Here is a 144179-nt window from a genome sequence, read left to right on the forward strand (position 1 = left end):
CCCTTGCACAACAAAAGAAGTAAACATCATATTCACTAAAGAAATTGTTCGTCTCTATGGTTACCCTTGTTTAATTGTGTCCGATTGAGACAGTTTATTTATGAGTCAATTTTGGGTTGAGCTATTTCATTTTGTGGATACCACTTTAAAATTCAGCAGTACTTACCATCCATAGACCGATGGTCAAACTGAGATTATGAATAGGACCCTCGAGACTTATCTTCGCTGTTTCTGTGTTCAATAGCCTCGTGGGTGAATTAAGTGGCTGTCGTGGGCAGAATACTGGTACAACACCATGTTTCATAACTCTATTGGTATGACCCCATTTAAGGTTGTTTATGGGTATGACCTTTCTACTTTACTCTGATGGGACTCTGCTACTTCAAAAATTGATAATGTGAATAACTACCTTCAACAGCATGATGTTATTCTAACTGAATTGAAGAAAAAATTGAATATCACACAAGAGCGCATGAAAAGGCAAGCTAATTTAAAAAGGCGAAAAGTGCACTTTGAAGTAGGAGATAAAGTATTTCTTAAATTACAGCCTTACCGTTTCAAGAATTTGGCTAAAAGACCCAATGAGAAACTGAGTCCATGGTTCTATGGACCTTACGAAATTACAGAAAAAATTGGCTCAGTTGCTTATCACTTGGCATTACCTCATGGAGTTAAAATCCACTTAGTGTTTCACGTTTCCCAGTTTAAAAGGGTTATAGGTGCCTCAGTTCAGTCATAGCCTTTGCCTTAATGCCTATCTGATGAGCTAGAATTACAACTACAACCAAAGTCATTGTTGGATACTTGTTATTCTAAAAATGGCCACTTAAAAGTTCTTATTAAATGGCATAACTTACCTAATTGCGAAAATTCTTGGGAGGAATTTATAGAATTAAATGAGCAATTCCTATCTTTTCACCTTGAGGACAAGGTGAAAGTCCATTTGGGGGGGGGGGGGGGGGGGGGGTATTGATAGAAGCCTTATTTCCAGAGTTTATTTTCGCAGGCCAAAAACTAAAATCCAAAAGGGTAGCCCACAAGATGATCCAGCTGGAAGTGTCATGAGATGCAGGGTTGATGAGGATATTCTGGAAAATTCGAAGCAAATGCTAGAAGTGGAGAAAGTGTAACAAGTAACTGGAAGTGGCCTGATCATTTGGAAGGAAATGGATTAGTGGGAAAGAGGCCAACGTGGGCAGAAGATTAAGTAAGAAATTAAACAACCATGAGGAAAGTGGAAGAGAAAGACTGCCTATAAATACGAGAAGAGACGACAGAGGACTTTCTAGAATCGATTTGTTACTAATTTGCTTTAAAGTTGTTGCTATGTCATTTTAATTGTTGTTTTTCTATTGCTTTGATTAATTAGATTGTTATTGCATTGGTTATGTTAATTTCTGTAATTAGATGCTGCGATTACTACTAAAATTGAACCTTTTATTTCTCTTTTCATTCAATATTGAATTAAAATTTGTTTGTTGAATTTACATTTTGAAGGTTGTGAATTTTACTTGAATATTTTTTTCTTGTGAGAGATCCACAATCTTAAGTAATCTGGAGCTTTCTTCGTCTGGAATTTTTTGTCTACAGGTCTGACTCTTCTGCTCTACAAGTTTGAATTTGTTATTCTTCAGGTCTGCAATAAACCAACGATTGCTGGTCTTCGACAAAGGTCCTAGCTACTAAAAAATCATCCCAAAATTCCATATAGTTTGCTACACCTGTAGATTTTAGTGGAGAAATTAGTTATCAAGCATATGCAAGAATTAAAGGAAAAAAATTAATAAAATGAAGCTTTGATTAATGAAAAAAAGAAGATTTACTAGAACCACACATTGACTTTCCCTTTATTACAATCTCATGACCATACTCATTAAACCATTGCCTTATAAGAGCAATTTGTTCCGGCTACAATCCATATTGTTGTGGAGCTTCATGTGGCACATGATAAACACGTGTCAAAGCAAAAAAGTGGCGAAATTGCCAAGCTCCAATATTTTTGCCTCTCCAAATGCACTGGTAAAAAGGCTTGAGGCAATCGGTCATAAGGGGAAAAAGAAATATCCTGCAAAAACAAAAATGTATTATTTCATATTAAAATAACTTATAATATGTTCAAATTATTTATTATATCTATATAAAATATATGTTAGCTTATCTTAAAAAAAAATTTAAAAAGTATTACCTTTTCCATTATTGTCTAAAATAATGCTAACACGGTATCTTTACTTTTCAAAGTTGACCGTGTATTCTTCATCGGTTTTTCTAATTGGGGAGACCACCCCACAAACAAAGGAAACTCCTCTGATAACTCCACTGAAACATTCTTAAAAATTTCAGTTCGAAGAATGTTTAAATAAATTTCTTTGTTATAACTTACAAAAATAAGACTATAAACAATCTGGGTCTTTAAGCATATCTTGTTGAGTTCTCAGTTTCTTTCTGCACGCGCAGGGAAACAGGAGTTGCTGGATTTGCTTTTCAGCAGCAACTTCAGATGTCACCTGCAAAAATGGTTACGCTAATCATTAATCGATCAAGCAATGCAAACTAAACCAATTCTCTACAAAAAAGTTGTTACTTAATGGATGATCCGTTTAGAAATACAAGACCAGTATCGATACGACCATCTGAATATTTCAGCAGGCTGAATAAACCCGTCTATATAATGTCACAAGCTATCATCTCAGTCTATCAGATTAATTGCATTGATAGGTATTAGATGGCCTGAAAACTTAAGAATGCATTTGGATGAATTTCTTATTTAAGAGAAATATTAAAATGGTAAGGGCTTTCGATCGAATAATATCAACTGCAATAAAAGTTGCTTATTCGGGCTTTAAAAGGGAAGCGATGAGTTTGTACTGCTACCCCACGGAAAACTCTGACATCCATGCCGATATTATCAACTCCAATCAAATTTGCTCTCTACAGAAGCAAATCAATTGGTCAGAACTTCATAGTGGTCAAATATATTTAGAAATATTTCCCATTAAAAAAAAAATTAAGAAATGTTAAATATGATGGAATCTTTAGCTAATGTGTTATCTGAGGCTATACAGAAGTTACAGGAGGTGGAAGATACAAAGCAAAAACCTCACTTTTGCAACAAATACAAACATTTCTGGGTTAAAATAAGAACAGCATCCATAAAAACATCAGATTGATGATACACAATCATTTCATTTACATCACAAAATTTAAGCACCATGCTTGATATACTTTTATAACATGCCTTGTAGCTGAAAAAACACATCCAATGTATCAAATTGAACAATAAAAAGGTTCCTGGTAAGGTCCTAGTTGCTTGAGACTTGTATACCATAAGTTTCATGACAATTTGAAAATATAGGTAGGTACCAGAATTAGTTGCATTTGGGCTTTTGTTCTCAATTGATTATATTTCATTAGTAAATGCGTAGTCATTAAATACAAACTGTTAATTATCTGACAGACAATACTTCTCATATCTTCAGCATAAATAATTACAGTGGTCATGTTGATCAACCCCATAGGACCAAGTAAAGCTATTTTGCAAGAAATCTTGCCTTATACTGGTGTATACTCACATATACCTTGTGTTTGTGGTGAAAATCCATTTTCAGACAGCTGCTTTCTTTCCATTCTGTTGGTTAGTCAACTCCCAAGTTCCATTTTTTTCTCAGAAGCTCTAATTTCTTCTTCAACTATGACTTCTCATTTTGGGTGTTTAGAGCCTTAAGAGTTGTTGGAATTTGAATAATAGCCAGTTTAAAAATAAATGCCTGAAAATTAGGACACAATCCCTTATAAGAAACAAAGTTAGAGATAAGATGATAAGGGTGACAAGTGCAAGACATCATACCCTTCTTTAGAGCTATCAGTCATTCAAGATCATTATCATTAGACATTCTAGAAGGCATCTAGTTCTTGAACCATATCACTGTTACCTTGAGTCTCTTGAACTTTAGAATTCAATTCAGATAATTAGGTCTACATGGAGTGTGTGTAGTTCCGAATCTTCTTGTGGAGATGAAGAATTTAGGGGAACATTTGGATTTGTGAGAATTGCAACATCTAGATTTTGAGAATTTAACATGGTGAAGGTGTAATATGTTCATCAAATGGGTTTGAAGATGGAGACAAACCTGGTTAGACTGGACGACTTTGGTATGATGGACTCCTTGTATGAATAGAATTTGAATTTAGGCTCATTTTCTCATTAATGATATTCTTATATAAACTTACTCTCCTCCTAAATATTAGATTTGGGGTAAAATGCTGGATTTTCAAAGAAGGCTATATCCATGGAGGTGAAAAACAATTTGTTTTTATTAGGAGAATAATATTTGTACCTTTTGTGAGTAAAAGAGTAACCAATAAAGACACATTTTTCTGATTTTGGATGAAGTTTGCTTAAATGGGAATGACTAATATGCATAAATGTTGAACATCCAAATATTTGCATGGGAATAGTGAAAACCAAATGAGAACTCAGAAAGGAATCAAGAAGTATTTGACATTTGTACCCTTTACGAGTATAGGAGCAGTAATTTTTTCCAGTGTAAGTTCAAAAAAATTGATAGGCAAAGCAAACATTGCAAATATGTCTATACTGTCCCAACTCCCACCAGTAAACTAACTTTAACTAAGCCAAACCAGAGCAGTCCATAACACGCAATTATTCAATAAGCGGTTCACCCATCTTCCCTTTTTGGTTTAAGCCAAAGTTGTAACTACAATTTCATATAATGATCTCTTCTCTAGCTTATTTTTTCCCTGAAGTGAAGTTGTTTAACAGTTGAACTCTCTCAAATAGTGCTTGTGTTTCAAGTAGTGCAACAAATGAATGATTATGTCTAGTTAGAGGTAATAAAAAAAATACTAAGATATTATTTTATTTAAATTTTTTTGGTATAATTATTTTAGAATATATTTCATATTATTTGTTATATTAATTAAAAGTGAAGGTATATTAGTTCTAAAAAATTAATAAATAAAAATAAAATTATAACTTGATAAACTTTTAATATCTAAGGTAGAGACGGTAATCAGTTTACCACTTATGTTATCTGTTAAATCACCATTAGCAATATAAGATTATTATAATCTTTTATTGTTAAAAAACTAGATAAGATAATATAAATAATAAAAGATAAATTATCAAAATAATCTTTCTATAGCACAAATCAAACGGCCCAAAGCTCTTCCTCATGAAGATCAACAGTTTTATGAGTCAATCCAAAGGCAGGGACGCTAGTGTGATGGACGCCCAATTACTAGAACCTATCAAAGAAAGGGTAAAATATGATTTGCACCTCCAACAACTCATATTGCAACAATTGGAAATTCAAAAGCTGAAATATATCTAGATAACTCAAGCACAAGCACTGGTTCAAATTCAAATGTGATGGCTCAGCAGGATAACTCAAGGGATCATGATCAAGCATATCTTCAACAGGGCAACTTTGCTTTAAAAGGACGGCAAAGCTGTGAAGAAAAGGCATCAGGGAAATACACACGGAATTGGGAAGGGAAATATGGGGCTTAGGCCTAGGGACTTTGGGAAGCTGTTTAGTGCAACTTCAGGGTATTGGTTTACATTTGGTCATTCAATAATCTGTGATTCTGAACATTTACTCCATTCAATAAAAGCAGCCTTGATTCAACTCTTTCATACATTCAATTACATTATCCATTATCCATACAATTACATTATTCAGCATCCATACATAGTTACACCGCAATTCACAATTACATCATACAGCACCAAACTCATTTCCAGGCAAAGGACAACTGAAGCAGACTTGAGCAGTAGAGAATCCCAGCAGCGCACAGTTCCAGCACTCCAGGTACGCATCAGAGTGCCTCCACTATCAAGAACATTCCACTCAAGAAAAAATAGTAGGGTATTTCCGTATAAAAGTAGGTAGCTTAAGATCTTGAGGTAAATTAAGTTGGCAATGGTGCCTGGAGGGATGGTAAATAGGGACAAAGTGATGTGAAACAGAGGAAATTACAGAAAGAAGGATGCAGGCTGTTCTAAGATCCCTCTCACCACCCACAACAGCATCCAATGACTTATCCTTCACCCATTTTAGCTTCACATTCACCAGACCAAACTTTTGCCGGTAATTAAATTCTTTCTGGCATTCACACAAAAATCTAGACGATGCAGTTCTGCCAAAAAAAACCTTTGAACTATCTCATTGTTCTAAAGCAAGATTATAGCAGGATCAACAATTAACCAGTCCAAGTCCGTGATTGAGTGTTCTCTAGCAGCAACATTTTAAGCAGCAATAAGCAACTATACAGTTAATAGAATCCCCTGTCCTAAAAGCAAAACAGAATGCAATAGAATTAGTTATCTCCAGCTTAGGAATCATTATTATACTGTCTTATCAAATAAAAAGTCAAGTAAAATGTAAAAACAAGAACACCAATAGAAATTTTTCTTGCCCACTCTAACATTGTTTTTATCATAAAATTTATATTATTTATTTTGAACATGCCCCCTTTCATATCTGATTACAAGAACTCTAAAAGAAAACATAATGATACAACCCTTGCTGATTGATTTAACAAGAACTATAACAATCTATTGGAATCTTGCCCAAAGATCTATCTAGCATAAACCAAAAGAATTAGAACCCTCTTGTTATCTAACAACAAGGAACTCTAATTATCAAAGAAAGAATTCACAACTTTCTCAAGAAATGAATTCAAAGAAAACTCTCACAAGAACTTTGGAGAAATTCGGAATTTTTTATTATAATCAAGCTGCCCATAATCTTGAGTTTAATACATATATATATGTTGCTTCTAACCCTAAAAAACGAAATAAATCCTTTAAAAAAAAGGAAAATAACAACTCATGACAACTAAACACTCTCCTAATTAAACTAGGTTAACAATTAGATAATAACTAAACAAGCTTTCCTAATTAAACTAGGATAACAACTAGATAATAACTAATCACAAAAAGGGCTAGCTGAATTGATGTGACTTGGGCTTCCATATGCATATTCGACTAAGCCCAACATGTGATCCTTGCTGCCTTTAGCCCAATTCATGTATTTGGGCTCCTTGTGTTAATGTAAGCTCTTTTAATTCTTCAAATTGAATTAAATGCACAAGTCTTGAACTAAACTCCATGCTTGTCATGTCGTTGACCATGAGTTGCCCTTCGACTTCGCTCGGACTCTTTCCCATAAGCTCCAAATGACTTTGAACGAGCCCAATGATTGCCGCTTTCATCTTTTTGGCTCTTGCTCGTGTAATTGGGCCTCCGTCATAGCTCAATGGATCCAAATTCTTTGTCTTTGTTGAAGTAGAATGCTTCCCCATGTGTGAATTTGGTGAAGTTATCCCTTGATCATTTGCATCACTCCACCTTTCCTCGAAAGGATTCGACCTCGAATCTCCACCTGCATAATCAAAAGGAAGAAGGTCAAAAACATTAAAGGTTGCACTAACATTATACTCACTAGGGAGATCTAATTTATATGCATTGTCATTAATCCTTGCAACAACTTGAAAAGGTCCATCTCCTCGTGGGTGAAGTTTAGATCGCCTTCGCAAAGGGAATCGTTCTTTGCACAAACGTAGCCAAACCCAATCACTAGGCTCAAAAACTAACTTCTTACGTCCTTGATTCCTTTTGTTCGCCACTTGTTGGTTCCTTTTATTTATGTTTTGCCTTACTTTCTCATGGAAATTGCACACAAATTCTGCTTTCTTAGCACCATCGAAATTAACACACTCTTCCAAAGGTAAAGGAGATAAATCTAATGGTGTTAAAGGATTAAAACCATACACAATTTCAAAAGGTGAATAATGCGTGGATGAATGCATAATCCTATTATATGCAAACTCTACATGGGGTAAACTTTTATCCCAAGACTTCACATTCTTTTTTATGATAGCACGCAATAATTGCCCTAAAGTTCTATTCATAACTTCAGTTTGACCATCAGTTTGTGGATGACAGGTAGTACTAAATAATTCAAAAGGTGAATAATGCGTGGATGAATGCATAATCCTATTATATGCAAACTCTACATGGGGTAAACTTTTATCCCAAGACTTCACATTCTTTTTTATGATAGCACGCAATAATTGCCCTAAAGTTCTATTCATAACTTCAGTTTGACCATCAGTTTGTGGATGACAGGTAGTACTAAATAATAACTTAGTTTCTAATTTCGCCCATAAGGTCTTCCAAAAGTAAGACAAAAATTTTGCATCCCTATCACTAACAATAGTTCTCGGCATACCATGCAAACGTACTACCTCTTTAAAGAACAAATCAACAACATGTGAAGCATCATCAGTTTTATGACATGAAATAAAGTGTGCCATCTTAGAAAACCGATCAACTACCACATAGATGCTGTCATTACCACGTCTAGTCCTAGATAGTCCAAGTACAAAGTCCATAGAAACATCTACCTAAGGTGAATGTGGGACAGGCAATGGCGTGTACAAACCATGTGGATGCACTTTAGACTTAGCTTGCAAACATGTGATACAATTAGTGCAATACTTAGAAACATCAGATTTCATGTTAGGCCAAAAAAAATGTTCTTGTAAAATATCTAAAGTTTTAGTTATGCCAAAGTGACCCATCAAACCTCCTTTGTGCGCCTCACGAATTAACAACAAACGCAAAGAACACTTAGGCACACAAAGCTTATTCAAACAAAACAAGTAGTCATTATGCTTATAAAAGTTTTCAAAGGCAGCTTTCTCACATGCGTTATACACATTGCTAAAATCATGATCATGTGCATACAACTCTTTAATATGCTCAAAACCAAGCAATTTAGCATCTAAAGTAGTAAGAAGTGCGTACCTTCTTGACAATGCATCAGCCATAACGTTTTCCTTACCTTGCTTATATTTGATTACGTATGGGAAGGATTCAAGAAATTCACTCCACTTTGCATGTTGCTTATTGAGTTTGTTTTGACCCTTCAAATACTTCAAACTTTCATGGTCAGTATGGATGACAAACTCTTTAGGCACAAGGTAGTGTTGCCACGTCTCTAATGCCTTCACTAATGCATACATTTCCTTGTCATATGTTGAGTAGTTCAATGTTGCGCCATTCAATTTTTCACTAAAGTATGCAATTGGCTTGCCCTCTTGCATAAGAACAGCACCAATTCCTACTCCCGAAGCATCACATTCAATCTCAAAAGTTTTATCAAAGTTAGGCAAGGCAAGAATAGGAGTAGAAATTAACTTAGATTTAAGCATATTAAACGCCCTATCTTGGTCATCACCCCACTTAAAACCAACAATCCTTTTAATAACTTCTGTCAAAGGGGTGGCTATGCTAGAGAAATCACGCACAAAACGCCTATAAAAACTAGCTAAGCCATGGAAACTTCGAACATCCCCAACGTTTTTAGATGTAGGCCAAGATTCAATAGCCTTAGCCTTTTCATTATGAACCTCAATACCATGCTCGCTAATAACATAACCTAAAAATATAACCTTAGGCACACAAAACATACATTTAGCAAGTTTAACATGCAACTTTTGTGCACACAAAACACAAAAAATAGATCTCATATGCAAAATGTGGTCTTCAAGTGATTTGCTATACACAAGTATATCATCAAAATAGACAACAACAAATTTGCCAATAAATTCATGCAAAACATGGTTCATCAAGCGCATGAACGTACTAGGAGCATTAGTTAACCCAAAAGGCATCACTAACCATTCATATAAACCATATTTTGTTTTAAAGGCAGTTTTCCATTCATCTCCTACTTTCATTCTAATTTGATGATAACCAGCCATTAAATCAATTTTAGAAAATATACGTGCACCATGCAATTCATCTAACATATCATCTAAACGAGGAATAGGATGGCGATACTTTACAGTGATTTTGTTGATGGCACGACAATCAACACACATATGCCATGATCCACCCTTTTTTGGAACCAATAGAACAGGAACGACACATGGGCTCATGCTTTCTTTAATAAACCCTTTTGACAACAACTCATCCACTTGACGTTGTAACTCCTTTGTTTCTTCGGGATTGCTCCTATAAGCTGGGCGATTTGGAATTTGTTCTCCAGGAATGAAGTCAATTTGATGTTCTATCCCCCTCAATGGTGGCAAACCATCAGACATGGATTCGGGAAACAAATCTTCAAATTCCTATAACAAAGCTTGAAAAGAACTAGGGAGAGAAGAGAGAATTGAGTTAGATTCAAAAGATAAACACGCATCCTTGAATACCAATAGTATCAAAGGCTGCCTTGTTAAATAAGTCTTTTGAACCTCACTCCCTCTTGCATAAAAATTGCCTTTTACCTCTTTTTTTGCCACTCTTTGCACACTATTCTCTCCTTTTGCATGCGCACTCTCATGAATTTTTTTCTCACTGCACATCCTTTCTACTTGCTCTCCTTTTTCCTCTCTATTTGCACACCTCTCTTGGCTTTTCTCATAGCTCTCTTTTTGCTTGTGCATCTTTTCTTTTCCATGTGCACTTTTACATTCACTCAAAGTTTTTTGATCTTTGTATAATTCTTTAGGCGTCATAGGTAACAAGTTGACATGTCTACCATTCATGTTAAATGAATATCGGTTAGAATACCCATCATGTATAACACGCCTATCATATTGCCAAGGGCGTCCTAATAATATGTGACTAGCATGCATAGGTACTACATCACATAAAACCTCATCATGATAACGCCCAATAGAGAATGAAATTAATGCTTGCCTCGTGACCTTAAGATCCCCACTATTATTCAACCATTGCAACCTATAAGGTCTAGGATGTTTAGTTGTTTTCAACCCTACTTTATCAACTAAACCAACATTAACAACATTAGTGCAACTACCACTATCAATAATCATACTACACAATTTATTATCTATCATGCATCTAGTATATAAGATATTTTCGCGTTGTACCTCATCCTCCTTAGCTTGCATGTTTAGAGCATGCCTTGCAACCAACGTGAAAATTGGTCCTTTAGGGGTTGGTTCATCGCCTTCTTCTTCTGAAACATCCTCCAATGGTGTTATATCACTCAAGTCATCATCGTCCTTACTCTCATCTTCACTCACCACCTCCCCATTGCGAAAGGTCATTACCTTTGCATTTGGACATTGTGCAGCTCTATGTCCGTATCCTAAACACCTAAAGCATTGTTTATCACGTGATTTACCCTTGGATTTGTCATCCTTTGGTTGCATTTTTGGTGTAGTGAGCTCTTTATTTTTGCTTTGATCAGATCTTCCCTTATTTGTATTCGCATCACCTCCCTTGTTCCCTTTCTAATTCGGCTTCTATGATGTTGGGGTCGAAATAGCCTTGGTTTTTGCTCTTAGTTGTTTTTCAATCTTGGTTGCCATGTGTACCATATCCTCCAAATCTACATAATGATGCAACTCAACAAGGTTAGCAATATCACAGTTCAAACCTGAAAGAAAACGTGCCATAATAGCTTCCCTATCCTCCTCAATGTTGGCTCGAATCATGGTCATCTCTATTTCTTAGTGATATTCTTCAACACTATTGGATCCTTGATTCAACCTTTGTAATCGATTGTATAGCTCCCTATAGTAGTGTTGTGGTACGAATATCTTCCTTATGATTGTTTTCATCTCAAACCATAAAGAAACAAGACCTTCTCCACTTTTGTGCCTAGTAAAGGTAAATTGATCCCACCATACACTAGCATAGTCGGTGAATTCAACGGCTGCCAATTTCACCTTCTTCTCTTCGGTGTAGTTATGGCACTCAAATACACGCTCTACCTTTTTCTCCCACTCTAAATATACATCTGGATCACTTTTACCACGGAAAGCTAGAATCTTCATTTTGATTGAACCTAAATTCCCATCTTTTGATTTGCCTTTGTTGGAACGTGTAGATCCTTCTTCTTCAACCTCCCTTTCTAAATCATCAAAGAGGCTACGTTTTGTGTCTCTTGTCTTGCCACGGCTAGGGGTATCTTGTTCCAACCTTTCCAACCTTTCTTGGACATTACGGTTTTCACTCCTCATGTCCTCTTGTTATGCCATCATCTTCTGTAACATTCCTTGTATTGCTTCTAAGGTAACTTTCTCCTGAGGGTCCATGATGTAAACCTGCAAGAAAAACATTAGAAAACACCTATTTTAACACTCCCTCACATGTTTCGCTCAAATGTGTTTGCAACACTCTAATATGCTCACCAAAACAATCACACACAGAATTTCCCCTTAGAGTTCTTATTTGAGTTGACCTTTACTACTCACTTTCTAAAAAGAATTACAAATTAAAGTCCCTTGACAATTAGAGCTAACCAAAAAAATTAAATTATGGCCTTTGAATTTTTTTTTTGCTTTTTTTTCGTTTTTTTTGTTCTTTTTTTTTTTTGACTAATTAACACTAAAACTCTTAGCTAAACAGATCTGGAAGCCTTCAAACACCTCTTGAAGCTTGGATCATGATATGTGATTTTGGTGATACTTGATGCAAATCGGCAAGGAATGGAACTTTGGCGCTTTTACGGCTCCTCTTGATTTGATGTTGCCCAAACCACTTGTATGAAGAATTTTGATGTTGAATTTGCTGCTGTCGAATCACTTGATGATGAATAATGCAATTTTTTTTTCGTTTTTTTTATATTGATGCACGAACACAAGACTAAAGGTTACGTAGCTTATACTAGACCCAATGCTCTGATACCAAACTGATACAACCCTTGCTGATTGATTTAACAAGAACTATAACAATCTATTGAAATCTTGCCCAAAGATCTATCTAGCATAAACCAAAAGAATTAGAACCCTCTTGTTATCTAACAACAAGGAACTCTAATTATCAAAGAAAGAATTCACAACTTTCTTAAGAAATGAATTCAAAGAAAACTCTCACAAGAACTTTGGAGAAATTCGGAATTTTTTATTATAATCAAGCTGCCCATAATCTTGAGTTTAATACATATATATATATATTGCTTCTAACCCTAAAAAATGAAATAAATCCTTTAAAAAAAAGGAAAATAACAACTCATGACAACTAAACACTCTCCTAATTAAACTAGGATAACAATTAGATAATAACTAAACAAGCTTTCCTAATTAAACTAGGATAACAACTAGATAATAACTAATCACAAAAAGGGCTAGCTGAATTGATGTGACTTGGGCTTCCATATGCATATTCGACTAAGCCCAACATGTGCTCCTTGTTGCCTTTAGCCCAATTCATGTATTTGGGCTCCTTGTGTTAATGTAAGCTCTTTTAATTCTTCAAATTGAATTAAATGCACAAGTCTTGAACTAAACTCCATGCTTGTCATGTCGTTGACCATGAGTTGCCCTTCGACTTCGCTCGGACTCTTTCCCATAAGCTCCAAATGACTTTGAACGAGCCCAATGATTGCCGCTTTCATCTTCTTGGCTCTTGCTCGTGTAATTGGGCCTCTGTTATAGCTCAATGGATCCAAATTCTTTGTGTTTGTTGAAGTAGAATGCTTCCCCATGTGTGAATTTGGTGAAGTTATCCCTTGATCATTTGCATCACATAACTCAGGAGTCAACAAATCAAATGAAATAACATAAAGAACTCATAGACCTTTCTAAGGATTATGATTTCTTCAAGTTGCTTCTCTTTCAGACATTTTAACAAAGATGTGAGGTGGAATTTCAACTAATGTTGGCACGTTTTACAACCAAGCTTAACGTAAAGTGATTTTATCAGTAGCTCTTGGAAAATTTCAAATAACCCAGTAACTGATAACCTCTCAAGTTGCCACTGTTACGATTTTTGTACATGAAACTGCGATTTTCATCGTCATTTTGAATCAGCCGACCGAATTTTGTCCTCCCGAAAATTTTTCTGTTAAAAGAAATGTTCTAAATTCAAATCGAAGTAGTCCAACGAACCAAAAACGAAAATTTAGAGATAATTGGTGCTCTTTGGAACTAATTTCAAACCAACATGAAACGTATTTGAGGTAAACAGTTTAAAGGACTATTATACCTCCATGAGCAATGTGATGTAAAGGTGGTCTTTCAACTCTGAGGACAAGTTAGGGAAATGTTACGATTTCCCAGTTGGCCCAACGACTTTAATTTTCATATTAGGAAAATTATCTTAAAAGATTAGGAAAGTTGAATTAGTGTTTTATTAGGATTCATTGGGAAATTAGGGCTATATAAACCCTGGAAAATTCAATAAAGAGGCAGCTAATCAAATTTCTAGGAGTACAATTGCAGTGATACAGTGTTTCTATGGAGGGTTTTACAATTTCTAGTACAGAAAGGGCAGCGCCAGTGCCATTCTTTCCGGATGATATCATACAGCAAATCCTTCTCAGACTACCCACAAAATCTCTCTTGCGATTCAAGTCTGTTTGCAAATCTTGGCGTGACTTAATCTCAACTCACGAATTTGCCATAAAACATCTCACTGAAACATCTGAAAGGTTCCGCAGATTTGGAGTCTTCGAATCAGAAAAATTAAGGGAAGGTCGTATTTCTCTATACAGTCTTGCCGCTCAAACCTCATCGCGTGCTGAAGAAGCAGAAGAGGAAACAATTTTTCTTCCTTTATGGGGAAAAGATTGTTATCTGGCTCCTGCAGCTAATGAATACATTATCAACAGATTCATCCACACAAGGGTACTGGGGTCCTGTAATGGTATATTATTGATACGATTGGAAAATGTTGAGGAATCCAGTGGACACCCAAGGACATTCCTGCTATGGAATCCAACAATTAGGGAATTCAAGATGATTCCGCCATGCTATTTCAAAAGTTCTTTATGTTCTCTGGTTTCGGGGCTTGGTTACAATTCATCTATTGATAATTACAAAGTGGTAGTAGTATTTTCTGAAAGAAATAGTGATTTGGCTTGTGGTTATGTTTATAATCTCAAGACAAATTCATGGAAACGACTTAAAAACTTTTACTTCCCTTACAAGAACTCTAGGCAAGTTAACAATTTTGGAAATCTTTTCTTATCCGATGAAACCTGTTTAGGCTATCTACCTGAGGAAACAGGCTATTTACTCGAGGAAACAGGAACGACAATAGTGAATGGAGCTCCACATTGGGTAACATTGAGTTCAAGCAGAGGTGGGGTTAATAAAATCATTTACTTTGATTTAGAAGAGGAGAAGTTCAAGGAGTTTCTATCTCCTCCACCTTCTGCCGGCACTTTCAAGACTTATTTGAGTATTTATGAAGACTGCCTTTGTGAAACTCGACTTCGACGGAAAAAAGGTTTTATTGAATATATGTTTGAGGTTTGGATTATGAAGGAATATGGAGTGAAAGAGTCATGGATTAGATTGTTGAACTTGCCATTTGATTTGAGGTTTTCTTTAATGAGTGACATAAGGCCATTGTTTGTTTCAAAGAATGGTGATGAAGTGGTCATGGTTACAGACTGGAGTGACATGATTTCATTCAACACTAGAACAGGAGAAGTGAAGAAAGTTTCAATGCGTGTTGATAGGGGTCATGTGGTAGGTTCTTATGAGGAGAGTCTTGTTTCACCAAATCAATTCAGTATGTCATGCTCAGAAGATGGTAAATACTAATATTTCTTACTCTATAATTATTATTATTATGGGGTTTTATTGGTATGCAATAGCTAGACATGTATAGTTCTATATTTTAGAGATGCCTCAAATGTTGGCACTCACGGGTTTGATCCAAGTTATTCTGGAAATAAATTTCTTATTATTGCTTTCAACTAGAGCACTAAAAACAATCTGGGTGTTTAAGCATATCTTGTTGAGTTCTGAATTTCTTTCTGCAAGCACGGGGAAACCGGAGTTGCTGGATCTGTTTTTCAGCAGCAACTTCAGATGTCACCTGCAAAAGTAAGCCAAATTTTTACAAAGCCAAAGTTGTTAGTTAATGGATGATTCATATAGAAACACAACACAAGACCAGTATCAATACCAATTATATGATCCGACAAACTGATTCTCAAGGTGCATCATGTGATTATTATGTTGAGAAATGTTCTGTAATCTTATCTAGAGAATCATAAAACTTAATTATCATCATGATTCTTCAAACTTGTACATGTAAAGGACAGACTATGCAAACAGACATAAACTCCTCTATATAATGTCATAAGGTATTATCTCAGACAGTCAGATTAATTGCATTGATAGGTACCAGATGGTCTAAAAACTTAAGAATTGTAGGTAAAGAATGCATTTGGATGAATTTCCTTTTTAAGAGAAATTTTAAAATGGTAAACAGTTTTGATCCAATAACCAATATGAACTGCAATAAAAGTTGCTTACCCGGACTTTGAAAGGGAAGCGAAGAGTTCATACTTCTACCCCAGAGAAAACGCTCACATCCATATGTTTATACCATGACAAAAGTTAAACACCGTGATTGATATACTTTCATATCATGCCTTGTAGCTGCCAAAACACCTCCATTGTATAAAATTGAACAATAAAAAGATCCAGGTAAGGTCCTACTAAAATAGTTGGTTGAGAGGTTTGCTTCATGATACTGTGTTGCTTGAGATTTATATACCATAAGTTTCATGGCAATTTGTAAACATAGGTAGGTGATAAAATTAGTTGCATTCAGTTTTTTCTTCAAATCTGATGAAGCTAAGTGAAGTATGCAGTTGCTGGGTTTTTTTGATATATTGAAGATGTGCTTGGGTGCTTTGAAACAAAGCCAATATAAGTTTGTTTTTGTTGTTTAATATGCTGACAAACTTTCTTTTCTATTTTGAGTTGTTCTAGTTTGTATTTGGTTGGAATGTAATCAATGTAGCTTGGAGTTGTTAGAGTAGGTAAGCTTTTGGTTACTTTTGGTTTGCTTTGTAAGAAATTATATGGTTTAGCTTAATTTGAACTGCTATGTACATGTTTTAAGTAAAATAGGAAGTACATATAAATGTTTTATTGATATAATGAAAAGCAGGATGATCATCACAACTATCAGAACTTTCTTCTCTCTTCTCTGCTTTTCCTGTTTTTTCTTTCCATTTCTCTATCTTTGCATATAATCTTCCCATTCAAAAAACTTACAAAATCTTCACACCGAACATATAAAAATGCAAATTTTTTATTTCAAAACTTACTCTATACAGTAATAGAAACATATAATGAATAGCATTTTTGAATAATTGCTGAATTGTATTGCACCTAATTCCCTTTTCACTGAAGTGATCAATAATTGCTGAAGTAGTGCACAAGGGCATCAGGCTCAGCATCTTCATTGCAAGCTAATCGGATAGTGCACATAACAAAATGAGGCAGTTTTTGAATGCCAGGTTCAAAATCTGAAACTCCCGAAAAAGAATGCAATACTAAATCTGCTGTGAACTTGATGAAACTAGAAATAACAAGCAATAATACAAACAACAGAAAGCTTCAGATTTGCCAGTGACACAAAAAGAAGCCTTCCTGTACGCAAGACAACATACTGCGGGACAAGACATCACTGATACAAAAACAAGGCTTTCCCCTATGACAAGCAACTGCAACATCACACCAATGATAGGGACTAGGGAGAATATATAAATAGATTAAACAGTTTAATTTGAAGGAGGTGGAGAGAAGAATGGCAATGGAATAGAGGGAATCGTAGTTGGAATTGAAGGTATGCTTGGCAATGGTGGGAGAGTGAGCTTTGGGACAGAAGGAATGGTGGGCAAAGCCGTAGGAAGTGGTGGCAAAGTGGGGTTTGGAAAAGATGGTTGCGCGGTCGTTGGCAGTGTAGGCACCGAAGGCAAAGGCGGCAATGCGGACGGTTTAGGCAAATTTGGCAAAGTGGGTAACGGTGGCAATTGCAGTAGACGGCGAGATGCTAACCCAACATCCATGGAAGAAAATATTGTCAAAGCAACAAAGAAAGCTGAGATCAAACACTTGTTGCTCGAAGCCATTGTTAGATGTCGTGTGGGATTAATATTCTTAAATGGCTATTGCTATTGAGTTTTGAGTGGTGAAAACAACAAGTAATGTTGGGTTTTTATAGCTAGCAAATCCACAGGTTGCAGGCAGGGTGTCAATCAAGTTGATGAACTGGCCATCAATACATGTGTATGGTTGAGAAAATTTTGCATGGTTTTTTTCTGAGCTGATTGTTAGTTCACCGTCTCCTAGCTACATTACAGATTTATTTAATCAAGTCAAAATTCACACAGCCGGGTGGATTACTGTGTAAACCCTTAATTTGCTCCGTAAGTTTAGGAAGATTAACTTTTGGTATTACATCTCAAGTTTCAATGCAATAATTGAAATCATCAACTCATATCTATGCGAGTTGCGAAATTGATCACCTACCTTCCAAACCTCTTGTTCTTGGTGTTATGTGTCCTTACAGGAAAACCATTGTAGTATGACATGCTCTTGCTTTTACATTAAGTAATTGGACCGAATTGCAGGACCGGAACGTTATCAACAAATGGTAAAAGTACCTACTTATTAACCAAACAGGATAGTAGAATTTACACTGTTTATTAATTTCAAACGAATAACATCATTGTAAAATTTAATGATTATATCTCTGTAAATCAGGTTGGTTAGGATAATTCAAGTCAAACTCACAAAAAGGGCAATTCCATACACACAGAATAGCTCTATTCTCATAAACTCCAACCTGTAGAGAGTTGAGGTAGTGCTACTTCTATCACTTTTCGAACTAAAACTCAGAATTTCACCCTCTAAACAAAACAGAAAGGTAAGTCAAATTGAGATACCAGTACATATGTATTTATATGACCAAACTTTTGACTTGGAAGAACTAATTTATTAAAAAGAAATAAGAAAGATTTCTGTTTAAAATCTTTTTTCTTTTTGCAGAAAATATTACATACAAATATACAGATGGTAATAGTTTGATCAATCGTTGGACTACGGTAGTACAGTAGCTACTTACATCTTTGCACAATAAACAAAGAATAATCTGTTATGGAAAATTGTATAAATTGAAAAGTGAGGCTTTCGCCTTCTCAAGAAGAAATCAGATTCCAAAATGTTTCCTATGTTTGAGTTTACATTTTGCGTTTGAGATTTGAGTTTTGTACAAAGCTACATTGAGTAATCCAGATTGCTGAGATTCTTCTTTGAGTTTGATAACTTCTTTCATTGATTCCACTGTGGTTTCTGTGATAAATTGCAGGCCTAGAGATGTTTGAGGCATGTTTGCTTAAGACCTAATTTCTGTTGTAAAGAGAGAAAGTGTGAAAAGGAGAAGATATATTAGCCTTACACTCCTCTTTACAATATACAGAGACAGTATATGAGAAAGTATATAGATAACCAATGCGGGACAAAAGTTTAAAAGTTTAACACCCCCTCTCAAGTTAGAGCATGCACATATCAATCATATCCAACTTGTTACTCATATTATGAAATATTTTAGGACTTAAAGTTCTAATAAAAATATTAGTAATCTACTAAGAGAAAGGTGTAAAAAGAAGTGCATAGCTTATTGTTGATCACAATTTCCTGTAAAAAGGTTTGACATTCACTATTAATGAATTTTATTAAAATATTACTTATTTTTCTTTAATACTTCTTGTAATAAGGATAATTAGGTCAAAATAAGATTTTTTTCTTTTTTGTGATTACACATATATTAAGTTATAATCTCCCCAAAATAATAAAATTACCATAGAGTGGTTTTACTATATAAGGTGATCTAAGGTTAAAGAACATTTTTCCACCGAAGATTTGCCTTGTTAATTTTCAACCCATGAAGTTTGACAAAGACGTCTTTCCACCCATCACTCAGTTCTTTTAGTAAGATTTGTTATTTGGCATCGTACAGACACTTAAAAGACGAAAATACTATTTATTGACTTTGTAATTTTTACTCAAGCTGAGTAAAAGCTTCAACCGTAAAACTTTATCAAATATATTTTCAACCCAATTTATATGAATTTTAGAATTAATAACTATAAAATTAAATTAAAAATTAAAAAAGTTACTGACAACATTCGCGACTAGAGAACTAATCAAATACAAACCGAATCAAATTCGAGATGGTGAAATCGAGATAGATCATAGTCGGTATAGTGCAATTTTAGCAGAATTTTGGTAGATTGCTTTATAGCACAACAAATAAATCATCTAACAATAAATTTAATACACTATTACCTGTGTATAGATTAAAACTTTTTTTTTACTTAGGTTTTGGATGGGGTTTATTTGCAATTATATCAAACTTTATTTGTGTTCAACATTATCTAAATTTTAGGAATTTGTATGAAAGATCAACGGCTAATATTCGAGTGATTAACATCTTCTCAGCCAAGATTTTTAAACTAGAAATAATTTTTTATCTCAAAACCCAACACTATTAGCCAAAAAGTGCTCTAAAACAAACAAGTGCATAAATTTTAATTAGTATATTACCAATAATTGCTTCATTTTGTTGTAATCCAACATATTACCCCTAATTAAGTGTAATTAACATATTGAACATATAACTTCTTTAACAAATCAAAAAACAAAGCTCCAGCTTTAGTACAATCACACACACAACATAATCCACTTTAAAACTTCTCCACAAAACTTCCCTCAAATATCTTCTATCTTCATTATGCTCAACCAAGTTATGTTGTATAACAATCTTCGTTCTTGCTTAATGGAGCAACGGGGTGACTTATCATATATTTAAAAGTTGACAACTTTGAGAACATGATCATCTAGAACTCCTTCTGTGATGTCGTTAATACTAGATGGTATCCATTAGATTTTACTACAAACACCATGACGATTGTAAAAGTTGAGCCCAAAAAAGGTGTTGAGCTTGAGTGGGAGCCAGTAACTCTAAATTAAATTATTGAAAGTATTCATAAGGAGGAAAATAATATCAAGGGGGACATTACAAGGAATGAGGCAAAGGTTGTGAGGGAAGTTCATGATAGAGATACAAGTCTTGATTAAGAATGGCTCCAACTTTGAACGTATGAAACAACTTGAAGAAGTAGCTTTGGCTTATGATAGAGTTGTTTATAGGATCCATGGTCTAAGGGCATTCCTAAATTTTTTGCACCGGGGTGGTTCTAATGAGTTGAAGATAAGTTCTTAATTACTGGTTTGCAGGTTCGTGGTGGCGATTGTGGCAAGGTTATGTGTGTTAACTGTGTTGCTGGAGTTTCACGACTATTGGATTAGAGGCTAGGTAGTGCAGCGAGTTGTGATTTTGGAAGTTGATGAGTTTCCCTTGGCTGGCACCACACTAATAGATCTAGAAGAAGTTGATTCAAAATCAAAGAGGTGGGTCACAATTAGACAAGGTGCGTTGTCAACCACAATAATGCTTGGGTTTGGTGAACCTAGTGGGAAAGGAAGAGATCAAGCCAGACACAAGGGTGACATAAAGGAGGAGTAGGGACGAGGGCTGTGATGATGATAATGATATCATGAAGATGAGGACAGACTGACCATTGAAAATGGGTGGAGTTTTGAGCTTGGATGGTGAGGCAAGGAATAAAAAAATGTAAAAAAGAAAGAAAATTAAAAAAAAAAAAGAAATCTTTTTCGTTTTCGGTATATTAAATTTGGAAATGAATATGAAAATTATACTCTTTAATAAGTCAATTAGTATGAAAAAGATTACGTTTTGGGTGGAATATTATGATCTATATACTCAAGAGGTAAAAAAGTATTTTTAGATAGAATATTAAATGGGAAGGTGTTAATCATTGCCAATATTTAAATAAGGTGTATATAACTTAATTTGACGAGATGAATTTAATTTAATGTAAAGTTTAGAAAGAGATTTTGTTAGGAATGTGCAACAACCAATGAAGTCTTCTTGAAGGATTCAAAAATCTCCCATCTGGTCCAAGGACTATATTGTCATATTCTAGGAAAATCACATTGAGAGTGTTATATTTAATTCAATAATTATATTTAAGCCATTTAGTATTATGTAATTAAAAAAGTTGGGTTAGTCTTCTATTATTATTCTACAATCAGGATTCAATAGGAATTTGAAATTCATGTTATGGGGTTATATAAAACTTGCAAAATTAATGAGGGCAGCTAATAAAATACAAAAAAAAAAAAAAAGGACACCATTCTCTTCTTTCTTAGTCTTCTTGGAAGTAAATATTTTGTACTCTTCTTTTTTCAGGATGAGTTCTCTTCCATGACTGCAAGAGAAGCTGATGGTTCTTCAGTGGATATGGGCTCTCAGCGTGCGAATACATACGGTGAAACTTCTTGTCAAACATTTCCAATAAGAAGTGCTTCATTTTGATGGTATAGAGCTTGTAGGGGGGCAATTCAACGCGTCACTGAAGCTGTGTGATCATCTCTACCTTTCACATGGATGGTTTGAACAAACTTCAATCTCAATGTTTGTCAAGATTATATTAACCTATAAGTGTAGAGATTGAAACTCTTATTATACAAAACTAATTGGTTTATATTTAGATTCAATCCACCACACGTATATGTCATTCACTTTACTCACTTTTATTGTATATGAGACTTTTTTTTTTTGTCTCCAACACATTTTCTTAAGTGCAATTACCATAAACTGTTAGGTTAGCCATTTAGCTGAGTCCATTTTGGATGAGTGCATTGTTACTTGTATATAGTAATACTTTAGGGCCTTAGGCTCCCCTTCTAGCTCGAACTTTGATACTATATCAGAAATATAGTGAGTTTATAAGTGTGGAGATTAAAACTCATATTACACAAAATCAATTGACTTATGTTAATGTTCAATCCACCATAATTATATATAACAGTCTAAAGTATTCTTGGATACAAATGACAATGAACCCATCCAAAAACGGACTCAACCAAACGGTGAGTCTAACAGCTTATGGTGATTGTACTTGAAGGAGGGTATTGGAGACTAAATTCTCATATATAATAAATATAATATAAGTGAACGGTATATAAGTGTGAGAGATTGGATTTTAACGTAGGCTGGTACGTGCTGTCGTTGACACCCAAATTAAATCCTAAATCCCTGCAACAAAAATGTAGTAAAGGAAAGTAGGGGTCGTTCCCTCGAAGAGCTTTGATTAGTATGTCGTCACAAATAATTCGAAACAACTAAATAAAAAGGGGGGTTTTGAAGTGAATGCAAATTATAATGAAAAACACTAAGTAAAAATTCAGTAAAATAATCTAAAAGGAATAAATCGATTTAACAAATCTTGGTCTTCGGTCACATCCACCATTGGAACTACGATTGATCATCGAAACCAAAAATATCAAATTAATCATTCAAAAATTCGTTGTGGTATTAAATTTACCTGTCATTCCTTACGATTAGTTAACCAAAAACATGTATTCCAATTAACCCTTATTGATTAACAATTCGGATACGATCTCGAATTTAATTAAACAATAGCATTACGAATTAGAAAGACCGACGAAGCAAGACAACACAAACGTACGACGTTGCATTTAATCTAGTTGATTATTTCCCTAGGATTATCGCTTCTGACGCAGCAAACGATAAACCTAGTTGCCACTTCAATTAGATGGATTGAACAATTACGGATTCAACACCTAAACTAGCTGTAGATTATATTAATTGATAAACTAATCGCGCGCCTTAGAAATCAACCAACACAATCATAAACAAATAATTCAGAAAGATAATCAATACTCGAATAATTAAAATATGCATTAAAGAACAAAAATAAATCTCACAATCATTGTAGTTCCATGGTTTCAGATCCCTTCAACCAAGAGAAATTATTCAGCCACTGTAAACCATATTTTGCTCTCTAATTCTCTAAGTACAATGGTTGATAATTCTCAAATAAAAATAAGAGTATATATATTCTCTTCCTACTTAAAATCTGGAAATTTTAAAGTAAATCTTAATCTCTTAATCCAATCAAGCAAAGTGGTACATATCTTCCCAAAAAGAAAGGAAAAGATATGTATCTTTAATGTATATCCTTCCTCCAAAAATATCCTTCCTTATCTAGCTCAATTAATCCTCTTTTCCAGCTGGTGATTATCCTCTTCCTAGGAAGCAAATCTTTATATTTTATGGACTCTTGCAGCTGATCTGGGCGTTCAGATCTGTTTTCCGGATTCTGCTCTCATCTTGCACGTGCCCACGCCTAGTCTGCATTACGAAAATTCCAGATTAATAGATCTGCTCCAGTTTTTCATCTTTTTGGCCTTATTTATTCCAAAATTGCTCAAAGCTTCCTAAAAGCAAAAAGATAAGTAATTCTATTAGATTGAATCAAATTTCCACACAACACAAGGGAATTATAAATCAAAATAGTAACAATTAATGGCCTTATCATAGGCCAATTAGTTTTGTGTAGAGTTTCGATCTTTACATTTATAAACCCAATATATTTTCTACTTTATAGGCTTTTCTTCATGAGATCACCATGGCCAAACCTCTCAATTCAGAGAACTTCAAGTTGCAACATAAATTTTCACCAGCAAGAACATATTGAGGAAGGGAGGTTCTTTAACTCGGTAGATTTTGGCTTCAACAGATTACTTTCTCATTGATTGAAGATCAATATTTATACAGGTGATGGTTACAACAATATAACCGATCCTATCACATGTTTAAATATATAACAAGACTTTGAATTAAAATCACAATTTGAATCTTACTACTTGACGGTAAAATAAAATATTTAAATACAAATAAAAATAATAAAAGTAATTATAATTATATAAAGGTGTAACTATATACAATTGTAAAGATTTCAACTTTGTTGATATTGACTTTCAACATTTTTATAATTTATCTTTATCAAATTCTATTAAAATAATATTTCTCCAAAACATTCATTCGGGTCATGCGGATACTTTCGTGTGAAACCTAAAACTATCCAATTTAATTTTGAATTGTATTGGTTGACCCGAAATAAAATTTGTGTTAGAAAAACTTAACTATACATAATTTTTTTTGTGTCATGTCATGTCGGGTTAACAAGTCGTGTTGAAAATCGTCAACTCTAATAACAAATCGTGTTATTTCTTGAAATTTGATAAAATGTGTTATTTCATAAGAAATCATATCATTACATGTTTTATTTTGACATGAGTTCATTTGTTATATAGTTTGGGTTAATTTAAGTCAAGTCAGGTCAATACGAAAACATTTCAGTTTAGTTTATTGAGAAATTTTGATATGATTTTAGTTGGGTCGGTTAGATTTGAAATCTGAATTGACCTGATACGAACACGATCTGGTGATACGAAGAACCAGGTCTACAACTTTATATACTATAATAAAAACCGTTAAACTCAATTACAATGTTAACAAAAACAGTAAAACTATGTATACAATTTTATATATAAACGATCAAATATCATCATGTGATTGAATATTAGTTTACTTTTAATTTGTAACGATCCAATTATATAATAATATGTTACTGTTAATATATAAAATTGGGCACAAAAATTATACATATAGCATTCCTCTAACAGAAAATGCAACTTATAAATAGAAAACGCTTGGTCAACTTGGTCAACATCTCAAATGTCGTCAATTGGTCAACTTCTACACGGCATCTCCCCTTAAGCCAAAGTCCATCACCTTCTGGGGCTCTTCTTCAACATCTTCACAAGATCGCAAATTAAACGCTGCTCATCCAAATGCGACAACAACGTCACGAATAAAATAATCTGCAGCTAGATCATCAATAATACACCATTGCATAAAAGACTTCAACACGTTTATTACTCCTCCACAAAACTACTCATGATCAAAATTTAACCGCAGCTCTACATCAGCAGAATTTCCCATCCCAAATACTACTACGACATTGCAACTACAATGATACTCTGCAGTTATATCATTAATAATACACCACTGCGTAACGGACTTCAACACACTACTGCATAACAAACTCTAATATAGAAGACTTAATGCTTCTCTATCTCAGATGAATTGTCCCTGAAAGTTTCAAGACTACAGAGATTCAGAACCATAAACCTCGAGGACAAGGTTGTGCTATAAAGAAAGGGAACTGTTAGGCATGTACAAGAACAAAGGAAGTCTTTTTCAAGGATTTGACAACTTCCCATTTGGTCAAGTACTATAATTGTTAGATTAGGAATGTAATACTGGTGTAGTTATATTAATTTAAGTCACTAATTATAGTTAAATAATTTACTATAACGTAATTAGGAAAGTTGGGTTAGTCTTTTCTTATTATAGTACCATTATGACTCCTTAGGAAATTGGGATCCTTTCAGAATTAAATAAAGAAAATAATTATACTAATCCCATACAGAGTAGATTAAATTAGGAAATCCTAATCGTAGTTGATTATGATTAGTCAGAATTATATACGGGAGAGAATATGAAGGTCTTTACAATTTCCAGTAGACAAAAGATGGAAGCGCCAATGCCATTCTTTCCGCATGATATTATAGAGGAAATCCTTCTCAAACTACTCAGAAAATCTCTCTTGCGATTCAAGTGTGTTTGCAAATCTTGGCGTGACTTCATCTCGACTCATAAGTTTGTCATAAATCATCTCACTGAAACATCTGAAAAGTTTCGTAGAGTTGGAGTCATAGAAAACACATCTCACTGTATTTTCCTATGCAGTCCTGCCGCTCAAGGTGCATCGCGTGCTGGAGAAGCAAAACAAGAAACAATTTTTCTTCCTTCAACGGGAGAAGACTGTTATCTCATTCCAGCAGCCAACAAATTCGATCTTACCAGGATATGGCCTTATTGTACCAACAGAATCATCGACGCCATGATATCGGGGTCCTGTAATGGTATGTTACTAATACAATTGGAAAATGCTGAGAGATCCAAAAGGATCTCCTGGACATTCCTACTATGGAATCCAACAATTAGGGAATTCAAGATGATTCCAGGATGGCATTTTATAAGTTCTTTTAGGTCTCTGGTTTCGGGGCTTTGTTACAATTCATCTGCTGATAATTACAATGTGGTATTGGTTTTTTCTGAAAGAAAGAGTGATTCGGTGTGTGGTTATATTTATAATCTCAAGACAAATTCATGGAAACAACTTGAAAATCTTAACGATGCAACCTTTTTAGACTATTTTCCTGATGAAACAGGAAAAACACTGGTGAATGGAGCCCCACCTTGGGCAATGTTGAGCTGAAACAGTGGTGGGGTTAATAAAATAACTTATTTTGATTTAGTAGAGGAGAAGGTCAGGGAGTTTCTGTCTGCTCCTCCTTCTACCGGCACTATCATGACTTCATTGAGTATTTATGAAGGATGCCTTTGTGAAAATTGACTTCGAAAGGAAGAAAATTATATCGAATGCACATTAGAGATTTGGATGATGAAGGAATATGGGGAGAAATAATCATGGATTAAGTTGATGAATTTGTCAGTGGCTCCAACCTATGTAGCACGGAAATGGGGAAACGGGAAAACTTAGAAATGGAAACGTATTTTTTTAAAAATATGGGAAACGGAAACGAGAGAAAACTTATAAATATAAAAAATACAAGGGTTTTTTTTTATAAATACCAAATTTTTTATAACAAAAATACATAAACTTGTATAGTATAAAAATAAATGATAAAAAAAGAATGAAGAGAAAGAATACTATAAAATAGAATTATAGAACCTCTTACAAATTGTTCTTGAGCAAACACATATAGATATTTAAGAAAAAAACAATAATACACACCAATCTATATAACATGTCAAAAGGAGATGAGTAACACATCAAAAAGTATAGAGAAGATGAATTCAATATGAGATTTAAAGACATTTCAGATTTGAAAATACAAAAAATGTGTGTTTAATCCATTTCACGAATTTTCTTTTAAAATAAATGTGTTTCAAAATTTTTCAAAAATTTTGAAACAATCCGAACATTTCTGAAACATGGAAACGCACCCCATTGTGAGTTTCCATGCTACTTTGGCTCCAACGTTATGGGATGTCAGTGACATGACGCCTTTGGTTGCCTCAAAGAATGTTGATGAAGTGGTTATTGTTACATGTTGTAATAACATGATTTCATTTAACCCTAGAACAGGAGAAGTGAAGGATACTTTGTTCTATCAGGAAAAAATGAAGGAAGTTTTGTTGTTTGGTATTGCGGGTGATCTGGTAGCTTCTTGCAAGGAGAGTCTTGTTTCACCAAATCTATTTAGTATGGTATGCTAAGAAGATGGTACATACTAATATTTCTTACTGTATTATTATGTTGTTGCTTGTTTCTATGGGAAAGAAAAAATATATTTGAGGGTTTTATTGGTATGCCATAGCTAGACATCTAGAGTTTTAAATTTTCGAGATGCCTCAAATGTTGGAACTCATGTGTTTGATCCAAGTTATTCTGAAAATAAATTTCTTATTATTACTTACAACTAATTCTCAAGGCTCTTTATGTGATTATAATGTTTATTCTCAAATGCTTGAATTTTATTAGTAATTCTGCTCTACATATAAACAAAGTTGATTACTTGACATACAAGATTAAGCCATTTATGTACTCAAGCTATAACAGATGTTTTCAAAACTAAGATATTTAGCTGTGTCAACATAAAGTGTCATTTTGTGTTGAATGTCAACTTGGTAAAACATTACAAGCATTATGTTCACCTTATATTTTTAGGATTACTTGGATATCCCTTTTAGAGACAAAATTTGAAGTGAAAGATAGGTTTTTGCAATTTCACAAACAATTCAGAGTGATCAAGAAGGTGAGTATAGAAGTTTCTTGTCATATTTACAAGATCAGAGAATAAGCTTTGGACACTCTGCCCACATATACACCAACATAATGGTAAAGTTAAGAGAAAGCATACGCATATTGTTTTAAGAAGCCTAGTTTTTCTTTCTCAAGTTGGTATGCCATTCACCTATTGATGGACAACTTTTAAAACAACCACCATTCTTATTAACAGAATATCATTATCACTTTTAGGCCACATCTCACGATATCATAAACAACTTGATTTCCTCTTTCTCTTGTATTGGCACTACTTATGTGAAGGGGGAGTTTTCGAGTCTTTGTGTTTGGTCCTTCAACCATTACTTAGGGTATACCCCTTGTACTTTGAATTTTTTCATATATATATATATATATATATATATATATATAACTAACTTTTTCCAAAAAAAATAATAATGAAAGTTACATTGTTCAATCTGTTAAACTAAAAATGTAGTTGAGTCTCCTTGAAGCCCATTTCTACTGATGTTCGAAAGCCCAACTAGAAGTGAGCAAAAGCTGTTGAGGTGTAGCAGTCCAAATGTAAAGTTGTAGCCCATATTAACTTTTAACAAATGATGTGCGTTTTGGTTTAAATTCTTTAAACCAAAAGTGCATTGTATGGGCAGAGAATGAAGCTTCTTCTGGACACTTGGTTTCTTCTTTTTTCTACTTCTTCTCACTTTAAAGTGTCTTTGTTCTAATAAAGATCAAACGGTGTTCCAAAGTTTAGGTCTCGTTAGTTAAAGCAGTTATGTTTCAATGGTACTGATTTAAATAGGCAGCCCGACAGTTGATTTGTTGTATAAATTCTGTGTAAATACCTAAATTGAATAAATGAAAAAGTGTGGAGGAATATTCAATAATTGCTCTATTTTTTTTCTTGTTTGGTTTGATTTCTACTAATTCTTGAAATCTTTCTTGGTATCAAAGCTACTGACTAGCGTCGATATGGCTTATGATTCTAGTATTCTTGGCTTAGACAATTCTTAGACACTAGAACAAAGATCGATTGGGATAGATTTTGGAAAAGTAGCTTCAATTAATCTCAACTCCTTTCCTGTTTCAAGTCTGTAAGCCATCAACCCAAAGTTGTGTGAGAGTAATTATCGCTACTAAAGAGCACAAGCCTTATCTATAACAGGTGCCCACGGTCTTCATGAACATCTCATAGGTTTAGTTTCCTGCCCTCCTTCATTCGTCAATGTAAAATCTGAGAATGCTTTGCATGAGGAAAAACAACCTAATCTTGAGTATTTTGTTTAGAAAAGATTTGATGAGTTGTTAATGAGCTGGCTTCTAGCATCTATCAGAAGAAATGTTCAATAATGTGGCATGTTGCTTGACTGCTAATGATGTTTGGAATTCTTTAGAATACTATTTTGTCTCTGAGTCAAAAATCAGGATTGTAAGCCTGAAAAATGCCTTACAAAATTTTAAGAAAGGGAATCTGAGTGTTCAGGAGTATATAAAGAGGCTTAAAGAAATGTATGATACCCTAGTTACTTGTGGTCAACAAATTACTGAAGAATAGTTGATTAATTATGTGATAGATGGCCTTGGTCCTGAATTTGAGCCAATAATAGTCATTATTATGACAAATATATGCTCTTCTAATGGAAAATTAGGTCATATTGATGTGAAACTTAGTCTACAGAAGTATAAGCAGAAACTTACTAAGATCCAACACATGGTTTTGACTATGATGGAAGCATTGTGAATTTGGTCAGTAAAGGAGTAGCTAATGAACATGCAAATGTATTTTACCCTAATGTTCACTTAGGACAAAATAGTAGCATTGAGAGAATAAGTCAAAAGATTGTTAGACCTGAAGCTAGGGAGATAAATAGTTTTTCTCAAGGTAGAGGCAGAGGCAAATATACTAATAAACCCAAGGTTATTTGCCAACTCTATGGTAAAGCAGGATACATGGCTTTGCAGTGTTACCATAGGTTTGATATCACCTATCTTGGCGAACATCAAAACCAAGAGTTAAATAGTCATGGTTCAGTTAGTACAACCTATGTATGTGCTCAAACCTTAACCTCAAATCCCTATGCTCAATATAATTCCTATGCGCATCATACACTACCTTATATGCCTGCTCATGCTACTTGTACATCTCCAACTTCTTTCCATCCTCAATATAATCCACTTCACACAAGTGTGTCGAATCAGCAACACTCAAGTACTCAACCATCTTTAGCTCCTTTCCCAATTGCTGCTCAGTTGGTACAAATAAACTTTGTAAACACTGGTATAACTAATGATTCTAAATCCTATCTGAGTATTGGGAATACACCACAACCTCAGTTTGCCTGCCCTAATACCATTGAATACTTGAGTTGGTATATGGACTCAAGGGCTTTAGATCATGTTGTTTTTAAGGTTGATCAACTAGCTATCAAAGAGGACCATGTGAGGGGACAACAACTCCAAGTGGGCAGTGGAGAGTACCTGAAAATATCCCATATAGGTTATACTTCTTTACCAACTTCCTTATCAAATAAATATCTTTAGCTTAGAAACATTTTATATGTCCCAAAAATTACAAAAAATCTCCTTAGTATATCTAAATTCACTAAGGATAACAATGTTATTGTTAAGTTCATGAGCAATTGTTGTTTTGTCAAGGACAAGGACTCTAAGGCTATGTTGCTCCAAGGAACACTTAGGAATGGACTGTACCAGCTTCAATTGCCCTCAAACAGGTCTTTAACCTACTGTTCTACAAGTTTTAGCCCTCAATGTCAAATTCTAGGCAACAAAACCACAAAAAATGTAGAGGATTATGGTTGTAAGAATAATAGTTTTACAGTAAATAAAATTGATGTTGAAATTTGGCATAAATGGCTTGGTCACCCTTGTGAGAAGACTATGAAAAATGTTTTCAATTCTTTAAATTTGCATGCTGATTTTCAGAATTTTAATTTTTGTAAGGATTGTCATTTTGGTAAACATCATCAAGGACATTTCTCTATTTCTCATTCTAAGCCACCAAACCATTAGAGTTAGTGCATAGTGATGTGTGGGGTCTAGCTCCTATGCTGTCTAGGGAAGGTTTTAGATATTATCTCCACTTCTTTGATAATCACACAAGATACACTTGGATATTTCCTTTTAAATCAAAAGTTGAAGTTGTAAATATGTTTAAATTTTTTCATAAATTTGTAGAAAATTAGTTTAATTACAAACTAAAAACCATGCAAATAGACTGGGGTGGTAAGTATAGAGCATTAGTTCCATATTTCCAAGAAATAGGTATAGATTATAGGGTGTCATGTCCTCATACTCATCAACATGGGAGAGCAAAGAGAAAACATAGACACATAATGGAATTGGGTTTAGTTTTACTATCTCAAGCCAGTACGCCTCTGAATTTTTGGTGGGAAGCCTTTCAAACTTCAATTTTTCTGATCAGTAGGATTCCTTCTGCTGTTCTATCAAATAACACTCCATATGAATTGATTTTCCTTCACAAACTAGATTATTCACTTCTTAGAACTTTTGGGTGTGCTTGTTACCCTTGTTTGAGACCCTATAGCCATTATAAATTTAACTTTCACACTCAAAAATGTGTCTTATTGGGATATAGCCTAAAACATAAAGGCTATAAATGTCTTAGTAGTGTTGGAAGAGTCTATATCTTTGCCTCTATTAAGTTTGATTAAATTGATTATCCTTTCAAAAATGATCCTGTGTTCGCTAGTCAATCTCACCCTATTTCCAAACAATTTCATCAATCGCCTCTTGGAGTATTTGTGCTTTCAAAAGCTAACTTTATCCCTTTTGAATAGTCTCTTAGACTAAGTGTTCCAACAGATCTCACATCTGTAGAGTCAAGTTCTGAAAATACAACTATTGCATCTCAGAATATTAATAACATATCACAGCCTAAACCAACCACCTCATACAATACATCAAACGTTGCATCTCAGAATATTGATTTTTTAATTCAAAACAAAAGCTTAAGTAACCATTCACTTGATAACTTATCTCCATAAACTCTACAGACCTCAGACACTTTCAGTTTTGTTCCATTAGAGGTTACACTCTTATATGGTCCAAATGTAGCACGTGAGATACCTTCAAACCAATCAGTTCACCTTATGCTAACCAGAGGTAAGACAGGGCATCTTCCTCCACTAAGGAACTTCTCTTACATGTCTGCATCTATTATAAAGGAACCAGCTAGTGTCACTAAGGCCTTGAATAATCTAGCTTGGTATAAAGCAATGGTGATTGAGTATGATGCACTAATTAAAAATAAAACTTAGGAACTGGTACCTCCTATGGTTGAACAACACTTAGTAGGACATAAGGAGGTGTATAAGGTGAAATTAAATGTTGATGGATCTGTGTAGAAATTAAAAGCCAGACTAGTGGCAAAGGGGTTCCAGTAGACCCTAGGAGTAGACTATTTCGATACTTTTAGCCCTATTGTGAAAATGGTGACCATTAGGGTGATATTGAGCCTAACAGTCTCTCATAATTGGCCTGTGCATTAGATTGATATTAATAATGTCTTTTTGAATGGTGACTTGCAAGAAGAAGTCTACATAAGCCAACCTCAAGGTTTTGTTGATCCAAAGAGGCCACACTATATATACAGGTTGAGAAAGGCTCTCTATGGCCTTAAACAAGCTCCTAGAGCCTAGTATGATAAGCTAAAACATGTATTGTTGTAGAGAAGCTTTGTTAATACTATTTTAGATTTAAGTCTTTTCGTTTTAGGAGATATTAAAATCAGAGTGTTTATTCTGATATATGTGGATGACATCTTGCTAATCGGTCATGATATTGATTATATACACAGGTTAATTAATGATCTCAACAATCAATTTTCATTAAAAAACTTGGGTGCTCTAATTTTTTTCTTAAGGATTGAAGTTCACAAAAACAGTAATGGTATATATCTTTGTCAGGCTAAATATTTAGAAGAACTATTAGTGAAGGCAAATATACAGAATTCAAAAGCAACCAATAGCCCAATGTCTGCTAGGGTGAAATTGTTTGTTGGAGACAGTGAACTATATGGAGATCTAACCTAATAAGAAGTACAGTAGGGGCTCTGCAGTATCTCACTTTTATAAAACCTGACTTGGCTTATGTAGTCAATAAGTTGAGTCAGTTTTTGAAAGAGCCTACTGTGCTTCAATGGAAAACATGCAAGAGGGTATTCAGATATATCCAGAGAACCAAATTTCTTAGTTTACTAATTAACCTTACGACATTACTTACTATAGAGACACTTGTTGATGCTAATTGGGTAGGAAGACCAGAGGATAGAAGATCCACCAGGGGGTACAATGTATTTTTTGGTAGGAATCTAGTGCAATAGGCATCCAGAAAATAAAAGGTTGTTGCATTATCTTTTACTAAGGTAGAATATAGGGCAGTTAGTCAGGTTTCAGTAGAGATAGCATGGATAAAAAGTCTGCTATGTGAAATCAAGGTTGCTTATTATGTTGTGCCAATAATTTGGTGTGATAATATAAGTGCAGGTTCACTTGCTTCCAATGATGTCTTCCATAGCAGGACCAAGCATATAGAGATAGATGTGCATTTTGTGAGGGAACAAGTTGCAGCCAAAAATTTGAAAGTGCAATATGTACCTACAGAACATCAGGTTTCTGATATCCTTACAAAGCCTTTGCCTATATCCAGATTTGAGTTTCTTAGAGAAAAACTACATTTACTGGAATGGGTAAATTTTGCTAAAGAATGTGAAGATGGTATAGGAGATAGTCCTCAAACATTGATGTGTGTTATATAAAGCCTAATGAGAAAGTTACTTGTGCAAATGAGCAATTGAAGGTGTTTAGTCATATAGTGGAGAATATAATTGAAAGTTTGACTCTTTCTATTTAAAATGTTTACAAGTCTACTATTGCTTTCAGTTGCATTGACTTGAGGGAGGATGTTAAACTAAAAATGTAGTTGAGTCTCCTTGAAACCTATTTTTGCTGATGTTCGGAAGCCTAGCTAGAAGTGAGTAGGAACTGTTGAGATGTAGCAGTCCAAATGTAAAGTTGTAGCCCATATTAACTTTTAACAAATGTTGTGCGTTTTGGTTTAAATTCATTAAACCAAAAGTGCACTATATAAGCAGAGAATGAAGCTTCTTCTAGACACTTGGTTTTTTCTTTCTTCTACTTCTTCTTAATTCAGAGTGTCTTAGTTCTGATAAAAATCAAATGATGTTCCAAAGTTTAGGTCTCGTTAGTTAAAGCAGTTATGTTTCAATGGTGCTGATTTAGATGGCTAGCCTAACAATTGATTTGTTATATAAATTTTGTGTAAATACCTAAATCGAATAAATGAAAAAGTGTAAAGAAATATTCAGTAATCGCTCTATTTTTTTTCTTGTTTGACTACTTTGATTTCTACTAATTCTTGAAATCTCTTTTAATGACACTAATCTTCTTCTTTTGTGTTTGTTCAATTTCCTAAAAAGAGTCAAGATTAACAATGACTAGGATTGCCAACATGTATCAGAATGAGCATATATAATGCTCTTATAATTTGTTTTTTTTTTTTAATTTTCAATGAAAAACTCTACAAATTCACCATTGGAGAATTAACAACTATATAGGCTACCTTATAGCACAACAAATAAATCATCTAACAGTAAATTTAAACATAGTATTACATGTATATAGTTTATAACTTTTTTTTACTAGGGTTTTGGGTAGGGTTTCTTTACAATTATATCAAGCTTTGTTTATACTCAACATTAAGTGAATTTTAGGAATCTGTATGAAAGATCAAAGTCTAGCATTCGAGTAATTAACATTTTCAAACCAAATTTTTTTAACCTAGAAATAATATTTTGCTTGATGAATACACAAATTAAACTTTTTATCTTAAAACCTAACACCATTAATCGAAAAGAGCTCTAAAACCGGTGCATAAATTGTAATCATTATATTACCAATGATTGTTTCGTTTTTTTATAATTTATCATATTACCCCTAATTAAGTGTAATTAACATATTAACCATATTACTTATACAACAAATTAACAAACAAACCTCTGACTTTAATATAATCACACATATATACACACATAACCCACTTTAAAACTTCTCCACACAAATTCCTCTCAAATATCTTCTATCTTCATTATGCTCAACCAAGTTATGTTCTATAACAATCTTGGTTATTGCTTAATGAAGCAATGGGGTGACTTATCATTTAAAGTTTGTCAACTTTGAGAACATGATGATCTATAACGTTTTTTGTAATGTTGTTAATTCTATATGATATTCATTAGATTTTACTACAAACACCATGAAGATTGTAAAAGTTGAGCTTGAGTGGGAGCCAGTCACTTTAAATTACATTATTGAAAGTATTCATAAGAAGGAAAATAATATTAAGGGGGCCATTACAAGAAGTGAGGCATGTTGAGTAAGAGTGGTGATAATAAAACAATATTTTTATTAATTACAACAATTACAAATTGTACAAATCCACACTTACACAAAAACTTACACCACTAATTCACATAACACAAACTTAACACTCACAACTCACCTACTCACTTAGCAATAACTCACAACACACTCTTTTATTTTGCTACATTCACTGCATCTTAATTTTTGCACACACAATCGACTTATACATTTCTTCATGCTTCTAGAGTGGTAGCAACATGCAAGGAAAAATTGCAAGTTGCAATGGGAGGCAGTGTAGAAAATTCTAGAGAAAGAGAAAGGTAGTGCCCTCTTTTAACACTCTCTTCACTACCTACTCTCATGCATCATCGATTTTGCGATCATGCCAAGTTATCTTGGAAATTCTTCAAACTTTACAGTGCCAAGTCCTTCAATAAACATATCAACAATTTAGTCACTTGTCTTAATACTCTTCATTTCAATTTCTCTAACTAGCACCTTTTTCATGTTCAAAGTGATAATGCACCTCTATATGCTTAGTTTTCACATGAAAGATAGGATTTTCTTATTTGCCTCAATATATGAGATAGTCCCGAGGTTTACAACTCTAAGTTGTACCAATATTTTAGTAATAGCATGAACGACTTCTCAAGTGAACCTTTCAACTTCTATAATATTTAGTTTTTGACCAATCATGCTTTCATCTTTGAAATATCGATATGATAACTCTATGTCATATCTACCTAATTTTCTTGAGTATATATACATGACCCACCATAATAAACCTCATAATAAGTAGTTTTCTTAATGATATGACATTTTTGGATCTCTAAAACAGTTGTGGTCATTATCCAAACAAGAAAGCTGGAAATACTCAAAATTATCTATCTTTGTTGTTTGTGTCTACCATTGGAATTTTTCAAACAAACATTTGATTTCCCATTAAGTTTTGGTTGATATCATCCCTTTGTATTGGAACTTAATCTCCAAAGCTAGTCTTATGAACATATCTTGCTACACATGTTGATCAGGGAATGTATCATTAACTTTAAAAACCCTCTCACCTCTTCCAAAGCCATCAGTGATACCTAGAGTTGGAAGTATGGAAAAGGTTGTAGCCAATTCATTGAGTTAGAAACTATCACATGCACATTAACCGAAGTATCATGATGACAAACATGGCGTTAATGTTAACCACTTTACCTAAATTCACCGCTAGGATCCCCAATTCACTTTATTCCACTCATTTGTATCTTTGAACTCATGATCTTCAACAACAACATCATTTATTTCCTCGCCTCAATTAAAAACAACCAAATTCAGAACATTATCCTTCCATCCACATAACCAATTGTAACACCCCTCCCCAGAAGTACTACCCACCGAAGGAGAAATGTTACGAATTAATATCCGGAGTGTCTATATATTTTTTTTTTCTTTTAAAATACTTTAAAATAAACGCATCACTAAAAGTGTTTAGAAATTATTCTAAGAAAACTGAGAGTCCGAAAGCAAACAAAAGATGTATATAGTCATACGAAAACTCATCTGAAAGTATCTGAAAACGTGGAGTAATCATATACAACTGTACCATCATCTCAAAAGGTCCAAAAGTAACAAGAACATGCGACTGTATGCATGTAATACAAACCAAAGATAACTTACTCCAGTCGGATCTACCTAAGCTGACTTGACCCTGCCTCGCAGCTACCTCGATCACCTGTACCTACAATCAAGAAAGAAAAGGGAGTGAGTGATAAGAACACTCAGTAAGGGGAAAGAATCAAGTAAACTATCTCTTTTCCTGTTCTAACTCACTTTCGGGACTCAACCTCACATCCTAACCTCTATAAGAGATTGAGGGGGTAATCTAGTTCATTCTTTACTATTTAGGTCATACTTTGTCTTATCTGATGTCTATTTGATACTTTCTGAAAGCTAACTATAAGGATTTGACACTTTTCTAAGCTCGAGCTCTCTTTCTTTCACTACGCTATTTCTAAATCTGAATTAAGCTCTACTGCGAGCGGACCCTACTAGGGGTCTATGTCCTACTACGGACGTGTCCTACTGCGGACATGCCCTACTACGGGTAGTGTAGTGTAAAGTGCCCCCTCATAGTTTATAGCATGCATGCGGGTCTTATATCTTATTAATTTTGCTTCCATCTAAATTTATTCATAACTCACTAGACATTACTCTTGGAACGACCCCTAAATCTTGAGCCTCAAATTCCTTTTCTTGCTTTTCTTTCTTTTTCTTTTCCTCTCTTATTTTTTTTCTCCTTTCTTTCCTTTCCTTTCCTTTCCTTTCTTTCCTTTCCTTTCCTTTCTTTTCTTTCTTCTTCCTTTCTTTCTTTCTTTCTTTCTTGCCCAAAACTACGAAATATTGTTCATAGAACAGTCATTTAGCAAGGCAGCCTTCTTTTTCATACAATTTAATAGCCCAAACGGTTTCTAATTTATACAAGCTATATATAGTTGAAAAGAGGATTCAAAGATTTTTCCAACAAGCTATAATAGCACTCATAATTCAATAGATAAGACAGTCAAAACATGAGTAAAATTAGTGGCAAAAAAACTGTCTCCTCTGTTTATTTGGTAAAGCAGTCCTTGTGGTTCATGCAATATTTAACAATCCAAATGATCCCCAATTCATACAAGCTATATATCACTGAAAACAAAATTCAAAGAGCTTTCCAACAAGATATAATAGCACTCATAAATCCTTAGATAAGATAGTCAAAACTGAGATGAAATCAGTGGCAAAACTGCCTCCTCTGTTTATTTGGTAAAGCAGTCCTTTTGGTTCATACAATATTTAACAGTCCAAATGATCTCTAATTTATACAAGCTATATATCATTGGAAAGAGGATTCAAATATCTTTGCAACAAGATATAATAGAACTCATAATTCATCAGATAAGGCAGCCAAAACATGGGACGAATTCAGTGGCAAAAACTGTAAATATTATACAACTTTCTGCCATGGACAAAATCATACACATAGACATCCCAAATGGCAAAACAACATTTCTCAACTTCAAAATCACCATTTATAACATAGATCCAAGGAACCAAAAGCCTAAAACATGTAACATATCAAGGAGGATACCCCTTATCTTATTTCAAGTCAAATCTTTGCAAGTTGGTTTCCTTCTCTTTCTTTTGTTTCCTTTAACACCAAAATCATCTTAAATCAACACCAAAACATACTAACATATTCATATAACATGCATCCAATATATATATATAAACATAGGAAAAGGGAAAAGGAAAGAGATCTTTTGGTTACCAAGCTCTAAAAGTGTTTCCTCTTCTTTTCTTTCCTTACTATTCTTTCAAACTCTTCCAAGCATCCAAGGTTCTTCTAAAAATGAAGAAAACAAGCATGAAGGGGCTGATTTTTCTGGAAGGTAGAAGAAATGGTGGAAAAAATGGTATGAGATGCCTTTTTTGACTTTTCTCTCTCTTTTCTAAGCTTTATCTCCCCTTTTCTCTTTATCTCTTTTTTTTTCTTTTTCTTTTTCTTTTTCTTTTTCTTTTCCTTTTTGTATTGATATGCATATATATATCTATATAAACACACCCATACATAACATATATCTATATATTTAAAAAAATGGGAAGTATCTCAAAATAAGGTTAAAAGACGTAAATACCCCTGAAACGTATATGAAGGTATTACACCAATCCTCAATGGTCGACAACAACACTAAACCAATTCCATCCCTGAGATCATTGAAACTAATATCAACATTTACATTACACTTTGCCTTTTCATCTTGTTTGAGTTCATAGCCACCCTTTTCTGGATCATATTATAGATGTGAAACTTCAACATTAATTGAAAATGAAGAACAATATTGTTCCATTTTAAATTCAGTAAAAAGTCCAACAATCTGTTATACTTCAAAATATTTTTCTTGAAAATGATCCTCTTCTTATCTTACAAGTAAGTGTCATATAAAAAGAGGTCACTTATGTCATCTTCTTCGTAAGGACAACAATAGAGCATACATCGCATCATTATGAAATTTGCACAGCATCCCATTAATTGAGTTTTTTCAAGCTTCATGTTTATGTGGATACATTTTTGACTTATATATATGTCAAAACAGAAGCTCAATAACTCCAACAAGCCTTGGTATGTCATATCATGTTGAATTATCGCCATTTTATATTTTTCACAAATATACATCTTGATGTTGTCATTCATGGAGATCGATTGCCCTCCGTATGCAACCAAAACTTCAAATTCTGACATTTGTTCAATCTTGCAAGGGTAAAAATTAAATTAATTATGTAAGCACAGGACTAAGGAAGGTATACAAAAAAAAATTTTAAATCATAATGAATAATATCAATTTATCCCTTTATGGATAATATCATACAAAACCCTATCTATAAAATATTAACTTTTATCAGTAAAAATATTATTTTACCCCTATAATGTAAAATTGCATATAATTCCCAATTCATATAATGTAAACTCAAGTTTGTCCAGTAGGTATAAATTCACCTATTAAAATAAATCACACCTTCCTATCTTACCTGACTAGTTAATATGATTTCAATCACAATTTACTTTAAAATCCTATTAATCATTGATACAGACCATAAAAAAGAAACCAAATATACAATTAAAAATCTGAAGTATCTTGTTTGATTTCTTATTTTTTTAGTGAAAATTTGATAATAAGTCTGTTTGAAGTGTGAGTTAGATAGATGATGACAGTTTTGTTATTATTTAAGATGCTTGACTATATCCCTATAACCTTTATAATATTGACCAAAATCATTTAGGCCCCCCAAATAAAGTTAATTTATTTAATTGTCCGCAATTCTTTTCTTTTGGATTTATAATGCCATATTATATTAAAGTTACTTATAAAATATGAAAATAACCTTTTAAACTATTTATAAATGGGAAATTTAGATACAAGGGCTATGCACAACATACAAAATAAAGTGAAAATTAGACATGATAGAAATAAATTATATTTTTGACCATCAAAAGTATTGAACTAATAAGAATAATACTATGTATATTTAGTTTAGAGTACCTAATTGGGTACTTAAATGACGTATCGTCATATGATTTAATGTTATTTTATTTTTTATTCAAAATTATCTAATCACGTAATAACATATCAACTAAGTACCCAATTCGATATTCGAAATTAAATGCGTATAATTTTATTGAGGTAATAATCCAAATATTGTTTAATGAATTATGTACACCAGTTCTTTTGAAAGCCTCTAAACTTTGGAATTTTGTATACCAACACTTATGATTCCACTTCCAATAAGATCTAAGGGAGTCCCTCTTTGCTTTAGTAAGATTTTGGGAACATCTCATCTTTCACGTTTGGAGTAGCCAAATCTAATTTTGAGATTACCTTCCCAGAGAAATTAATCCAAGAGAAAGGAGAACAATATGCCTTCCAGCTTCATGCAAAGAATCCAATCCATTGAATGAATTTTTTGAGCAGGTCATTAATACCCCAAGGTATTCATTTACAGATTCAGGAAGCACATTGAGCAGGATCATCCGAATCATATTCTGACAACAAATTACCATCTGACTCCAGTTCAGAACTGTATCCTATGTCACTGAGTCGATCATTACATATAAGCTCTTGATCAGCGTCCGTCTTTTTCTTGTATAATCCCCTACTCTTGTCCAAAAATCCTTTAATCATCAGGGTCTTATATTTTTCCCGGATTTCTACAAGGGGGTGTTTTTGCAAGAGTTGTTGATGATCATAGGCTTCCCTAAGAACAATTGTCTGAGTATCACCCTTCTTAGAAATGTAAAAAATGCCTGGATGGCGCTCAAACACCTTGGTGAATTTCTGAGGCAGAGACAATGGCTTGCGAAGATTGCTCACATTGTTGCGCTCGGTTTTCTTTTGTATAGTGAGGTGTAGGAGCTCATGAAATACTCCAACTATTCTCTTTTCAGACACATCAGTTCGTGGATCCAAATGAGAGGCATCAGTGTAAGGTGAAGTATAAGGCAGCATCTGCCATTTTTCTAGCCACTTCATGCACTTCCTCTTCAACCCAAAACCCCTTGTAAATCTAACTGGAAATGCCAAGCGATTATTATCTGTTTCCTTTTGTTGTAAAACACTGTTCTTTTGCAATTGTGATACAGCAAGGTGATCATCCCAGAATAGAAGTTTCAAGCCAAGACGATCATCAGGGAGATGGACCATAGATAACAAACCAGGATGATTTGGAACCACAGAATGCTGGTAATCGTAGGGCAAACCCATATCCCATTTCAGCTGGTCAATGGTTTGTAAAGGTAGTGTTTTATCTTTAGTGAGCATGAGTAGTTTGCAGAGCCTTTCAAGAATATCCTTCTGACTCTGCTGAATAACATTAAGCTCTTCCTCATGAAGATCGACAGCTTCAGGAGTCAATCCAAAGGCAGGGACACGAGTACCTCCACTATCAAGAACATGTGACTCGTGAAAAATAGTAGGGTATTTCCGTATAAAAGTAGATAGCTTAAGATCCTGAGGTAAATTAAGTTGACCACGGTGCCTGGAGAGGTGGTAAATAGGGACAAAGTGGTGTGAAACAGAGGAAATTACAGAAACAAGGATGCAGGCTGCTCTAAGATCCCTCTCACCAGCCACAACAGCATCCAATGACTTATCCTTCACCCATTTCAGCTTCACATTCACCAGACCAAACTTTTGCTGGTAATTAACTCCTCTCTGGCATTCACACAGAAATCTAGACGATGCAGTTCTGCCAAAAAAACCTTTGAACCATCTCATTGTTCTGAAGAAAGAATCAACAATTAACCCAATCCAAGCCCACGATTGAGTGTTCTCTAGCAGCAAGTAGTAGCCATTTTAAGTAGCAATAAGCAACTATACAGTTCAAAACAGAATGCAATAAGATTAGTTATCTCCAGCTTAAGAAAAGCTAACTCAAATAACCCAAAACCAAAAGCAAACATAACTCAGGAGTCAACAAATCAAATGGAATAACACCGGAAAAAACAAAAGAAATAAAATTGAAAAAAATAAATAACTCATAGACCCTTCTAAGGATTATGATTTCCCGTAAGTTGCTTCTCTTTCAAACATTTTAACAAACATGTGATGTGAGGTGGAATCTCAACTAACACTAGAGCGTTTTCAAGAATTTCCTTTAAAGTGATTTTATCAGTAGCTCTTGAAGAATTTCAAATAACCCAAAAACTGGAAAACTATAAAGATACCACAGTGCAGATTTTTGTACATGAAACTACGATTTTGGCCTTCATTTTGAAGCACCCCCCCGAATTTTGTTCTCCCGAAAATTCAAATTGAAGGAGTCCAACGAACCGAAAACGAAAATTTAGAGACAATCGGCGATAGTAGGAACTACTTTCAAACCAACAAGAAAGCTATTGAAGACTGCGAGTTACAAGACAAGCAGAGAGAAGAACGGCGCCGTGGCTGTTTGAACGATGCCCTCTTCATATTTTGAGTTATTATTCTTACCCGGCGCTTTAACTTATATAGCAAATTACATTTCCCTGAGGATGGATTCCAACTGAGTCGGTTCAATTTTGAAAGTCAAATCAATTTAGTTTGATTCAATCGAATACGAACCAAACTTAAGTCAAAAGAATTCCCTTTGTTTTTTTTAAATTAAATTGAACTCAAATTAAAAAATATTCAATTCGATATGAATCAAATTTATTCGAATTCACTATTTAAATTAGAGGTTTTGTCAATAATAAACCTGTGTAACAATAAAAGAAGTGTTTCTTAGGAGTCGGCAATTTCCCAATTACTCCCAGGACTATGATTGTCATATTAGGAAAACAATCTTGAGAGAGTTTTCAAGTTATGTAATCAGGAAAGTTGAGTTAGCCTTTTGTTAGGATTCATTGGGAAATTGGGGCTATACAAACCCTGGAAAATTCAATAAAGGGGCAGCTTATAATATTTCTAGGAATAGAATTGCTAGATTTCAGTGATACATAGTGTGTTTCTACGGAGGGTTTTACAATTTCAAGTCCACAGAATAAGATGGAAGTGCCAATGCTATTCTTTCCGCATGATATTATAGAGCAAACCCTTCTCAAACTGCCCACAAAATCTCTCTTGCGGTTCAAGTGTGTTCGCAAATCTTGGCCTGACTTAATCTCAACTCACAAGTTTGCTATAAAACATCTCACTGAAACATCTGAAAGGTTCCGCAGATTTGGAGTCTTCAAATCAGGAAACTTAAGGGAAGGTTGTATTTCTGTATACAGTCTTGCTGCTCAAGCCGCATCGCATACTGAAGAAGCTGAAGAAGAGACAATTTGTCTTCCCTTATGGGGAGAAGATTGTTGTCTGGCTCCTGCAGCTAATGAATACATTATCAACAGATTCATCTACACAAGAGTATTGGGGTCTTGTAATGGTATATTATTGATACGACTGGAAAATGTTGAGGAATCCAGTGGGAACCCAAGGACATTCTTGCTATGGAATCCAACAATTAGGGAATTCAAGATGATTCCACCATGCTAAAGTTCTTTTTGTTCACCTGTTTCGGGGCTTGGTTACGATTCATCTACTGATAATTACTGGTTTTTTATGAAAAAGAGAGTGATTTGGTATGTGGTTATGTTTATAATCTCAAGACAAATTCATGGAAACGACTTCAAAATTTGTACTTCCCTTACAAGCATGGGAGGCAATTTGACTTTGATGACCAGAGAGATTTTTACTTACCTGATGAAAGAGCAACAACACTTGTGACTGGAGCTCCACATTGGGTAACATATAGCTTAATCGGAGGTGGGGTTAACAAAATCATTTACTTCGATTTAGAAGAGGAGAAATTCAAGGAGTTTCTATCTCGTCTTCATTCCGCTGGCACTCTCAAGACTTATTTAAGTAATTATGAAGATTGCCTTTGTGAAATTCGACTTCGATGGGAAAAACGTATTATTGATTATACGTTAGAGGTTTGGATTATGAAGGAATATGGGGTGAATGATTCACGGATTAAATTGTTGAACTTGCCATTTGATTTGAGGTTTTCTTTAATGAGTGACATAAGACCGTTGTTTCAAAGAATGGTGATGAAGTGGTCATGGTTACAGATTGGAGTGACATGATTTCATTCAACACTAAAACCGGAGAAGTGAAGGAAGTTTCCTTGCGTGCTGATAGCGTTGATGTGGTAGCTTCTTATGAGGAGAGTCTTGTTTCACCAAATCAATTCTGCTCAGAACATGGTAAATACTAATATTCTTTACTCTATCATTATGCTCTTGCTTGTTTCTATGCCAAAGAAAAAAAAATCTAGGGTTTTATTGGTATGCAATAGCTAGACATCTAGAGTTTTATGTTTTAGAGTTGCCTCAAATTTGGAACTCATGGGTTTGATCCATGTTATTCTGAAAATAAATTTCCTTATTATAACTTACAACAATAAGACTAAAAAAAATCTGGGTCTTTAAACATATCTTGTTGAGTTCTCAATTTCTTTCTGCGGGCACGCGGAAACAGGAGTTGCTGGATTTGCTTTTCAGCAGCAACTTCAGATGTCACCTGCAAAAATGGTTACAATAATCATTAATCAATCAATTAATGCAAACTAAACCGATGCTCTAGTCCGTTTAGAAACACAAGACCAGTATCGATACGACTATCTGAATATTTCAGCAAGCAGAATAAACCCATCAATATAATGTCACCAGGTATCATCTCAGACAATCAGATTAACTGCATTGATAGGTATTAGATGGTCTAAAAACTCAAGAATGCATTTGGATGAATTTCTTTTTTGAGAGAAATATTAAAATGGTAAGCAGTTTTGATTGAATAATATCAAGTGCAATAAAAGTGGCTTACCCGGACTTTAAAAGGGAAGCGATGAGTTCGTACTTCTACCCCAGAGAAAACTCTGACATCCATACCGAGACTATCAACTCCAATCAACTTTGCTCTCTACAGAAGCAAATCAATTGATCAGACCTTCACAAAGGTCAAATGAATTTAGAAATATTTCCCATAAAACAAAGAATTAAGAAATGTTAAATATAATGAAATCTTTAGCTAATGTGTTATCTGAGGCTATACAAAAGTTACAGGAGGTGGAAGATACTAAGCAAAAACCTCAGTTTTACAGCAAATACAAACTATTGTTTCATTTACATCACAAAAGTTAAACACCATGCTGGATATACTTTTATAACATGCCTTGTAGCTGCCAAAACACATCCATTGTATCAAATTGAACAATAAAAAAGCTCTAGGTTCAGCTGGATTTGAGCTAAGCTTGTTCAAGCTTAAAAATGAGCTTAACTCAAATGATTTCAAAACAAGCATGGCTTAAGCCAACTCGAGCTCAAGGTTGAGAGTTAAGTATTTTCGAGGTTGAGGGGTGTTAGGTTTGTCAAACATATAAACATGCCGATTTTTTATTTCAAAACTAACTCTATATAGTAATAGAAATATTAAATACATAATGAATAGCATTTTTATAAAAGGTTCGTTTTCTAGGACCATAACAGAGTGTTAAAAATACAAATTGCTAATTGAGACAAGTATCGTAAAAAGCATATCTAATCAAGTGCACACGTAAAGCTTGACAAATATAAGATAAGAAAATCAGTACATATAGGTTAAAATCTTTTTACCTCAACATTAAAACCTTTCTTTTTACAAAGCGCTTTAAGAGCAACATTGCACCTAATTCCCTTTTCACTGAAGTGATCAATAATTGCTGAAGTAGAGTGTACAAGGGCATCAGGCTCAGCGTCCTGAAAGTCTTGCAAACTAATTGGATACTGCACATAACAAAATGATGCAAATTTTGAATGCCAGGTTCAAAATCTAGTACATGAAAACCATTGTAGCATCACATGAACTTATTTTAACGTTTAAGTAATTGGACCAAATTGCAGGACTTGAATGTTATAAACAATTCGCAAAGGTACCTGCTTATCAACCAAGCTGGATAGTAGAATTTACACTGTTTCTTAATTTCAAACAAATAACATCACTGCAAAATTTAATTTTTGTATCTCTATAAACCAGGTTGGTTAAATACAAGTCAAACTTACAAAAACAACAATAGGGAGTGTTTATACATGCCTGAATTCCATACACAGAGAACAGCTCTATTCTCATAATCTCCAACCTGTAAAGAGTTGAGGTAGTGTTGCTTCTATCACTTTTCGAACTAAAACCCATAATTTCACCATCTAAACAAAACAGCAAGGTAAGTCAAATTGAGATTCCACCATATATGTATTTATATGACCAAACTTTTGACTTGGAAAAACTCATTTATTAAAGAAATAAAAAAGATTTCTGTCCAAAATCTTTTCCTTTTCACAGAAAAATATTAAATACAAATATGCACATGATAAAATTTGGATCAATTGTTTGACTACTGTAATACAATAGCTACTTAATCTTTGCATAATAAAAAAAAAATATTAATCTGACTCAACTTCTTTTTTAATCAATAATAAAAAAACAGGCTCATAGCAATAGGACTGAAAAGATGCAAAAGGACCTTCACCAGTTCAGAATGTCAGAAAACAGGAATGCCTGAATGAGACACATCATTGCTTATGTGGCCAAGACTACATTAGAACACTAAAGAATATTGCCACTTCAATGATTCCAGAAGACATAGCATACTTACAGTTAACAATTGAGAAACATCCTAGACCACCCATTGGATGGTTATGAATTTATACCCACCAAGCTATGACTTTCATTCTAAAATTATCTACCTGATCTAATAATCCCCACAGATCCTATCATCATTATCACTGCAAGATCAATTCATTTGATGATTAAATAACCTAATCATTGAAAAAAAAGAGGATACCTTTCCAGTCTGAGTAGTCACCATCATTATCTTCACAGTGAAATTGCCTTCTTACATAAGTTTCTTCATCAGCAAAAGCTGGTCTGAGATATCCCACAATAGAAACACCATTTGAAGGCTTATCCATTTTTCTACAATATTCCATATTAACAGCCTACATGAAAGTAAAAACATCATAAACCATCTCAGCAGGCTGCATATTTACTTACTAAGCTATATATTCGAAAAACTCAGTATAAACTTTAGACACATTAACTACTAGCATGTTAATCCTTATTAGCCTTGAATTCACTAATGGCTTTTTCAAACAGAAACTAAATCTTTTAAAAAAAAAAATCTGGTTATTAGCAACGCAAAGACTGTTTCTTCGTCTTCAATTAGTAACAACAAGCAATGTATTGCAATTAGAGGTACCCCGCTGACCTCCCTGCAAACCAATTATAAAATCAATCAGCAATCACCTTGGTTAAACACTTAGAAAAATATATAGGGTGAACCCAGCTGGAAGTATCTGGCATTCCCCAGTCGACTGGAACATCAGGAACTTCAGAATCCACAACCTATATGAGGAGACAAGAATTAAATGCACATTATTAACAATGAGATTACTCTATTCAATCTCAAAAACAAAGAAAGTGACCACCAACCTCAAAATAATCATCATCAAGAGGTATACCATCGCTAGAGCCAGTATCTGAAATATTATATCCAGCAGCTACACTCTGATTACTGTGTACAGGAATATCCATCCCTATCAAAGCATTCTGCAGGTTGCTCATTGGAAATCAGTTAATCTTAATGTTTGCAATGACATTCCATGTAATAAATTCATTTTCTAACTGGAAGATATACATGAAAAAAGTTTATATTCAAAATGCATATATATTCTCACCACTGGGTTATTGGCTCCTGGATCTTGTAAGATATTTTCATCTTCAAAAATTTCAAAAAATATATCTGAAAAGGTAAAGAAAGACGATGGTTGAACAGACAATCAAGTATACAAAATTATATGATACCATCACAGAAAGTTTCAAAGAGTATAAAATGGACCTCCATAATCATCAACAACATATTGAAACTCGGCCCATGAAATTTGCTCATGTGGCTCACAGTGTACTGTCCCAGGAAAGACCAGCAAAGAACTGTTGTTCGCCTACCAGAAAGAAAGAATTGTGACAAGGATATTTTATAAGGACAAAAGTTATGTCAGCAATGGAAAACATTTCAATATCTTTCCAAGATCCATGCAACATAATTGGCATCTTATTTAATTCAAAGTGTAAGCACACAAACCTCAACAGTGGTCCTTGCTATTTCTGCTGAAGTAAGTTTGGTGTCCCGAATTCTTTTGCAAAATTTCACTTCTTCAAGAGGATGATAACCCCGGTCATTAATGTAATTAGATGAATCAGGAACTGAATCAGAGTAATCTGCAGCAACTGAAACTTTTGTAGGGCAAAGATCACGTCCAGTAGACAACCAATCGAATTGCGAAGAACCAAAAAATGGATTCCTGCATCCGAAACTTACAATAGAAGAATAATTTTTTCACTAAAGTTTGTTAAATCAGTAACTTTTGTAGATAGGGAAGCAATAGAAGACTCAAAAATGAATCATATCATTTCTTATGCCTTATTTTCTGTAATTCTTGATTTTCAGTATTTTGGGTCCAAATACACATGCTTGGTTGTGCGTGCAACATAGACATACAAGCACACACATGCATAATATATCCCAAACAGTAAGATTACATTATAACATTTCTTCAGCAAGTAAATGAAAATTCTGTCCATTCTACTGAGTATAACCACAAACTACAAGGAGCAACACCAAACACAGATTTATAGGCTCTAAAATATAATGCTACTAAATTACAATAACATGACATATTAGTCAAAAACAACAAAATTCAAAAAATGCCCTAACCAAACTATCAGTATTATTCATTTTCATCCTATCTTTACACATGATAGAGAAATCTCAGGATTCACTCCAAAATTTGCCAGAAAACTAATTTGGTTCAGCATATATAAGGCTATAAACTAATCATTACATGCCAACCAAATAAAGAAACACAATTTGAAGACAAATTCATCTTTCATGAACTAGATCAGCAGTAAAAATATCTAGGAAGACCTTGTGCCAGAAATATCAGGAGCTCTGTGACTATCAAAAGGATTTTTAATCCAACTGCTTGTGATCCCATTTGATGTTGAGCAACTAACCCCCTCCAAATGGCATAAGTGACATTGCAAAGGACCTTTAACGCATGGAATGAGAAATTGTTAATAAAATCACCATTGCATCCGATAAAAGAAGAAATAAGAGGGCAGAAATGCAAAGTAGAAAGTCAGTCAACATCAGAAGCCAAATTAATAAAATCATAGTCCAAGTCACCTTCAAATATAGGTTGTCAAATGAATCAAAAGCCTTAATTTATAATTGCTACAAAATCCTCTTCAAAAGAATACAACTAATTGTAAACTTTAATTCATTTTATTATAATAATGCCAAACACACTAAACTTTCAAAAGGCCCTCTTGTACTAGCACTATAATTGAAATTATTCAGAGAAGAAAAAAATAACTGGTCTCCTCTTTAATATACACAATCAACTGTAAAGAATCCTTGTACCAAGTCATTGCTTTATGTACTCCCCATCATTTAAATATAAAAAAAGGGAACAAATAACTAAATTTGCAATTGAAAAACTACTATGCATGTGAGTCTATGAAACTAATCAATCTTTCAAACTCAGGTACTCACCTATCAAAAGCTTAAAATTCAAACTTGCATGGGGATTTATAAAACAAATCACCCTCAAAAGGTCAAGTGTTTCACAATCAAAGCTGAAATACCAACATGGGTTCCTCCAAAACACACAAAACTCAAATGGGTATACCACAAATTAGCAATTAAACACCCAGACCACTCCACCCCTTCAAATCATTTCATTAAAAAAATCAGAAGATAAAAGAAAAGCTTTTGATCAAGATTACCAAGAGCGATTGAAGACGCAGCAGCGATCGACATAAGAGAGAGAGAGAGTGAGATGAGAGGTGAAGATTATGACGGCGTAAGCAAGTTTGTGTAGTTAGAAGTGAGACTGGAGTCGGGCCATCGAATTCTTTGTTGTCTTCTCAGAGTCGTTCGTTCTGAGCCATGAAAATGTTAAGTTTAATTATGAAGTGTTAGACGGAGAGCATTGTGCTTGCATCATTTTCCTCAGTTTTATCTGCGCACACAGTCACATGGAGGCCCGGCCTTCAACTGCGGACACAGTACCCGTTAAGTTTAGTATGCTTACCGGTTAACCGGATTACGTTTTCATTGGGGAAAATTTAGGGGTTGAGGAGAAAATTCTAGGCCCACCCAAGGTTTAGCATAATTAATATGCACCCCTAGATGGCATAAATAATATTTTTCCCCCCGAAATCAAAATCTTTTATGAAAAACAATACAGTGTTAGGAAATGAAATTATCCATACTATTTCATTTAAAAATAAAAACAAACAGTTATTATAAATATTTTGTTTCAATTAAATTAAAATAAGCATAAACCATGAGAATAATATAATCTAATTAGCATTAGAAATACTCATATACTCTTTATTTGGGTATAATTCTTCCTCTCAATCTTATACAAAAAATGGGTCAGAAGAGTGGAGGAGAGATGGGAGCTCATACATTTGTAAAGCGAGAGAACATGCATAAGATTTGTGTTGTGACTCAAACTAATAACACATTATTATATTAAAATTTTCTTATGTTATTATTTTTCTTTATATGTAATCTATTTTATAACATAGTGGAAATTAGGATTCCTTATCGAATCCTCAATGTTATTATCGTAATCTAACTTGCACCATCTAATTTCCATTAACAATCATAACCCAAGATATTGAAAACTCATCATTAAGATCCCTTCAATCTAGCACCATCTAATTTCCATTAACAAAAGAAGGTTGAAATTTTCCTTTTTCATGAATCCCAAAATTAAGTGGTAAAATAAAAAAAAATACATAAAAAAATACATAAATTTTAACAAAAAATTTACCCTTAATTTAAAAAACTAATAATTTTTTCTCATCCTTAGCTTTTAAAACTTTCATTTCACCCTCATTTCTAGGTTTAATCTCTTTTTGTTTTAAAGGATTCGACCGTCAGCTGATCTTCCTTGTCAACGCTCTCTTTCTATCTGTTGGCTCTCCTTTGAATCCAACTGATTGAGCATTTCATTTCATTTCCTTTCACAATAATGATTTGTTGTGTCAGCCATGATTTGTTGCACTTGAGAGAAATGAAACGAAGATGATTCATGGTAATTAGCCAATGATTACCATCTCTCAAGCGTCATTCAAGTGTCTCCCAATGCTTAACTGGATGGATGAACACGATTTATCTTCATCTATCTAGTCAAGCATTGACAATGTCTCTCGAGTGGGAGAAGAAATGGGTGGGAAAGGCCGACTATTAGTCGAAACGGAGAAGGTGGTAGGAGAAGAGATGAAAAAAAAACTTTAAAGGGAAAAGGTAACTTTTCAAACTTTGGATAAAGAGAAATTGTTAGTTTTTTAAACTAAGAGAGGAAATGAGATAAAATTTTAGTTATTCTAATTTTTTTTTTGTATAATGACAGTTTTATCTTTAACTCTAATAGATAATTTTAACAGAATAATGGGTATTTAAGTTTTTGAGGTTTTATAGGTAGAATTTTGGGAATGGACCAAACCTTAGGCGGGAAGAAATCTTTTGGCCTTTGTGTAATAATCATAATGTATCATTATGCAATTGTGTTATTTTAAATTATGAATAAAGTAATATTCAATCATATTGTGACAAGTCGTTATTAGTACACTAATTAATGTTTTTTTTTTTTGAGTAAATTGAATTTTTCCCACACGAGATTTGACTTAAAAACACTCTTTTGCCCTTAGTTTTTATAAAAAAACTTTCTTTTCCAAAATAAAACTTTATTTATAAAAAAGAAAAAACTAACCATATAAATTAAAATAACAGTTTTATCCTCTATTAATTATCATACAATTTAAAAATAACTTCTTTACATATGAGACCCAAACATTTTAAACATAACAATTTTACCCTTAAGAATGTCTGAAAACTCACAAATCAATAGTTGAAATTTTAAAACTCATAAACTCACAAAAATTTAACCTATATATTTTCAAAATACTATTATGACCTAATAATTTGTTATATAATATTTACACTCTTTATTTGTTTTATAATGCTTAGTTCTTTCAAAGTGTAAATATCATTTCTACACTACTACGGGGCAAATTGAAATTTTAAAATTTTTAAAACACCCTCAAACTTTTCTCAAATTTTAAAATCCCCTAAAATTTTTATTATGTAATTTAGATATGATAATTGGAAAAATGAAATAGTATGGATAAATTGGTAATTTTACTTTTTCAAAGCTTTTTTTCATTAACAAAGTTTGGTTTTAGGTAGAAAAGTGTTATTTCGGTCGCCTAGGGGTGGAAATGTATTTTCAGATCAAACTTTGGGTGCAACAAATCTACATCTAATATATTTCTTTATCTTAACTTATCTAATTAAGCATGACCCTACACACTTTTTCTATTCTTTTACTTTAATGATCTTTATAGGACTTTGCTCTGTGATACTCATTCAATGTTTTATTTGTGAGACCCACTTTATAAATTTTTTCCTCTAGAGAATATACTCTTTGTGTGCTTATCTTTGGTTTGTGAAACTCATTCAATATTCTTTTCGGGGGGCCCCATTTGCTTTTTATCTACGTGCACATACTTTTTGTAATCGCAATAAAATTATATACATTTATTTTTAAGTTCATAAATAAATATATAAATAATAATATATTATTATATAATTAAAAAGATTTAAATTGAAGATAAAATAATATTCATTCATATGACGACATATCATTTTTATACCTATTTACATATTAGAAAATATGTACACAAAGCATCATTCTTTCTCTTATTCAATATGTTTTTCTTTATGCATGGTAAATTTTTTCATTTTCTTTTCTCTAACTAGTTGAGGTGCTTTGTATTATTAACTTGACTAAATACACAGCAAAATATGATAAGTAGCTAATCCATAAAAATTAACTAATCCAACTATGTATTAAGCAACTAATTAAGGCTGAAAGACTTATTCCTACCCAAGGTTTACTGTATTTTCAAACTATGTAGTTAATGCTAGAGGTAAAAACGTTATTTAATATTTTATTTTAAAAAAGAAAAATTTATCCTATTTTTCCAGCTTAATTTTGAAAATTAACAATTTTTTTTAACTTAATTTTAAAAAATTACTTTTTTACCCCTATCATCTAGGGTTTTTATATTTTAGGGTTAACAATTACCCTTTCAAAGTTTAAAACATTATATTTATACTAAAAAAAAAAATTCTCTTTTTTCAGCAACTGTTCTTTTTGGCAATTCACTCCTCCTTGATGGTTTTTTGATGTAGAAACCACTCGTCATCCGGTTGAAATGGTTGAATGATGTCACACAAAATTATAAAATTCATTGCACAATTTGTGCAATGGATCTATATGTCGGTCGTAGCATAGATCTATTGCACAAATTTGTGCAACGAATTTTATAGTTTTGTGCCACGTTGAATTTTATAAATTTGTTATGCTTTGACTTCTTGATAGTTATTGCATAACCTTGAGTCAAAAGCAAATGCTGGCACTGTATTAATGATATCATTTTGTTAAAAAAGAAAATTTATGTTGGAACCGCAGAAATATCACAAATAAAGAATATAATTCAAAAATAAAAGTATTTAAAATTAAATATACTGACTTCTGGATTGAGAGCACAATAGCCTTCAATATGATAAACAAAAGGTAGTAATGAAAAATGATAAATAATTTGGTTGAACGTCAAGATCTATATAACAGTTTTTTTAACATAGATTTGTCTCTTTTATTCGAGTGTACAAGAATTTGAACATTATCTATTTTCTACGATACAACGATAAAAGAATAACAAGAGAAACTTTACTCTTTTATTATGACAAATTGAATCGTGCATGAAATTCAACTCAAAACAACTTGCCGAACACTTAAAACTAACAGAGTAACCAAAGAATGATGAAAAGAATGAGCTCAAATTCTCGAGTTGTGTAAAAAATGAGATGAGGTGCCCCCTTTCTATACTGCTCCAAGGGTACAATACACTTAATATCAACTTGAATTTTACTATAAATCTAAACCTTTTCACCTTTCAATTCCATAACCTGTGACACATTTTCACCTTTCAATTTCTTAACCTCTAAAAATTTAATAAAATTCTTATATTTTTCTAACAATCCCCCTCATGAATAAATTTAACCAACACAATGATGTAGAGTAGGTATTACCCTTTGAAGCTTTTCTTGTGAAATTATGTTTACTTTATTGACTAAGTAATAAGCAAAGTGTCCTTAAAGTAATTTGTCATTTACATAAATGATGTCATTTGTCACACAAGAATCCAACCTAACATTATTCAGTTCTCATTATTATATTTGTTTTGGCCATAAACATATTATTGGTTTTGCGAGGATTTCTTAAAAATTAAGCCCTAAAAATTCCCTTAAAAGTGGCCTTATTTGAATTATAACTTTCAGGAAGAAGACCTAGATTCAAACTTCTGTTATACTTGTAAAACTTGATTTAAATTACTTACCAAAGAAAAAAAAAAAACCCTATTTTTTTCTTGCATAGGTGATCTCTTTAAAAGTAATTGGTATTATTCTACTTGAAATCTTGATACATTAAAATCATTAAAAAGTTTTGCTTAACCTCTTTCCCTACAAGCATCAATGTTTCGTTTAATCATAGGAATAGACTGAGGATAGTTCTCAGAGTGATCTATTTAAGTCTTTATAATTAAGTTGTCTCTTTTAACTTAAATCTTGGGATCTCTAGTCAAATATGTTGAGTTTTCATTATATCGACATATTATTTCAATGGTCTTAGTCTTATTCCCTTTGATGATATTTCAACAAATTCTCTATTTTGTTAACAAATTAGCTAAATTATTTGATGCAAAACAAACGTGGATGGAGTTATAATATTGTTCACGAGGATGATTAAGGGTTAATATCATTTAACAAACGAAGAGATAACAAGGACAATGCATAATAATACAATGTTTCTTGAAGAAAATTTAACTAAATTTTATTGATAATTTAATAAATTGATTATTGAATTACAAATCTCATGCTTATATATTACTTATTTTTTTAACAAGATTAGGAAAAGTTATTAAACTAGAAAAACTCATTGATACTAGTTTAACTAGAATCATGAATGTTAATTCATTCCAAATTCCATAAAGCTATGACTCTAGTAAATAGTTTTAATAGACTTTACTAAAATTGAGCTTTTCTAAGCAATGAAATCCTAAAAATTCTTTATTTTTTAAGTCAAAATAAAACTCTTAACTATTAGGGGATGTTTGGTTTAAGTAATATTTTATTACCAAAATAAAGAAATTACCTTGAAGATAGATTACTTATAAGATTATTAGGTATAAATGATTATTATGTTTGATAAAATTTGATAGGTATAAATAATTATTGTGTTTGGTTAAAGGTAATAAAATAATACTAATAAATTATTTTACTTAAATGCCCTTAAATATCATTATTTTTAAATATTTTTTATATTAATTAAAAATAAATTTATTTTTGTCTCAAAAAATTAATAAATAATAATATAATTATAATAAAATCTAGATTACCTTGGTAATCTTTTAATACCTAAGATGAAGATGGTAATTAGATTACCATTTATATTACCTCCCACGTTAGTATTGGTAATAGAAGATTACTATAATATTTTATTACTGATAAATCAAACAAGGTAATATAAGTAATAAATGATATATTATTAGGGTAATTTTTAAATCCCTAGAACCGAACAACCCCTTAGGAAAACTATTATTAATAAAAACTCGATTAATTAAATTGGAGTAAGAAACTTGTGTTAAACTAAACTACACAAGTAAACTTGATTTAAACCAACTCCTCTCAACTAGAAATCCTTAACTCACAAGCATATGACTTCCTATATGGCTCCACATGCACACCCATGTCATCACGTCACATTGCCAAACAAGTTGCCACATCATCTATGGCCACCTAAATCATGTATCACATCATCCTTTTGCATTTGACTTGTTTCTTCAATGTTTTTTATGTTTTTCACAAGTTTTTAATGTTAGTAATATCATTTTTCTCTTCGTTTACATTTTCCATCCAACCTTCCTCTCATATCAAATTTGTCGCTGACCTATTTTATTTTCATGTCTTAGCCTTTCTTTTAATTTATATTTGTTAAAAGTCTTGGTCCCTATCATTATTTCACATAATCAATTAAAATAACTCCAATTGAGAGTGGTTGTCAAATGGTATTTTAAAGATGACATATATGTCTAGACTTATCATTATACATATTACTTTGTAATCTTCCTATTGCAGATTGACTATCACAATAAAAGCATATTGTTGGCACAAACCTTGGCCACTTTGGAATATCCTTTAAGAATTGGTTTCGCTGTTCAACCTCTTCACCACACTTATCTAAAGCAATAAGATTAGATTTAATAATGGATTTGAGTCATTTGATTATAAAACTCTATTAATGTTTTCCATGATACAACTATACCTTCTAATATGAACACATATCTATTGATAGACTTCAAATCTTTTCTATCATATATCTAATTTGCATCGCTGTATCCTTTTTTGGTGTTGATAAATCTATTTGGCAAGGCACCCACAAACCACAAGTATTTATAGGAAAATTTTACTTAGAATTATCCCCTTTGAATGAATCTTATGCAATATCCCTTGAATCTCTTGCACTTGACAGATGACAACAGTTATTCCTCAAGATAGAATGAAAGTCGTTCACCTCAAATTCTCAATCCCAATCCATTTTAGTTTTGGTTATTTCATTTTTGTCCCTTAAGTTAGTAATTAGCTCACCAAAGTCCAATAGAGATCAAAATCACCCTTTCCTAGTGATTCACTCTAAACCAAAATAAATCTAAAGCTTCTATACCTTGGTCATTAACCCTTATTGTGTGTAACACATAGGTTTTACATCATGTTAATAGTGAATAAAATCGTAAATAATGTACAATCAATTAGCCCTTTGTTCACAAATCAAAATTGGTCTCTAATAAGACATCATGACCACTCATAATGATGAAGAATCAATAGAAAATGTAAACATATTAACGATTGTATTACCATGCAATCGAACTCTTTCATCATATAATATTTCATCAAGACTGAGATACAAAAACATTGTCTATCTTAGAACATCCATTGATTTAAATTATTTAGTTTCTAGAATAAGATCAAAGAGTATTGGATTGAGAAACAAGTCAATCTTCACCAATATGGACACATATTTAAATGGTTGTTCTCATCCATTAAAAGATGTTGATAGATATTCTCTTATTCTCATGAGTAATGAAATCTATGTTATTGATCCACCATAGTTTTAGTACACTTCTCAGTGCAACCAATAACTAACATTATTATAACCCTAAATTAAAGATTACGTTAAATAGCATCAAACTGCACCCATTGATGCATAAGATGCTATTGTAATTTTGAGTTTAAGGATTATATGCACCACTGTCCTCTAGATGATTTGTTTCATAGACACTTAGATTAACATTTATATGAAATCCAATTTGACAGGTTAGTCTAGTGAACTTATAGACAATAAATACCTATGTGTTGTACCAGATTGACAATAAACAATCTTAACATGTGAGATCTATTATTATCTCTCGATAGAGTCATGTAACATGATTATAGTCAAACTGTATTATTTGTTCATTTAGTTTTAACATATTAAGGCTTTCTAGAGTGACCACCTAATGTGCTTATAGGGGTCTCACAATCAAGTTGAGCCGATCTCGAACTCATCACGGCTTAAATATAGCCCTTAGTAGAGATTGAAAGAATGGAGAGAGATGAGAGGTTTAGAATAATGATAGTAAAGGAGTTGTATAATTGAAATTGTGTTTAGTTTTTCATTGAAAGAGAGAATCCAATATATAGTGAATAAATTTGAACGAAGAAGAAAAAAAATTACTTACTTGAAAAAAAAAGGCATTTTCTCGATTATTTGACTTCCTCAAATATAATATTTATATCTAATAATCTAGCGTGAGTAGGTTTATGTTCAGGCTCTTATTTCACTAGTTAACAAATAAATTTTTGAAAATTTCAGATTTGGGTTCATGTGACTAGACTAATTACTAAAGATGACAACTTTACCTTAAAAATAAGATTCCCGCCCTGCTCCATTCTGTATAAGGAAAACATTCATTTACATAAGTAGGGATAAGGACGAAACAGGGATGAAGATAAATATATCTTTGTCTGGTCTCATTTCTTCCTATCACATACCTATTTTTAGAGCATAATTTACAAACTTATCCATTATATTTTTAATTATATATTATAATGTCATTACTATGATAACACTTAAGTGGAGGTGACAAAGAAAGAGTAAGGAAGGGGAAGAGATGAGAAGTGAATTATGCTGAGAAGGTAAGGGACATGAATTCCCTGTGATTCTCGTAGCATAGACAAGGATATATATGTCTCACTCTACAAGGTTAGGGATGGGGATAGCCATCATCCCTGCCCTCGCCCTACCTCCTACCATTTCTACTAATCACCGGACATGAAAATCAAGTTGACCATTTTCTAACATGATTTTGACCTGATTTACGTATGAATCCGATTTTGACCCAATGTCATGTAGTTGGGTCAGATCTATTTTGGCCACCCCTTACTTTCTATAGTCTCCAAGGTCCAAACCCATCTAAGGGCATTTTCAACTTTTTAATTAGTTTCCTTACACTACAGGTCCTACCAGACCAAAGGTAAGTATTTGATTGCTGTACAATTAGATTGAATTGTCGCAGGTAGGGAGGTGTTTTATAATATGACATAGTTTTATACTACTTTAAATTTTAGATAGATTAGGAGTAACAAGTAATTTGAGTTATGAAATGTGAATTTATAATAATTTAGATATTATTAAGAATGTCGTGTGGTCTACTTATAGGGTTAGTAAAACTAACAAAATACTAAAATTTTTAGAAAAAAGACTTAATATAGTGATTATGAGTCTGATCATTATATTCAAATTTATTAATCTAACCAATATAGACAAAATTCTAATTATAAAAAAAAAAAAGAATGATGTGCGGTCATATAATGTGATGTTAATTTAATTTTATCGATAATTTTAATTAAAAAAGCCAAAGTTGTTATCAAATAATAATATAAGAGGAATGTTAATAATAAGAGTATAAGATTAAATCCTACGGACAACATGTCAAGGGTAAATTTTTGATTTACATCTCCAAAGCAGGGTCTCTCTCAAAAATAATGTTACTTGTTATTTTTAAGAACTTGGAGGGTGAAATCGTACTTTTGAAACTCTCTATTAACGAAAGTAACAAGCGAATCCTGATAAAATATTTTTTCCTTTTTACATTACGCTGTCGACGAACCCGCGTTTCCCTCATTCAGGCCTGGACTGTCGCAACCCCCAATCCTCTCCGCCACTTTGAACCACCACCAGGCGTCTATAGTCGACTCTCCGTTCGTGGGTTTTTCTCCAGTGCATTAGACTATACTTTTTAATATTTCAATAATAGTAAAATTTATATAAGCATTTGAGAATTTTTTGTTCCCTGTTTTGGGTCAGGGCTTTCGGGCTCTGCGGAAGCGAAATCTAGCTTGAGAATCAGCATGGCCGACGACGATTACAATGATATGGATATGGGGTTAGTCCTCTTTTTCTCTAATAGGAACTTAGCGTTTCAATTCTTTATTTTTATTCATTTATTTTATTTCTCTATGGCATCTTTGTCAAAACCTAGAGATATTAGCGATGGAGGAAGAAGATGCTAATAACTAAGAAAAATACAAAAAGTTTTACTGGATAATCAACTTAAGTCTCAACTACTCACCGTGGAAATTTATATAGGCTAGGGTTTGCCTTGCAAATCTGACTAGGAAATTGGTAATTGGAAAGTTAATTAAATAAATTAGTTCTTTGTATTTCAGGTAAAGAACTTGTTTTCAGATGTGTGATTATCTTAAAAGATCATAATAAAACTGTTATAACATGATGCATATGTTTATTCATTTTTAAGGTACGAACTTTTTCGTTTTTTCTCTTTTTACATGGTTATTGAGCTTAGTAAGTTGAGTTAATTTTTTTTTTTTCTTTGCAGATATGAGGATGAGCCATTGGAGCCTGAGATTGAAGTAAGGAGTTATTTGTTTGATTTACTTACCGAAAAAAAGAGTGAACTTTTGTTTCTTTTTCTGTTTTAATGAACTAAAGGAACTTCGGTCTGAGTGTTGTGGAAACAGGAAGGAGCCGAAGAGGATGTAGAGAACAATAATAATGAAGATGTTCCTGGAGAACCTATAGAAACTGAGGACAAAGAAGATGAGGAAGTTAAAGGAGCTCGGAAAACATCAAAATATATGACCAAATATGAACGAGCCAGAATCTTGGGTACCCGGGCTCTGCAGATCAGGTTTTTCTTCCTTTGTATTGTATTAATGGTATAAAATTATAGTTTTTTCTTTATATTTGGATTGAAACAATAATAAGTTTTCCTTTCATTTATCAGCATGAATGCTCCTGTGATGGTTGAGTTGGAGGGTGAGACTGATCCACTTGAGGTAAGATTCCTTGGAAGTAACCTTGAATGACTAGTTTTTTTCCTTTCTATAGTTAGAGTGTTACTGGTTGAATCTATTGGGTTCAAACAATTAACCTGTTAACTGTGCTCCATTTGCACATAATGAATGGTGCTTGAGGGTTTTGTTACTTATTCACTGCTTTGAAGATTTTTTGGTTATAAAGACTTGAGTGTGTAAACTAGACTCTGCTTCTGGACATATTTGGCCTGAGTTTAAATGCGCATGAAGAACAAACATACGAAAGAGTGGATACTGGACTAGAAATGAACACTTCATTTACATACCAAATAAACAAATAAATAGGACATCCAATATTTGCTCCTTATTTTGGTGTTATAATGAAATGTGTACCTATCTTTCTTTGTACTATCAGCCATAGTACATAATTCGCACAATTGTATTGGTGTTTCTTTCTACTTGTTAAATATTCAGTTCCATTTGTAAAATTGTAGGCTATGCTGGCAATTTTATTGCCTTAATGTTGTGGCTTACATATTGTTTTATAGCATTTTCAAGCTTGAATGTATGCACATGTTCATTGCCCCAGACTAATTATAGTGTTTGCACCTGGTTAATAGGTCTTTTCCTGTTTTTGTCACCTGGTTAGGACTCTGAACTCCCCTTGCACATTCTTTTAATAAATAGAATAAACTATTCAGCCAAACTACAGGGATAGCTCTTTATTTAAGTGTTGTAACTTTGGCTATGCACTTTTTGTTCCACCATTTTTGACAGACATTTGTTCTACAGTAATGATTTTGCTCTTCACTATTATGCATTAAATAAGAGGTCTTTTACTTCTGATAGTAATCTACTGATATCGTGATGTTTTCATTCATGCTACAATTTAATGATGTTGTGTTCCATCTGTATAGATTGCCATGAAGGAGCTTCGGGAGCGAAAAATCCCATTTACGATTCGTCGCTACCTTCCTGATGGAAGGTGAGATTCTTAATTTTTTATTACTTCTGTAATTTTTTTCATCAAAGTGGTTTGATACTTTGATTATGGAATGTTAGTTTGAGTTACTGCTTGTGGAATTTATCAAGAAAATAATATTTGTGCTGTCTCAGTTTTCTTTTTTATTTTTTTACATATAAAATATCCTTCATAAATAATGTAATTTGTATGGATTTCATATGAATGTCCAGTTACGAAGATTGGGGAGTTGATGAATTGATTGTTGAAGACTCTTGGAAGAGGCAAGTGGGTGGTGGTTGATTACAGCCTTATCGAAGCCACCCAGCTGGAGACTTTGCATCAATGGTTAAAGTGTGTTTCAAACTAATATCATTTAGCTGTTTCTTAAGAGACATTTTGGGCCTTGATATCTTGTCTGGTTTGAGGTTGGCTGTCTGGTTTCATCTTCAATAATATATATAAACTAGAAAGATCTTGTATGAGGTGCTATATTCCAAGATGAAATTAACATTTTCACCTATCTTATACCGTTTATAAAGATTTTTTTTTTTTTAAATACTGGTTCTTTTTTCTTTCCTAATAAGGATGGAGGTATGATAACAGGATGGATAATTTTTCTTTGACACAAATGTGCTCAATATTCCAATTCAGTCTGCTGATTGAATCAATGATAGGCAAAGATGGTAATTAGTTTTAGACTTGGATATTTACCTTTCATATGACTGATGTGGTTTTTGCTCAAAATTTTTAACTTTGTTACAGCTGCATGAATCATGTCTTAAGAAAATGCTATTGCTTTGAATTTCTTTATAAGAGATAAACCCCTTGATTTAACATATCTTCATTAATTCTACTGTAGATAGAATAAATAATGCATTCAAATCCTAGAATTTTAAAACTCATGATGTCTTTATAAAACTAAATTGTCGAATTGTTCCTTATGAATATGATATAAGTCGGATAATAATATCACACGGTATACTAAATATCTTTGTTGAATATCATGAGATAATATTTGTGTGGATGATAATGATACACATGTCATTAGAGTATTAGTGTGAATTAACAGTTTGTAAATTATTTTTCGAATGTGACTGATAATGGTAAGTCATATGCTCATTAAATTGTAGTCAATGACTAATCATATGATTGTATTATTGTACAAAGTAATCCTTTAATTTGAGATGTCATGGTCAAATCTGATGCGAATATATATGGTTCGTATGGTGTATAAACATAGGGTTAATCATATTTCGTATGAAAGACCATGTTGGTCATACATGATTTGAATGTAGAGATGAATGATGATCAAGACAAGATCCATTAACTCTAAAATATTGGATTTAGGGTATCTACTGACTCGATGAAGTTTCGAGTTTTTGAACGAATGCTGATATATATTGGAAACCAAAATGGTTGGCTAGAGTATAATATAAGTTATACGAAGGTTATTCATAATGACTTGTTTTGACTATATCGATCGATAATTTGTATAGCATCGAGATTAGGGTTTTAACGAACAATGAACCTGAAATTGACCAGGATTGGACAATGGAAGAATTTTACCTACACAAATCGTATGATTGGACAATTAGGTTCAATAGAGTGTTTCTTTATCGTGGTTTAGGGGTTATGACACATTGTTAAATGTTCATCATAGTTGTTGAGTTTTCAAAAGTATTTTTGGATCGTTTGAAAATGGCTTACAACTATACCATGGTAAACCTAAAGGATCACATCAATAAACTAAACATTTTAGAGAGTGATGATTAATTACTTAGGGTTGGCCAACACCTTTTGAAGAGTAATAAAGATTACATTATATAGTGTTATATGGATGTAAATTAACACTTTAAGAGTTGAAGTGTTTATGAGATAAAATTAGGGTGACTAAAGTATATGTATGATAGACATGCATGGTCATTGTTTGAATTAAGAATTTACAATGACCATGCAACAATTATGTGATTGCTAACTAAGTCAACCAATGCATAAACCCAAAATTAGTTCATTTTTTGATGTATGAATTCATTTTGAGCTAAAACACTTCTCTTGCTTCTTTCTCACTCTAAAAGTTCGTCCAAGGAAGAAAAAGCTTGGTTTGGTGGACTTTTTGGAAGCTTGACAAGTGTGAAGCTTTTCTCCATCATCCTTAATCAAATAAACAAGCTTGGAGTAGGTAATATTCTGACATTCTCTTTGCTTGCTTTCATTGTGCTTGATTCTTACATCCTTCTTTGTATTCTTCTTCACAATCTTTCAAATAGTATCAGAGCCATTTTTTGCTCTTAACATGTTTTATTTTGGAGCCATTTTATCCGAATATGGTTGAACCCAGTGGCAGACCCAAAATTTTTGTTGTGGGAGGGCCTTCACATAGAGGTGAATATGAACCACATCAAGCCCAAAAACCCTTTGGTTCAAGTTTGACTCTAATAAAATATAGTTCGGTTTGAGTTATGCTTAAGTTGGTTGAGTTAATATTAATGATGGCTCGAGTTCACTTGAACAAAAAATGATTGGCTGAATCATTGGTTTGAATTTGTGACTTCGTTTTGCTTGAATTTTTGTTATCTTTTTCATTTTGAACCAGAGAGTAAAGGCAAAGAAGACAGTGAGAAGAAAAAGGGAAGAAAAATAGAAAGGAAGAGTAATAGATGAAATTGACAAGATAAAATGAGAGAAATATCCCAATTTGCATCCACATTTAGCATCTAGGGTTTAATTATTAATTGCTCAAATTGGGGGTTGGAATTTCTAATTGGGTTTGCTTCAAATTTGGTTGAAACATCTGAAGAAGGAGGAAGAATCTTAGGAGATTTCAATGCCAACTTAGGGTCTACTTTAATCCATGAGTGGAAACAAAATTCTAATTTACAAATTGATTTGTTCATATAGACTTTAAAATTTCAAGTTTTGACAAAATATTGTTGTGGATCATAAGATAATTATTTTATGAAATCAATTAAAATTTCATGCATGTTGTTTGATTGAGTGATGTGGGTGGCTATAGAGTTGAATGTTGCTTAATTTAGTGTTGTGTATGACTAATTGTTGAATGTTGCTTAATTTAGTGTTGTATGTGGCTATAGAGTTGAATATTGATAAATAAGTGGTGTGTGTGGGGTTATGATGGTTACATGATATTGAATATTGATGATGATTAATATAAAGTTCATGTTGAGTTGTTATGTTAAGAGTACGGCATTAATGAATGAGGTTGATAATTTTGGAAAGATCATGCAAGGGAAGGGAAGAGCTTTTCCTATAAAGAAAATTAGTTCTTCAATTGGATGATATATAGTTTAGATGTTCTTTCGTGTAAAAATCATCTAATTAGCGTTTTGCATGAGCGATGATTCATATGTTAAGTATAAAATATTTAAGTGCTTTGCCTAAGCAATGTTAGAGCTCTTATCAAGTATGATAGTCTCGCTCGCTTTACTTGTGTGGGATGCACATCAGGTATGATAACTTTTTCCTAGAGTACTAGTGGTAATGAACAGTTCAAGTTATTTATTTCTAGTGAGATATTCAAAAAAAATTTATTATAAGTTTTCTTAACCAATGTTTTAGACATGTTATTTTCATAATTTAAGTATATCATATAACCTATATGACTTTTTTGTTCCATTAATTTTCTTTCAAAATTTTCAATACGCATTGAAACCATTTACAATTTTATTGTTGTGAGTATGTTACCAAATTCAATATCGAAAAGTAGTTATAAATTTGGTTTAGTTGAAAATTTCAGGAAGCCCCTTGAAAAAAGTTAGAGGTTGTTTATATTTCTCTATGTTCATTGAGAAGTTCCCAAAATTTAGTGTAATTATGATGCCCCTTGTAAATCATAGTTATAGCATAACATTATTTTGTTCCGGTTGTGATGATTTAAAAAAAATTGATCTTTTATTTTATATATAAGAAATTTAGCAATTTCATTAATATTATATATTATTCTACTAATACATTTTCAAAAATTCAAGAGGGGATTTATAAATCACCCCCTTGTTGGGCCTTTCAGCTCACATTTATTAGATTTTACTCTCCAAGATGTCTTTAAAACCATGTTTGAAATACCAAAATATTTTAGGTTATAGGTGAACTTAAGGGGTTATGTGAAATTTTGTGCAAGTATGGGGTTTAAGCGAAAATTTTCCTTTATTTATTAATAAAGCCATTAGGCTTTTTCTTCTTGAACGGGAAGAAACAGAGGAGCAGATGAGAGAAAAGAGAGAAAGAAAAGGAGAAAGAGAAGAAAAGAAAGGAAATGAAAGAAGAAGAAAAGGAAGAAAAGAAGGAGAAAGGAGAAGGAAGAGAAGAGGAAATTGATATGAAAAGGGGATAGGGTGAAGAAGAAGGAAAATTTGTAGGAGATTTTAACACCGGCTTGGGAAATATCCAAATCCGTGAGTGGGAACAAAACCTTTACCTGTAGTCATTTTTGCAAATTTTATAGTATTTATTTTGAAAAACATAGATTTTTTTATGGAAATCTCTTACAAAACAAAAGAAAATAATAGTTTTCTTTATGCATGTTATGGGTTTTGGTTATGGGTGGCTATAAGGTAAAGGTTACATTATTATGAGAATTTAGAATGCCTAATTAAATTATGTTGTGTGTAACTAAGAACTATAATGGATTAAATTTAGTTTGGTGACCAATTGGAAGTGTGGGAATCAATTTAATTGATGTTTTGTGTTGCAGTTAAGTTAGAAGTGTTTAATTAAGTCTAGTACATGATTAAATTTGCTTAATGTGAGTTAATGGACATGTTGTATGGTCGTAGAGCCAAAGGAAATCTTAGTTCAGTGTTAAGTATGAGCATTTTGTTGGCTTTGCTTAGTTAGTATTGTAGTTGAATGTAGAGTTGCACATAAATTAATTTAATATTGTGGTTGTGGCAGTTTCCAATGATTATTGTCCCAAAATTTATAATATTAAGTCATTTGATTATAAATATAGTGATAAGAAGTATATCATTTAGATGTTCTTGACTATTACCTATTATGTGATTATGCTTTATTTATGCGGTATTTCATGTCAAGTACGACAAATTTAAGTGTTTTGCCTATGTGGTATTTTATGCCAGGTACAACAGATTTAAATGTTGTGTTTGTGCGGTGATTCATGCTAGGTATGATAGATTTAACTACTTTACCTGCAGAGTAATTCATGCCAGATATGACAGATTTGAGTGTTTTGCCCGTGTGAGATTACAGTATATCGAGTCTGACAGTTTGCCCTTTTGCTTTGCCTATGTAGGGACGCCCTTTGGGTATAACAGATTTCTCTTAAGGGTATTAGAAGTAGCAACAATTCAGGTGATTGTCTGGTGAAATGCTATATAAGTTGTTGAATAAATTATAAGTTGTTGGATATATAACAAGAATAAATTATAAGTTGTTGAATACCAATCTTCTACTTAATATGATATTTTTCCAAATATATATAATTATTTTAAAATTTTAGTATGCATAGAAACCTCTAAATTGATTTGTTACATATCACAGCGGTTATTGAGCTAAATGTGAAAATTCATGATTGATTTGAAAGTCCATTTGAGATAAGGTTAGTATTGTTAAACTTTCACCTATAGCAACAATGTGATTGTGCCGGAGTTCCTATCTAACACAACCACAAAGGCCCTTAATGCTTCTAAGATGTCATTTTCTTTTCCTTGTAAATGTTGAACTTGAATAAGAGAATTATGTTATGAGCATTTTCAAGTTAATGTGCATGTGGGCATGTGGTTTTAAGCATAATTAACTTGTGTTGGATTAAGTATAGCTATAGTCGAGATGCTTCCAATCTTTACTTTAGAATTTAACATTTGTGTATGGTTGATATATTATGACATATTACTTATTCCTTTGACATGCATTCAATATTCTCAAGGATTTAAATTGCCCACTCACTAAGCCCTTTTAGCTTAACCTTATAAATTTTCCCTCCAAATCGTGTAGAGTAGTGTTTCGTTAGGTTTTGTCACGACATAACATCTTTAGTAGGTGTCCCATTTTGCATATATCTATTTTGATTTTCCTTTGAGAAGTTTATGAAATGTTGAGAGGCCAGAGGCCTAACTAAACTATTTCATGATTTTAAATTAAGTTAGGATGTAAAATTTTTGTTACATATATGATAAGGCTAGAGGCCTAATTAAAAACTTATTTCATGATTCTTTTGAATTTGAAACTAGGATGTTATTTTGGTATGTAATTATGGTAAGGCCGGAGGCCTATACATGATGTTACATTAAGTGCTAATATATGACATAGAAACTCTTAAACAGATTTACAGGATGCATTTCGGCCTTCTAAACCCTATAAGTGTGTTTTCAGAGGTTATGGGATTAACCAATCGGGATGGGTCTTGTCAATGTTAGGTAGTGATTCCGCTCAAAGTTGTGTTACACAACATAGCTACTTTCAGTATGTTGTCTCATTTTGCATTTAATGATTTTAACCCTTTTGAGAAATTTTATGTAAATGTTATAAGGTCAAAGACCTAACAAAATTGCTCTTATAAATTTCAAAATAAAATAAGCATGTTTTTGTTATATTTTGTTTCATTGAATTAAGGGTGTGTTTTCTTTTTTTAAGAAAATTCCATGTAGATAAATTGTGAGGTCAAAAGCCTAGACATGTTGTTTATCAAATACATATGGAAATTTGAAGGAATTGTTTTCACAAACAATTTTACACGATGCGTTTTGGTGTCCTAAGTCTCATAGGATTGCTCAGATCTTATGGGATAAGGAAGGCTGGGAAGGGTCATGTCACCAGTGGTGGTGGCAACGAAGGTGGTAGAAATCGATCCAAGCCCACAAAAATTTTGATTTCTTATATACAAGCCAACATCATTTCTTGAGCAATTTTACTAAGTGACACGAATGTACTTACAATCATGATTTTTTTTCTTGACACTGCTTAGACAATAATTAGTTCTGAATTAAAATTACAATGACCATGAGAGTTCATTATGTAAATTGAACTAGATTCAAATTTTTTTTTGGTAAGCGATTCAATTTTTTTTTCTTTTGCATCAATTGTGAATCATGATTAAACTGAACTAGATTCAGTGGGTTTGTATATATTTTTTTTTCTCTTTCAAATATTGATTAATGTTTAGAGAATGAGTTTCAATTATTTGGACAAAATATGATATAAAGGAAACTCTCTATTCATGTTAAAACAAATTATCTGTTCTACGAATGAACACTTGAACATTATTCATTAATAAAACGTGTGAACTAAGACTTAAAAAAGATAAAAAAATGACAATAACAAAAGAAAAATAAAATATTCAACCGTTATAAGTATTATTTTTATGATTTTAATAACCAATTATTTATACTCTCATTAAAAATTTTTTAATTATAACTTAAGTAAGAGGAACGTGATTATTAAATGTTGATTTCTCATCATTAAAAAGTTTTAACGATAAAAAGATTTTGTTATTATCAATCGTTATAATTTTCTTATTAAAAGTATTTTCATTGTTAATATTTATAATAGGAAAAACTATAACAATAGATAACAACGAGAGTTTTTTTGTCATTAAAATTTTTTAATAACGGAAAATTAATAAATTTGTAACAACTATTTTTTTTTCTTATTAAAATTATAAATTTATTCTATGTTAACAAAAATATATATGATAGGTCACTAAAATCATAAAAATAGCATTTATCATAACTAGATGTTTATCTACGTGTTATTTTCTTTTCGTTATTGTTAGTTTTTCTTATGGTATGGGGAGGAAAAAAAAATGTTTTTGTAAATAGTGTTATATACTTACCCAACTCCGGTTCTTACATTTCTAAGCTATTTCATTTTTTTCATATAAATGAAATGATTTTGTATCATCAATTAGATTTTGTGCCGGAATTGTTTGTATTTGCTGCAAAAGTGAGGTTTTCGCTTAGCATCTTCCACCTCCTGTAGCTTCTGTCTGAGATGATAACTTTTGCCATTATCTAGAAGAGTTTTTTATGTATGCTTGCTCAAATATTCAGGTACTAATAAAGAAATTTATTTTCAGAATAACTTTGATCAGACCCATGAGTTCCAACATTTGATGCATCTCTAAAATACAAAATTCTAGATGTCTAGCTACTGCATACAAATTAAACCCTAGATATTGTTTTTATTTTACTTAGAAACAAGCACGAACATAATTATGGAGTAAGAAATATTAGTAGTTACCATCTTCTGAGCATGTCATACCGAATCGATTCGGTGAAACAAGACTTTCCTCATAAGAAGCTACATCACCCCTATCAATACGTAAAGAAACTTTCATCACTTCTCCTTCCCAGAACAAAGTAACCTTTATTTCTCCTGTTCTAGGTTTGAATGAAATAATGTTACTCCAGTCTGTAACCATAATCACTTGTTCACCATTCTTTGAAACAGCCAATGGCCTTATGTTGCTCATTAAAGAAAACCTCGAACCGAATGGCAAATTCAACAACTTAATCCATGATTCTTTCACTCCATATTTCTTCATAATCCAAACCTCTAATGTAAATTCAATATAACTGTCTTCCCGTCGAAGTCGATTTTCACAAATACAGTCTTCATAAATACTCAAAAAAGTCTTGAAAGTACCGGCAGAAGGAGGAGGAGATTGAAACTCCTTGAACTTCTCATCTTCTAAATCAAAGTAGATTATTTTATTAACCTCAAATACGCTTACGCTCAAAGTTACCCAATGTGGAGCTCCATTCACAAGTGTTGTTCCTATTTCATTAGGCAAGTAAATATCTCTATGATTGTAAAGTAGCTTCGCACAGTTGTAAGGGAAGTAAAAACTTTCAAGTCGCTTCCATGAATTTGTCCTGAGATTATAAACATAACCACATACTGAATCACTCTTTCTTTCATAAAAAACCACTACCGCTTTGTAATTATCAATAGATGAATTGTAACCAAATCCCGAAACCAGAGAACGACAAGAACTTTTAAAATCACAGGGTGGAATCATCTTAAATTCCCTAATTGTTGGATTCCATAGCAGGAATTTCCTTGGGTTCAAATTGGATCCTTTAACATTTTTCAAACATATTAGCAACATACCATTACAGGACCCCAATATCTTGACAGAAGCGAATTTGTTGGCCGCAGGAACACAAATTGTTTCTTCTTCTGCTTCTTCAGCAAGCGATGAGGCTTGAGTGGCAAGACTGTATAGTGAAATACGACCTTCCCTTAAGATTTTTGATTCGATGACTCCAAGTCTGCGGAACCTTTCAGATGTTTCAATGAGATTTTGTATGGCAAACTCGTGAGTTGAGATTAAGTCACGCCAAGATTTGCAAACACACTTGAATTGCAAAAGAGATATTGCAGGTAGTTTGAGAAGGATTTGCTCTATAATTTCGAGCGGAAAGAATGGCACTGGCGCTGCCCTTCGTGCATTGCAGATTGTAAGGCCCTCCATGGAAACACAGTAGCACTCAAATCTAGCAATTCTATTCCGCTGCCTCTTTATTTAATTTCCAGGTTAACCCCAATTCCCAATGAACCCTAATAAGGGACTAACTCAACTTTCCTAATTACTTAAAGAATATTGATAAAAGACTGACTCAACTTTCCTAATTACTTAATACTAAATGAATTATTTATAATTATTGACTTAAAGTATTGGGAAATTTTGGAAAATGGCCAAAATGCCCTCCCATTAAACAAAAATACCCAAAATCACTATTTCCAAGCCAAAATGCCCAAAATCACTGTTCCAAAAAAAAAATGCCTATGATTTTTTTTTAATACCAAAACTACCCTTTCCCTCATATTTATAAACTCTCCCACTTACTATGGGGTTTTAAGATAATTTTAGATAAATATGAGGGGTTTTTAGATATTTTACATTATAAAGGCATTTTGATATTTATTTATTTATTTCAAACTTTTTCTAAAATATCAAAATTACCCTTCCCTTCATTTATATAACTCCCTTAACTCATTATGAGGGTTAAAACAATTTTAGATAAATATGAGGGGTTTTTGGATATTTTACATTGTAAAGGCATTTTCATATTTATTTATTTATTTCAAACTTTTTCTAAAATGTCAAAATTACCCTTCCCCTCATCTATATAAACCCTCCTCACTCATTTTATTTACACACACTTCTCATATCACTCAAACACTCACTCTTACTTTCATTTTTTTTCAACATCAATTAGTAAGGATTCGTTCGGACGGAAGAAGTTCGTATTTTTGTGTTCGACTCGAAAAAACACTATTCATCAAAAAAAGGTATTTATGTCTATCTTATTCTAAAACTTAATTTCATTTGTTAAGTTTAGTTTTTATGCCATAATATGGGGGTTAAAGTAATGCTTCACAAGTATAGGGGGTTAAATGTAATTTAAGATAAATATGGGGGGTTTTTAGATAATTTACATTATAAAGGCATTTTGATATTTATTTATTTAATTACTTTTTCTAAAATGTCAAATGAAATGTTATTAAAATTAGGGCGCATTTTCATATTAAACATGGTAGGCGCATTATAATTGAAATTATAGGTTTTTTCGAGTTTCACTCCTTTAGGATATATCAATTCACATTTTTCAGATTTTTGCAAAATTTTTCGATTGTTGCCATACTAGGGTATTTCAACTTTTAGATTCCGAATTTTAGTTCCGTTTTTTCGAATTTCATCCCTTTAAGATATATCGATTCGTATTTTTAAGATTTCTGAAGAATTTTTCGATTGATGTTATTTTAGGGTATTTCAACTTTTAGAATTCAAATTTCAATTCTGTTTTTTTGAATTTCACCGTTTTAGGATATATCAACTTGTATTTTTCAGATTTTCGAAGAATTGTTCGATTATTACCATTCTAGGGTATTTCAACTTTTAAAATTTGAATTTCAGTTCTGTTTTTTTGAATTTTATCGTTTTAAGATATATCCACTAGTATTTTCCAGATTTCTGAAGAAATTTTTTATTATTGACATTTTAAAGCATTTCAAAGTATAGAATTTGAATATCTATTTCAAAGTATAGATATTATAAAAACGTTTTAAATGGAACGTTACAAACATATAGATGCATTTTGAGGGGTAAAATAACATACGAAAGTGTTATATAAATTGTTATATAAATTGTCAAATAATTATAGGGGGATAAATAAATTATTAGAAAAATATTAGGAGTTTTTCTTAATTATTAATAATTGTACGACTGTTTTTCATAGTTATTATTGATTTTTTTATTATATATGAATAATTATCTTCAAAAACTGGTCATTGCAGGATTCATAATTAAAATGGATGGTTATGCATCAGTTCGTTATCAGAGAGAATGGATTCAAGGTCGCAACAACACAATGAAATATGTTGGAGGAGCTAAACAATTGATTAAAATCCCTTATGGAACAACATTCAAGGGATTTATTGAGCTTTTGACGGAGTCTTGCAGTATTGATCCAATGAAAAACTACATTCAAGTATCAATAAAGCCAAGAAAAATTGAGCTCGACGACCCCATCCAGATCCAAAATGATGAAGATGTCCAGGGTCTTCTTGATATGTCCCAGTACTTTCAGGAATGTATTCCTATATTTGTTACATGTACCCCAATTGAAGGGCAGGAGGATGAAGATGAAGATGAAGATGAAAACGAAAGTAGTTGGGTCAAAAAAGAATATGATTTGGAAAAGTTGATTGATTTCAGTAATGACCCGTTGTATATTGCAAACTCATGGGCTCATGGAGAAAAAGATATAGTTCCCTATTGGGGTGACTTTGATGGAAATGATATGCCCGACATTCCTTCAGAAGATGTAGAGCCTGAGTATATGACATCAGTTACCGAGGGTATAAATAGTTTACAGCTTGAAGATCCTATTTCAGGTGGTGGAAATTATTCTGGGCCATTTTTTGACAATGTCCCCACTGATCCATTTAGGTGGCTTCCTGATTTTCCTCCACAGCCATCAGCATCATCAAGTAGTTCCAGATCGATCCGAAAGGAGCATGGTGTCAAGATAGGGGATATTTTTCATAATAAAGTCCAATTGAAAGACGTTGTGAAGCAATTCGCCTTACTGAAAGGATTTCAATTTGATGTCAAAAAGTCTGACAAGAAACGGTGGGAAATTAAGTGCACGGTCGAAAATTGTAAGTGGTATATACATGCAACCAAGTCCACTGTTGGTGATGTGTGGGGTATCAACTCTATGAATCCTACCCACACATGTTTAGTTGATCAAATCTTGCCACATCACAGACAAGCTGGCGCCCGAGCTTTAGGTCAATTAATGAGATCAAAGTTTGTGATGATTGATCGAATTTATCGGCCTAAAGAAATAATTGTAGACATCGTCGACCGATATAAAATTGATATTTCCTACTCACAGGCTTGGCGGGCAAGAAATTGGGCTATCAATTCATTGAGGGGTTCACCGGAGGAATCTTTTATGCTGTTACCAGATTATTGTTACAATTTACAATGTACTAATCCGGGCACCGTTACTGCTATTTAAACAGATGATGAGTATTGATTTACAAATTTTTTCATGGCGTTAGGATGTTCCGTTCGTGCGTTTAGTCAATATCTTCGCCCCGTTATTTGCATTGACGCTGATTTCCTTAAAGGTCGATATCTGGGGCATTTATTTATTACGGTGGCTCTTGATGGTAATAATCAAATATACCCTATTGGTTTCGGTGTCGGCAAAAAAGAAGATCACGACACGTGGTGTTGGTTTCTTATGAGAATTAAAGAATGCATACCTGACCTCTCTGAGCTTGCAATAATCTTCGATCGACATCATGTTATCTACTCGGCAATGGCTGAAGTCTTTCCAGATGTCCACCATGGATGCTGTTGTCATCACCTTCTGTGTAACATGTGGGCAAAGTATAAACGAGACTCAAAGGTATATTGTAAACAAGTAACTAAATTTATAATAGTTTATCATTTTCAAACATTTTGCTTACAATAAGTTTTCATATTTTTTTCCCTCTTACAGGTTGCGGGTGCATATTGGAAAGCCGCTAAATCATACACAGAGTCTGAATTTGGTTCGATGATGCAATCCATTGACTCAATGAACCCCCAAGCTGGAGCTTATCTACGGGATGTCGGCTTTCACCGTTGGAGTAGAGCGTACTTTTCAGGACATCGATACAACATTATGACCACAAATATTGCTGAGTCATTTAATGCCCTTGTCGGACATGCACGGGGCCTACCTATAACCATGCTCTTGGAGTTTATTCGTGGTACAATGCAACGATGGTTTTACGAGAGGAGAACCCATGCAAGTAAGTATCAAATCGATATTAATTAAAAGTTGTCTCATATACTTTTTTCCACTTTGTTAATCATATTACCAAATGTGTTCTTAATATTTTTTCTGAATTACATGTGAATGTCATAACTTCCTCACCCCTTGGGCGGAAGATAAGATCAGTAATCGTCTTTTAAAGTCTGCGAGTCTGGATGTTCGACCGATTACACCTACTCGGTATCAGGTTGTTGGATTTGGTGGATTCATGGGTATTGTGGACCTTGGTGACATGTCTTGCACGTGTAGAAAGTTTTAGCTTTCACGTATTCCGTGCAAGCATGTCATTGTCGTTGCACGACATATGAGACTGACGAATGTGCACGCATGGGTTCATCCATTCTTCTGCACCAATATTTATCGTGTAATATATCAAGAACCGATCAATCCTCTTGGAAATCAATGTGATTGGTTACACTCACCGGAAGACAGAGTTATATTGCCCCTCGTCCTCGATAGTAGTCGTCCAGGTCGTCCATCCAATAGAAATCGACGTCCATCGCAAGGAGAAATTGTTACACCGAGGATTTGCAGTCGTTGCCATGAACCGGGGCATACACGAACCCAATGTAAATCCCCAGCACCGGTCCCAAGCTCCGCCCCCCAGCGTTCACATACAAAAGGCAAAGGAACGAGATCTTGACATGCTTATACTCAATTTTTTTTGTTATATGATTCTTCATTGTTGTACTTCAGTTTTATGTAACCGATGTATTTTAATTATTGTTTCAAACGTATAATTGTATTGTCATTTGATGTAATAAATTTAGTGTTTCGTATGAGTTATTTCAGTATTACTTTATTTTCTCTAATAAATTAAAAGTGTGTAAATGTTTGAGTAATCATACGTTTTTATTGTTTTTTCATTACAAGATTATTTAAAAAATGAAATCAAATACGATACACATTCATATATAACCACAAATAAAGTATATCATACACATATACACATACAATAAATATATACATCTAAACATAGGAATAACGATAAATATACATCCGTGAGCTACTCGATACAGTGAAAATACAACTGCGTCGCTAATCGTCGACGCATAGAGGTAGACGACTCTCGGGGAAAAAAGTAGCTCCGTGCCAACGCCAAACACTCAAAAAATCGCAACATAAAGACGCCACAGTCACCGGAGCCCAACCCCTGCTGAGGGACATCCGACGCTCGATGTAAAGTGAGGGGATCACGTTGTGGAGTCCTCCTAGAAGCTGTCCAAAAAGTCGTCGCCTCTAATAACACGGGAATAAAGGTCATGTACGGTCGCATGCGCTGCTCCAGAGTCCCTATATTCCCCGAATATGAAACATCTGAATCGTACACCGTAATCGACCACTCACGAAAATCTATAACTCTGGCGACCCAATGTGCGTTCTCGAAGTTTATAGGGATGAAAACCTATAAACAGTGAGACATTTTAGTTACTTATCGTTGTCGTTAACCAATTGAATATAAAAGAAATATATATAAACTCTACCTGATCGACCATCCCCCATGGTTTGTACAACAATCCCGGGGTGTACGCTACATCAACCATTCTCGTGAAGAGCCCCGAAAACTCAAACTCTCCAATCGGTGTGGTCTGCCAACTCTTCCAGGCCATCTCAATATGGCCTCCAAAGAATGTGTGGGCAGTCGTCCAACGCTGTGAGATAGTCGACTGGTGATCGTCCTGCTGCCGACGTAATAAAGCCAAAAAGGAATCCACATGCTAAAATGGTATAAACAAGTTCACGTGTTAGTTATTAATAAATATATCTAGTATGAGAACAATCGAAAAATCCTTCAGAAATCTGGAAAATACGAGTCCATATCTCGTAAAACGGTTAAATTCAAAAAAATGGAACTGAAATTCCAATTTTAAAAGTTGAAATAACCTAGAATGGCAACAATCGAAAAATCCTTCGGAAATCTGAAAGATAAGAGTCCATATCTCGTAAAACGGTGAAATCCAAAAAAACAGAATTGAAATTCGAATTCTAAAAGTTGAAAAACCCTAGAATGGGAACAATCGAAAAATCCTTCGGAAATCTGAAAAATACGAGTTCATATCTCGTAAAACGATGAAATTCAAAAAAACGGAATTGAAATTTGAATTCTAAAATTTGAAAAATCGTAGAACAGAAAAAACAGATATAAAATTCGAAAACTACACAATCAAAAACCCTAGATAAGAAAAATCTCAATTTACCCCCTCATGAAAACTCAAACTCTAAAAGGTCCACTGTGTTCTAAGGAATTTCCCCAGCTTCTTAATATTTTAAAAAAGCTACTTTACCCCCCTAAAAACAGCTAATCTTGGCTGAACATGGGATGCACGATTTTGACGTGGGAAGCACTGTTCCCACGTCGAACTGTCGATCTCTTCGGCAGTCATTTTCGACCAAATTTTGGTCGTTTCAGCCTCCGATTTTCACATAAATCAAATCTACACGTTGTCTAACACAAAACCCCTCAATCAATTCAACAAAAACAACCAAGAATCAAAAGATTTTAAGCATTATTCAAACCGTAAACCTTAAAATTTCAAACCGAAAAATCTCAATCAAATCTCAATAATATGAGCAATAACTTAATCCAAACAAGATTACGGGAGATATACTAACCTTCTTTGCCATTTAAGGATGCCGAAAATCAAGAAAATCGACGAAAATCGACAGAAATCAGATCGCTCGTGGGATGAACGTGGTGACGTGAAAATGTTTTGAAATTTGAGAGAAATGCACAGTAAATTCGCTAATATTAACGTGGGAAATAGGAAATTTTGCTGTGTTATATATATGGACATTTTCGTAATTTCGCCAAACTCACGTTGACATGACAAATTTCAAAAAAACCCCACGTGGGCTAAGGAGCTCCCACGACACCCCAATTGTTTTAAAAAGCTAAGTTACCCCCCTAAATTTGGCTGAACGTGGGATTGATGATTTTGACGTGGGAAACACTGTTCCCACGTCGGACTGCCGATCTCTTCGGCAGTCATTTTCGGCCAAATTTTGGTCATTTCAGCCACCGATTTTCACATAAATCAAATCTACACGTTGTATAACACAAAACCCCTCAATTAATTCAACAAAAACAACCAAGAATCAAAACATTTTAAGCATTGTTCAAACCGTAAACCCTAAAATTTCAAACCGAAAAATCTCAATCAAATCTCAATAATATGAGCAATAACTTGATCCAAACAAGATTACGGGAGATGTGATAACATTATTTTCCATTTTCGGTTGCCGGAAAGCAAGAAAATCGGCAAAAATAACGTTCACCGTGGGATTGCCGTGGGATGCGTTAAAAATTCGAATTTTCTTTGAATTGCACAGTGAAAATTTGCTGTGTTTATATATGGGGGCATTTTCGTCATTTCACAAAACCTGGGCATTTTTGCTTAAACCTGAATTTTTTGGGCAATTTCGTTTAGACCCCTTTAATTTTGCCTAATTTTTAAAATTTCCCTAAAGTATAACTCTTTCAAGATTATTTTCTTAATATTACTGTTATAGCGCTTGAACCAAATGGGAAATTGTGGAATCCTTCCCCTAAGTAGGCTAAAGCACATGTTCCTATTCGACGAACTTAAATTTACATCGCATTCTCTTCCTAGTTTTCCAATTCGGTACGTACTGGTTTCCCTTTGAGACGGAAGCAACACTGCCATTAGACATGTTCCTCTAGACATTCACTTGTATTTTTATTCATTTTCTACTCAGATTTCTTCCACTTGGAGCTCTTCCTCTACCAAAAAAAAAAAAAAAAAACCCATTGTTTTTTTTCTCGAATTGCACGGTTTGAAGAGTAAATGAAACCAGGTGACCCAATAGCTGTAATATCCAATATTTGTTGTTATTATTATTTTATTATTCTCATGTTTTGGGATAAGGATTAGAGATGTGATATAATTTGATCATTAAGGATATGGGATATGTTTAAATTTTGAAAAAGATGAGACAAAATTTTAAATATTAAATATAAGAGATAATTATCTCAACTTCCATTTCAAGGGAATAGATATATTTTGAATATTAAGATTTGAGATAAAGATTTTAATTACCTTAAATCTATTTGGAAGAAGACTTTAATAATAAGGATAAGGTTGAAATCTTAATTATAATAAGGTATATTTCAATATTGGGATATCAAGGGTGACAAAGTTGTATACTCAATAAAATTATATGTTAGAATTTTGGTAAACCCTAACTTACACTCTAAACAAACAATAGGAGAGATGATGATGATTATCTTTAGAGAAGGGAAAAGCATTGTTGATGAAGGACTTGAAGCAAATTTTATTTAAGATATCACAACATAGTATTAACCTTTTTCTTAATATTTTCATGATTTTATAAGTAATAAAAATTTTATAAATTTTTCTAAGATCTTAAATTGTTGAACCTAGAAAATTTTCAGTAGTGTTTGTGACCTTTGAAAGAAGCTATTTTTGTGGACTTTTGTAAATCATTTTCAATTCGAATATTGTTTATATATAAATTTTTGATGAAATTTTTGTAATTTTACAAATTATAAATGATTTGTTAAATTATTATAAGATTGAGTGTTAAACCTGAAAATTTTTTCATAGTGTTGGTAACCTAGGAAAGAAATAAGTTTTAGAGAGTTTTTAAAATCATTTTTAGGTTGAAAATTGTTTATTTAAGCCATTATTATGTTTAGTTTAATTCTTCAAAATTTCATAATTTTATAACTTATATAGAATTTATTAACATTACTAGAGCCTTGAACTATCAAATTCGATAAATGGCTGGCAGTGTTCCTGATCTGTGGAAAAAAAATTATTTTAGACAAGTTTTTATATCCCTTTTAAGCTAAACATTTTTTTTAACCATTTATATGTTTTTTTTTTTACTCTACAAGATTCGTAATATTTCAGTTGGTGTAAAAATTAATAAAATTAATAGAACAGAGGTTTTACAGTGTAAGCATATGTTAGGTCTAGAGTTTATCTTTTGAGAATTGTGAGAATTTGTGAAATTATTTTTGAATTGAGGTTCTTCAATGGAATTTAAGAATATTTCAAAAGGTTTCTTGATACAAATTGAATTTATTGAATGTGTGGCTACGATCTGAATTTGTTGCTGTGTGAAAGCTTGAACGTGTAAGAGTTGTATTGACCTTTGTTTTCAATCAAAGTAGAAACTATTTATTTTGTATATATATAAATGTTTGATTTTGATCCTGTATGTTTGTAAATAATAGTTAAATCTATCAATTTTGGTTTCCGTAAGTTATATAGATATTGCGTTTTGTTTATATATATATATGTGTTAGTAAGTTACAAAATATTTCTTTAAATGTCTTTGTTTTACCCAACTTTTACTTATTTAAACATTGATTTATAAGTTTATATTTATAGTCCATCTAGGTTTAATCAATAACCTCGATCAAGGTCAATCCATGGTCCGGTTGTGGTGAAATTTTATGAGCACATTCAAGACTCATTGATCTTCATTCTGAATGGTGGAACAGATTTGAAATTTGAGAAATTCACCTTTCAACCCTTGAACGCACCTCTGTTTTTGGTGAGATTTTTCTATATTCATTGTGGAAACTTGTTGCATTCGACAAGAAGATTTGTTCTTGAGTCGTCATGGATTTATGCTTCTAGTTTTAACCAGAGAGATTTGTACCCAATCTTGTTGATAGTGGAAATTTTTGGGTGGGCTACCATCCTTGGTATTTCCTTTTTCACGTTAGGGAGATTTCCATGTTAAAAATTGTTTATATTTTGTGTTGCTATTTTTTGTTTGCTTCCATATTTTTCGGTTCACACAAATTGGGAGAAAATTTATTCTATTGCATATTGATTGATTGTGTGAATATACAATTAGATTGTGTCATTGTGTGACTGCTCCCAACAAGTAGGTACTTTCACCAATTGTTGATAACGTTCAGGTCCAGTAATTTAGTCCAATTACTTAAATGTAAAAATAAGATCGTATCATACTACAATGGTTCTCAATAACAAGATTTTGAATCTGGCATTCAAAATTTGCACTATTTGTTATGTGCAGTATCCAATTAGTTTTCAAGACTATCAAGATGCTGAGCCTGATGCCCCCTTGTACACTCTACTTCAACAATTATTGATCACTTCAGTGAAAAGGGAATTAGGTGCAATGTTTCTCTTAAAGCGCTCTGTAAGAAGAAAGGTCTTAATGTTGAGGTAAAAAGATTTTACCCTTTATATACTGGTTCGCTTGATTAGCCATGTTTTTTAGGACACTTGTCTCAATTAGCAATTTGTATGTTTAACACTCTGTCATGTAATACCTGAATTCAGTAGTGTTATGGATGCTTATGAATGACTGCAACAGCATTTGTGCAGAAGGCTGCCTGAATAAATGTTATGGCCCTATAAAACGAACCTATTATAAAAATGGTATTCATTATATATTTCTATTACTACATAGAAATTTTTAGTTGAACTAGTTGAACTATTTTGATCGACTGGTCCAACCAAATTTTTAGTTTCGGGTCAAATGCATATTTGAATATATATAATAAATAAGATGCCACGTAAGTATAACATTCAACTTCCAAATTTTTGAAAATCGGCCACATTATGGATAGAGTACAATACATTTAATACAGTTACATAATAAAATTATAAATTAATAACATTCAGTCAATTACAAATTAATAATAACAAATTAAGAATAACAAATTAACAAATTAACTTCTTACAAATATATTGAGTCATTGACTATTCACAGGCACCATTAGCAATCTGTTTACTTTAAATTCAAAAAGAAAAAAGCCTTACAATAACCACTAGCCTACTGTTGTTGCCATTGAAGGAGAAAAGTTTGAAAATTTGAGGTATCTCTAAAACACAATACTATAGATATCTAACTATTGCATACCAATAAAACCCTCAGATATTTTCTTTCTTTTGCATATAAACAAGCAACAACATAATAAAAGGGTAAGAAATATTAGTATGTACCATCTTCTGAGCCTGTCGTACCGAATCGATTTGGTGAAACAAGACTCTCCTCATAAGAAGCTGTCACATGACCCCTATCAACACGCAACGAAACATTCTTCACTTCTCCTGTTGTAGGGTTGAATGAAACCATGTTACGCCAATATATAATCATAACCACTTCATCACCATTCTTTGAAACAGTTAATGGCCTTATGTGTCTTGTATTACTAAGCCATAAACCTAATGACAAATTCATCAACTTAATCCATGATTCTGTCACTCCATATTCCTTCATAACCCAAACCTCTAATGTATGTTCAGTGTAATTTTCTTCCCTTCGAAGTCGAATTTCACAAAGGCAACCTTCAAAAATACCCAAAGAAGTCCTGAAAGTACCGACTGAAGGAGGAGGAGATAGAAACTCCTTGAACTCCTCCTCTACTAAATCAAAATAAATTATTTTATTAACCTCACCTTCGTTTAAGCTCAGTGTTACCCAATGTGGAGCTCCATTCACAAGTGTTGTTCCTATTTCATCAGGTAAGTAAATGTGACTGGGAGGGAAGTAAAAATTTTCCACTTGTTTCCATGAATTTGTCTTGAGATTATAAATTAAACCATGTACCAAATCACTGTTCCAATTAGACATAATCACTACCACTTTGTAATTATCAATAGATGAATTGTAACCAAACCCCGAAACCTGAAAACGAAAAGAACTTCTAATATAGAATCCTGGAATCATCTTGAATTCCCTAATTGTTGGATTCCATAGCAGGAATGTCACTGGGACTCCATTGGATCCCTCATCAGTTTCTAATCGTATCAGTAACATACCATTACACGACCCCAATACCTTGGTGCAGATGATTCTTCTGTTGCCATCGTAAGGCCATATCCTGGTAAAAATAAATTCATTGGCTGTAGGAGCGAAACAAATTGTTTCTTTTTTTGCTTCCCCAGCACGCGATGCGCCTTGAGTGGCAAGACTGTATAGAGAAAGATGGTCATACCTTAAGTTTTCTAATTCGATGACTCCAATTCTACGGAACTTTTCAGATGTTTCAGTGAGATGATTTATGGCAAACTCGTGAGTTGAGATTAACTCACGCCATGTTTTGCAAACAGACTTGAATCGCAAGAGAGATTTTGTGGGTAGTTTGAGAAGGATTTCGTGTATAATTTCATGCGGAAAGAATGGCCCTGGCGCTGCGCTCTCTTTCTGTCTACTGGGAATTGTTGTAAAACCCTCCATAGAAACGCAGCATTACTCAAATCCGAGGATTCTATTCCCAGTAATTTGATTAGCCATCTCTTTATTCAATTTTCCAAGTTTTATATTACTCCGATTTCCTAATGAGTCCTAATAAAAGACAAACTCAACTTTCCTAATTACAAGTAGAATATTAATAAAAGACTAACTCACTTTCCGATTATTGAGTTAAATATAACTCTCTCAAGATTATGTTCCTAATAAGATAATAGTCCTTGGACCAATTGGGAAATTGCCGAATCCTTAGAAAGACTTCCTTTATTGTTTCACATGTTCCTAAAAAAGCGACGAAAATCTCTTTATATTAAGTAATTTGAAATTCTCCAAGAGCTACTGATAAAATCACTTTATATTGAGCTTGGGTGTAAAACGGGCCAGTCTTAGTTGAAATTCCACCTCGCATCACACGTTTGTTAACATGTCTAAAAGAGAAGCAACTTACAGAAAATCATAATCCTTGGAAGGGTCAAAATAAATGATATAAATTTTATGATAAAAATAATGTTACAGGGGGCAACAAAATTTTCTATTGGTGTCTATAGTTTTTGTACTTGACTTTTAATTGATAAGACAGTATTGATAACTAATATAATATGACATTATAAATAGAAAACTCTAAAGGTTATATGGATATAGTAAAGTTCATCATCCCTAACATTCTAGCACTTATGAAAACTCTAACACTGTTTATAATCTAAATCACACTTCCAACAAGGTTATTATCTAATTGTTACTCAAAGAACACAAAATCAAATGGGAAACTTCTTCAAATCAATGTGTCTAACTGTATATTTGGTTTTTCTTTTTTATATCTTTGTCAATGATTAACAAGATTTTAAGATAGATTGTGGTCGAAATCATATTAACCTGTTAGAGTGGGAGTGTTACACTACTTAAGTAGGTGAATTTACGCCTATCAGACCGAAATGTAATTTTTGTTCTATCATATGAAATTGGCAATGTTATGTTATTTTACATTATAAAAGCAAAATAATATTTTTATGAGTAGGGATTAATATTTTATAGATAGTGGTTGTATGATAGTACCCATGAAGGGATAAAATGATCATGTTCATAATGATTCTTCATATTTTTAGTATGTCTTAGTAGTTACATATTTGATTTAATTTTTACCCTTGCAAGATTGAACAAAATGTCTGAAGTTGAAGTTTTGGTAGGGTACAAAAGACAGTAGATCTCCACGAATAACAACACAATGTTGTACATTAGTGGAAAGCAAAAAATGGTGATAATCTAACAAGATACAACATAGCAAGGCTTGGTGGAGTTATTGAGCTCCCGTTTTCTTATATATGTAAGGAGGAAGTGCATCCCACATAAGCATGAAGCTTGAAAAACTCCATTAATGAGATGCCATACAAATTTTAGGATGATGATGATGTTTGCTCTGTTTTATGTCCTAAAGAAGAAGATGCTAAAAGTGGCCTCTCTTTATGTGATAGTTACTCCTAAGACAAGAAAAACATACATCATTTCAAGAAGGAGGTTATGAAGCATAACATGTTGTTGGACTTTCCACTAAATTTAAAAGGCGACAATAGTCTTTTAAAGTATTAACCTTTATCTTAGACAAGAGGCTCTGTGGCCAAGTTATTTCAGTGGAAGCTTGACTGATAGCCCTGTACTCAGGTTTTGTTGAAGATAAGGCCATCACTTTCTACTTCTTGGAACCCCACTTAACCATGTTAGAGCCAAAGAACATAGCCAGCCTACCAGTGGATCTCTCATCACGTATGTTGTCTATCCAATCAACAATTATGACTGCCTTTATAGTCAAAATCTTAGTAGGTTTAATAAGCAGACCATACTAATGAGTTCTTTTAATATATCTAAGGACTCTCTTCTAATTCATTAGGATCCTTTAGAAATTAGTTGAGCTTATTCACAACAAATGATAAATCAAGTCTAGTTATGGTTAGGTATTGAAAAGCACTAAGTACACTTCTATATTTTATGGGATTAGAACAAGGCTCACTATCTCCTAAGTATAGCTTGGTACCAACAGCCTTAAGAGTCTTACATGACTTACAATCTAGCATTTGAATTTTTTATAACAACTCAGTATCATATTTAGACTGACATAAGTGAAGGCCAAACTAATCTTTATGCACTTTTATCCCAAGAAAAAAATTCAAAGACCCCAAGTCTTTTAAGGAGAACTCCTCATTAAAATCTTTAATCAAATTCCGGATATAGTTTGAGTCAAGCCCTATGAGGAGTATATCATCCACATAAATAAGGATGTATACTCTAATTTCTGTAGATCCTAAAATGAACAGGCTAGAGTTTGACACCGCTGTGGTAAAACCTCTAATCAGTAGAACATGTTTTAGTTTTTCAAACCAAGCCCTGGGGACTTGTTTCAAGCCATAGAAAGCTTTTTTTGAGTTTGCATACAAACTAAGGTCTATCTTTATCAACAAAGCCTTGTGGCTGACTCATGTAAACTTCCTCAACCAAATCTCCATTTAGGAAAGCATTATTTTTGTCCATTTGATGGACAACCCATTAAAAAGTTACTGCTAGTGTTAAAATCACTCTAATGCTTGCATTAACAAAGAAGACTATTATTACCTCCTATTACTTTAGGCCTCAGATAGCCATGATTAGTACCAAAACCATTGATTTACCCACCACATTAACACTTCCTGCATTAAAATCAAAGGGTAAAGCTTCTATTTTACTCAATTTTTATTCATACTTCTGCAAGATAAACTTTATCTTAGGTAAGTTCAGTTTTTCAGTTGAAGACTCCATTCTAGCTATTATATGGACAACCATAGGCTCAAATTTAGTACTCAACCCATCTAAAATGAAGTGAATTAAATCCTTTTCACTCAAAGATTGACCATTAGCTACTAGGGTATCAAAGATATCTTTCATCTTACATAGGTACTCCTGAACAGACATATTACCCTTTTTAAAAGTTTAAAAAGTGTTTCTAAGAGTTGTAATTTTGATCTTAGACTCTGATATGAAATAGGATTTTAGGGATTCCACATCTCACTAGTAGACTTACAACTGGACACCAAACTAAAAAAATCACTAGAAATTGATGATATAAGTCATCTCATAAGCAATTTATCATATCTCTTCCACAATGAATACTAACTATTAGGTATGGTTACTTCATTCAAATCATCACTTGATTTAACAATCAAGAAAGGTTTAGGGGTAGTATTTATACCTATCAAGTGCTCCTCTAGTCCATGTGCTCCTACTACTAATAAGGCCTAAGCAAGCTAGTAATGATAAGTATCACTGGTTGGCTTAGAGCTAATAGCTTGTAGTGTCGAAATAGGAAAAAGACTCATCCGGCTCAAGTGATCTCCAATAATCGTCATCAGGGATCTCTCAAGAGCTATCGAGGTCGTTTATTTGAATCCTATAGCTTGGTGCTAAGTCAAATTTTACAACCCTATAGCTTGGTGCTAAGTCAAATTTTACAATCCAATAATCGTCTCCAATAATCCACATAGGAAGGGACCCAAAAGCCAATATTTGAATCCTATAGCTTGGTGCTAAGTCAAATTTTACAACCCATTTTCAGGTCCAGGAGGTATGCCATCTTTTGAAGAACTGAAAGAACCATTAGCTGTCAATGCTTATTATGAAGAAGAGAAGCGGTATGCCACTACTCATCTTCCAGCTTCTGAGAAAGGTGGGTGCAATCTCAATCGACAGCTTTTTCCTGTTAATTATCAATGTCTCTATGTTGCAAGATTCACAGGTTAATTAGGCTGAATTAGTGTGATTTGTTTGTATTTTAGTTCCTAAAATAGCTAATGAATAGTTGTCAATTAAAGCTGTCAATTATTTTTTATTCTCTAGGATTCTTACCAGATTTAGCCTCTTGTATAGTTATATATATTTGTACCAATACAGATCAAAATATATAAAAAACTTTTTTATACCATACAAGTTCATATGGTATCAGAGCAGGAACTCTATTTCTTGAATTCCTAGCCTTCATCTGTATCAGCCTATCTCCTTCTTCTCTAATCTTTTTCATCATCATGTCTGAGATTTCAGAGACAACCAACACTACAGACCTGCCTACATCCACGACTACCACTCAGGTTCCCACCTCGGAATCCCACTCTATTCAAATTACCACGATTAAACTAAATGGAGAGAATTTCTTGCACTGGTCTCAATTTGTGTGCATGTATATCCATGGTAGGGGCAAGCTGGGATATTTGATTGGAGAAAAGAAGGAACCTGCATCTGATGATTCTAGCTATGCTACGTGAGACGTGGAGAACTCGATGGTGATGACATGGCTAGTGATTCGGTGGCTTAAGCAGGTAATGATTTTAAGGCATTATCTTGTCACTCACTAAATGGAGAGAATTTCTTGCTCTGGTCTTAATCTGTGTGCATGTATATCCGTGGTAGGGGCAAGATGAGATATTTGATTAGAGAAAAGAAGGAACCTGCATCTGATGATTCTAGCTATGCTACGTGGGACGCGGAGAACTCGATGGTGATGACATGGTTGGTGATTCGGTGGCTCAAGCAGGTAATGATTTTAAGGCATTATCTTGTCACTCACTAAATTATTCTACTCCTTGGATCATAGATTCGGGAGCCTCTGATCATATGACGAGTTTGTCTAGCTTGTTTCATTCTTACTATCCTTGTTCTGGCCATGAAAAAATTCGTATAACAGATGGATCTTATTCTTCTATAGCCAGCAAAGGTGTGGTAATTCTTTCAAAAAATATTTCCTTAAAGAACGTCTTACATGTTCCTAAACTTACTTGTAATCTACTATCGATTAGCAAATTATCCAGAGACTCTAACTGTCGTGTTACTTTCTTTGAATCATATTGTGTTTTCCAAGAATTGAACTCGGAGAAGATGATTGGCAGTGCTAAATTAATCAATGGCCTCTATTATTTTGAAGATCAAGATTCCAAGAATAAAGAAGCTCAAGGCTTAAGTGGTATTAGTTCTACTCTAGTTAAGGATAAAATTGTGCTTTGGCATTATAGACTAAGGCATCCTAGTTTTCCTTATCTTAAAAAACCATTTCCTAGTTTATTTAAAGGTTTAGATTGTTCTAAACTATATTGTGAGAATTGCATTTTATCTAAGAGTCATAAGACTGTTTATCATCCTAAAACTTATCAATCTTCAAAACCATTTTACTTAATCCATAGTGACATTTGGGGTCTATCAAGGATTAATACACCCTCAAATAAAAAATGGTTTGTGACATTTATTGATGATCATACCCGTTTATGTTGGGTTTACCTAATGTCGGAAAAATCTGAGGTTGAAAAACTATTTAAAATGTTTTACTCAATGATTGAAAACCATTTTGAAACCAAAATTGGGATTCTTCACATAGATAATGGAACTGAATACTTTAAAGGAATTCTTGAAAGTTTTTTTACTAAAAAAGGGATTCATCATCAAACTACTTGTGTCGATACACCTCAGCAAAATGGTATTGTTGAGCGCAAAAATAAACATCTTCTTGAAGTTTCTCGAGCTATTATGTTTTCAATTAATGTTCCTAAATATTTACGGGGCGAAGCTGTCTTAATTGCATCTTATCTTATTAATAGAATGCCTACTCGTGTTTTGAACTATATTACTCCGCTTGATTGTTTAAAAAAAATTTTTCTAAATCATGAATACCTTCAAATCTTCCTATTAAAATATTTGCATAGCATATGTCCACATAAATAGTAAAGGAAGATCTAAACTTGATCCGAGGGCAGAAAAATGTATTTTTATTGGTTATGCTCCAAACAAAAAAGGATACAAGTGTTTTAATCCACAAACTAAAAAAATAGTTGTCTCTATAGATGTTACATTTCTTGAAAGTCAACTTTTCTTTCAAAAAAATTCTCTTCAAGGGGAGATAGGAGAAGAAGGAAATTTTTGAGATATTTCTGCTATTCCTTTACCTAAAATTATTGATTCTACTGATCCTATTACACCTATTACTGGTTCTATACATGGTCCCACATCTAAAAATAAATTTTTAAATAAAGAGGAAATTAATAATACTGAGGAAACAAGTGATCCTGAATCTGTTTTGCCAAACATTTTTGAATCCTCAACAGGGGAAGAAATACTACCCATAGTTCTCACAAAACATGGTAAAGAGCTCCTAACTTATTCAAGGAAGAAAGGTCATAAAAAAAGGGTCATGGTTCTTCTAGCAACAGTTCAATCAGCTGCTCCGAGAACAGAACCTGAAACTACTCCAAGTAACATTCCTCTTATTCATACTCATGTCCCTAATGACCCAAATGTTAATTCTATTCCTTATCCAGTACCTAATACTGAGTCTAGTGATCTAGATATTCCTATAGCTATTAGGAAAGCTAAACGTACCTCTCATCCTACATCCCGATATCTTTCCTATGCTAAACTCTCAAAGAAACATAATGCCTTTATATCTAAGTTATCTAACTTATTTATCCCAAGAAACATACAAGAAGCACTCGATGATCCTGATTGGAAATCAGCAGTAATGGAAGAGAAGTAGAACGTGGGAAGTTGTTGATTTACCCAAACATAAAAAAACCGTCGGGTGTAAATGGGTTTTACAGTGAAATGTAAGGCAAATGGAAGTATTGAGAGATACATGGCGAGATTAGTTGCTAAAGGGTTTACTCAAACATACGGAATTGATTATCAGGAAACCTTTGCCCCTGTTGCAAAAATCAATTCCATCCGGGTATTATTGTCTTTAGCTGCTAATTATGATTGGCCATTACACCAGTTAGATGTCAAGAATGCGTTCTTGAATGGGGATTTAGAAGAAGAGGTGTTTATGAGCCTACCTCAAGGATTTGAGATGATGGGACAAGATAAAGTTTGCAGACTTAAAAAATCCCTATATGGCCTTAAACAGTCTCCGAGAGCTTGGTTTGAACGTTTTGGAAAAGCTGTGAAAAGCCATGGTTATCATCAAAGCCAGGCTGACCACACAATGTTTTATAAGCAATCGGAGAAAGGTAAAATCTCTATCTTAATCGTCTATGTGGATGATATAATCTTGACAGGTGATGATTCTGAAGAATTAGCAAACTTAAAGAAGAAGTTGGCACGAGATTTTGAGATTAAAGATCTGGGATTATTAAAATATTTCCTTGGTATGGAGTTCGCTAGATCAAGAAAGGGTATCTTTGTAAACCAAAGGAAATATATCCTTGATCTTCTCAGTGAAATAGGTCTCCTAGGTTGTAAAGCTGCAGATACTCCACTTGACGCTAATTTGAAACTTGATCCAGCTAAAGCTGAAGATGTGATTGATAAGGAAAAATTTCAAAGACTTGTAGGGAAGTTAATCTATCTGTCACATACCCATCCTGATATAGCTTTTGTTGTGAGTATGGTTAGCCAATATACGCACTCACCTGGACGAGAACATTTTAATGCAGCCTATAGAATACTAAGATACCTAAAAGGAACTCCTCGAAAGGGCCTTATGTTTCGGAAGAATAACAACCTACAAATAGAAGTCTACACTGATGCGGATTGGGCCGGTTGTACTACTGGCAGACGTTCTACTTCAGGCTACTGCACCTTTATTGGAGGAAATCTTGTTACATGGCGAAGTAAAAAGCAAAATGTTGTGGCTCGAAGTAGTGCTGAGGCTGAGTTCAGGTCTCTTGCTCATGGGATTAGCGAGGCAATTTGGTTGAAAGATTGTTTGAAGACTTGAAGATCTCGGTGTCTTATCCTATGAAAGTATATTGTGATAACAAGGCAGCCATTTCAATCGCTCACAACCCGGTTTTACACGATAGGACGAAACACATTGAGGTTGACAAGCACTTCGTCAAAGAGAAGATTGAAAGTGGGTTAATTTGTCTCTCTTATGTACCAACTACAGATCAAATAGCAAACATACTCACCAAAGGGCTACACAAGGGACAGTTTGAACTTCTAGTTAGCAAACTAGCTATGGAAGACATCTTTAAGCCAACTTGAGGGGGAGTGTTGCAAGATTCACGGGTTAATTAGGCTGAATTAGTGTGATTTGTTTGAATTTTAGTTTCCTAAAATAGCTAATGAATAGTTGTCAATTAAAGCTGTCAATTATTTTTTATTCTCTAGGATTCTTACTAGATTTAGCCTCTTGTATAGTTATATATATATGTACCAATACAGATCAAAATATATAAAAAACCTTTTTATACCATACAAGTTCTTACTCTATGATAATCTAACCTCTTTAGTTGACTGACATGGATCTTAGCCATCTTAGTTCGAATGAAAATATAAACAGCATTTGAAGTTGATGAGTTTTTTTGTTAACAAAACTGAGTTCTGAGCCATTTTATCCTTTCCGAGCCATGCTGTCTATCTGTTAAATTTTTATTTGGGATTTCATTCCTATTCTGCCCCCTTTCTTACATCAATATAGTGCTAACAAGTTTTTGAGCTTCTATGTTTTCCATGAATAACATTGAGAGAAGACTGAGCCATTGTTAGGCATGTATTTATATATATGTTACGTCAGTGAGCAGTTACACGTACAATAGACAACCAAGGGTTCAAGATGATACAGCAAGGAGTGGCCAAAGTCCCTCAGATCCTGTAGTTGAAGTTATAACTCCTGAAGTAATGGATAACTATGGTGCAGATGGTTCAAGGAGCCCCTTTACTGGGATTTGGTCTCGGACTCTGAGAATCAAATTGACTGGTAGAGATGGATTTGAGAGACTTGATTTTAGAATTCCTGTAAGTTATCTTTCTAAAATGGACGCATATTACCATAATGATATGCTGCTGAAATATAATTATGTTTTAAAAACAATTGTTTGGCCACTGTAATTTTCTTATATCTGAAACAGCTATAAATCTTCAATTTAGAATTGAATTTGTATACTATTATATTTTCATTTTTGTTGAGCTAAAACATTGTGAATATGCTGGACGAGCTTGAATTGTCTATAGAGGCTAACATTTTCTTATAACAGGCAAAATGTTTATTTTTGTTTTGTCCTGATACAGCATTTGCTTAACTGGATTCCTTTATCAAGTGTACCTCATGCTAAGAGGCAAATTTATTTGTGAGGAAATACAGATATAGATAGACTTAGTTATTTTGCTTATCTGGAAAATTTTATGCGTTTCTAATAAAATATACCTATGATTTTTTTTTTTTTTTGTTAACCTTGGAGAAGAGAGGAAGAAGAAGCCAGTCCTGATGTGAAAACTTAATGTAAAATGTTTAATGATGGCATGTTGGAATAGCCTTTTTTTTTTTGGGGGGGGCTAAAACTAATGCATGCTCTGCCTTTGTTTGTCTTTGAAAGTATGCAGAAATTTACATCGTGCCGTAAGCCTTATTGCTTATAGTCAGACTGGCCATATTCCCAGCTTATTTAAGGACATAATTAGGCTTGCTATGACATTTCTTTCTATAGAGGGTGCAGTAATCGATAGCAGTAATTTTTTCCATAATGTTGCACTAATTTTGTTTTATGGAAGATTACCTTTGACTCTTTGTTTCTGGTTTAATTCCTTCACAGGCTGGGTTCTTAGAAGGAATCACAAATATAGTTCCAGGTATAATTTACTGAGCACACATATTCATAATCTGCTTTTCTTTGGATTAGTTATCGAGTAAATACAGAAAATTATTTCCGCTATGTTATGAAGCATTAGGGGGGTGTAAACCTGAAAAAACTTTTGGACGATGCAGCTGATGAAGTAGGAGGAAAGCTGCTGTTAGATTATGGGTGAAAGGATTCGGGTTTTTCTCAAATGAATTCAACACCAGTTGGCTTTTACGAGTCAACGGTAAGGTTTCTTTCTTTGTATGTAAAGCATACATCAATTTTATTTGCATGGTTAATCTAAAAGACAAATGCTGCCTTAAAGCTCTGCTTCTCCATTCTTTAGCTGCACTAATTGAGAGAGTTCAACTCCCAAATAAGGTCTTTATGTGTGTTTCCAAAAGAATGTTATTAGGCTGCCTTGAAGAGTACACTAATCCTTTGAATCTGGTATATGAGGAGGATCATACCCCCCGAACAACGTTCCAAAACTTGCTGCAGAATGGTTTACTTAGTCCTATGAGTTTGATTACGAAGAAACATTTGCTCGTATGGAAAAACTCAATATGACTGGAATTTTCTTGTTAATAGTAACCAATCTTAACTGGCGTCTCCGTCAAATAGATACTAAGAATGTCTTCCTTAATAAGATACTGAGGAACATGTTTATATGGTTCTACCAGATCTTGATAATAAAACCAATCCAACAAGGGTAAGTTGAAAAAGTATCTCTATGGACTTAAAGAAACACCAAGAATGAGTGCAACATCATTTGTGCAAAAGGTTGCCTGAACAAATGTTATGGCCCCATAAAACCAGCCTATTACAAAAATGCTATTCATTGTATATTTGTAGAGTTAGCAGAAATTGTTTGTGTTTCTCTGTCAGATAATTTTGAAAGATGCCATTCGGCCTATGCATAGAATCTCTGTGCTCAATAATTTGTTAACTTCTCTCTGTTTGTCTTTTAACTCTCTACTGCGAATTTGAACCAACGCATTCCATAGACGACGTCGTTTGCCATGGACGGGAAGGAAAGAAGATTCTGCGTTCGTAACCGAATGAGAATATTCATCTTCTTCTCCATTTCTTCTGAGTGGCTTCTGGTTTACAGGTTGCATCACTCTCAGTCTTCAAAGGTACTTCGTACTACCACCGATTGTCTCTAAATTTTCGTTTTCGGTTCGTTGGACTCAGTTGGGAGCTGGAGCCACTCTCTTTCTGAGTCCAAAGCACAAGGAAACCATGAACCCAATGACTCCGCACACTCACTCTTAAGCACCCCATCACTTGTAGCTGTCCAAGCCCCTGACACGGCTTCCAACCTGAGCCCGTGTCAAGCTCCCCCAATGACTCCTTCATTTTGAATTTAGACGCTTTCTTTTAGTAGAAAAATTCTCGGGAGGACAAAAATCTGTGAGCTGCTTCAAAATGACGAGGAAAATCGCAATTTCAGGTAAAAATCATAACTGTGGCATCTTCAGAGGTTATCAGTTTTTGTGTTATTGGAAAATTTTCAAGAGCTACTGATAAAATCACTTTATGTTGAGCTTGGGTGTAAAATGGGGCAATCTTACTTGAAACTGCACCTCACATCACATGTTTGTTAAAATGTCTGAAAGAGAAGCAACTTACAGAAAATCATAATCCTTAGAAGGGTCTATTTTATTTTTCTTTCGGCGTTATTCTATTTTGAACTTTATAGTTTATTACTGCTGCTTAAGATAGCTAGTACTTGCTGCTAGAGAACACTGAATCATGGACTTGGACTGGGTTAATTGTTGATCCTGCTATAATCTTAATTTAGAACAATGAGATGGTTCAAAGGTTTTTTTCGTCTAGATTTTTGTGTGAATGCCTGAAAGGAGTTAATTACCGGCAAAAATTTGGGCTGGTGAATGTGAAGCTGAAATGGGTGAAGGATAAGTCATTGGATGCTGTTGTGGCTGGTGAGATGGATCTTAGAGCAGCCTGCATCCTTGTTTTTGTACTTTCCTCTGTTTCACATCACTTTGTCCCTATTTACCACCTCTCCAGGTACCGTGGCGAAATTAATTTACCTCTAGATCTTGAGCTATCATCTTTTATGTGGAAGTACCCTACTATTTTTGACGAGTTATATGTTCTTGATGGTGGAGGGACTAGCGTCCCTGCCTTTGGATTGACTCTTGAAGCTGTTGATCTTCACAAGAAAGAGCTTAATATTATTCAGCAGAGTCAGAAGGATATTCTTGAAAGGCTCTGCAAACTGCTCATGCTTACCAAAGACAGGACACTACCTTTGCAAACTATTGACCAACTGAAATGGGATATGGGATTGCCCTATGATAACCAGCATTCTGTTTTTCTAAATCATCTTGGTTTGTTTTCTATGGTCTATCTCCCTGATGATCATCTTGGCTTGAAACTTCTATTCTGGTTTGATCACCTTGCTGTATCACAATTGCAATAGAACAGTGTTTTACAACAAAAGGAAACAGATAATAATTGCTTGGCATTTCCAATTAGATTTACGAGGGGTTTTGGGTTGAAGAGGAAGTGCTTGAAGTGGCTAGAAGAATGGCAGAGGTTGCCATATACTTCACCTTACACTGATGCCTCCCATTTGGATCCACGAACTGATATGTCTGAAGAGAATGGTTGGAGTATTTCATGAGCTCGTACACCTTATGATACAAAAGAAAATAGAGCACAATAATGTGAGCAATCTTCGCAAGCTATTGTCACTGCCTCAAAAATTTACAAAGGTGTTTGACCACCATCCGGGCATTTTTAACATTTCTAAAAAGGGTGATATTCGGACTATTGTTCTTAGGGAATCCTATGATCATCAAAAAACTCTTGCAAAAACAACCCCTTGTAGAAATCCGGGAAAAATATGCAAGCCTGCGGAGTAAAGGATTTTTGGACAAGAGTAGGGGCTTATACAAGAAAATGGCTGGTGCTGATCAGGAGGACCCATCAAAGCTTCTATGTGACGACTGACTCAGAGGCATAGCATATGATTCTGAACTGGAGTCAGATAGTAATTTGTTGTCAGAATATGATTCGGATGATCCTGCTCAATGCTTCCCGAATCATGCAAAATAAAAGAAGTTTTTTCATAAGTTATTTATAAATAGTTGAAAAGAAATATTTCATATTTTATAAGTAACTCTGATATAGTATAACATTATGAATTGAAAAGAAAAAATTAAGTGCAATTAATTAAATTAACCATATTTGAGGGGGAATATGATTCTAGTCAATATTCTGAAGGTTTAGGGTTTAGGGTTAGTCAAACATCTCCAATAATAACATATCTGTCATCATCCCTGATCTTCCAATATTTGGGAAACATTAACACTCTTCATTATATAACTTACACTTCCAACAATCTTATTATCAAATTCTTACTCAAAAAACACAAAACCAAACAAAAAAAAATTCTTCAAATCCAAGCATTTAAGTGTATATTTGGATTCTTTTTTACTATTTTTATCAATGATTAATAGGATTTTAGGGTAAATTGTGCTTGAAATATGTTGCGTACCTGACTCTGTAGTGTTGCTTTCTGCAAGAGTTGGATCACTTCTGGAGAAGATGTCAACTGCTAAGCACCTGTTAAGTGTATTATATTTGTGTAAAAGGGTTGTATATTGCTAATTGCGGAATGATTGTAAAAGACAGAATTATATGAATAAATGTAATGGCTGCTTTCATTGAATGAAATAGTGCAGATTACAGTGGCTTATTGATATAGATCAAAGAACCAAGAAAACCAATACAACCAACACTGTTGTGTCATTGAACCAATAACCTAGGCCTAAGCCCCCAAACCAAAACCTAACCAATTATATTTTCCCCAATGCCCCACTCCTAAAGCTTCCTTCTACTTTTAACGCCTAGCTGCATCCCTGAGGATCTGTCTCATTCCTGATTGCATGCTCCTCTTGATTTCTTTCCTTGCTTGTGTGATTTGCTCCTATGTTTATGTGCATGTGATCTGTTGCTTCCTTGTTTATGTGTTTGCTCAGTTGTACTTCCAAGTTTGTTGTCAAGTTTGCATGATGATTATCCTGAATTGCCCTCTGAATTGTAGTTGCTGGTATTTCAATCCCCATTTTGCCCTTCCTTTTATAAGTCTTGATTATTTGGGGTCTATCAAAATCATATTAACCGGTTGGGTGGGATAGGTAGGCATTAGGGTTGGCAACGGAGACGGGCGGAGAGGGGATATCAATCCCTATCCCTGTCCCCGTAGGGGATATCAATCCCCGTCTCCGTTACAGGGATAACAAAAAATCTCCGTCCTCTCCCCACAAAGGAAAATCCCTTCCCTATCCCCTCCTTGTCCCCGCGGGGAAAAATCTCCTCTCCATACCCGTAAATATAAATTTTAATTTCTTCCTGTATTTTAATAAATAAAATAAATCATATTTTCTCAAAATATCACTTGTTACAAGAGCTACAAAATATTCATTGTTATTTTAATTCAAATACAAATTATTAAGGTTATAGTTCTTAGTAAATATGTATGTTATTTAGGGTAATTTTGTAGTAACATTAAATTTAACACTTTTCATTCACTTCAATTAATTTTATCAAGTTTATAATTTTTTTTTTTTTGTAAAACCTAGTGGATTGGCTGACTAAGTTTTGAAATTGAAATAAAATTAATTTGGTACATTTGGATTTTATGATAATGAGACTTTTGGGGTTTTTTTAATATATTAGATTAATAGTTCAGAAATTAGTAAAAGTTGATAATTGATAATTCAAAAATTAGTAAAATTAAAGTTATAATTTTAATAAATCATAATGTAAAAGTTTCTAGAACTTAATAGTTCAAAAATTAGTATATTAATATATTAGATTTAGGGGAGGGGTTGGGGTGGGGTGGGGTGGGATGGGGACGGGGCAGGGCGGGGCGGGGACAAATGCATCCCCGTCCCCGATTATGAGGATTTTTTCCGTCTCCATCCCCGGCCCTTTCCTCGTTTTTATTGGAAAATCTCCTCCCTGTTAGGGTCGAGACCCCTAAAATTATACCCAAATTGCCATCCCTAGTAGGCATGATCTACTTCAAAAGGCAAATTTACACCTATTGGACCAAAACATAACTTTCCTTGTGTTATATGAAATTTGGAGTGTTATACAATTTTACATTATAGGGGTAAAATAATATTTTTACTGTTAGGGGTTAAAATATTTAGGGGTTATATGATATTGCCATGTAAAGATAAAACAAATTTTTTATTTTGATTTTGCATATTTTCATTATATCTTCCTTAGTACTAATGCCTACATATTTAATTTAATTTAATTTCTACCCTTGTAAGATTGAACAAAATGTCAAAAGTTAAAGTTTTGGTTGGGTATGAAAGGTAGTGAATTTCCACAAACAATGACATATATTGGTGGAAAATAGAAAATGATGATAATCCTACAAGATATGGCATACCAAGGCTTGTTGGAGTTATTGAGCTCCCGTTTGCGTATATACATAAGGTGGAATTGCATCCACATAAGCATGAAGATTGAAAATTTCCATTAATGGGAATGTTTCACAATGATGATGATATTTGTTCAAGAAATGTCTAGCAAAAGAGATGTCACAAGTTGTCTCACTCGTACAACAAGAAGAACATTGTTTCAAGACAAAGGTTCTAAAGTGCAATAAATTATTAGACTTTCCACTTAATTTAAAAAGGAACAACATTGTCCTTTATTTCCAATTAATGTAGAAGTTTCACAACCATAATATAATCTAGAAAAGGGTGGTAATGGACTCAAACGAGATAGAGATGAAGAGTGTAATGTAAATGTTGATATTGGTTTCGATGATCTTGATGGTGCACTTGGTCTAGTGCTATTGTCAATCATTGAGAATTGGGTGTGGATAGTGTTACAATGTTCAAACTTGGGCACTTTTGATCAAGGTAAAGAAATGGATAATAATTTTGTTGAAGATCATGAGTTCAAAGATATAATGAACATTGAAATGAGTGGTCATAAAGTGAATGTGGATCATAGCAGTGATGTTGGGTGGAGTAGTTAGCATTGACACCCCATTTGTTATAGTGTTACTTAGATTAATGTACATGTGACCATTTCTGACTTGATGAATTAACCACAACCTTTTCCACACCTTCCAAATCCGGGTACTACTGATGGTCTTGGAAGAGGCAAAAAGGGTTGTAGAGTTAATGGTATATTCCTTGATAAGGATGTGTAGAAAAGGCATTCAAAAGACATGTTCTAAAAACTAGATTCTAATACAAAGGATTGGTGCCAATAAATCTTAATGGGAAATAAAATATTTGTATGAAAAATTTCAGTGGCAGACACAAGGAACAAAGATAGATGATTATGAGTATTTCCAATTTCATCGTTTAGATAATGACCACAGTTGTCCTAAGAATCAAATAATATAATATCATTAGGATAACTACTTAAAAAACGTTTATTATGGTATACATACCTAAGAAAATTATGATTGATATGACAAAGAGGTATAAGATCGATATTTCATAAAGACACACATAATAGGTAAAAAATTAGGCATTAAAAGAGTTGAAAGATTCACCTAAAAAGTCATTCATGTCATTACCAAATTATTGCTACAACTTAGAGTTGCATAACCTTCGGACCATCACATATATTGAGATGAATGTCAAATCGATTTAAGTTCTTTCTCATGGTCTTAGGGTGTTCAATAAAAGCGTCATAGATTACACTCATCCAGTCATATGCATGATGATGCATTCTTAAAAGATGTAAATTTCTCAAAAGCCTTTTTATTGTAGTTGGAAACGACGGTAACAACCAATCTATCCCTTGACAAGGATGAGTTGTTTTTTATTTTGTACTGACAACCTAACATTATAGTTGTCTTTGCAAATGTATTCCCTAATGCAAACTATTATTGTTGTTAGCACATGAAGCATAATATGTGTTCCAAGTACAAAAGGACAAAGGCAATTAAGGGTTTATATTGGCAAGCTTCCAAAGTATATCGCACCTTCGATTTTTAAGACGCAGAAAGAATGATTTTTTATCTGAATCCAAACGTATCTATTGGCTTCCAAAGATGGGTAAATGTGCATTTCTATGGTCTTTGAGATAATATTATGATAACTAATATTGTAAAATCCTTTCATGCATTATCCATGAATATTAATGTTTTGCTAATAACTTCATCTGTGGAGTTCATTAAGAGAACAATATAAAGATGGTTTTATTAAATGTGTGAATAATTTAGTTTAAAATATAAAAATAAATTGAATATTTCAACAGTTATGATTTGGTTTAGTTTAATTTATAAAACGGTTAAATTTTGGTTAATAAATTTTAGAAAAATGATTTACAGTTTAGGTGATTTTTAAATCAAATCAAATCAAATTATAAACCATGTTTTTTTTTAAATATATATAAATCAAAATAACTATTTCCCATCAAAGTTTGATGAACTTACAAATTCTTACCCTTTAAATTTGAAGAAAGAACTATTTTTCACCCATATGTTAAATTATTTGTAAAATTGTTGAAAAGACAAAAAAACCCACAAGGTAAATAACCTTTTGTCCTTAAAATTTTATTAAATAAATTTTTTTATCCCTAATTATGTTAATCTAAATAAAAATTTTACAAGTGCAAGAATAGATAAAGATGTCAATAACATAAAATCATGTATTTGAAGTGTTTTGAAATTTTTGAAATTTTTAGGGGTGTTAAGAATTTTTTTCAAGGGGTTTTTGGAAATTCAAAAAATGTTTGAGGGTATTCTTAAAATTTTTAAAATTGTTATACAACTTTCAATAGTATAAAAAATAATAATCACACTCCAAAAAATTAAATATAATGAACAAATTTATGGTTAACGTAACTTATTTTTTATATTTATGTTGTTATTATTTTTAAATATTCATTATATATGTATTTCATATTTATTTTATATCTAATATAACTATAATTCAATATTATTTATTGAAAAAATATTTAAAAATAAATAACTATGTCTTATGACTTATCCACATTGTTAACTAAAAAAATACTAATTAACCCTTTAGGTGTTACCATCTTAAAAAAATATTAAAAAAATACTTTATCTATCATAAAATATCAATTAACTCTTGCGAGACGTTAGCATATAATAAAATATTATTTAATTTCTTCGTTTCACATATAAAAAATATCATTTAACCCTTACACCAAATTTTGTTTAGTACAATTTACTAAACCCTAGAAGTGTTACAAAAAAATTATTTTACCCGTTATCAAAATCTCTTTAATAGACATGTTTTTCCTTATGAGCATGATTATGTTTACTAGACAAATGACGTTTACCAACTAAATTATTATAATTTTGTATGTCGAATCTACTATTTTATTCCTAAAAACGCACTCTAAAATCTCTTAAATCACCTTTTTATAACTAATAAACCAATTTTTAAATTAAAATATAGTATTTATCAACTAAAATTTATAATCGTATACCCCAAACATAGATAATAATCTCAAACCATAAACATTTAGAAATTATTTATAATAATAAAAAAAAAACCCTCTAAAATATGGCACATTAACACATTATACTGATATTTGATCTCATTTAATATAAGTTCTAATTTGGAAATAGTGATTTTATTGTAGAATTTCTCTACCTTTTATTTGATTCTCTAGCCGAATATGATTCAACTTCTTGGAAAAACCCTCTTATACATTGAGATAAATTCCTTCAAGATTATTCTAATGATTACATTCCTAAAACTCCTATTTCAAATTATATTTTTAATTATAAAAAATTAGCCTCACACAAGACTAGATTCGAATCGAGCTAAACTTGAGCTCGCTCGAGCTCAAACTCGGCTCAATTCACATGTATTTGAGCTTAAGCTTGAATTCAAGTTCATCGAGTTCGTTTCAAATAAGTTTAAACTCGACTCATTTCAAATTTGAACTTTTAACTAACTCGTTAGTAAAATGATGTCGTTTTAATATATATTGTCAAAACGATATTATTTTGTATTAAAATATTTAGCTTGTGAAATAAACGAGTTAAACAATCCAAAACTCAAACTCAAAAATATTACAATTAAAGGTTTAAACTTATTTGAGATTAGTTCGTTTTGGGCTTAAACCAGTTGGAATCCAACCTTACTTCCACATAAAAACACTTGATCAACTCTTAAAACTGTTCATTTTAACCCTAAATTCAACTCAACTCTCCAACCAAGCTCATCATTTGCAGATTTGAAACGCCTGAAAGGAATGAATTCTTCACTTTCACTTACACTTTTAAGAAATATGTATCTTCGTCACTCTAACCCATCACCATTTCTGGAATTCAAAGCTCCTTTTTGTTCTCTCAAGCGGTCACTTTTCTTGCCCTCCAACTCCCCACTTCAAAAGCTTAACAATGCCAGAACAAGAACCCATCACAGAACCATCGTAACTTGTTTGCCGGAGAGAGTTTCTCCGGTCAAAACGCTCCGGAAGATTCTTGAATTGCCCGGGGTCCATCAGGGTCCCGCTTGTTTCGATGCTCTCAGTGCTAAGCTTATTCAAAATGCTGGGTTTCCTTATTGTTTCACTAGTGGTTAGTTATTTGTTTTGTTTGTATGTTTTTTATTTGATTAATTAGATTGTATGATATCGGTCAGTTTCAGATCTTGTAATTGTTGTTCTTCATTGGGGATAGTGAACGTTGTAGGAAAGGTTTTTATTTCCTCCTTTGTTTTTTTTAAATGGTTAATTACATTGCATAATGTGTGTGCGCTCTTTTTTCTTTTTCCCCTTTTCATTATGAGGTAGTTAGTTTAAAGGCCAGGTTAAGATTTTTTATTAAATACGGGATGATTGGCTTCATTTCTACGAAGGCTGTTTCCCTTTTTTTTTTTTTTTTGGTAATATTATGTTATGTGCTTTCTTGTTTTATTTATCAAAATGAAATTTTACGAATTTTTCTTCTTCTTCTTCTTTTTTTTTTTGGTCACTTTGGTTGAGAACTTGAGTTTGAGGTCCTTTTTTTTGGGTTAAATTTCTGTCATTGTAAAACATCTGGGTTCACTGTAAAGCTTTTAGAGAAGGGGTTTTTTTAGGTTATCACTGAGATTGAATGAGGTGGGGGGCTTGTGTTGATTTTTGTAATTGAGTTAATTACATGAGTTTGGGATCGTTATTCATTGGGATAATTGGTTTTGTTGTGAAACATGTAGGCTTTATTGTAGTTGGTGTGGAGTTCTGTTTGTAATATGGGTTTTTTTTTTTTAATTGTGTTTTTTATCGTCTATATGAAATTCTTTGATTAATTCGGGCTAAGAATGTTAAAATGCAGCTGTTTTAATGCACAGTTGAAACACGTGATGAGATTTCATCATATTTGTTAGAGGTTTTGATAGATTTTACTTTTGAGAATCACTGGTTTGCATTGTATATGGGTTGAAAATAATTGATATTTTATCCTGTTCTTAAGATTTTATTTTATCTATTTACTCAATTTTCAATCACATGACCACGGTACTTATTCAAGAGTTGGAATTGCGACAGATAATGGTCAAACATTTTATTTTGTGTTTTTGATAAACTCCAGGTTTTCTTGATCCTATCTGAGAAAAACAGAAAGTAAAAAGTACTTTCTGTCTGAGAAAAACATTTTATTTTATTTCAGTGGAGGATGTATTTATACTCGCATATATATATGGCGTTTCTTGTTGGATTATTTCTGTCTAATGAATATCTCATTGTTCTTGATCCTATCTGAGAAAACAGAAGGTAATAAGTACTATGGCTTTGGTAGGCTGCTTTTTTTCCGTGTTCCCCGGACTATTAATTGTTAATATGATCATTAGATATTTCTTTACCGGTTATCAGTTAAAATGGATGCATAATTTTTTAGGCAATCAGGATTTGCGGGATGTTTAACTTAATGTATCCTGTTTAGTGGGGATATAATACTATTACTTCTCATTCTTTTCTTAAGGAGATAAACAAAAATTAGGGAGAAAATGTGAAGAAAACCATAAAAGGGAAAAAACATTATGATAATGTTGACTGTCAAAATTATATAAAAATGATATAATTTGACACACATATTTTCTCACTTAATTGATCAACAAGTTTCTTAATGTCCTTACGTGATTCAACTAGGATTTTCTATATCTGCTGCTCGGCTGGCCTTGCCAGACACTGGATTTTTGTCCTATGGGGAGATGGTGGATCAGGGCCGGCAGATTACCCAAGCTGTGACGATTCCTGTTATAGGGGATGGTGATAATGGGTACGGTAATGCAATGAATGTTAAGAGAACTGTCGAGGAATTTATCAGAGCTGGCTTTGCAGGAATCATTCTTGAAGATCAGGTTCAAACATTTATAAAATTCTTTAATAGTTATGCTGCTCTAAGCCCTTTGCCTGTATTTTTCCCCTTTAGAAGTCAGATGCCTATTTTTTTTTTTTCCAATTAGATTCATTGTAGATAATATTTAAGACACAAATGGGTATTCTTGCCTCTATTCTGTTTTATTTCAAAATTCTTTCCAGAACTTCATTTACTGTCTAATTTATCTGGTTTAAGCATGAGTTGTAGTGCAGGTGTTTTTTTTATGAATAGGATTCAAAGAAACTTCATGTTTTAAATTTGATTTAGAACTTATGTGAAATTAGGTTTTAAGCAAACAAGCCTCAAAACTCTTTAGGCTTGTAAGCATGTGGAGAAAGAAATGGTAGAAGTAGGACTGCAAACATTTTTGAGGTTGTGAGTGAAGTTATGGATATTGGTTTGGAAGGTTAAAATTTGCCAGAGAATATTTGATTTCAAGTGTTAAAAAAATAAAAAATGAATAGAAACTTAGAATAGGCAATTGAAAGAACTTGATCTTCTGTTAGAATTGAAGGATTAGGAAAAAAACTTGAAGAATTCATGGAAAGACTCTTCTTCTGAGTCACAAAAATGACTGGATCACAAAGAAATTCAAACTAATTATAATTACTATTTGAGATAAATGTTTGCTTTTGGAAAACAGAGTACATTAAATTTCTCAAAAGGCATGCTAATTCTACTCTTGAGCTTGCTTCAACATCTAAATATCTACAAGTTCAAAAATAAATATGCAATATTAAGCTTGTAATATGCCCTTGCAATTAGGATTTTGAGTCCACAAATTGGGAAGATGGACAAAATTTTATGTTGTATAATTCTAGTGAACTTGTTTTGATGAGTTTAGGAAAGTATTTGCAATCTGCTCCTTGTACTTGTTTCAATGAGTATTGTTGTTTGATCATTATACAAAATTTCTTTTATAAGGTATCCCCAAAAGCATGTGGTCACACACGTGGCAGGAAAGTGGTGTCTAGAGATGAAGCAGTGATGCATATAAAAGCGGCAGTTGATGCTCGGAAAGAAAGTGGCTCTGACATTGTTATTGTAGCACGAACCGATTCTCGTCAAGCAGTGTCTTTGGAGGAAGCACTCTGGAGGTCTAGGGCTTTTGGTGATGCTGGGGCTGATGTTCTTTTCATCGATGCACTGGCTTCAAAAGAAGAGATGAAAGCATTCTGTGAAATTTCTCCTCTAGTTCCAAAAATGGTATGATATGTTTGTCTTGATATAACACCCTGTGAAATCTAATAGTGTGTAAATGATGGTATTTGCATGTTAGGAGAACTGAATCTTTGGTACTGTAATATAACATACACAAGATTGTTAGGTCTAACAACAATTATAATCTGGACAGGGGCTAACAATATCTTCCTTTTAATTTTAATTTCATAGTTGTAAAGTTCCCAGCATATAAACTGACAAATATCTAATGATAGTTTTAGTGAAAATAATGCGTATTTTCTCCTGTGCTTTATGGCTCTGTCCACTGTTGATTATAATATATTGTAATTGCCCATAAGTTTGAATTTTCTTTTTCTGTTCTTGGTTGCATTTATTGTGATTAGTAGCTATAATTTATAGGCCTGGGAATTTTGATGAGTTGGAACTGCTATTATTCTGTAAACTAGAGTATAAACAATTTTTCACATTTTGAATGAATTTAGTAATAAATTAGATCTGGTATGATGTCATGTATTCCCAGTTTGTGTTTGTATTTCCATGGCAAATATTTTTGTCTTTCATCTGCTTAGCTTGCATTGTTCTATATATAATGTTGGCGCATGTTAGATTTTCATGCCATAGTGAAAATATATCAGTTTATTTCAAATTCAGTTTTCGTTTCTGATAATTCTCTTTTATTCCTACATAGGCCAATATGCTTGAAGGTGGAGGAAAAACACCTATTCTTAATCCTCTTGAACTTGAGAAGGTTGGATTTAAACTTGTGGTTTATCCTCTTTCCTTGATAGGAGTATCTATTCAAGCAATGCAGGTCAGGTTTCTACACCATTACTGTGCACAAAACATTAAAAGATTATTGAGCACTTGTTTAATTGCAAAGGGAAATAGGATTAGGGGTGGATTTGAGCTAAGCCCGAGCTTGAGTTTGGCTCAATTTGAAAGAGTCGAGCTCTCTTCAAATCAGCTTAAGCTTAGCTTAGCTTGGCTTAAGGGGAGTCGAGCTCGAGTTCAACTATAGTGTTGAGCTAAGAGCTAAGCTCAGCATGTTACTACAACCGAGCCAATATGAATCAAAACAACGTTATTTTGATACATATTGGTCAAAATGACATTATTTTAAATAATTCGGATCCTATTTCGTTTGACTCCCTAGCATGGCAAGCCAAACACCTACAAAGAGCTTGAGCACAACAGTAAAAAATCCTTATGTTTGAGTTTGGGTTCGCCTATATCAAGCTCGTTTGAGTCAAGTTAGCAATCTAGTTTGAGTTAGTTTGGCTTGAATCCACTCCTAAATAGGATGCATGAGATTTTGGTTTTTTGTTGAGGATGGTCATTTAGTCAAAATTCTTTCACATGCACAAAATTAAAAAGAATGACTGTTATTTTCCTACTTAATGAGATAGAATTTCGATTGCTCAGTTTTGAGTTGTATACATTTTATTATACAGTTGTTTCTCTTTTGGCCATCTTTTGATGACTATTTTTGTTATCGAGCAGAATTTGTTTTTGTTAACTGATTATTCATTCTATATGTGTCTTATTTGGACTTGAAAACATTTTTATGTCTAGTTGATATTAGTTGATGGGTCATTAGGCCAATTGTGAAAACCTGCAGCTTTGAATCTTCCAGCTATCATTTACCATGTATGTTTCATTTTGTTTATCACTTGATTATTGCCTTGATTTTTCCATCACCTGTCAATGGAAAACGATATATATGCACGAAGCATGTAATTTTGTGGGTAGCTAAACTGGTGGAAACCTAAAGATAAAAGAATTATGTGTTTAGTAGCTGAGATTTACGTTATATTCTTAGTTTTACTGTAATTTTAAGATGATGTCATCTTTCATTGGAATCTGCTGCAAGGAATTGATGATAAATTTAACTTTAAATATTGTTCCATTAAACCATATTTCCTCATCCATGACTAGAATTTGGATCCTATAGCTTGGTACTAAGTCAAATTTTGCCACCCATTTTCAGGATGCACTCGCTGCAATTAAAGGAGGTCGTATTCCTCCTCCAGGAAGTATGCCATCTTTTGAAGAACTGAAAGAGCTATTAGGTTTCAACGCCTATTATGAAGAAGAGAAGCGGTATGCCATTACTAGTCCCTCAGCTTCTGAGAAAGGTGGGTGCAATCTGGACCTATTAAATCTCAGTCCGCACTTTTTGCTGTTAATTATCAATGTCACTATGATAACCTAATCTCTCTAGTTGACTGATATGGATCTTTGCCTTCTAAGTTCGAATGAAAAATTATTTGATGAGTTTTTTGTTGACATAACTGAGATGTGAGCCGTTTTATCCTTTTCAGGACTTGTTGTTTATCTTTTAAATTTTTATTGATTATTGGTTCTTGGGATTTCATTCCTATTCTGCCTCATTTATTACACCATTATAGTTCTAAAAAGTTTTTGAGCTTCTTTGTTTGCCCTGAGTAAAATTGACTGAAGACTGAGCCATTGTTTAGGCATGTAATTTGTAGGACTAATGTATACATAACACGCAGGAAAAAACACTCTAAAGAAAGGAAATCAAAAGGCAACAGCAAATGGGGACAGGTGTCACTCCAGCAGGCTCCAAGTCTTTCAGAACCAACAAAGGACAGCAGAGCCACAGACAACATCTGCAGAAACGGTTAAAGGGATATAAAAGAGAAAGAGGGAGGAAAAGAGAGGGCAAGCAGACAAATCAGAGAATGGAGGAGAATTGAGGGGAGAGCAGACCTCTTGAAGGCTGCAGGTTGTTTCTGATTATTAAGTTTGTATTTGTTTCCGTAATTGGTGCTTCCGGAGAAGTATCATAAGAATTATATGTTTCTGTAATCGGAAGACAGTGTTTATCTTTTATCTAGAAATATTATTAGACTTTTATATATCAACATGCTAAACATACAAGGTTCGTTTTTATACATTGAGAATATTGGCTTTTTCTTCTGAGTTTATCTCAACTGTCTTTATTACATTTTCTCGTTGGATCTTGAGTTCCTGAGTTCAGGAAGCAGTGCCTGCTTCTTGTGATTCCTTGGCTTCTGAACTTGTAGCTGTTGGCATCGATCCCTGGAAGTCAAGGAAGGGCAGGCTAGCTACTGCTACTAAGTTCCCTCCAGGTACCTAACAACTTGGTATTAGAGCAAATGACTAGGATGGAGGCCAGAGTAGATGGATTGGAAGAAGAAGTGGCATCCATGAAAGGAAGGTTAGAAGGGCTTGATAGAAGAGTAGAGAGCATGAGCGGTAATGTGGAGGAAATTAAAGGTAGAATGCAGGGGGTGGAAACAGTAATGGAGACAATGAAAGAATACTTGAGGGAAGTGAGAGAACGCTTGGTGGCGAAGGACAGTGGACCATCTGACAAAGGCAAAGCAACCATGGAGACTCCGCCAACTCCTACGCATACATCACCAACGAGGGAGGTTACGCCTCTACCAACAAGGGGAGCAGAAGAGCCTGAACAAACCGAAGGAGCCAGAGAGCAGAGGACCGAAGTGGGGGATAATACAGGAGGTGTTCGACGTGAACTGATTCATCGACTTCTGGAGTTACCGGTGTTCGTCGGAGACGACCCGATAGGGTGGGTTTTTTGAGCAAAGCATTATTTCTCTGTCAATCAACTTTCTGAACAGGAGAAATTAATAGCAGTGGGCGTATGCATGGATGGCAAAGCGTTAAGGTGGCTCCAATGGAATGAAACCCGACAACGATTCGCTAACTGGGCAGAACTAAAAAGGGAAATGCTGCTAAGATTCCGTCCAGCACAAGAGGGGTCTCTGTATGAGGACCTGATGGCGCTGCGTCAAACGGGAACAGTGGAGGAGTATAGAAGTTGGTTTGAGGCCATTTCTGCACCAATAGAGGACGCCGCCGAGGAAGTCTTATTGTCAGCCTTCATGAACGGATTGAAGAAAGAGATTCGGGCAGAAGTGAAACTCTTTCACTCGACGACGCTAAAGGAGGCGATGTTGAGAGCACAGGAGATCGAGGAGAAAAATCGAATTATTGATGCCCGACCCGAAATCTATACTACCCATTTCAACTACAGAACCCGAACTTCCAGCCCAACTTACTCTTACCTCACCAGCCCAAACCCAAGACCACACCAGACTCCAACCCATGCCTAAACATTCGGCCCATCATCGCAGCCCAACACGCGAACCGACCGACCCAGTTCAAGCTTCCAAACTGCCCCACTAACCGGATCAAACCGGCCCTTAAATAGCACCAATTTCGCATCCAATTCCAAAGTTTCTCCGGTTGCAGACATTAGGGCTGATTCTTCTATCAAAGGAGCACCTAGCTCCGTCGCATCAGCCAATCAACCGCCACAAGAACGTCGATATCGAAGGCTCTCTGACAGAGTTCCGATCAAGGTTGGAGAAGAGACAATGTTTTCGATGTGATGAAAAGTTCTACCCAGGGCATCGATGCAGATTTAGACAACTCCGAATCATGGTGGCGTTTGAAGAAGAAGAGGAGGAGGAGGCGGAAAACTTAAGAGAGGAGGAAACGACTCCAGAAGAAAAGGAGTTGGAGCTGTCTTTAAACAGTAGCTCGGTAGTTGGAATATGCAGTCCGAAAACAATAAAATTTTTAGGGACGATTAATGGATGGAAGGTTGTGATTCTCCTTGACAGTGGGGCAACCCATAACTTTATTTCTCAAAAATTGGTGGCGGAACTACCACTACAGGTGTCACCCGTGAAGTTTACAGTCACTTTGGGAGATGAACGAAGGGTCCAAGGATTAGGGAGATGCGACGGAGTTGAAGTCGAATGTCAAGAGATTAAAATCATTCAGAGTTTCTTCCCTTTTGAGCTGGGAAGCGTAGATGTAATCTTAGGAATGGATTGGCTCTGTAGACTAGGGGAGGTGAAAATTAATTGGAAATCCCAGACAATGAAATTTGAATGGGAAGGACGACGTGTGGAGCTAAAGGGAGATGTCTCATTATGCAGAGTTGAATCTTCCCTGAAGGCTATAATAAATTCTATGAGGGAAGGTGGAGAAGTATATTGGGTGGAGTTCAGGGGATTGTCGCAGGTGGGAGAATTTAATCCACAACACTTAGAGCCATGCCTGAAGGAGCTGATAGAGGAGTACCAACATCTTTTTCGTGAACCCACTAACCTGCCTCCGAGAAGAACCCAAGATCATGCTATTAGACTTTTGCCCAATGCCCCACCTCCAAATATCCGACCATACAGGTACCCGCATTTCCAGAAAAACGAGATAGAGAATTGTTCAGGAAATACTTGCAGCAAGGGTAATTAGGCCAAGTGTGAGCCCGTTCTCTAGTCCCATGTTATTAGTAAAGAAGAAGGATGGGGGATGGAGATTTTGTATCGACTATCGCGCTCTTAACAAGGTTACTGTTCCTGATAAATTTCGGATTCCCCCCATTGATGAATTGTTCGATGAATTGGCTGGAGCAACAATTTTTAGTAAGCTGGATCTGAAATCTGGCTACCACCAGATTCGGATCAGAGACAAAGATATAGAGAAGACAGCTTTTCGTACGCATTATGGACATTACAAATTTCTCGTGATACCATTTGGTCTCTCAAATGCACCTGCAACTTTTCAGGGGGTGATGAATGAGATCTTTAGACCTTATTTAAGACAGTTTGTTCTCGTCTCTTTTGACGACATTTTGATTTATAGCAAAAATTATGGGGAGCATACGAGGCATCTTCGTATAGTGTTGGAGCTGTTGAAGGACCACCAATTGGTTTTAAATTTCAAAAAGTGTGCTTTTGGATAGAGGAAAATAAGCTACTTGGGCCATATAGTTTCGGCAGAAGGGGTTGAAGCAAATCCACTTAAAATTCAAGCAATGAGGAATTGGCCTATTCCGAAAGACTTACGAGAGCTGAGAGGATTCTTGGGTTTAACGGGATATTATCGAAGGTTCGTTCAAGGGTATGGAAAAATCGCAGAACCACTCACGAGATTGTTAAAAAAGGATTCTTTTGTTTGGAGTGACGAAGCCACCCAAGCATTTGAGAAATTGAAACATGTGATGTCGTCAGCCCCTGTATTAGCCTTGCTAGATTTTTCGAAAGAATTTGTTATAGAAACGAATGCATTAGGAGTGGGATTGGGTGCTGTTCTTATGCAAGATAGAAGGCCAATAGCTTATATTAGTAAAGCACTTTCGATTCAGAACAGGAACAAATCCATATACGAGAGAGGGAGCTAATGGCGATTGTGATGGCGTTTTAAAAATGGTGTCAATACTTGTTGGGAAGGCATTTCAAGGTAAAGACAGACCAGCGGAGTCTTCGGTTTCTGACTGATCAACCAGTCATCGGAGCTGACCAACAGAAGTGGGTAATGAAAATGCTTGGGTATAACTTCGAAATTTTGTACAAGCCAGGAAATGAAAATAAAGCAGCGGACGCCCTCGCTCGGAAGTCAGAGACTGATGGGGAAATTTGGGCAATCTCCACAATGCAAATAATGGGCTTGGAAGAGGTTGAAAAGGAAATTTTAGAGGATGAGAAGCTCAGGGGAATAGTGTAGGATCTGTTGACGAATCCTAACTCTCATGAAGGCTACAAGCGGCAGAAGGGAAGATTACTTTATCAAGGCAGGTTAGTCCTTTCGAAAACCTCTTCCTTCATTCCTATTTTTCTAATGGAATTCCATGCGTCTCTGTATGGTGGACACTCTGGATTTTTTCGCACCTATAAGCGAATTTCCAGTGTGCTCTATTAGGAGGGGATGAAAGCTACTGCGAAGAAATTTGTATCAGAATGCGAAACTTGTCAGCGGATGAAATTCGAAGTAGCATCTCCGGCTGGACTACTACAACCACTGCCCATCCCTACCAAAGTATGGGATGATATTTCTATTGACTTCATCACAGGCCTTCCAAAAACGCCACATGCAGACACTATTTTAGTGACAGTTGACAGAATGATGAAATATGCACATATTTTGGCACTAAAACACCCTTTCTCAGCTGTTGAAGTTGCCAGGAAATTCATACAAGAAATAGTGAAATTGCGTGGTTTTCCTCGATCAATTGTTTCTGATCGTGATCGACTCTTTTTGAGCCAATTCTGGGCGGAAATTTTTAAAATTGCATGAACCACGCTCAAGTTTAGTTCGGCGTACCACCCCCAATCTGATGGGCAGACGGAAGTAGTAAATCGGAGTTTGGAAACCTACTTGCGGTGCTTTTGCTTTCGTCAACCTAAGCAATGGCCAAAATGGCTCCCATAGGCAGAGTATTGGTTTAATACATCTTACAACGCATCTGCCGACATGATACCCTTTAAGGCATTGTATGGCAGAGAACCACCGGCGTTACTAAGATGGGTCGAAGAGGTATCGAAGATAGAAGAAGTTAGCAAGATGATTGAGAAAAGGAATGTGGTGCTCGATGAGCTCAAAAACAACTTGAGAAAAGCTCAGGAAAAAATGAAAAAACACGTTGACAGAGGCAGAAGAGAAGTCCAATATTCAGTGGGTGATTATGTGTTCCAAAAAATCCAACCGTATCGTTTCAGATCATTAGCGAGCCAAGCAAATGAAAAACTAAGCCCGAGATTCTATGGTCCTTTCGAGATACTACAGAAAATTGGATTAGTATTTTACCGCTTGAAATTACCTCCTACTGCAAAGATCCATTTAGTATTCCATGTCTCACAATTGAAAAAAAGAGTTGGTCCAACAGTAACCTGCCAACCTCTTCCTGAATGCTTGACCGACAATGGAGAATTACAGGTGCAGCCATCAGCAATATTACAACATCGGTACTCTCAGCATGGGGAACTGGAAATTTTAGTGAAATGGGAAGGCCTCCCTGACTGTGAAAATTCCTAGGAATTATTCACAACCTTCTGGAACCTCTTTCCACAATTTGACCTTGAGGACAAGGTGCCTTTCGATGGGAGGGGAAATGTTAGGACTAATGTATACATAACACGCAGGAAAAAACACTCTAAAGAAAGGAAATCAAAAGGCAACAGCAAATGGGGACAGGTGTCACTCCAGCAGGCTCCAAGTCTTTCAGAACCAACAAAGGACAGCAGAGCCACAGACAACATCTGCAGAAACGGTGAAAGGGATATAAAAGAGAAAGAGGGAGGAAAAGAGAGGGCAAGCAGAAAAATCAGAGAATGGAGGGGAGTTGAGGGGAGAGCAGACCTCTTGAAGGCTGCAGGTTGTTTCTTATTATTAAGTTTGTATTTGTTTCCGTAATTGGTGCTTCCAGAGAAGTATCATAAGAATTATATGTTTCTGTAATCGGAAGACAGTGTTTATCTTTTATCTAGAAATATTATTAGACTTTTATATATCAACATGCTAAACATACAAGGTTCGTTTTTATACATTGAGAATATTGGCTTTTTCTTCTGAGTCTATCTCAGCTGTCTTTATTACATTTTCTCGTTGGATCTTGAGTTCCTGAGTTCAGGAAGCAGTGCCTGCTTCTTGTGATTCCTTAGCTTGTGAACTTGTAGCTGTTGGCATCGATCCCTGGAAGTCAAGGAAGGGCAGGCTAGCTACTGCTACTGAGTTCCCTCCAGGTACCTAACATAATTATATATATGTTATGTCAGTGAGCAGTTACTCATACTATAGACAACCAAGGGTTCAAGATGATACAGCGAGGAGTGGCCAAAGTTCATCAGATCCTGTAATTGAAGTTATAACTCCTGAAGTATTGGATAACCATGGTGCAGATAGTTCAAGGAGCCCCTTTACCGGGATTTGGTCTCGGACTCTGGGAATCAAAATAACTGGTAGAGATGGATTTGAGAGACTTGACGTAAGAATTCCTGTAAGTTATCTTTTTACTATGGACACATATAACTGTCATGATATGATGCAAAAATATACTTACATTTTAGAAAACAATTGTTTGACTCCTTTAATTTTCTTTTATCTGAAACAGCTTTAAATCTTCAGTTTAGAATTAAATTTATACAGTATGATATTTTAATTTATGTTGAGATTAAACATTATGAATATGCTGGACAAGCTTGAATTGTTTCTAGGGGCCAGTGAGGACATTTTCTTATAACAGGCTAAACCTTTTTTTCTTTTTGTTTTGACTTGATACAGCAACTGCGTAGCTAGATTCCTTTATCAAGTGTATCTCATGATAAGAGGCATATTTATTTGTAAGGAATTACAGGTATATATAGACATAGTTATTTTATTTATCTGAAAAATTTTACGCATTTCTAATTATGCTAAACCTATGATTTTTTGTTTTTTGGTCAACTAAGGCAGAGAGGAAGAAGAAGCCGTACTAATGTTAAAAACTAAATGTACAAAAGAGAATAGGAAAAACTTAATGCACGATGTTTAATGATGGCATGTTGGAATAGCCTAAAGTATTTATAAGATTAATTTCTTAATAAATTATTTATCTTTTTTCGCTAAAACTGGCTAGGCTGGTCTGCCTTTGTTTGTCTTTGAAAGAACGTACAAATTTACATCTTGTCGTAAGCTTTATTGCTTGCAGTCAGATTGGTGACATTCCCAGCTTATTTTAGGACATAATTATGCTTGCTACAACCATGCTTTCCATAGAAGGTTGAGTAGTCAACAACAGTAATTTTTCCATAATGTTGCACTAATTTTGTTTTATGGAAGAGTAACTATCAACTTTTTGTTTCTGGTTATTAATTCCTCCACAGGCTGGGTTCTTAGAAGGAATCACAAATATAGTTCCAGGTATAATATATTGAGCTCTCATATTCATAGTTTGCATCTTCATTGGATTAGTTCTTGAGTAAATAACTGAAAAATATTTCCCCTATGTTATGCAGCATTGGGGGGTGTAAACCTCAAAGAACTTTTGGACGATGCAGCTGATGAAGTAGGAGGAAAGCTTCTATTAGATTTCAATGATGCAATGGGTGACAGGATTCAGGTGTTTCTTGAATGAATTCAATGCCAGTTGGCTTTCATGAGTCAACGGTAAGGTTTCTTTATTTGTATTTAAAGCAAAGATCAATCTTATTTTACATAATTAAGCTAACGAACAATTGCTGCCTTAAAGCTCTGGTTCTCCATTCTTTAGCTGCACTACTTGAACTACAAGCACTATTTGAGAGAGTTGAACTGTAAAGCAACCTCACTTCAGGGAAAAAATAAGCTAGAGAAAAGGTCATTATATGAAATTGCAGTTAAAACTATGGCTTAAAAAATTAGGGAAGATGAGTGATCAGTTGGATATTGAACAATTGCACTTAATGGACCACTCTGGTTTGGCTTAGTTAAAAAGTTCACTGGTGGGAGCTTGGTCAGTATAGGCATATTTGCAACATTTGCTTTTGCTACCGATTTTTTGTACTACGATACGGGAAAAATTACCTAGTGCAAGCAAAATGATGGTTCCTCTAAATGGTTTGTATCTTATGTAGATCATTGCAGTACATTTCAAGAGATTCAAACAATGATATTGTTTGAGAACCAAATCCTTTTAGAATGTCTCATGATAGTGAATTTGAATGACTGGTTGCTCTAAAGAAGGGTGTGAGAGCTTGCACTTTGTCACCCTTGTCATCTTATGTCCAACTTTGTTTCATATAAAGGATTGTGTCCTAGTTTTCAGGCATTTATTTTTGAATTCGCGACTATTCAAAGTCCAACAACATTCATAATGCTCTAAAACACCCAAAATGAAAAGTCATGGTTCAAGAAAAATGAAACTTGGGAATGGACTGATTTACCAAATAGAAAGAAAACAGTTTGCTGTACATGGATTTTCACCATCAAACACAAGGTAGATGGGAGTATATACCAATTCAAGGTATTGCAAAAAGGTTTACTTAGTCCTATGAGGTTGATTATGAAGAATGCTTGCTCAGAGTTTACTTGTCAATAATAACCAATCTTCATTGGCATGTGCACCAAATAGATATTAAGAAAAAGAAATGTCTTCTTTAACAAGATATTGAGAAAGAAGTTTCTATGAAGATTCAACAAGATCTAGATAATTAAACAATTAAGAAGTCTCTCTATGATAAATTTGCAAAAACAATTAAGAAGTTTGAGGATTCACTGTGTCCGATGGATCATTCAAAGAAGGTGAAAAGTTCATTCTCACCTTTTAAGAGGCAATTATGAGGAAGAAATCTATGGCCCAAAAGTAGACCTGGCCACGGGCCAGTTTGGCCCGTGAATCGGACCGAAATCGGCCCGGATAAACCCGGAACCGGAACCGGAACCGACAGACTCGGAACCGGAACCGAAACCGTGGTTCTACGGTTTGGTTTCGGTTCACATAAATTGGAACCGTGGAACCGCCGGTTCACACCGGTTTATGAACCGGCGGTTTACTGTGCTGAACCGAAAAAAATTTGAAATTTTTTTGAAATTTTTTTGATTTTTTTTTTAATTTTATTTAAAAAGGCAACGGTTCCCTGCGCAGGGAACCGTTGCCTTTTGAAGGAAAAATTGCAGGGGACCAATCCCCTGCAATTTTCAGAGAAAATGCAGGGGACTTGGTCCCCTGCAATTTCTCTAAATCTCAATTCAACCCCCCTATTTTTAATTTTTTTCAAAAAAGTTTTTTCCTATATATACTCCTCCAAATTTCATTCTCTCAAATTTCAATCTTTCTACTCTCTCACTCAATCCTTCAAACTCTCATTCTCATTCTTTAAACTCTTAATACTCTCTCAATCTTTCAATTCAATCAAATTTTCTTAAATTTAATTAAACTCTTTCTTAATTTTTTATTAATTTCAATTTCAATTTTAATTTTTTTTATACAATTCATAATTAATTATATAATTTATTTCTATAATTAATTTTATTTATTATTTATTTATTATCTTTTATAATTAATCATATAATTTATTTATATAATTAATTTTATTTATTGTAATTGCGTCTAAGCCTTTCTTTTAATTTTCAATTATTGTAATTAATAATTTAAAAATTAAATCAAGATCATGTATTAGAATTGACTGTTCAATATCGGTTTCGAACTGAAACCGTCGGTTTCGAACCGGGGCCATGAACCGGAACCGGCGGTTTCGAACCGTGGACGAACCGTCCTGTTACGGTTTCGGTTCAGGGTCCTTATATTTTCGAACTGTGAACCGGTGGTTCATGAACCGTGGCCAGGTCTGCCCAAAAGAAATTCTAGCAAAGGAATTTCAGATACAAGACTTGGATATCTAAAATACTTTCTAGGAATGAAGGTAGCTCGTTCAAAGAAGGGTATTTAATTACGTCTCACAACATAACTATGCATTTTGACTACCTCAAAAGATTTACAAATGTTTGGATGTAAACCTCTTGACACACTTATGACTTTATGTCGAAGAAATTTGATTTTATGACGAAGCAAGAGACAATCAGTTGTTTTTAGGAGCAATGTTGATGCTAAATTTAGAGCAATGACACTAAGGATTTGCAAAGTTATGTGGTTAAAGAGACTACTTTCTAGGTTGAGCCATCTCATTTTTATCATATACATATTTACTATTAATTGTAAAATGAATAATAACAATTATTTTCTTCACATTCTATAATAACTACTTATCGTAATTAATTAAAAAGTGATATTCACCTATAAGAGAGAGCAAAAAAATTCACAAACACAAAATTGTTGGGGGACACCAACCTCTTATTATACAAGCTGCCCGAAATCCAATATCTTCAGTAGTATATTGGGGACCAAAACATATGAAAGTTAGCTTGTTCTATGGTTGAACAATCCCATATTCTTCCAATCCCATAAGACTTCATCTCTGTTCTAAGTTTTCCCCAATGGCATTATGTATTTAGCCGCATTATCCAATCTTGAAAAGAATGGAAATGGGAACTTCAACTTTATCACTAAACTCAACTATTCTTTTACCCTATTTTTTTTTTTTATTAGATTTCGTGTGAAGGAAAAAAACTTTGGAGATAAATAATATGAGAATATAAAACGCCACACAAAGATATAGGGTATTCATGTGGTTCGATATAACCCGCCAACATCCATAGATGAGAGAAATGCACTATAGTGCAAATGATCTAAAACACTCTACTCATGGTGTTTAACAAACCCTTGCATCAAATGTATTGTATTCTCACATCCTTTCCTTTGTATATGTCAAAACATGTAAATATCATATCTTTTATAGTTTCACATCATTATCTTGAATGTTTGTTTCTCTGTTGTGTGATCTCCTTAAGAAGTTATCAAATTTTAAGTTTTCTCGAGATGATAGATGCACAACAAAGACAAACTAACGTTTATTTAAGTTGTGATAGGAGAGTATATCTTCTAATGTTTGTCGTTATGACAGAAAGCTCACCAAGAATAGAGATTCCTGGGATATGTAGCGTATTTTCGTAATTGTTTCCTTGTAAAATTATTTCTCTTTTATAAGTTAATTTAAAGAGGAATACAATTGTTATACATATATGAATCCTATTAAAAATAGAATTACAAGGATCTTTTACCCAAAAAAATCCTATAAGTAAAATATCCCTATGAATATAGAGATGGGAACCAATCCAAAGTTATGGGAACACAATGTATTTGATGTAAAGGTTTGTTAAACACCGTGTATAAATGGCTTTAGATTGTTTGCACTTTTAGTGTGGTTTAAAAAAAGAAATGAGATCCTTGAAGATGACAATCCTTCGAATTTTTTTGTTAACAAAGAACCTCTATCTATATACTAGATAAATCAAAAGTTTAATCCTTCAAACTTATGCTTTTTTCGTTGTTTGAATACTCTCACTTTTACCACTCAAGCTATCTCATGGAGACAATTTTCTTTTTTTTATTATACCTCACTAAATCAAAGTAAACTATCGCAACTATAATATAATTGTCTTAAACTTTTATTTCCAGGGTATAAACATCATTTAGCAAAATAAGGATTATCATATAAATTAGTATAAGGGCAGAATTATAATTTGACTCTTGTAATTCTTCGACACATTCCCTTTTACTCTTAAAGAGAGATCCGATCATTTTTCCATAGAGATATGATTCATATGTTGGATAGAGCCATCACCACTTCATAATTATTACTAGATCAACTGCAACCAAGCCCCGCAACATAAAAATGCAAACGTTGCTCATAAATTCAACGGCGCAATCACCTTGAATTCTCTCATTGCCAGATTCCAAAGCACGAGAGGCCTTTTATTTACAATAGCTAGAAGTTACAAACCATATCAGAACCTAATAAGATCAAACTCCCGGCAAAAGATATCAAATCCATTACAGTTTTAATGTTGATCATGATATAAAAGATGAAATGAATAATATATTAGTTCATGTAACAACGCTCATGTACTCTGGCAAATAAATCTCCATGTGCATACAAAAATGTAAAACAGTCAAGTAATATTACATCAATTTGTACGTATTGACATGCAGATTAAACAAAATCTCTATGGTCGTTACATATCCGTAGATTGTTCAGATTTAATGTCTTTGTTCAATCTTCGAAACTCAAAGTCATGAAAGAAGTTAAGTTCAACTTAGAAGAAACAAATCTAAGTACAAAAATGAATTATGAAATTTATTGTTCTGTGTTCACTAACACGTATGGTAGATGTTTTTATCAAAATCACAAAGAATATAATGTAAGAAATGAAACAATCTACCACAACAGGTTTTCCTCACTAGTACACAACTTCACAACAGTTGATGAAAGCAACTTTACCGAAACACCTAACGTGGCCCTAAATGACTAAGGCATAATGTGATCAATGACAAAAAAAACATTGGGCCACACCTCAGAAAATGACAACTGTTGGTAAAGAAATTACAGCTCTCAATACCATATATATGTAACATGAAGTTTATCGTACTCAATTGAATGATGATAAAACTAGATTTGCCATGCCAAACATTTTTACCTCATAATGTAACATGTATCTACCGCCCTTCCTGCTTCTTTGTAGGGAGGTAGCTTTTGTCTCATCGGTAGCCACCCCCATATGGTTGTTGAGTATAACCACTTGTACCTGTCATGGGCCTATAACCACCTGGCATAGTTGTGCCAGGAGGCATCCCAGTTTGTGGCTGCATCTGAACTCCTTGCCCTATTCCCATATTCATCCCAACACCCATATTCATGCCATTGTTCATTCCCATCCCCATACCCATTGGTTGGTTCATGCCTCCATAGCTTCCTATGCCCATTCCTGAACCACCACCCATGCCCATGCCCATACCCTGGCCACGGCTCATACCCATACCCATACCCATGCCAAAATGGCCACCGCCCATGCCCATGCCAATACCCTGGCCACCACCCATGCCCATTCCCATGCTCTGGCCACCCATGCCCATGCCCATACCCATACCAGGGCCCATGCCCATTCCCATGCCAGAACCCAACATAGGATTTGATGGAGGCCGTATAGCACTAGCTCCAGTACGACCTAACCCAGAACCAGATCCCATAGCTTTACCCATAGTAACATTAGATGTTACCTGAGTTTGTGGAGGTTTCTTTTCCATCCTCTTTTCCTTTCGATTGATGGCATCAAAATCAATTCCAATGTCCGCTGTAGGATTTGTCTTAGCTGCACAGAAAGATATATGATTTCAAACTTTTAAGCAAGACAGAATATTAAATACAAGAAATTGTGGCACTACATTTTGTGACTTATGAAAGCACTCACATCCAGATATATTCAAATCAATTAGCCCTCTGCTAAGAGTGTCAGCCCAAACTGCTGACTTCAGCTCAAACTTTTCCTTAGATGGTTGAGATTGAGGTACCAAAGCAAGCGCACCTGACGAAGATGAAAGAGATGGTTGTGAAGCCATCATAGGGCTTTGTCCTGCTTGAGGAAGAGGGTTATTCAGTGAATTACTGTTCTGCTGTGCAGGTGGATTAGGTGGGGTTTGTTGAGGGCTTTGTGGAGTAGAAAGAACTACAGAACTCTGATGTGGTAGAAAGTTTCCACTGTTAAACTGTGCAGCTGGTCCAGCTAGAGTTTGAGGAGCCATGTATGAAGCAACAGGGGTAGTAGAGGTGCCCTGCGGTGTGAAGGCCCCACTGATAAGCTGTTCAACTGAACCAGATGGGGATTGAGGGGCTATGTTTGGAGCTACATGACCTGTCAATCCTTGATGTGGAGTCACAGATCCTGGCTGTTGATGAAAGCCCCCATATGTACTAGTGGTTGGCTGTGCAGATTGACTCCCATACATACTAGCAGCTGGCTGTGAAGGCTGGTTCCCATACATATTAGCAGTTGGCTGTGCAGGCTTGTTCCCATACATATTAGCAGTTGGCTGTGCAGGCTGGTTTCCATACATATTAGCAGTAGACTGTGTAGGCTGGCTCCCATAAATATTCGGGGTTGGTGCAGGCTGGCCAGCTGGAGCTGAAAAGGCTACCTGTGATGCTACAGATGGTGAAGGTCCTGATGGAGGAAGGATGTCTGCCAGAATGTCAGTCTCTGGCTGCGATAGTTCTTGAGGCAAAAACTGTGAGTTTACTGAGGGAGGTTGACTATTGGAGTCACTTGTTGATGAGTATGTAATGCCGTATAATGAGTCCCCAAAGTTGGGAACTGATTCCATGCTGGGGGCAGCTGGCTGGGGTGATTGGGCATTTTGACTTGGATGGAAAGAAGCTGTTGATGCTGAAATTGGTTGCTGAACTGTTATAGAATCTGCAGAAGGGATAGCTCTAAAAGGTGCATCCCCAAATGGATCATCAAATGACTACACAGAAGAAAACAAGTTCATTTAACAACTATAATAATATGACAAAAGAATTAAAAAAATAAAGAAATACAAGAAGTCTGCAGCAATTACAAACTTCCTTTTCTGATTGAGCTAGCCTCTTAATCATGTAGTGAATATCACAGTAAAATATCCACATAATCCTCAAGTACTACACATCAACAAAATTAATAAAAGAAAAATCCAGGATGAATATTATATTTCTAACCTTGAAGGGTAAACACATCTTGTCAGTCAGTATTCATACTATGCATTCGGAAATCCCACAGATATGAGATTATTCACACATATTGTAAGTTTCAAAACATTTCTCAAAACCGTTTGTCTCTGTTTGATTTATGTTGAGAAAGTTACCTTCACACTATAAATACTATAATATCATTTTCAAATTAATAGAGAAGAATACCATACGTCTAATGTTCAAGAAGTTACATCATTCTTGTCCATGTTTATCGGAAGCACTTGGATTCCATGAAAATTAGATTAACACATAACTTTTGTTTTATAAGCAAAAATCGCCAACACCTCAAAAACTGATCACTAATATTTTTCTCGCTGCAAGTTTCTTTTTCCTATTTAACTGAAATATAGTGTTTTAAGGGTTCCAACAACTGAATTTGTTGTGTCAAAATATTCAAAACCATATGATGTTACACCTTTAAGAGGCAAAATCAATTAGTCTGCTGATATGACTTCCCAGGAGAAATTAAACTTGCTCTGAACCAATAAAATCTGTGCTTTATCTAATGTATCAACCCAAGGAAAATGGATTTCAAGATCAATGTATTACACAAATCTGTTACCTGATTCATCATATTAGATGGTGATTGTGTTGCAGTGAATGTGGGTAATGAACCAGTATTAGCTTGTGCATCAGCTTCAGTACTGGCATTTGCAGGCATGGCTGGCATAATGGCCAATGCATTTGAAGAAAACGAGTCTGACAGAGAGCCAAGCAAGTCCAATTCAGCACTATTGGCTGTCGTAGGGGCAGGAGTGCTTGAAACAGTAGGGACAGCTGATAAAAGAAAAGAAAATATGATTTCCCAATAGAATAGTATCAGAAACAAAGAAACAAACTCTTCGAAAAATTATTTCTACATACAGAAAGCCCCAACCTGCTGTCAATAGCAGTGCATCATGTCGCACAGGAGAGATACCAGTAATTTTACTAAAAGAAAAAAATATATATATCAAGAAGGGAAAATTAGAACAGCCTTTTCCCTATTGTCAAGCTGCAGTGCCACCTTCTGATAATGCAAATTTTTAACAAATTGCTCCTTCTATCAGAATGGCTCTGGGCTAAAATTAGTTCATATTTTTTCAAATTGAAAGTTTCCACGACAACTGAAGCCTAGACTTAAATACCAGCCAAATTCTCCAAATGAGTTGACATATTCTCTAACAATAAACTATGTGCACCTATAATCACAATCAATTTGCATACCAATGATGATAAGTCACCATGTAATTGAGCCATTTTGAATTAAGAATAACATAATACTTAATCACATAATAACACATTATCATTGGTATTCAAATTGGTACTCATTCTCAGAACACATAGCATTACTCATTCTCTAAACTTATATTTATATTTGATGAATTTTCAGTGCCACTGACACATTGCCCTCCTAAAACCTGAAGCAATTACCTAGATGAATTAACTCAGCACTTGAAAAGTATCGAAGTTTTTTTCAATAAAAATATGTGCACAAACAATATGCGCAACTTTGTGCACAAACAATGACATGTCACCATGTGATTGGGTGTTGTTTTACCTCTAATTTAAAATTACCCAGTCATATAGTGACATGTCATTGTTTGTGCACATAGTACTATTTTTTTTTTTTTTGGTATATATAAATTCTCATATGCTGCAAGTATGGAAACTAAAATCAACATATGCATTCCATAACTAAAGACAGTCAGAACTGAACTGAAATAAAAAAGAACTAATGCAATAAATTACAAATAAACAAGAACATACTCTCAAGCCGGCACTGCTATCACAAAATAGGAACCAAAACAGTGAGCTCACATTTGAATAATGAATTAAAACAGACAAAAGAAATCAAGTTTTTAATAAAAATACCATCAACCCTATTTCAATGTTTGAAACAGTAATTATGAGAATTTATGAGGTCTAAATATAAAAGCAAAAAAAGACACTACTACAAGGCTTTTCATTATTTGAACAAAACAATTAACACCTATACAGGAATTAGCATACCTGAAAATGAATTACGTGGATCAAATTCATCAGAAGCCAAAACTTCCTCATTCCCAGATGTAGAATTGTTGAATGAGTTAGTTCCTTGGGTTGGACTAGGGCCTGCAGGTGGAGAAAAAGTTGAAGGAGCAGCAGTTGGAGAAGAACCTGCTGGATGAACAGGTGGAGGTAATCCCCCAGAAGCAGCAGGTTGAGAAGAACTTGCAGGAGCAGTTGGAGAAGAAGCTTTAGGAAAAGATGCCGCTGAATTTTCTCCATCCCTTTAAGCAAAATAAGAGTTAGAACTAACCATAGTCTTGGTTACAATTGCAAGAAATATATCACTGCATTTCCATAACATATATAAATACCTATCACTGCGAGCAGGACTTCGAGATTCACTAAAGGCTTCTTCATAACTAGGAGGAGCACCAATATTTTGTTCAGAAAAATTCCGCTCAAGTTGCCTGCCAACAAGAGCAAAAATGGTGGAATTTTATTAATTCTTCAGATCAGGATAAAAATTGTCAATCATTCTTTGCACAACTTGATAGGTACCGATTTGATGATTGACCATCGTCAACGTGGTTTCTATCAGAGCTCCTAGTTGACCCATCTTGGTAACGGTCAACACTATTACTTCCACGGTAGTCATCATCCCTGTACCCATCTCTGCCATAGCGATCTTCATAATCTCTGCCATAACGATCACCATCACGACCATAAGAGTCTCCATTTCTGCTATACCGATCATCATTTTTATACCCATAATCTCTCTCTCTTCCATAACCATTGTCATCATCCCTGCTTCCATAGCGGCCTTCATAATGATCATAATCATATTTGTCATCATATCCTCCTGGCCGATACATTCCACCTGTCGATGGGCTACGAAATCTGTTTAACAGAAACAGTAATATATCACTCAGAGCTGCCATTTCCTCTGAATGAGAAGCAGACAATAAATCCACAAATTAAATGTGCTCTACTGTACTCACATTGCCCATGAAACCTAGGCATATAACACCAACAGCAATTACTCCATGAAAGAAATACTAGTTTTCACTTTATATAACCCCCTAAAAGGCTTTTGAACTGTTGAGGGCATAAATTAGCTGCCATATCTTCACAGCAGTAACAGATGTGGATCTAAGTCACATTGCAAGTAGTTAGATATTCTAGAGCACTTGACCGTCAAATTCAGTTGCATCCTAACCATGTCAATCCTTGAATTGGATTTTTTACAAGATTTAACTTTTCCCAATATTTATCATTCAAGACTAAATAGTTGCTTTTACTTTTTAAATTGTACAACATGAATATAACACAATTTTGGTTTGTATGCTTTACAAAGATAGAATTATAGTTTATCACAAGTAGGATAATAACAAATTCTGAAATATCTTATCATAATCCACCCTAATGGTGGAGCTAGAAATCCCAGCCAATCCTACAGAAAAAATGAGAACTGCAAATAATGCAGTAGCATTCTTTCATACAGTCAGGAGAACACATAAAAGCAAAAACTAGCAATTACTCAAACACATAAACATAAAAACAATCTTACTTCACTTTTATATTATGCTGCTCATCAAAGATGCTACTAGAAGAAAAATCACTTAAAGTAATAAGATGAACAATTGCCACTAAGTGATATGTGATCTATGTCTCCACAGATACCAAAAAAGGCAACTTGTAAACAAAATGTTGAAATAAACTCTATCTTGCAAAACACCAAAAAGCGAGATGACTCTATTTCTCATAGTTGTCAAAGGCACGCTGTTACTCAAGGTGACCGATGGTTTAGGCACAGGAAAAGCACACTTTATTATCACCTAGTCTATCTCCAACCAGATCTGAGGGTTACCGGCAATTTCTTGACAGTTTTCAGCACACACTCAGGCTCTCCAACAGATTTTGGGCAATTTTCAACCAGGTATGAGGGTTATTGACAATTTTTTAAGTCTATGGTAAGATTTGAGGTCGTTTCAGAGCTCACCAGTGAGTTCTGAGATCACCTAGAGGTTGAAAACAAGCTCTAAAGCCACCAAAAAGATTGTTGACAAGTTCTAAAATTATCAGAGAGGTTGTTGGAGAGATCTAAGGTCTCCAAATAGGTCGCTAGTCACTAATCCCTTATAGATGGTTGCCAAAGAAGACTAGACATCATAACTAGTTAACAGTCTAATCTGAAACTACTGATGAAATTGCTGGTCAATATTTTATAGTAGATGTAGTAAAAAATCATTTTAAATTTAATGGAAATTGGAAAATTTTTAATTGAATTTTTTAATCGCCTTAGGTAGAAAAGCAGTGTTTTCGCCTCGCCTTTTTCACCTATGCAATAGGACCCCTCATCGTCTTTTGGCGCTTTTCACCTTTGACAATAATGCTAATTTTACATGTGAGTAACAATTGAAAATGGCATTCTCTTTTGTAAGAATGCATAATATGCTATAAAATTAAAAAAAAAAAGGGGGAAAAAATGTCTATTAGATGGTTTGGTTTCAACAGTTGAAAGAATCACTGAAGATACTGAGAATACATATAGTGAGTAACACACAAAGACACCAATACTCAAAATTCCAAGCTAATGCATTTTAGCTGAATATCAAATAGAGCAGACTCACTTGTCCCTGTTAGCGGCAGCCTTCTGTCTAACTTCTAATATCCTCTCCTTATCATTTACTAGGGCCACAAGGCTCTGAGACTTCCTTCTGACATTGTTACCTTGATCCCTTCCACTGGAATCAATATATTGAAAATCGGACAACGTCTACAAAACAGGAAAACAATAGCTTTTACTTTTAGAAAATAATAAAGATGCTAAGAGAGGTCTTTGAGCATCTGATGAAAAATTATAGCTGACAAATAGCATTAAGGAACTGAATCCTGATCATTACTGATATTTGATATGCATGTTCTCTGATATCATCTATCACACGCTCTGACCCATGGGCAACTAGATATTCCAAAACTGTTAAACCCTGAAGATCAGACAAAAGATATTTCAGTTCTACTATAACCAGAAACCATGAGAAAGAAAAAGAAAATAACTAGGGTGCATCATAAAATCAAAAGATGAGCACCAAAAAAAAAGTTTGAACAAAGGGAATAATCAATAATTATAACACAGAAAAATTTAGAAGAAACATCAGAAAAAGCCAACAGTAGATGCAAGAAAAAGAACAGTTAGTATAAGCCACTTAATGCAACCAATACATCCCAAGAAATGCTAACCTTGTACACATGCCGCCAATTCTTTCCAGTGTCATTAATCCTCTTCCAAATTACTGCCATGATCATCTGGTATTCATGACTGCGAAAATGTTTCACCAATGAATTCTTTTGTACCAAACTAGGTGAGGGTAAGCAAACATGAATTAAATGTTCAAGCTTACTAGTTCCTGGTAGCCTGTGCAATATCTGCAAGAAGTGTTCCATGAGGACCCCAGGGCTCGTTGCTAGTAGCATCAAGAACCTGAAAAAAAAAAAAAAACGACCCCTATTATTTTATGCTTCTATGCTAGGCACAGAAGGTATCACATTTAAAGGCTTACTATAAACTAATCTGTGTAACATTTTTTACCTTCTGTTCAATGCCAGGAACTTTAAGCACTTTCTTATTAACTCCTCTCTTACTGCAAGAAAATAGAAAACAATCAGCCAAAATGTTTACAAGTTCTCTAGGATTTAATGAACCAACCCTGGACAAAAAAAATTCAAACAAGGGCCAATAAAGTAAGTGGTTCTGAATGGTAAAAGCGTTGTGCCATCAAAAGAGCACGTGTAACAGCAGTTCAGATAAATTTTGGTAACAATAAATTCTTAAAAATAGAGATTTGTAAGGTTTGAAATATTAATAAGGTTAACATAGTAGTAACTAACTGAAATATTTCTCAGACTTACAGATCTCTAACAGTTTGATCAAAGGCTTTCTTCATCGCGGGCTATGTCCAAACTTAGTGCTCTTCCAGTAGCTGTTCTATTTGCTCTACTCCAAATTCAAATAAAGATAGGCTCACTTCAAAATCTTTTTACGCACTGTTTAAACAGGTTTTGTGCTGGCCATAAAATGAAACCATAATAATTATGAATCGCACAAACCTTTCCAACACAAATCAATAAACAAGCATGAAACTTCAAACTCATTACAACAAGCCTCATTTCATTCACATTAAAACCATGATGACTCATCAACAGATATATATATATATATATATATATATATATATATATATATAAACACATATTAAATCCACGTAAAACAAAATTTCAAACAAAAATACTAATCACCATCAATTACTTGCATAAAAACAACAATAAATTATGTCACAAATCAAACATTAAATATCATTTTCCATTACAAAAATTAAATATTAATCCAAATAAATAAAACAAAAGGAATTAAAAATCATTCATCACCCACAAAATCTTTAGGAGATCCAAGACATACCCAGATGAGAAAATTAAATAAAATTGCAGCATACTACTTAATCAATTCCCAAAAACAAGGATTTCACTCACACCCAGATTACGTAAAACCATGAAAAACAAATGTGGCATTCGGAATTGACGTGATCTAGACGAATCAAAATCAAACTGACCCGAAATGAGCTGGTTCAGATTCAAAAATGAAAACTAAAGATCTGAAACAAACATAATCAGAGAAATTGAAACGAACCCAGATCCGAAAAAGCGGAAAAAGGATAAAAGATGAATGAATAGAGCGGAAAAGGAATGGAAATGAAGGGCGGATCTGAAGGTAAATTGATGTTTTAATTCGTATTAAAACGGCATAAAAATTTAAAAAAATAAAATAAAGGAAAAAGATGCTTACCAAGAAATAGGGGAGAAGTCTCTGTATCGAGTTGGTCGGGTTGAGAGGGAGTAAATCGTTTGTTTGTTATTCTTTCTATTAAATCGGGAAGACAGAGAGAGAGAGAGAGAAAGCACTCTGAATAATTAAAATCGAAAAAAGACAGCGCAACTTACACGCAGTGAATTAAGGCGTCCATGTTTTTCCTTTTTTAATTTTTATTACCAACAAATTAATTTCATTTCAACAGCTTGACGTGAAATCTATTATCTATTATTATCCATGTATCACTTACCACCACACCAAGTCCAGGAGCAATTTATCCATTCAAGCCTACTTATACCGTACACGGCCATGAATTTGGAAATAGAGGAGCCAACTTTTTTTAGTTTGGAAAATTTTTATTTTCCACTTGCCGTCAAAATTAAACTGTCATCCCTTTTTTTTTTTTTTTGGTGTCTTTTTTCCCCTCCTTTCTCGGTCGATAAAAAATACCCATTAATAAGTTGACAGATATTAACATGATCGGAGCTTGTACAAGTGAAAAGATATATTAAAGTTGATAAAAATAGTAAAATGTAACCAAAACGAAGCTAGATAATAGTAGATCTAGACAATAAATAATACATATATATATGAGATTTAGTGAATTTAGAATAAATCGGATGTGAGCAAAGATAGAATTATTTGAAATTTATGCATAAGTTAGAAATTATAGTGATAATGAGAAGGTCTAGTCATACAGTTGCATAAAGTTAACATGAGTGGGTGACAACATCGAAAGAAGAACAATCTCATTGGCCATTTTCTATAAATTTCAGTTTTTATAAGTGCTAATCAAGAGTGGGTAAAATTTTGTAAGTTTTTTCAAAGGTAAATTGTTATTAAGCTTAATAAATATAAAGGGTAATTTTGTCTCTTGATTTTTACCAATGGAAAAAACAAAAACATTAACATGTAGGTGAGAAAAATGAGATCGGATGAAACATAATAATTCCCTCATAATTTATCCATTAAGGCCTACTTTTATGTAGGATAGGGTAGCATTTTAAAACATGCCTCTTCTCTTGTCTCGCCCACTTTGAAATGGGCCAAAAGAGTTTTTCCCACCCAAGTTTTGATCAACCCCCAAATTTTCATCCATAAAATTTCAAAAATTTAAATATCTATTATCCAATTAAAATTTTCTATTATAGCTATGAGTAAAATAATTATTTAACAAAAATATTAAAAAAACTAAAGTTTTATCTTATTTCTCTCTCCCCTTTAATTTAAAAAACTAACAATTTTCTCACACTTAAAGTTCGAAAAGCTACTATTTCTTCTCAAGGGTTTTTTTTTCTCCTTTTTCCGCTACCATCTTTATACTAGTCGATAGTCAACCTTTTCACCAACTTGTTCTCCTATCAAACACTAATGCCCAACAACCATTTTCGTCAGACAAAGAAAATTCATCATCTTTCTCTCTTCAGACTAGACAAAGACAATTTATCTCCGTTTGACCAAAGATTGGTGTCAGATTGAGAGACAAAGATGGTCAATCTTTAGTCATCTGACATTGATCTTTGGGTGGACGTCCAATCTAAAGAGACGAAAACAAACTAAAGAGACAAAAGACGACGACAATTCTTCGTCTAACAAAAAGGGTCATCAGGCATCGGCGTCTAACGGGAGAACAAGTTGGTGTGAAGATAAGTTGTCAGTTGGATTAAAGACTGTTGTTGGAGAAGAAGACAAAAAACCTTAAAAAGGAAAATGTAACTTTTCAAACTTTAGGTAAGATGAAATTGTTAGTTGTTTAAACTAACAAAAAGAAATAAAATAAAATTTTAGTTTTTTTCTTAATTTTTTTTAATTAAATGAGGATTTTACCTTTAATTCTAGCAAAGAATTTTAACAGAAATATAGGTATTTAAATTTTTAAGACTTTCCAGATGAGAATTGAAAATAAACCAAACCTTGAGTGAAAATAAGTCTTTTGGCCTTTGAGATATCAAAAAATTTTATATAAGATGATACATTATTTGTTATTGAATTTTGAAGTATCTTTTAGGATGTGTTTATGTGTATATGCTTAATAGACACTTTTATGAACTGATCAAAATTTATATTAAAAGTTTAAATGACAATTTGCATAGAGAATCAAAAGTTTCGAGAAAATTTCTTGTATTAACATAAGAAGTGAATTTGAATCAAATCAAGTTAAATTCTGACAAACTCATAGTTTAACCAGACTTGAAAAGTCAATGGAATACTCAAAAAACTGGGTACAAATGATATATATCCCCAAGTTTTATTTGAAATTAATGCCCTTGAGCTGCCAGGAACAATAAAAGGTTCCCGCCTGAAAATGAAAAGGAAGAAATCAGCAAGTTTACTTACTCATTAATGGCAAGAAAAAAAGTTAATGTTGAAGAACATTCTAAGAACAAAGCAAAAAAATGGCTTTCCTAAAAGCACTCAACTTTTCAAACAGAGAGGAGAAAGTAGCACCACAATGATTCCTTCAAACAGTTTGATCATTATAGAAATCAAATAATTGATGGCCACGATCCTTATTTTGGTAAGACAACCCTTTAACCTAACAGTTTAGATTAATGCATGCTGTTAACATGTCGTTCAACAAACGAACATATATCGAAACAAAATTATGAATACTGTTTTTTAACGAAATCTGCCATAACAGAATCGTTTATCATACAAAGGTGAGGATGATTTGCACAGAGGGTTAAGCTTGAAGATGGGAACTCAACTAGGCATACCACCCTCTGCTTTGCCTCGATAGACTTCTTCCAAACATTCCTTCGCTCTGTGAACCTTTGACTGAAGGTAAAAGCTCCCATTCTTAGCATTCCTCTCGAATAGACTATCGTATTTCTGCTCAAGGAAAAGCAAAAAGTTACACAATTCAATTGATAGACAGAAAGAGAGCTGCCCAGAACAGAGACACAGACAGAACTGACCTTCACTATCTCCTCCCAGGCTGTTTCTTCAGATACACCAAGAATTTGCCTAGCCTCTTGCTCGGTCATGACTTTGCTTGCCCTACGAGTTGCATTTTGTAGTGCCTCCTGGGCAACACCAGTTTTTGCTGCATCTGCAATAATCTCCGTGTTAGTTATGAACAAAGACAAAATCTAAAGCCACCACAATGCTAGATTCACAATAAATGTTATCATTTTAATTGTGTCACCCTCAAAAGCATACATGTCAAGGCATATTGGTCGGTTATGGTGAACATATGGTATGGAAACCTAGCATCTTTTAACTTTTTTTTTTTTTTGTAGGTAGATAATCAACCTTAAAGACTACAGTTATTTCCCTACTTCACTGGCAAAGCTCATATTTTGCCACAATCTGAAATAAAAAGTCAATTTGGAATAAGCTTGGAGAAAATGATAAATTATAATTTTATTTGTTCAGCTTATTTGTCAGTAATTTCCGGCTAAAAAGATCCTGACAGTTAGGTGAAATGTTCCTGAAAAGTGTGCAAAAAAAAGGTCAAAAGTTAGAGAATGTAAGAACTGAAACCTCTGAATATAAACCCCAAAAAAAAGAGAAAAAAACAGAACCACCTATTGGTTCTTTTGAACACAACCTTCAAACAGGAAATCAAGGCCTATAAAATTGGATTCACAAGCAAACAATAGAAGTAAAATTTCAATACAAAAAACTTGGTGGGAACACTTCGTTTAGTTGTATATACATTTGTCAGTTTTGAACTCCAAACAAGTTACCATCTAAGTAGCACAAAAACGAAAACGTCAAAATGCGGAAACAGAAACTATAAATTGTATTTTTTCAAAAATATAGAAAACGAAAACGTGGGGAAACATATAAATATTAAAAATATTGGGATTATTTATAAATACCAAATTTTTATAAGAAAATACAATACTTTGTATTTTTTTTTAAAAAAGAAAAAACACAATTGGACACTCTTTCCAACTCTTCCAGGAAGTATTTACAATCCAACACTAATTTTTGAATGAATATTTTACTGTTCAGTCTCTTCTTACTTTTTTCCTCAGCATATTTCAAACTTCTCTTTAGGTTTTTCTCTTGTTCTTCTATCCTTCTTCTGATCTTCAAAATTCTGATAACAAGATGCATCACATGTTCCTTTAATAACTACTCGAGAAACTCTTTTTACCAAAAACTGATTCATATCTCTACAGTTTAATCATCAAATTGAATATTGAAGACAAATATGAAGATTGCATAAGAACATGAAGGTTAAAGAATAACGTAACAAATTCGCCTGAGACTTTGAGCCGCCGGAGATGGTGAGGAGTTGAGATGCCGCATTAGAGTCAGAGTCAGAGACAGTGAGGAGCCAAGACGTATGCTTGGGATGGAGAGATGTTAGCTTACTGGAAATTGAATGAAATTGGGAATAAGGAAGAAGCATATTGCTTTGGGACGTTTCCTATTCTTAGGGATATGTCAAGGAACGCGTTTTGTATTTTTGCAAAATAACCGAAACAGCCCTGAAACGTTTCGTATCGGTTTCAGGCAGTTTCGGAAAAGCAGGAACGCACTATGCATTTCCGTGCTTTCTTGGTTACCATGTGATCTAATAACAAAAATTGTAAGAGAAAAATCTGACAGTTGACAAGAATAACCTGATTTTGGCAACTGGAAAGCCACCACGCTCTTTGGCAGCCATCAGGTACATACCAAATGACATAACACTAATGCATGTCACATTTAGCTTATGCTTATGAACCTTATGATTATTTTAGATCTAGTTCAAAATCACATTACCAACTCTCACTAATTGTTACTAAACACCAAATGCAATATGCTAGCTATTAAGCAAAAAAGGGAATCAGAAAGAGATAATGCATGTTAAATGACTAAATAATTATTAGCTAAGAACTAGCAATTTATATCAGTTAATTGCCTCAATTTTCTTTAGGACTAACCAAGCAAATAATATGCAAATATAGTCTCAATCTTTGCATGTCTACATAATGTGAAAACAATCAAGTAATATCTAATTTTTGTCTATGGTTGAGTCTACATAGACAAATTCAATTTCTATTATACCACAATTTTGAGAAATTTTCATCACTACAGTCCTAGAGAAAATTATTTATTTAAAAAAAAGACTTACATGAAAAAGAAAAACAATTAATAGTTATACCTGCATTTTTGTTCCACCCATAAAATTAACAAAAAAGGTACAGGGAAACTAGAAAAATCTATAGAAACTAGAAGGGCTTTCATTTGCTATGGAACAAGATCAACTTTTGTCCAGGTCACGATCTGAAGAACTTAATAGGAGACCTATCACTTTTCCTTATCTAGTGGAAGTTCAAATAGCAAGAGGAAGTAAAGATGGCAAAAATCTAGATGGGAACAGGAAGGATTGGGAGACCCCAAATTTTTATTAGGGCAGGGATAAGAATAAGAAGTCTCACTGTATCTTGAAAATTGAGCACTAAATATAAATATAAAAATTGAACAAAAAAACACCAGTTTATTTTTCTTTTCTCGTCCTATAAAGTCCAGCTATGAACTATTGAATTACAACAATCAGATTTCAAATTACAAGTAATATGTGGATACAAATATATTGTAGCAACTAACTAACTATACATGTCGTTGTAGCAAAAGATGCCATAGATGATTTTGGAGATGCCAGTCAATTGTGTAAGGGAAAAGTAAAAGCAATAATATTGATGATACCAGTAAATATGTAATGAGACAATCTTCAAGGAAAATTCTTAACCACTTAAGTTGTTTCTTTCAAAGTAGAAACTGAGTGCCATTGTAATTTTTTCATGTGACTAGTTCTTGCAAGGAATTTCATTTTCTTTTCAGACTGTGACTTGGCTAATCATTTTCAGAATGTAAGATAAAAAAAGTTTCAGATATATGAATGTTCAGTTAGAGAATAAATCTATGGCTTTAACAGGGGTTTCAAGCTCAATTCCAATGTAGGTCAACAAGTGAACTTTCTAAACTAATAATGATATAGCTAGTGGCTTTCTTTTATAGACTGCAAACTGTCTTATTAGCTACCAAAACAAAGGAAGAGCAACTTCATAAGTTAGAATTAGCATAGTCTAAAATTATTATTATTAATACTCATCTGTTAATTTCTTCTCTCTCTTTTATTACATTTTTTGAGAAAATTTTTTTACATGTCTGTCAGATCTAAAAAGTTCAGTAAATTCCAGGATCAGGACTCATAAGGACCCCCATCCCATCCCTGTATTGGGAAAATTGGGGATGGTGATCCCCAACCCAATTTTCACCCCTAGAAAAAATAGCAAAGGGTTAAGAGATAAAGCTCGCTTGAGTTTAGATTTAAGATTGATGTTTCCTTCTTTGTTATGTATTGTGTCCCTTATAACTTTTGACCTTTGCAGTATGAATCAGTAGTTCAATTTGAATTCCACTATATTTCATGGGAATGACAAAAAATATCATAAATTTAACAAATAAAACATCAGGTGGAAAAGGGAAATTAATTAAAATAAGCAAATTTTTTAGTGCTTATACCTTTTTAGGCAACTCAATTTTAGTTATACCTTTCTAAGCAAAACCCAGATATTGTACCAAAATACCCTTTCCACCATATTAGCTTCTTCTTCAACATTTTCCCTTCAAAACAACAAACGGCAAGCACCCTTAAAATCAAAACGTACTTTCCCCTACAAGATCATCATATTCCAAGTGTCTTCACTCAGATCTATATAATGAAAACACAAACTTTCATTCGTTTATGTTAGTGTTGATAGTTTCAAGTTTTTGATAATGAAATCATGTTGTTTTTTCGTTTTAAATATGATGTTTCTTTTGTTGTTTGTACTTAAAATAATTACAATACTTGTATAAAAGCAACATATGTTGTTTTTGTCAATATAGAACAAGTCTTGGTACCTAGATCAAAGGAAAACCAGAATGCGATTTACCTGGAAAATACCATGCGTGTCGACGTATTTTTATTCATTATGGGCTAAGGTATTAAATACATAATAAATGCATGCATATCGGCTAAGAGATCAAAATATTTAGAATATTTAGAATATCAATACATAATAAATGCATGCATGTTGGCACGAAACAAGAATATTCAAAATATCAATAAGGTATTAAATAAATAATAAATGCATGCGTATCGACTAAGGGATCAAAATATTTAAAATAACTGCATGTATAACAGCTAAGGGATCAAAATATTTAAAATTAATGCATGCATATTGGCTAAGAGATCAAACTTAATGCATTCTAACAACACTATAAAGGATTGGGTCAGTTTGGTTTTAACATCACAATTGTAGGAAAAGATTGAATTCTTATATACATCTGCTCAAGATTCCTTAACATTCATTTTGCTACTATCCATGATACATCTGAAAAGATAGAAATCTAAGTCTACCCTGCCCAATGATGTACCTTGCAATACCTTAGCAATAGTTTTCTCTTAAGTTTTACTTTGTCTACCATTACATTGACCTAAACGATCACATTCTTGCTTCTAAACCCTAACATTGAAAAACTATGATTACTAGAGATATTACTCTTAAACAGAACAAGGATTGTCAAGGATGCAAAAGCAAATACAAAATTATAAAGGGAACATTAGAGAAGGTAACGTTGTTAAAGACTATAAGAAAGCAATTTCAACCAAATAACTTACTTGCAAGTGCTTGACGATAAGCTTGAACCACAGCCCTAGCCAATATCCCAGAGCCCATAATGATTAAATTGGCTAATATCTTTGCAGCCTGCAAAAACAGATACTTATATTAACAATGATTCTCAAGTTTCACAAGACAGATGAAGTGATACGATAACAAATAATCCAAAATAAAGAAAGAAATTTTCAATTCAGAATCAACGATATTTCCCAGGTGGGTATCGAACCTAAAACCAGTCAGCTAAATGCTGACTACTCTACACTGCACTAATGACGCGGGCAAGGCATTGGTTTGCTAAATCCTCAACATGCAAGAATATGGTTCAAATCCTCTCTTACATAGCTTCACATAATTCACCGATGTTGCTGGCCACATTGTATCTAAGCAAGTTATATTAATCATATTCAATATTCAGTCGATAGCCATGAACACATTGATCCCACTTTGTTGCATTTCAAATCCCCCTTCCCCTCCCTCTCACATACACAGAAGAAAGTTCATAAAAAGCAACAAAGTAACACCCAAAAAAAAAAGAAAGTGCAAACCCAAACGCCCACCTACACCAAATATGAGAAATTAAAACGCTCAATCGATAAAGTATTTGCAAAAACATTTATTGTGGTTACATTATAACGAAAATAAAAAATTCCTAAACTAAATTGAACGAAAAAACAAAGCACCCAGAAACCACTTCATTCCAAAATTGTAAAATCATCCATACAACATCAAAAAATTAATTTCATGGGAAAGAGGGAAAAAAAAAATTGAAGGAACATACCATAGCTGATGATCGATCAATAACAGAGCTTTTCAATCAAAAGTTAGAATTACAAAAATTGATAGGACGGTTTTTAGAACCGAACGAAATCTGAACGGATAGGTTGATGGAAAAGAAGATTCTAGATCGAAAAAATTACCTAACTTGAGGTTTGCTAATAATGGAAAAAACTTTATTGGGGTTCAGGTTTTCCTTCAACACAAGGTATCAATAACTAGGAAATGCACGTAAACAATTACCAAATGCCCCCAAAAATTACGAGTGGCTTTTTTGGGATAAGAGAGAAATCAAATATTTGAATTGTGAATAATAGGCGCATAAAATAAGACGGGAAAATCACTGTTCCCACCCAAGGTTTGACCGAAAGCACTTGTCCTGTCATAGATGACATGACATGAAAAAAAAAATTCTGATATAATGTTAGAAAATAAAATTATTATTTCATTCATCCAATTTTATTTTGTGAAATGGACATATAATCTTCAATAAATAGTTTAAATAATTAAATCATATAAAAAGTCATTTATGTCTTTTTTTTTTTTTTTTGCTTTCACCTCTTCTTCCTCTTTTTCTGGTTTTAGATTGAGATTGAAGACAAGTAATAATGGATATGTCCAATCACTGTTAAGCTATGCAAAAATAGATGTTGTAGATACATTTCAACATACTAAGGATATATGTGTTGGTGTCTAAGTTTGTGTCGATGAAAAGTATACCAAACCCTAATGGAATAATGTGCATGAATATGAAGAGATGCAAAAAAAAAAAAAAAAAGTGAAGAGTAAGCTTGTAATGTAATTAAGTTATAAGCACCAAGAGTCTATGTTCATGACAATGTTATTATTTTAAGGAGTAATATTACAAAGTTGTAATTCTAAAGCAACAACTGAATGCTAAGGATTGTCCCTCTCTTAAGCCTCTCATTGATATGAATTTTTTTTTTTTCTATGGAAGTTAGGGTTACATGCAATATTGTCTTATGAAGTGCGAAAATTGGTAATTTAATAGATGACATCGTGATTCCTATAAAGTAAGAGAGTAATTACTTTTTAGTTATAATTACCAAAATTGAGGAAACTATTATTTAATATTAGGTAGGTTGCAAGAGTTACGATTGATTTTGATCCTTTGTCACAGGCCTTGTATAATTTGGCATAGTTCACATCGGTATAATACAAAAAGAAAAAGGTTAAGTTGGCTCAATACGATCTGGTAAAGTTATAAAAAAAAATAAAAATATAAAAAATAATAAAATACTAATTAAGAATTAAAAAAATATTGAAAATTTATAATTTAGTAGGCCCGTTTGCAAAAGCATGCAAGCCACCTCACTAAAGGCCCATAGGGCACAACCTTAAGCCTTAAGTTTTTAGCGAGTTGGCCCAACATGACCTGGTCCAAACCATTGTTACTTTTAATAGCAATGATTTGAATATAAAGAGATTCAAATGTGTTTACTACTATTTGATGAGAATTAAATAAAATGTAGAGATAAGAAAATATGATATGAGAATTCTAACACAGTTCAAACCAATGATCAAAATACCTACATTTATAGTGTAGTTATTGATTGTCATGTATTATAGTAGAATTGCTTTGATAATTTTAATAGATAATATTGACTTTTCTTATTTGTCATTTCTCCTTTTCTGGTATAATCCTTTAAGGGGGTGGGGTCTAAGAAAGTTGTATTCAACCTAATAGGATTATGATATTTGAACCCTAGTGAGATTACAAAAGGATACGTTCTTATTTCAGTTTGAAAAAAAAAATTATAAATATCGACAATATCTTGATTCGAAAGGTAAAAATATTTTTTGTTTGTTGTTACTGATGAGGGATGAGAGAATATATTTCAAATGTTTTGGATAGATTTCTCTATTGGCAAGAGTGCAATCGTTAGCTCAATTTGAAGAGACTTCCTTTAAAAAAAAAAATGTATTAGGTAGGAATTATCCAATTGCTAATCACTCGTCTAAACATTTTGAGCTTATTAGAGACAAGTCTTGGGTAAAATTCCTACAAATTAGGAGTTACTGCATTGGTTGATCTTTGGAAATTAGGTCATTGCTAAATCCAATAATCCTACTCAAATTGGTGATTTTGAATTTTGTAGCACACTTTATGTGTGTCATCATATGATTAGGTGATTTTGAATTAAAGATAAAATAATACACAATCACATGATAATACATATAAATATATATTCATTTGTGTACTTAAGTAGATACGTATAAGATCGTGCATTTGTAATTGAAAATTTATTAATTATTAATAATTGTTTTTATCATTTATTCATATTTATGTGTAAACAATATGTTTGTAAAAATGCTATGTCTTTATAATGGTATAACCATGATAAAGGGATCAGACAACTAATTATAGAAACCCTATGAACACATAAGGTGACCATTACAGAAATATTTGTAATCTTGACATTTTATTGACCAAAGGCACAAGTAATGGAGATAGGTGGTGATAGTTCCGATGTGTTGAAACTGTTAGCTGCTAGTTTAGTGCAACATATGGGTGTACATTTATAACATATTCACCAAACTAAGCTGACTTAACGATTTTCATATGGATAGTTGCTCCATTGTCCATAGAATGAATCCTCTAACTTGCAAGTGCATGTGATCCTTCGATTTGGGGTCACTAAACCATCTTGTACAAGAATTAATATGGCTTGATGCCACCCAACGTGTCTTCATAAAAGGGTTAACCATAAAAGTTATTCCAAGATCTATATGAAAGTTATGGTGAATCGATAAAAGATTCATCTCTCTCAAACATAGGATAAAATATCTTTAATGAAAAACATCTTTAATGAGAATGTTAAAAGACATCGATGACCATTAGAATTTATGGCCATAGTGGGATTGGGTCGAAGCTCAATCTAAGTGATTCGATTTTTTATGGATATCAATTCATATCAAGGAGTTATTACTAAGATAGACAATTTTAAGAGATATCAATTGATGAATAGATTCTATTGTACGTAACCGTAAAGTTGACAAAGCTTAAGAGTTGTTCGTTGACACTTTTTTGACTAGGTTGTCATGATGCCTTACTAGAAGTCAATCTTGGTTTGTATTTGGAATCAACTTGAATTTGGATACTATTAGATCAATAAAGAGCTTATGGGTTACACACATATAAGGAGTTGCTTAGACTTTAGAGGCATATGATTATCCGAGATAGATTTGCTCCAAATTATGGATTGATTATCTTAAGTCTCAAGAGGTCTTTGGACTTGAAGTCTATTTTGTAACACCTAGGGACCAAAGTGTAATAATCTTGCAGTGTTTTGGTTAAGCCAATATTGTGAATAGATTGGGCTTATCTTTTTGGATTGAATAAGTGTAGTTTGACTTTTTTCTAGAGCATGAAGGATCATTCATGTTAACATGGATTTAGATAATCTTATTTGAGACCTTATCCATATTTGCAACAGAAAATCTAAAATTACACATATTTGTTCTAGATAAGCATAAAAGGACAAACAATCGCTCATGACTATAAATAGAAATGTGATTTCACAATTTGAAATCTTTTACCATTTTGCAAAGTGAATGCTTATCCATGTTTGTACATCACCATACACTTTATGCATCCTAGTAGACCTTTATGAACTTTTCTAGCCTCATTTTGTCTATGCTTTATGTAGATACGAAGGTACCTCTTTTCCTTGGGTTAGAAAGCAAGTCTATTAACAAGTAAAGATGAAAGAGCCTTCAAAATGCAAGTATCATGTTTGATAACCGCTTTACAGTTGTCAATGCCATGTTCATGTGAAATATTACAAAAATGTGATCAATGCAAAGGGTATTTCTATCTGTTTGATTTTAAATGCTACTTCCACTGCCGTTATCATTTTTTGACAATTGAAATACTCCTACAATTCCATCCAAACATGGAAATGTTGTTGGAGAAAGGAGGAGCATCCAAAAACCAAGAGTGAATGTTTATAGCAAAAGAATAAAGGAAAGAGAAAGGCACCGATGGTAACGTTGCTTACTTACAAAAGATAGGTAAGTAAAAAGGCCTATCCTCCTAGATTATTGATTTTTTGATTGAACACATTGAGTTGATAAAGATTCTAAGGAACATTGATACATTATTCTTGCTTGATGACATTTTGAATAAAGATTTATTGTAAGCTTTAATGGCATGTGTCTGAATTCCAAAATTTTGTATTTATGGTTCTTATATGAGCTCTAGGACCTTTAGAGCCTGTTGTATATGTGATTTTTGCATAAGGCATAGAAAACTCACTGTGAATTCATTATGGAAATCTGACCAAGAATTGGTTGAAAAATGATTTCCAAGACATCATGTACAGTCGTGCCTAGTTAGGTCACGGGCAAAGATAGGTTGGAATCACATGAAATTACAAGGGTGTATGCTTGTGCATAGTTTCATGCACACCCATACATCCCTCAATGAATACAAAACAAAAATGAAGAAGATTGTAACACCTGTAAGTAAGCCCAAAGGCATTTTAGTATTTTTTCTGTATTAGATCTATTTTAAAGTGTCATTTAAATAAAATTATAGTCGAAACAATTGTGCATCGCAAGGGTAACATCTATTCGTCCCTTAGAAGGGCAAGAAAGTTATTTCACATGAGAACTTGAAAGTTTGTTAAATTAAAGAGACACATGCTCATGTGTTTTAAAACACAAACCCATGTGTCGTGTTTGGGCAGGGTTTGTATTAAATGCAAGGTTTGATCATTTTGTGATTATTTTACCCTAACAACCAGCTAACCTAGAAAGAAAAGAGAAAAAAGAGTGAAAGAAAATGTCCAGCCATTGGAGAGGAGCCCAAGGTTGATAGAATCTTTATAGCAACGCCAAGAACTTGCAAGCTTTGGAAGACAAGTTAGTATGGTGGTTTCTTGGCTATGTAGTTTCAAAGTTTCATACATAAATCTTGATATTTATGGTTTTAATTTGTAATGGCTAGTTTGTGAGCGATGCTCGTTGATTCTGGATGGTTTTAAGATTAATTATACGTTGAGATTATGTTAAAAGTATATAGAATAACAAATGCTTGTAGAAGAACCAATGTTTTAAGATTGATTATATGTTGAGTTTATGAGCAATGCTTGTTGATTCTTAATTGATTTAAGATTATGTTAATTGGTAGTGGCTGGTTTATAAGCAATACTTGTTTATTTTGTATATTTGATTATATGCATTAAGAGGAAAGAATTGGTAAAACCTTATGAACATGATAAGAATTTGATGGTTTAATCTTATATTGCATGTTTCTAGTTAAAGAAAAAGCATCTAGGGTGGTTAGAGACATCACCTAGATAGGTTTGATTGATTGATCATTGAAATTTTGTTAGAAAATCATAGAAAATAGTAAGGGATGAAACTTAGGTTTGTGACACATAGTCATGCATAAACAGCACACACCCATGTGTCACTTTTTTTGATAAAAGACAAACAAGGAAGCAGAAGCATGCTCATCTTGAGGAGGATGTCCACATGGTCGTGTGGTATGAGACACACACCTATGTATGACTTCTCTCATAATGGACAAACGTGTAAGAGGAAGAATGACCAAGTAGAACCAAATTAAAGAGATGTTCGTTCCTCACCAAACGTACCCTCATGTTTAGTCCAAGGAGAAGCATAAGAAGATAAATTAAGAACACACTCGTGTAAGTCTAAATGATGGTCACGGGAAAGAAAGGCTAAGAGACGCTTGTGTAAGATACTTTAGTAAGAGAAAAAAACCATTTTAGTTTTAACCTAGGTGCAAGAAGGGGAAAAAAGAAAGAAAG

General features: G+C 33.7%; 12 protein-coding genes, 1 long non-coding RNA gene and 1 pseudogene across 17 annotated transcripts; 7 read left to right on the forward strand and 7 right to left on the reverse strand.

Annotated features, from left to right (window-relative positions):
• Positions 1–14241: 14241 nt before the first annotated feature.
• LOC123221415 (F-box/kelch-repeat protein At3g23880-like) lies at positions 14242–15555 on the forward strand. Its single transcript, XM_044644271.1, has one exon. The coding sequence runs from the start codon at positions 14242–14244 to the stop codon at positions 15553–15555; it is 1314 nt and encodes a 437-aa protein (XP_044500206.1).
• Positions 15556–17534: 1979 nt separating this feature from the next.
• On the reverse strand, positions 17535–17885 carry LOC123221416 (protein PELPK1-like). The gene has a single exon (XM_044644272.1). It carries the CDS (start codon positions 17883–17885, stop codon positions 17535–17537), a length of 351 nt encoding a protein of 116 aa, XP_044500207.1.
• An 8421-nt stretch (positions 17886–26306) lies between these two features.
• On the forward strand, positions 26307–27056 carry LOC123221417 (F-box/kelch-repeat protein At3g23880-like). The gene has a single exon (XM_044644273.1). The coding sequence runs from the start codon at positions 26307–26309 to the stop codon at positions 27054–27056; it is 750 nt and encodes a 249-aa protein (XP_044500208.1).
• Positions 27057–41205: 14149 nt separating this feature from the next.
• LOC123221176 (protein WHAT'S THIS FACTOR 9, mitochondrial-like) lies at positions 41206–43532 on the reverse strand. Its single transcript, XM_044643917.1, has 2 exons — positions 43298–43532; positions 41206–42924 (listed from the first exon to the last, which is right to left on the reverse strand). Exon 2 carries the CDS (start codon positions 42826–42828, stop codon positions 41560–41562), a length of 1269 nt encoding a protein of 422 aa, XP_044499852.1. The 5' UTR covers positions 42829–42924; positions 43298–43532; the 3' UTR covers positions 41206–41559.
• A 544-nt stretch (positions 43533–44076) lies between these two features.
• LOC123221418 (F-box/kelch-repeat protein At3g23880-like) lies at positions 44077–45158 on the forward strand. Its single transcript, XM_044644275.1, has 2 exons — positions 44077–44455; positions 44641–45158. Exons 1-2 carry the CDS (start codon positions 44077–44079, stop codon positions 45156–45158), a joined length of 897 nt encoding a protein of 298 aa, XP_044500210.1.
• A 163-nt stretch (positions 45159–45321) lies between these two features.
• Positions 45322–51177, reverse strand: LOC123221175 (uncharacterized protein At3g49140-like). 2 transcript variants are annotated; one of them, XM_044643915.1, is made up of 12 exons: positions 50893–51177; positions 50030–50153; positions 49187–49418; positions 48944–49046; positions 48783–48847; positions 48538–48654; positions 48352–48450; positions 47891–48044; positions 47143–47252; positions 46686–46835; positions 45898–45993; positions 45322–45594 (listed from the first exon to the last, which is right to left on the reverse strand). In XM_044643915.1, exons 1-12 carry the CDS (start codon positions 50924–50926, stop codon positions 45481–45483), a joined length of 1398 nt encoding a protein of 465 aa, XP_044499850.1. In that variant the 5' UTR covers positions 50927–51177; the 3' UTR covers positions 45322–45480. The 2 variants fall into 2 exon arrangements, with proteins under 2 accessions (XP_044499850.1, XP_044499851.1); XM_044643916.1 differs by having other exon boundaries at positions 49187–49406; positions 50893–51172.
• A 9136-nt stretch (positions 51178–60313) lies between these two features.
• LOC123220061 (DNA-directed RNA polymerases II, IV and V subunit 6A-like) lies at positions 60314–63105 on the forward strand. Of its 2 annotated transcripts, none has more exons than XM_044642058.1 (7): positions 60314–60548; positions 60651–60729; positions 61183–61216; positions 61325–61494; positions 61591–61642; positions 62539–62606; positions 62816–63105. In XM_044642058.1, exons 1-7 carry the CDS (start codon positions 60329–60331, stop codon positions 62883–62885), a joined length of 693 nt encoding a protein of 230 aa, XP_044497993.1. In that variant the 5' UTR covers positions 60314–60328; the 3' UTR covers positions 62886–63105. The 2 variants fall into 2 exon arrangements, with proteins under 2 accessions (XP_044497993.1, XP_044497994.1); XM_044642059.1 differs by having other exon boundaries at positions 60425–60552.
• Positions 63106–66056: 2951 nt separating this feature from the next.
• Positions 66057–67997, forward strand: LOC123220062. Its single transcript, XR_006502978.1, has 2 exons — positions 66057–67723; positions 67852–67997. It is a non-coding gene; the product is annotated as an uncharacterized LOC123220062 (long non-coding RNA).
• A 2602-nt stretch (positions 67998–70599) lies between these two features.
• On the reverse strand, positions 70600–72138 carry LOC123221857 (F-box/kelch-repeat protein At3g23880-like). The gene has a single exon (XM_044644799.1). The coding sequence runs from the start codon at positions 72031–72033 to the stop codon at positions 70786–70788; it is 1248 nt and encodes a 415-aa protein (XP_044500734.1). The 5' UTR covers positions 72034–72138; the 3' UTR covers positions 70600–70785.
• A 10720-nt stretch (positions 72139–82858) lies between these two features.
• Positions 82859–84106, reverse strand: LOC123221419 (F-box/kelch-repeat protein At3g23880-like). The gene has a single exon (XM_044644276.1). The coding sequence runs from the start codon at positions 84104–84106 to the stop codon at positions 82859–82861; it is 1248 nt and encodes a 415-aa protein (XP_044500211.1).
• Positions 84107–94622: 10516 nt separating this feature from the next.
• On the forward strand, positions 94623–96963 carry LOC123221852 (annotated as a pseudogene).
• A 5880-nt stretch (positions 96964–102843) lies between these two features.
• On the forward strand, positions 102844–116150 carry LOC123221091 (2,3-dimethylmalate lyase-like). 2 transcript variants are annotated; one of them, XM_044643778.1, is made up of 8 exons: positions 102844–103258; positions 104809–105020; positions 105965–106246; positions 106911–107033; positions 108210–108357; positions 114799–115019; positions 115885–115921; positions 116017–116150. In XM_044643778.1, the coding sequence occupies exons 1-8, from the start codon at positions 102931–102933 to the stop codon at positions 116133–116135; spliced, it is 1470 nt and encodes a 489-aa protein (XP_044499713.1). In that variant the 5' UTR covers positions 102844–102930; the 3' UTR covers positions 116136–116150. The 2 variants fall into 2 exon arrangements, with proteins under 2 accessions (XP_044499713.1, XP_044499712.1); XM_044643777.1 differs by lacking the exons at positions 114799–115019; positions 115885–115921; positions 116017–116150 and adding an exon at positions 108739–114531 and having other exon boundaries at positions 102854–103258.
• Positions 116151–120707: 4557 nt separating this feature from the next.
• On the reverse strand, positions 120708–130094 carry LOC123221148 (clathrin interactor EPSIN 2-like). 2 transcript variants are annotated; one of them, XM_044643872.1, is made up of 13 exons: positions 129971–130094; positions 129040–129194; positions 128720–128771; positions 128532–128611; positions 128371–128449; positions 128034–128117; positions 127761–127906; positions 125689–126027; positions 125502–125597; positions 125152–125411; positions 123722–123936; positions 121844–122897; positions 120708–121744 (listed from the first exon to the last, which is right to left on the reverse strand). In XM_044643872.1, the coding sequence occupies exons 2-13, from the start codon at positions 129072–129074 to the stop codon at positions 121134–121136; spliced, it is 3051 nt and encodes a 1016-aa protein (XP_044499807.1). In that variant the 5' UTR covers positions 129075–129194; positions 129971–130094; the 3' UTR covers positions 120708–121133. The 2 variants fall into 2 exon arrangements, with proteins under 2 accessions (XP_044499807.1, XP_044499809.1); XM_044643874.1 differs by lacking the exon at positions 129971–130094 and adding an exon at positions 129815–129833.
• A 2356-nt stretch (positions 130095–132450) lies between these two features.
• LOC123220186 (mitochondrial import inner membrane translocase subunit PAM16 like 2-like) lies at positions 132451–138575 on the reverse strand. Its single transcript, XM_044642231.1, has 4 exons — positions 138383–138575; positions 137604–137691; positions 132913–133046; positions 132451–132826 (listed from the first exon to the last, which is right to left on the reverse strand). Exons 1-4 carry the CDS (start codon positions 138383–138385, stop codon positions 132698–132700), a joined length of 354 nt encoding a protein of 117 aa, XP_044498166.1. The 5' UTR covers positions 138386–138575; the 3' UTR covers positions 132451–132697.
• Positions 138576–144179: the final 5604 nt, after the last annotated feature.

Source organism: Mangifera indica, chromosome 7, assembly GCF_011075055.1.
Source record: "Mangifera indica cultivar Alphonso chromosome 7, CATAS_Mindica_2.1, whole genome shotgun sequence".
NCBI lineage: Eukaryota > Viridiplantae > Streptophyta > Magnoliopsida > Sapindales > Anacardiaceae > Mangifera > Mangifera indica.

What these genes read in the sequence shown, in the direction of transcription:
- LOC123221415 (XM_044644271.1), top strand. Translation starts at nt 14,242, where the DNA reads ATGGAGGGTTTTACAATTTCTAGTACAGAAAGGGCAGCGCCAGTGCCA.
- LOC123221416 (XM_044644272.1), bottom strand. Translation starts at nt 17,885, where the DNA reads ATGGCTTCGAGCAACAAGTGTTTGATCTCAGCTTTCTTTGTTGCTTTG.
- LOC123221417 (XM_044644273.1), top strand. Translation starts at nt 26,307, where the DNA reads ATGGAAGCGCCAATGCCATTCTTTCCGCATGATATTATAGAGGAAATC.
- LOC123221176 (XM_044643917.1), bottom strand. Translation starts at nt 42,828, where the DNA reads ATGAGATGGTTCAAAGGTTTTTTTGGCAGAACTGCATCGTCTAGATTT.
- LOC123221418 (XM_044644275.1), top strand. Translation starts at nt 44,077, where the DNA reads ATGGAAGTGCCAATGCTATTCTTTCCGCATGATATTATAGAGCAAACC. An exon ending in AGTATTGGGGTCTTGTAATG is followed by an intron (nt 44,456 to 44,640) that starts GTATATTATTGA and finishes TTTATGAAAAAG; the next exon opens with AGAGTGATTTGGTATGTGGT.
- LOC123221175 (XM_044643915.1), bottom strand. Translation starts at nt 50,926, where the DNA reads ATGTCGATCGCTGCTGCGTCTTCAATCGCTCTTG. An exon ending in TGCGTCTTCAATCGCTCTTG is followed by an intron (nt 50,154 to 50,892) that starts GTAATCTTGATC and finishes CATGCGTTAAAG; the next exon opens with GTCCTTTGCAATGTCACTTA. An exon ending in CAGGAGCCAATAACCCAGTG is followed by an intron (nt 48,655 to 48,782) that starts GTGAGAATATAT and finishes AGCAACCTGCAG; the next exon opens with AATGCTTTGATAGGGATGGA.
- LOC123220061 (XM_044642058.1), top strand. Translation starts at nt 60,329, where the DNA reads ATGTTACTTGTTATTTTTAAGAACTTGGAGGGTGAAATCGTACTTTTG. An exon ending in ACCCGGGCTCTGCAGATCAG is followed by an intron (nt 61,495 to 61,590) that starts GTTTTTCTTCCT and finishes TTCATTTATCAG; the next exon opens with CATGAATGCTCCTGTGATGG. An exon ending in GTGAGACTGATCCACTTGAG is followed by an intron (nt 61,643 to 62,538) that starts GTAAGATTCCTT and finishes CCATCTGTATAG; the next exon opens with ATTGCCATGAAGGAGCTTCG.
- LOC123221857 (XM_044644799.1), bottom strand. Translation starts at nt 72,033, where the DNA reads ATGGAGGGCCTTACAATCTGCAATGCACGAAGGGCAGCGCCAGTGCCA.
- LOC123221419 (XM_044644276.1), bottom strand. Translation starts at nt 84,106, where the DNA reads ATGGAGGGTTTTACAACAATTCCCAGTAGACAGAAAGAGAGCGCAGCG.
- LOC123221091 (XM_044643778.1), top strand. Translation starts at nt 102,931, where the DNA reads ATGAATTCTTCACTTTCACTTACACTTTTAAGAAATATGTATCTTCGT. An exon ending in TCCTTATTGTTTCACTAGTG is followed by an intron (nt 103,259 to 104,808) that starts GTTAGTTATTTG and finishes TGATTCAACTAG; the next exon opens with GATTTTCTATATCTGCTGCT. An exon ending in GACTTGACGTAAGAATTCCT is followed by an intron (nt 115,020 to 115,884) that starts GTAAGTTATCTT and finishes ATTCCTCCACAG; the next exon opens with GCTGGGTTCTTAGAAGGAAT.
- LOC123221148 (XM_044643872.1), bottom strand. Translation starts at nt 129,074, where the DNA reads ATGAAGAAAGCCTTTGATCAAACTGTTAGAGATCT. An exon ending in TTCCTGGCATTGAACAGAAG is followed by an intron (nt 128,612 to 128,719) that starts GTAAAAAATGTT and finishes TTTTTTTTTCAG; the next exon opens with GTTCTTGATGCTACTAGCAA. An exon ending in AGTCCTGCTCGCAGTGATAG is followed by an intron (nt 125,412 to 125,501) that starts GTATTTATATAT and finishes TTTTGCTTAAAG; the next exon opens with GGATGGAGAAAATTCAGCGG.
- LOC123220186 (XM_044642231.1), bottom strand. An exon ending in TTATCGTCAAGCACTTGCAA is followed by an intron (nt 133,047 to 137,603) that starts GTAAGTTATTTG and finishes AGATTATTGCAG; the next exon opens with ATGCAGCAAAAACTGGTGTT. An exon ending in CCTGGGAGGAGATAGTGAAG is followed by an intron (nt 132,827 to 132,912) that starts GTCAGTTCTGTC and finishes TTCCTTGAGCAG; the next exon opens with AAATACGATAGTCTATTCGA.